The sequence below is a fragment of the Microcebus murinus genome, chromosome 9 (assembly GCF_040939455.1).
Source record: "Microcebus murinus isolate Inina chromosome 9, M.murinus_Inina_mat1.0, whole genome shotgun sequence".
Lineage (NCBI taxonomy): Eukaryota > Metazoa > Chordata > Mammalia > Primates > Cheirogaleidae > Microcebus > Microcebus murinus.
This window is the reverse complement of record NC_134112.1, coordinates 7533334-7677512: the sequence shown is the minus strand read 5'-3', so window position 1 is coordinate 7677512 and position 144179 is coordinate 7533334. Positions and strand designations below refer to the sequence as shown.

Here is a 144179-nt window from a genome sequence, read left to right as displayed (position 1 = left end):
CTGATGGTGGTCACCGGCAGGAAGACAGGAGGAAGGGCCGGTTCGTTGACTGGCTGCTGGACGGAGAAAGTGGGTCGAGGGATGGGAAGTCCCGGGTGAACCCAGGCTTCCAGCTTGAGCTGCTGTGTGTGTACGTGGTTGGCCCATTCCCTCGAATAGGAAATTGAAGAGCTGGGAACACTTTGGGGAAAGTTACTCAGTCTTCTGATACCTTGGTTTCTTTTGCAGTAAAGTGAAAAAAATATCAAATATCCTACAATTTCTATAGACATTATGACAGTTTATAAAATATATATAAGTGCCAAGAAATGCTGCTTTTCCTCTTGAGCGTCCTGCGACACTCCTGTTTGCGGGAACAGAGGTGTCCCTCCCTGCCCCACCAACATCCTCACCCGCACCTACCAGAATGTGTCACCCACCCGGGTGGCACAGCCTGCAGCCACTACCCTGCTGGTCCCTGAGCTGAATCGCCACCACTCTTGCCCCCAAAGTAGCTCTGGAATGCAGGCATTTCATGGCATGGGAAGGCAATATTTTTATGTATTTTTCAGAAATTGGCCAAATTGTTTCTGTTCCCTGCTATTAATATTTTCCCCTTTCACTCTTCCTGTTCCCTTTTTATGACTCAGGCAAACAGTCAAATCCCTGGTGCACCTGAGAAAGGACATGATGGTTGGAAAGCAATGATGACAAACAAACAAACACATGGTAACAACAACCCCTGAGCCGAGCTGGCTTTGACTCCCCAAAGCAATCGTTCAAGGAATTAGGAAGATAGGAGACAAATAGAAACACACGCACAATCTTTGCAAACTTTGGAGAGGATTATGGAGGAAAAAAAGAAATACACCCCTCTGTGCTTGGGTTATGAAAAGACACAGATGTGAGGTACATGGGGGTTGTGTGTGTGTGTGTGTGTGTGTGTGTGTAAGAGAGAGACTGAGATAGAGACAGAGACAGAGACAGAGAAAGGTGTCTCCCAAGGGCCCAGCCTCTGAGTCCTGCTCTCTGGGAAGCTCTCTAAAGAGGTGACAAGACCTCAGAAACCTTGGGGTGTACATGACTGGCCAATACAGGAGGAACACCCCTTTGGTCAGATACTTGGTAGCGGCCAAAGAGTCCACACCCACCATGGCCCCGCCCACCGCCAGACCCCGCCCACCATGGCCCCACCCGCCATGGGCCCTGCCCACTGCCGGGCCATGCCCTGGGCACAGGTGCCCGTGAAGTGCAGCGGCTGGAGGTGGGAGAACACATCACACAGCACCTCTGTGAGTGCCACGTGCCACCGAGGCTGCGGGAAGGGCCTGCAGGAGCCTGGAAGCACCCGCAGCCTGGTCCCGCGTACAAAGGGGTGCAGGGGCATGATGAACGCAGCCTTCATCTGGAAAGGGATGAAAGATCCATTTCAAAACTGGAGATGGGACTTATCTGAAATAGTCCATTTCATGGGGATAAGTTGATTATTGAATATATTATTCTATAAACAGTGTTTCCTACAGGAAGGCTGTGATTGAGTTAGAGTCGCCTTTTGCGTTTGAGAAAATGCTATGCCGATTTGTAGTCTTTCACAGTCTTGCCTTCTTGGTCCTCTGGTGGCCACAGATAACCACACCTTTTTGGAGGTGTGGGCGCAGCCTCGCCACTTTACGGAGGACCAGTGTGAAGTCACACTGGCACCATCCTTTGTCCACCTGAGACTCTTCCACCAAATCCGCATCCTATCGGTGCTTCAGCCATCACTGGAGAATTACTCTGATTAAAACAGAGCCATGATTTGATTTTGCCAAGGAGCTTCACTAGAATGAGGAAAAATTAAATTTACCAAGGAAAGGAGGAAATGGTTGAATAAAAAATATGACAAGTAATTGAATTTTAGGTCGATGAATAGTTCAGTGTGATTTGATTCTGACACAGAGAACAAGAAATGAGATGATCAAGCCCTTTCTCCCGTGCAGAAACCGCTAATCCATACAAATAGTCTGGCGTTCGTGGTCATCTGGCTCCCCTAATGACGCGGGCCTGTTTACTCCATGGGTAGAATCTGTTCCTTCAGAGCAGCGCTAGGGCCCATGAATCACAGCACAGAGTGTGGGACATTAACATCCCATTTAATCCTCAAAAATTGAGTGAAGAGGGTAAGATTTGATCTGTTTTACCTATGAGATAACAAAGGCTTCAAGAGGTTGGAAAAATTACACATTTAGGAAGTGCCAGAGCTGAGACTTAGACCCTGTTCTTCTGATTCTAAATTTCATGTTATTCCTACCACACACACGGTTATTTCTAGAAAGATGTTCCCTGTGAGCTGGACACGGACCGGCAACCCTGCGGGGACCAGCACATCTGCTTACTGAGCTTCTAGCCCTGGCTGTCCTTGGCATATCATGGACTAATAGCTACTATAAGGGGAGAAATACTCTTACTTTTTTGAAAGGACTTAAACAGCCAATTCATAAGTGACCAATTTACTTGATAATGAATTACAAATTTGTAAAACTCCATCAAGAGTATTTTTTTTAAAAAGATGGCACTTGGTGCTAGGGAATTTGCAACAACATGATGCCCTGATACGGTGTTGGTGTTGACATGATTGTCAACTGCTTTAGCCATGCTAGAAAGTGATCTGAATTGTGTCTACATTGGAGTCCTAACCCCCAGTCCCTCAGAATGTGATCTAATTTGGAAATAAGGGTTTTGAAAATGCAATCAAGTTAAGGTAAGTTCATACTGGAGGAGGGTGGTCCCCTAAGTCAATTTGACTGGTATCCTTACAAAAAGGGAAATTTGGACCCAGAAATGCCTAGAGGGAGGTTGGTGCAAAGAGACACAGGGAGAAGACAGCCACCTGCAGCCTAGCAGAGAGCCCTGGACCAGCGTCTCCTTCACAGCCCCGGGAGGGAGCTAACCCTGCCAACACCTCGTTCTCAGGCTTCCTGCCTCCAGAACGGTGAGACAATAAATTGTTGTTTAAGGCACGCAGTTTGTGGTACTTTTGTTAAGGCAGCTCTAGCAAACCAATACAAAGTTTAAACGCTATACTGAGAACCTCAATACTGACAAAAATTTGGCACCCGAACTCCTTGCCTTTGGTTTTGCCTAAGAAATGATGCATATTGACAGAATTATACACAGAAGTATATTAAGCTAGTTTTTATTCAATGGGCCATTGCAAGAGGACAATTCAAAAGTCCACCCAAACCCTGATTTATATCTCTGGGGACTTGTGCATCGGCTACCAAGAAAGATCTTGTCATTTTTTTTTCCTTCCAACCTTAAGTGAAGTCAGCAGCCCAGGGCTGGGTGGAGGTGCCTGGCACTCCCTCTGGTTTGGGGAGTCATGGCTCATTCTGCTGGACGTCACCGTCCCTGGGCACTGTCACCCCCCCGCCCCCCAGCCCTGGTGCTCCGGACTGTTCACGAGAGGAGCAGGCCCTGAGGACTCTACAGGGCGGCCGGGGCTGGGGCCTCGGAGTGGCAGGTGGTAACAGGGGCCATGCCGTTGTCATAGTCACTGAGGACATCGCCTCTCCTAGCCCAGCCCGTGCGACTGGCCCTGGCCTGTGTGCCCAACTCTCTCGTGCTTTTTCTGATGAGAATCCCAGGCGCTCCAGCCACCTGCTTCCGGGCAGGCTGGGCCTCCGGTGGCCAGACATGTCCGAATTTCAGTGTTCACGAGGGTTTGGCCACAGCCTGGATTCGCTCTCAAACGAGCTACTCTCATTTCATAGCCGATCAAACTGCGGCGCTGTGTGTGGGCCCCCCACCCCCGCCCCCGCCTGCTCGGGTTTGGAGAGATGCACCCCAAGCAACAACTGCATGAGGAACCCCTGTGGGACAGCAGACCTGGGGACAGACCTCTTTCTCTTCTGATCTGAACGTCTAGATGTCCTCGTTGCAAGGGCAGGACAAACAGTGAGGTCTCCACCAACACTCACTCCCTTTGCTTTGGAAACTTACTCAGGGTGAAAGGAATTCCGATTTTCAACAGCGTCTCTTTGTGTGGCCTGTTGTGGTGCCACACAGAGCTGGCTGGAGCGGCCCTGTTGACCTCTGCCCCCTGGCCCGCTAACCGAAACAAGGTGAGTATTTCGAAGGCTGTCCTGGCCAAGGGAGGACCAGGGAGTAAATCTGAACCTATTTACATTCTCTTTCCCCTGAAGGTGATAAATGGTTTCCTCCATTCAAGCCAGGCCCCTCCAGGGCCCTTTTATTTGCTCCTCTGGTTGTAAAAGGCAGAGAATGCACTGAGTGTCTTTCAACTGTTTACCAGCAGAAGGCGAAGGTCAGGTTACCAGCCGGAGTGATTCATCTTTCCTCCCAAATCAAAGCCATATGTACACAGCCTGTGCACACATGAGCTCACTCTGTGCATTCGGCTGGGGCAGGGGCAGGCGGCTGGGACAAAGGCCCCGCAGAAAGAGCAATGCAGGAATTAGGGACAGCCTGGGCCCTTTCTCTGCCTTCACGTTAGGGTCTTTATGGATTTTTTTCCTAAAAAAAAAAACAACAAAGGTGTCTGATTTCCTTGCTGTTAGGCCCATTAATGATGTTTCTCCCAGGCTCCTGGTTTAGGGGATGTTTTAATTCAAGAGAAGTTTCCACCTACAAAGACACATGTTTATACCTTTGGAGACATTAGCGTTCCAGCCGTTAGAACCTAAATTTGTACGTGAAGGAAAACGTGTGCTGTCGCTGTGTGCGTTTGGGACAGGTCGACGGCACAAAATGTGACGCGCCAGTACTGCCGGCATGCTGAAATTATGGAACATTTCAAATGTACAGAAAGGTACAAAAATAACATAACGAACACCAAACACCTATATTCCCACTTATGAAATTCTAACATTTTGCCAAATCTGTGTCAGGGTTTTTTGTTAAGAAATAAAACACACGAGGGCCACGGAAGCCCCGCCCGCCGCGCCTCCCTCCCTGTCCTCACACTGGCGTTGCTCCTTCCCAGAGCGGCGCTACGTATGGCGCTGTGGCTGCAGGTCAGCGAACCGCGAGCCCCGAGTAGCAGAGCATCGAACTTTCGTGTGAACACACCATTCTCCAGCAAGTTTTTATTCACTGGTCATTCTGTTTTTGGTTTAATAACACTGACAGATACGGCTATATTCGTTTCATTTAAGTAGTGCATAGTATTCATTTCATATGTATTTCATATGATGATGAAGGTGGATATTTAAGTGGCTTCTGTCAGAAGTTATGAAGGGTCTGCAATGTCGCCTAACTTAGAAACTTGAAAATTAGGCTGCTTCAGTTCTGTGGACGCTGGGTGAAGACATGAGATTCCCCAACCAGAGACAACGGACTTCACCGTTCACAGCCAGAGCAGTAGCTCGCGGATGTGCGCTGGCTCCTGAAGCCCCCGTGCCCACAGGTGCTCCCCACATGCAGTGGATCAAGTTCCAGCAGAGGACCCCTGAATGGGGAACCCCCCCCCGATTTCCAGCAGGCAGTAAAGAACGAAGAGCAGAGTGTTACCTCATCCTTTGAGGTTCCCCCCTGCAACTACAACCTGAAAAACGGAGCCAGTAAAGAGCCGTCAAGGCTTTGTAGTCTCAGTACACCCAGTAAGACAGGCAGAAAAATGGGAAGCCCAGGGCAGACTGTTTCTCCCAGAAGTTTGCAAGGGTTGGCTTTTCCAGATGCACAAACAAGGCTGCCATTTGCCTCCTTGCACTCTGTATCTAAGAAGTAGATTTGCTTCTGCAAACTGTTTTTCTCAGCGATTGTAGGAGTTTACAATTCTCTTACAATACAAGAAAATAAGAATTTTCTTGCTTTTTCATTTACTGGCTAACTCTTGTGTTGTCAGACACTTTAATTTTTGCTAAACTGATGGGTACCAAATGATGGTGCTATCTCAACACGTGTTTTCTTGATTACAGAGGAGATTGAGCAATCTTGTCATTTGTAGGATTAATCATTCAGTTTCCTCTTCTGTCCTTTGCCTTGTCAAATCCTTGGCCTGTTTTTATAGATTTGCCGTTTTTAAATTGATCCGTAGGTGCTTTTTGTATGTCCTGTGTACTCATTCATTGCCAGGTATGGGTATTGACAATATCTCCTTTCACCCTGTGGCTTTTCTTCTCAATTTGTTTAAGAGCTTTTATTTCAGAGGAAAATTTTAAAGTCTTAAATAATAAAATTTATTTACTTTTAATTTTTTGGATTTTGCTTTTGCATTTTAAGAAACCCGGTCCCACTCATAAATGAGACAGTAGTCATTTTTCCTATTTTTCTTTTTAAAATACTAAAGTTTTGCCTTTTTCATTAGGTCTTAAACACATCAGGAACTTAATCTCTATTATTGTGTGAGGTCTGAGTCTAATATATCTCTCCGTGTGGACAACCAATGGTCTCATCACCGTTTATTGGATGTTCCATCTTTCCCCACGCACATGCACAATATCTATTCTGTCACACAGACGTCACCTTGTCAGTCGCTAGGGCTGAAAACCTCCGGGCTATCCTGACTCTTGTGCCTGACATCCGATCCATTAGCAAATCTGACAGCTCTACCCTAGAACAGGCCTCCTGCGGCAGCCCCTCCCCCTGGACACTGCACTCAGCACGAGCCAGCACCCTGTGCCTGGATTACTCTGTGGCCCTTCAGCCACAGGGTATGAAGCCAAGAGATGAAGAGCCAGTCCCCTCTTCATCTCTTGCTCCCCTACAGTTTCCTGTCTGCACAGCAGCAGAGTTATGTTTTTAAAAATACATTTGATCATGCCCTTCCCTGCTCACACTCAGAATAACATTCACAATCTTACCGTGTCTGTAGACTCCCCATGACCTGGTGCTGGTTGCTATTTGCACTTCTATTTCCTTCTGCTCGTGTGCTTTCTCTCTCTCTCTCTCTCCCTCCCCCCCAACTCACTATTCCTTATACACTGTGTTCTCACCTCAGGGCCTTTGCACTTGCCGTTTCTTCCTCCTATTTCTCTTTCCCAGACAGCTGCACAGCTTGCTTAAACCTCCTTCGAGGTTCCTGATCACACATCACCTTATCAAAGGGGGCCTCCCCTGCTCACTCTAAAACAGAACCCTCCCTATATTCACTTTTCTTTTATTAATAACTAGTTTAATTCATCATACTGCTTGTTATAACTGACATATTTGGACTTATTTTACTAATCCTTTCTTTTGGTTTTTACTTCATCATTTTTTCTTTGCTTTTCTTTTTAAAGTTTTCTTTGTGCTTTGGTTCTATTGGAACTGTTTTGTATATTCTTTCTTGCCATTTTACTGGTTTCTAAGCTCATACACATTCTGTTGGTAACTATCTTTAATTGATATATAATATAGTATGTATGCAATATATATAATATAGCCTGAAAATATGCTATACCCTTAATTCATTAATACATGTTTTTTGTTTAATTCTCATGCAGTATTGTATTCCTCTAGCTGCACTTAGCAGACAACATAGTGTCTTCTAAGAACCTGTTGAGCATTATCCATCCCATGTGGTTATTTTTGTTCAGATTTTTAATTTATCATTTTAACAAAAATTCTAATCAATAATTAATTTAATTTTCAGTATAGTTTATCAGATTCTGCACTTGCCATTGGTCTTGTATACCATGACCTCTCTGCAGGTTTGCTTTTCTTCTCAATGATATACAACTTTTCATAATTCTTTTGGTGAATGTCTATGTATAGGAAACTGGCACAGTTCTTAAACATATTAAACATTCCTCTTGAGCTCACTCTAGAATGAGTTTAGAGAGTATAGGATTTTAGGTAAAAGATATTTTCCCTTGGTACTTTGAAAACACAACCTGTAGTCCCTATTTTATCTGATGAGAATTTTTTTGTGATCTAACTGATACATTACTTTTATATTACCTTTTCTCTCGTCTTTTAACATTTGCTCTTTACCTGTGACACTTGTAATTTCTTTTTTCTCTTCTGTGTTTTTTTTCTTTTTTTGAGACAGGGTCTTTCTCTGTCACCCAGGCTGGAGCCCAATGGTGCAATCATAGCTCACTGCAGCCTCAAACTCATAGGCTCAAGCAATGCACCTACCTCAGCCTTCCAAGTAGCTAGGACTACAGGGAGCCCCACCACACCTGGCTAATTTAATTGTTTATTTATTTGTGCAGAGATAAGGTCTCGCCATGTTGCTCAGGCTGGTCTCGAATTCCTGTGCTCAATTCTCCCACCTCAGTCTCCCAAATTGCTAGGATCGCAGGTGTCAGCCACCACACCCGGATGACACTGTAATTTCTGTACCTGGTGTGTGAGTGTGGACTCACCTTGTTCAGGCTGCTTGACACTTGGTGCACTTCTGATCTGAGGACTTATGAACTTCTTTGATTCCAAAACTTTTGCAGCTATTTTATCTTCTGAATAGATTTGCTCTCATTCTTTCTATCCCCTTACTCTGGGCATCCCCTACCCCTGGGCTCTCTCGCAGATGTGTTTTAATCTCTTTGCACTCTGCTCGATCCTGGGAAATGCTTCAATACCAGCATCTGACTGTCCTCAGCTATGTCTAGTCTAGACATAGTTCAATTTTTCTTGTATTTTTTTCTGTAATGTCAGGGTTATACTTTTTAATTTCTTATTATTTGTTCTTGTTTTACTTATGACAGTTCTTTGATAATTCCTTATTTTTAAAAAGTTTTATTTGTAATGAGTTCTTATACTGACTGTTGATTTTACTGTGTTTCTTCCTTAGCTGTAGATAGCTTCAGGGGCTTGGAATTTGGGGTATAATCTTGTTTTGAGTTGGAAGGTTTTGTTTTGCTGTTTTGTTTCATTTTGTTCTTCCTTCCTCTTGTGCACCTGTTTCTGACTGCTCTGCAGTTGCCTCACCTGGTGCCCTGGGCAGGGCAGGACAGCTTTCACGCTGTGTTGCGCCTGCTGTTCTCAATGTCATTGCAGGGATCTCAGACCCAGCCTCTTTGCTGGCCATGGATCCTGGTGATGCAGTGTCCCCATCCCCTTCTCTGTGAGTCACAGGAATGTGCCTTTTTAAGTGTTTTCCTCCTTGCATGAAGGGGCTGGAGCAGAGGAGAGCTGGGTCCCGTGCCCAGGTGTGCAGCCGCCAGCCGGGTTCTAGGGCCTGTCTCTTGTGTGGCACTTTGGTTGCAACATCTGCAGGAGCCACCTGCTTCTGGATGTATAACCCAACAAGCCTTTGCTCCGCTCTTGCCTTCCTGAAACTTTTCTGTCTGCCTTTGGTTTCCTCTGCTTATACTTCATGCCAGGGCTTTTCTTTGGCATGGAGGTGTATGAGCACCAAGGAGTCTCCATGCCTCAGTGGCATTTTGAACAGAAGCAAGAACTTTTGCCTTTTCTTTTTCCATTTGAAAGCAGTCACTGTTTATTAACTGACCAGGTTACAAAAATAATCATGGTAGTTCATTCTTCTGACGAGCTTCTAATGAGCCTGTTGATCTGGTCTTCCCTGTGGCCAGCATCTCCACCTTCTACAAAGTAGGTTGTCTTTTTCTTCATTCCACCCTGTGGAGATGACAACTTGAAAGGCCACGGGAAGTTATTTGCTTCTTTGAAGCGTTTTCCAGCAGTACCGATCTCATTGTCCGTGCAGATGATGCCGTACCTGCCCAGAGATCGAGCGATCAACTGCTACCTATCAACGCAATTCTCTTCTTACTGATTTTGCCACAGCCACGCTTGTAAGTTAGTTCATTTACTGGCTGCAGGTTTGGGTGCCCACAATATATGGTTCCACAGTCCCTGCAGGCTAAGTGAAGCCTTGTTGGGCTTAACAAAGGCCCCACTGAAGATCTGGCGCAGGTGAAGAAGCCGCAGCTCCGTTTGGACCTTGGCATCACACCGATGACTCCTCGGATCCTGGTGACAAAGGCCAGTTTGGGCTCTGCCTGCACATAGAAGCTGCCAGCTTTTCTTGCCACGCAGCCATTCGAACCTCAGTTCTGTGCATCTGCCTGTGTTCCTGGTGAGGAGAGCGCTCAGCGTTTCTAGAGCCGGGCGTCCTCCTCGCCTGTTGAAGCGTCTGTTGGGCAAACGTCTTTTCCAGGTGTTTGATCTTCAGCTCTATGCAATCCCTTCGCTTTCCCTTAAGGGTTTCTGGCCCAGCAGGAACCTTCCTTTTCTTCTCTTCAACACCCTCCATGGTCCCAGCCAGAAAAGGGCAAGAACATTTCCCTTAAAAGTTTGCAATGTCAGGCTCTTGTCCTTCATAGAGGGCTTGCAAGAAGCAGGGAAGGCATCAAACATGTAAAATAAAGCCCACTTCTCCTGCTGCTAGTCCCCTCTACAAGGCACCACACGAGAAACTGCTTTTCAAAAGTAGTGCTGGACTGTGAGCTCGGAAAATCCAGGCCTGTCTATTCACTGCCGTCTTCCACGTAGCCTGGGGAAAGCCACGGGGTACGTGACACCCAGCAGGAATGTGTGTCCAGTGGAGAACTTTCTAGCAGCAAGGCTGTGGGTCTGCCAGAGTCTTTTCTTCATCTTGGCCACCAGCAGCTTAATTCCAGCAATTTATTCCCCTCCCAGTGTCATTGACCGCCCCTGCATGACTTTTATTAACCCTGTAGTCTTGACATCCTTCCTTATACACTTTCTTGATTTTGTTTTTTAATGGACAGAGGCCAGGTTGGAAGGGAAATAGAAAAACATAGAACTCACTCCTGTTTGCAATAAAAAGTGTTTTTTATAAAACAAAAATTAGGCCTATAAGTGATTTTTTTCAGTTTCTCACATGAGACTATACAACCAGGTTCATAGCGAATGCCCCAGTTTTCCTCGTGCCCCTCCCTGCGGCATGGAACCGCCCTCGGGCCTAGTGGACAAGAGCACCCAGGGCGCAGGGCAGAGGTGGGAGGCGCCCAGCGGCGTCAGCGGGCAGTGCCCAGTGGGCCATGCAGCTGGGCAGCGCAGCCAGAAAAGAATTGGATTACACATTCAGCACGCCAGGATGCAATGAAAGGCCCTTTGAGGAAGTAACAGCCTCTAGAAGTCGAGAAATGCCGGTGGGAATAGCGCGTTCAGGGCAGGCTGGACAGAATAGGCTTCGGAGAATCAGGCTCTGGCCCACACCACGGCAGTTGCTGCCCTTGGCCCCAGCGCCAAGGAGCTGCCAGGGCCTGGAGGGAGCCGAGGGAAAACAAGACGGTCGTAGGTACAGAATTTCACAGTTAGCAAATCACTCTTACACAGACAACCTCGTGGACTCCTCTCATGCTTATGAGAAAATTTTAATTGTGTTTATTTTGTGAAGGTTCATATGAGCTCAGTTTCTCAGAGCCTACCATAAGCCAGAAGCTGTATAAAAACAAAACATCCAGATCCTCTACCACCTCAGGGCAACTCCACTTGCCGAAAACACGCAACATTCAAAGTTCTGAAACGGCCCGCGTGACTGATTACTCCCCACCATTGTTGAAAATCCACGTGACAATGGGGAGAGTGCATGCTGAAGTCCCTAGAGGTTTGCTTTGGAGGTTCCTTTCGTGTCTTCCCCAGTGGTTTGGTTCCCTAATAATTTCCCCCACAGGAATTAATAATTTTCCCCCAGGTGCACTTGCCCAGAGTGCATAGAAGCCCACTCAGGACTGAGGGCTGCAGGTGGCCCTGCCACCTGCTCCCTGGGTGTCGTTGGACAAGGTAGGGCCAAAGGCTTGACCACCCCTGGGCTCAGTGTACTCATCTGTGAAATGGGTGGTAATCATAGAGTGGGCTGAAGATGCGGCCCTCACATAATGTACGGGCTCGGAAGGGGATTCCCTTCTCCACGGCATCTGCCTGCCCTGGCTCACCTGTCTCCGGTAGAATGAGAGGAGTCAAAGTTGAGCCCTGAAGAGCTCTTGTGAAACAGTAACGCCTCCCTGTGGGAAGCAGGGTAACAGCTCCTCCCAAAGACCTCCCCATCCCGGCCCTCATGCCTGCGAATGCGTCCTCTTACACGACAAAGGGACGAAGGCTGCTCAGGGAACGGAGGCTGCCAGCCCGCCCGCTTTGGGATGGGAGTTTGTCCTGGATTATCCAGGGGCCCGAGGTAATCGCCCGGGCCCTTGAGTGGTGGCGGGAGGCAAAAGAGTCAGCGTCAGAGTGGCGGGATGTGGCGGGACTGGACCTGCCGCGGTGCTGGCTTTGGGGACGCAGGGAGGGGCTGAGAGCCAAGGAGCGCGGGCGGCTCCGGAAGCTGGAAAAGGCAAAGAAACGGCAAAGAAGCACAGCCCAGCCGACACCTCGATTTGGGCCCGGTGAGACCCATTTCAGACTTACGGCTTCCAGAGCTGTGCGATCGTGGATCTGTGTTGCTCGAAACCCGACGTTTGTGGCAACTTGTTACGACAGCCTAGAAGGGCGCCTTGCTCGGGGCAAGCTCGCATGTCGCTGCTGTCATCTTTGTCATCACCGTGGGCTTAGGGTATCCAGAAGTCAAGTCATCCGCCGGTTCCCACGCTGGCCCATCCTGTGACGCAGCCTCGGTTTAAGGCTGCCGGTCCCGCGGCGCCACTTCCTTACCCACGCGCGCAGGGGCGCGGGGAGAGCAGCGCGACAGTCCCCGCTGCCCCGCCCGCTGAGCCGTCCCGGCCCGCAGCCTGCCTCCTGCCGGCGCCGGCGTGGGCTCGCTGGTTCCCGCTGCAGCGGCGTGCTCAGCGTGGCAGTCTCGCTTTCTCTGCGTCCTTCACAGCTCCCGGCGCAGGGTGGCTGCGCAGCAGAAGTTTCGGGGAGGAAGGAATCCACGAAGAGAGCCTGTCCATCCCTAGCTGACAGAAGGAAACCAGACGCCGTTGAGCGAGGGAGCATTTCTCGGTGCTTGTGACCTCGCTGGGGAACGGAGGGGGCTTCTCCAGTGACAGACGAACTTCCCCAAGCCACGCACCTGTCAGGCAGCCCCGGCTCCTACAAGGCATGCTCTCCTAGTTCGTCCACGTGAAACCCGGGGCAACATTTCCCAAACAAATGAGGCTGTCAATCACACGACTTGCTCTCCGCGGTCACCTGTACGAGGGCTGTCTGGAAAGTATCCAGCAAAGGAATATGTTCTCGTTACATTAACCACGGCTGGATACTTTATGGACAGCAAATGCATAAACACACAGAGAATAACACACCAGCTTCAGTCAGATCAAGGACACAGAGTTGCCGTTTGTGTTACACACTTTACATGAATCATCAATTCTTTTTAAAACATTTTTTATTTCAGCATATTATGTAGGTACAAATGCTTAGGCTATGTACATTGCCCTTGCCCCTCCCGAGTCAGAGCTTCAAGTGTGTCCATCCCCAGACGGTGCGCACGGCACCCATTAGATGTATTTGCACCCATCCCCCAGCCCCCCCAATCATCAATTCTTAAAAAACTCTTTGAGGCAATCTCCATTATGTTTCTATAGGGTAATTGTGCTTTGAAATGGTCCTGCACCCTGCTCAGGGTTCACTTAATAAGGGATTACACTGAAAATCCCTCCCAGGTCTGAAGAAGTCCCCAGCCCCCGCTCTCCGCCAGTCTGCAGCCCTGCTCCCTGGGAGGCCACGGGGAGCGCAGAGTGTTTGTGATGCCGGAGGCGCCTCCATCCCATCCACCCGCTTCTACCCACCGTCTCCAATATGCACCCTAATCAGGCATTGTGATACTATTTGGTATCCCAAAATATGAGCGTGTATTCCAAATTTAATAATATCCTTAGCAAATTCTGATCTGACAACGTAGGCTTTTAAATGGATTCAAAACAGCAGCCCAGATGACTTCCAAGTTCAGTTTGAATAACCATTTTATATTGAATTAGTAAATCAGGAAAAATGAGAGTTAAGCATCTAGCAAGATTCCATTGTTAACTTTACAAAATGGGAACTTATTTCAAAACCCTTATTTAAATATCAGCACTGTATCTTGGTTTCTTTCATTGCTTTTATTAGATCTATATGAAAACTTGCAGAAAAAGATTTAATGGGTAGAGAAGAAATTCCATAAAATAAGATTTTAGGCTTTTAATCCTCAAGACAGATTCAACAAAACAAACAAACAAAATAATAGCTCTCGGGCAACTGGCAGATGAACCACTGGGAAAACTGTTGGAGTTAGAATCTCATCCCACATCTGAACTCTGGAAAGTATTATGAGTAATAGTCTGGTGACAGATAAACCTGGATTTTCATTCTGGTTTCCCATTTACTGTTGCGTGAACTGGAACAATCAGCAACTTCTTTGAACCCTAGTTCTTCTCACCCATAAAACCAAAATCTCTGCTAAAATTGGTTGCTGTGGGTTAAGTAAAATAGGGTTTGTAGACACCTCAGTACGCCCCAGGATCACTGTAAGTCCTTGATGTCTGATGACTAAAAAGAAAAAATGAAAAACATCTTATACTGAAACAAATTCTAAATAAACCTATATAAATAGGAGGAAAACTAAATCAATATTTATATTCTGTTGGATGAAAAAGGCTCTATGAAGCAAACACCGATGGTAAAAGCTGGGACGCAAAAGCAGACATGCATGAGCACGTTAAGGCCGGCTGCAAACGCAGGGCGGAGGGCCCCCCCCAAGGGGCGGGGCGGAGGGTCCACCCCCGAGAGGAGGGGCGGAGGGCCCACCCCCGAGAGGAGGGGCGGAGGGCCCACCCCCGAGAGAGGCGGGGCGGAGGGCCCACCCCCGAGAGAGGCGGGGCGGAGGATCCACCCCCGAGAGGAGGGGCGGAGGGCCCACCCCCGAGAGAGGCGGGGCGGAGGGCCCACCCCCGAGAGAGGCGGGGCGGAGGGCCCACCCCCGAGAGAGGCGGGGCGGAGGATCCACCCCCGAGAGGAGGGGCGGAGGGCCCACCCCCGAGAGGCGGGGCGGAGGGTCCACCCCCGACAGGAGGGGCGGAGGGTCCACCCCCGACAGGAGGGGCGGAGGGCCCACCCCCGAGAGGAGGGGCGGAGGGCCCACCCCCGAGAGAGGCGGGGCGGAGGATCCACCCCCGAGAGGAGGGGCGGAGGGCCCACCCCCGAGAGAGGCGGGGCGGAGGGTCCACCCCCGAGAGGCGGGGCGGAGGGCCCACCCCCGAGAGAGGCGGGGCGGAGGGTCCACCCCCGAGAGGCGGGGCGGAGGGTCCACCCCCGACAGGAGGGGCGGAGGGTCCACCCCCGACAGGAGGGGCGGAGGATCCACCCCCGAGAGGAGGGGCGGAGGGCCCACCCCCGAGAGAGGCGGGGCGGAGGGTCCACCCCCGAGAGGCGGGGCGGAGGGTCCACCCCCGAGAGGCGGGGCGGAGGGCCCACCCCCGACAGGAGGGGCGGAGGATCCACCCCCGACAGGAGGGGCGGAGGGCCCACCCCCGAGAGGAGGGGCGGAGGGCCCACCCCCGAGAGGCGGGGCGGAGGGTCCACCCCCGAGAGGAGGGGCGGAGGGCCCACCCCCGAGAGGAGGGGCGGAGGGCCCACCCCCGAGAGAGGCGGGAAGGAGGGCCCACCCCCGAGAGAGGCGGGAAGGAGGGCCCACCCCCGAGAGAGGCGGGAAGGAGGGCCCACCCCCGAGAGAGGCGGGAAGGAGGGCCCACCCCCGAGAGAGGCGGGGCGGAGGATCCACCCCCGACAGGAAGGGCGGAGGGCCCACCCCCGAGAGGAGGGGCGGAGGATCCACCCCCGAGAGAGGCGGGGCGGAGGGTCCACCCCCGACAGGAGGGGCGGAGGGCCCACCCCCGACAGGAGGGGCGGAGGGCCCACCCCCGAGAGAGGCGGGGCGGAGGGCCCACCCCCGAGAGGAGGGGCGGAGGATCCACCCCCGAGAGAGGCAGGAAGGAGGGCCCACCCCCGAGAGAGGCGGGAAGGAGGGCCCACCCCCGAGAGAGGCGGGAAGGAGGGCCCACCCCCGAGAGAGGCGGGAAGGAGGGCCCACCCCCGAGAGAGGAGGGGCGGAGGGTCCACCCCCGAGAGAGGAGGGGAGGAGGGTCCACCCCCGAGAGGAGGGGCGGAGGGCCCACCCCCGAGAGAGGAGGGGCGGAGGGCCCACCCCCGAGAGAGGCGGGGCGGAGGATCCACCCCCGACAGGAGGGGCGGAGGGCCCACCCCCGAGAGGAGGGGCGGAGGATCCACCCCCGAGAGAGGAGGGGCGGAGGGCCCACCCCCGACAGGAGGGGCGGAGGGTCCACCCCCGACAGGAGGGGCGGAGGGCCCACCCCCGAGAGGAGGGGCGGAGGATCCACCCCCGAGAGAGGCAGGAAGGAGGGCCCACCCCCGAGAGAGGCGGGAAGGAGGGCCCACCCCCGAGAGAGGCGGGAAGGAGGGCCCACCCCCGAGAGAGGCGGGAAGGAGGGCCCACCCCCGAGAGAGGCGGGAAGGAGGGCCCACCCCCGAGAGAGGAGGGGCGGAGGGTCCACCCCCGAGAGAGGAGGGGAGGAGGGTCCACCCCCGAGAGGAGGGGCGGAGGGCCCACCCCCGAGAGGCGGGAAGGAGGGCCCACCCCCGAGAGAGGCGGGAAGGAGGGCCCACCCCCGAGAGGAGGGGCGGAGGGCCCACCCCCGAGAGGAGGGGCGGAGGGCCCACCCCCGAGAGAGGAGGGGCGGAGGGCCCACCCCCGAGAGAGGAGGGGCGGAGGGCCCACCCCCGAGAGGAGGGGCGGAGGGCCCACCCCCGAGAGAGGCGGGGCGGAGGGCCCACCCCCGAGAGGAGGGGCGGAGGGCCCACCCCCGAGAGGAGGGGCGGAGGGCCCACCCCCGAGAGAGGAGGGGCGGAGGGCCCACCCCCGAGAGGAGGGGCGGAGGGCCCACCCCCGAGAGAGGCGGGGCACACAGTGGCAAGGAGCAGGGTTCCAGGGCGCGTGCCTGACTGCAGCGCTAGCTTCCCCACCTCACAGCTGGGTGACCTCGGACAAATTATTCTACCTCTCTGTGCCTCACTTTGCTGGATCTTAAATGAGGTTAATAATAAAAACGGGTCCATGGGAGGCCAAGGCAGGCGGATCAATCAAGGTCAGGTGTTCGAAACTAGCCTGAGCAAGGGAGAGACCCTGTCTCTACTATAAATAGAAAGAAATTAATTGGCCAAGTAATATATATAGAACAAATTAGCCAGGCATGGTGGCGCATGCATGTAGTCCCAGCTACTGGGGAGGCTGAGGCAGGAGGATCACTTGAGCCCAGGAGTTTGAGGTTGCTGTGAGCTGGGCTGATGCCACGGCATTCTAGCCCAGGCAACAGAGTGAGTCTCTGACTAAAAAATAAATAAATAAAATAAATAAAAATAAAAACTAGTCCATAGGGCTGTTGTGGTAATTAAACTAATACTTGTAAAGAACTTAAACAGTGCCTGGCTTATGGGAAGCAATAATATATGTGTAATTATTATTAAGTTATTAATAAGTTCTCAATGTTGTCAATAGGTTCTTGGAAACTGTAACTTTAAGTGAAATGCTGAATAACAAAACCAATTTTTTTCTCATCAACATTACAACAAAATGACATTGAACAAAATGATGCTATTCAGGGACCTGCTATACATGGTTTTGCTTAAAGTGCCACTTTGCAAGAATTTATGGAAGTGAGAACTTACTATAAGTTAGCATTAGTGATCAACATAAACAAATTTAAAAGACAAAAAATAGACTAAAGTGCTCAAGTTTATATTCTTATATTAAATGGTACCTTAAAAAGGTATCTTAAAAAGATAACAGTTCTGAATAACTCATGAATCAAAGAAGTAATCAAAAGAAAAATTTTAAATGAAATGAAAATGAAAACGTACCCTATCAAAGTCTGTGGGATGCTGCTAACACAGTACTTTAAATTTCTAGCACTGAATGCTTATATTAGAAAAGTAGAAAGGTCTCCAATGACCTCAGCTTTTATATAAAGAACTGTAAAAAGAACAAATTGAACCCAATGTAAGTAGAAAAAAGCAGTAATAAAGATAAAAGCAGAAATAAGTACAATAGATAATAGAAAAAAATAGAGAAAATGGATGAATCAAAAGGTAATTCCTTGAGAAAACAAATGAAATTGATAAGACTTTAGCCAGATGATCAGAACAAAAAAGAAAAAAAAAAAAGAAGAAAAGAAAGACACAAATTACCACTATCAGGAATGAGAAAGATAATATCATTACTTACTCTACAAATATTAAAAGGATTAAAAGGAAATATTATTAAAAACTTCATGCCTATATATTTTGCAACTGAGATGAAATGGAAAAATTCCTTAAAGACACATTATGAAAGCTTTCTCAAGAAGATATCGATATCGAATTGAATCCATAGCTTTTAAAACTTTCTAACAAGGAAAACCTCAGTCCTAGATGGCTTCACTGGTGAATTCTATGAATGTCAAACTTTTAAGAGAGAAATAGTACCAATTCGCATTGGACAAACTCATTCAGAAAACTGAAGTGGAGAGAATATTTCCAAATTTTTTCTAGGAAGATAGCATTACCCTGATAGCAAAATCAGATAAAGACATTATAAAGAGGAAAAAAAACAAAAACCAACGATATCCCTGATAGTCCCTGGTGTCCCCTCCCTTGGATGAATTCTCCCCGGAGGTGTCCAAGCCCCAGCTCTGGGCCTGCTTGCTGTGCCCCAGCAGCTGACCAAACCGGCCTTCTCTTAGAGCCTGTCCACATGTGTTTGTCTCTTTGCTTTGAAGGGACTGTGAAATCACTGAGGAAACACTCTTTCTTCATACCCCAGAACATAGTAGGTGTTTGGTAAATATTCTTCAATTCAGGGTTGAAACTGGGTGGCAGATTGAACATAAGTGCTGGCAGGAGCAGATTCAACCTGGAATGATGTGATGAGTTGAACATACAAAGTCTAGCATGAATCAAAATGATCAAGAACGGTGTTGACGACTGGAAAATACCCAGCACCGTTACGGAGAGGGGGTAGAGAAGCAGACATTGCTCAGCAATGGAAGTGAGGGGGGTGTGACCTCCAAAGAGCCTATTTGTCATGATGGCTCTTAAATTCTGACTGTCCCAGATGATTGGTCTAAATCACTCATGATAATCTCATTACACCAGTGGTCTCCAACCTTTTTGGCACCAGGAACTGGTTTCATGGAAGACAATTTTTTCCCAGACCAGGGTTAGGGGTTGGGAGGGGAGAGGTGGAGCTCTGTGGCCTGGTCCCTAACAGGCCATGGACCGGTCCTGGTGCACGGCCCAGGGCTTGGGGACTGCAGCATTATGTCATGATCAAGTTAGGAATGAGTGTGAAAGGAACTCTTCTTAGGGACTTACTGAAGAAGTTTCCTCATATCTCATGGTAAGAACTAAGAGTGTCCGCCATTCTGAGGCTCAGCCAGTGCACAGCAGAACACAGAGATGCCATCTGCCCTACCTCTGGACTTACGGTTTTGTGAGATAATATATTCCCTTATAATTTCAGTCAGTTTGGGTTATGTTTTACATTATTTTTTGTCAGAACCATTCTAAAGGCTATTAGTAATAATGTAATTTAGGGCTGCATTAATGTGAGAACAGTTTCTAAGGCAAGTGTGGAGTATGAGAGATCATGTATTAGTCAGGTGAAGATTGTGCTGCTGCCGTAACAAACAGCCCCTACACCCCCCAGAGCAAAATAGAAGTATATTTCTCAGGTAATCTCAGAGAAGTCACTGCAGTTCCCAGCTCAGAAGGGCAGCTCTGCCTCCTTCAACACAGGGCTTCTAAATGTGCTCCGGGCATCGCTTACTCCCGGAAGAAAAAAGAGCATGAAGCAGTAAGGGCCTGCCTGATGTCTCCAGGCGCAGGCTCAGAAGCAGGACTTGTTGATTTCCCAGAGGCCGTGGGGAAAGGCCAGTCAAGGGTGCGTACAAGTAGTCTGTGGGCTGCAGCCGTGGCCTGGCCACAGCTCCGGCAGGGGGGGGGTGTCGGGGGGCAGAGACACACGCTACTGAGCCATGGCCTTTAGCACGAGCGTACTTTTCCTATCATCTCTCTCCTGGACTATTGCTTATCATTCTGGGAAGGCACAAAAAGTACTAACAGGGCCAGAAGAGAGTCACCAGGAGTCAACCAGCAGGTGAGACAACTCACAGCCACATCCCATAGGTACAGAGGTGGGGGGTTGTAGGTGCTCAGGCTGGGGGAAGAAGGCACCAGGCGGTGGAGGCAGGAGGAAAGATTCTCACATGGCCAAGTGGTTAAATGAATTAATTTTGACTCCAGGGCAAAGACTTTCTGTTTGGTTCAATTTACAGAGCAGGTTATGGCTCCACATCAGGAGGAAACAAAAGAATTACAACAGGTGAAGTTACCCAAGATTAGAATAAAGAACACTAATGAGACCCTTCGAGGAGATATTAATAAATAGATATGGTGGCTTACCAAAAACATATTAAAGTCTACAGTTTGGTGAAGATGAAGAAAATGTTTTCTGTTATGAACAACAAAGCAACTTCTGTTCTCTGATAGGCTGAAAAGGTCTTTAACCTAACATTTGCCATCTTCTAATGTATTTAAGTCTAGAATAGGGACTAGGGTAGTTGCAATACGACTATGTATCGCTTATATGCAGGAGATCTATGACTTTTTGTAAGAAATTCTTAGTCTTACAAGAAGTTGATTTTCAGGGCTGGCCTTCACCGTGAATGTCCCCTCTGACCCAGCACAGCGAGTAGCGCAGGCTGGGACACGGACCTCCCATGGACTTCAGAGGCGACTCTCACCTTGAGCCAACTACTTTGAATGCAAGGCAGGACTTTTTATTTTGCAAAGTGTTTTGCTCATAGGACAGACACCGATGACCATATCCTTTAAGAAAAGGATGTTGAGCTAACAAGTTATTACATCAGTAAATAAAGTAGGACATTTTATCCTGTGGAGAGAATCTCAGACCTTTGATAATATATTTTTTCCTAGTCTTCACTCAAGTAACTTACCTGCTCTAAAGAATACCAAAAATATACCATTGTCCCCTGCTCAGCACCACAAACATTTCCACTTATTTTTAAAGGCAAAGGCAGCAAGTATTGATCCAGAAGTGGAAGAAATTAGACACAGCTGACAGATGCTTTCCCGACAGGTCAGATGGCTACGTGTTCAATCAAGCAGGCCCCGTCACCCGAGGCCAGAGATCAAATTATCAAGGTAGTGCCTGTGGACAGCTCGATTCTCTATACTCACTGGCAGACTCAGTTTCCTTAGTCAACTTCTGTCTGGGACATGATGCTGTGCAAAATACTGGCGAGACTTTCATGGCTAAGTGTGTTGTTTTCGCAGGGGCAAATTATCAGCTAGCTCAACTGGCACGTCCATGAAACTGGCTTATAATTCGGCCAGAGCTCCCAAGTCACTGTGTCTCGGCCAGATTCTCTAATCGTTCTGCTGCTGTTCTCTATGGAGATATTTGGTTGATAAAAACATACTACTCTGATCCCAAATAGCCAAGTTTCTGCCTCCAAGAACGACTCCACCTCTAGAGTCTAAAATGACACAGCCTCTTCCCTCTAGCCCTGTGCTGGTCTGGGCACAGCAGTAAGTGGGAACAGACGGTGCGGGGCCCACAGACGAGGCTGGACTCTCACTGGGTAGGACGCAGAGTGATTCAGGATGTCCATCCCCTGCGGGAGCTCAGACGCCTTCATGCTTTACAAATCTCACCCGTAAAAGCTACCTGGGGACGAGGAAAAACCATGGGCTGGGTTGGAGAAATGAGGTGTCCAGAAACAGCTCTTCTTGAATTGCACATTTCTGATTAGGGCCATTCTCTTCTCTGTCAGAAAAATCATTAATATTTCTATTAGTTTTTTTTTTTTTTTTTTTTTTTTTTTAGACAGAGTCTCGCTTGTTGCGCAGGCCAGAGTGAGTGCCGTGGCGTCAGCCTAGCTCACAGCAACCTCAAACTCCTGGGCTCAAGCAATCCTGCTGCCTCAGCCTCCCGAGTAGCTGGGACTACAGGCATGCGCCACCATGCCCGGCTAATTTTTTATATATATATTAGTTGGCCAATTAATTTCTTTCTATTTATAGTAGAGACGGGGTCTCGCTCTTGCTCAGGCTGGTTTCGAACTCCTGACCTCGAGCAATCCGCCCGCCTCAGCCTCCCAGAGTGCTAGGATTACAGGCGTGAGCCACCGCGCCTGGCAGTTTTTAAGTTAATAGAATTTCAGTTTATTTTAATTTTCCATGATATAATAACCTTAGATCATTTTTAATTAGATTTTTTTTTACTTTGAGATAATTATAGATTCACATGCAGTTGTAAGAAATAATACAGAAAAATCCTATATACCTTTTATCAAGTTTTCTTCAATGGTCACATCTTGGAAAATTACAGGACAATATGCCAGCCAGGACACTGACACAATTAATTCCATCACCACGATCCCTCCTGATGTCCTTTTGTACTCGCCCCTCCCTCCCTCCCTCCTTCCCTCCTTACCCCTCCCCATCCCTGACCTCAGACAACCACAAACTGCTCTCCACTTCTGTAATTTTGTCACTTTAAGAATGTGTATAAGTTGAATCATATCGTATGTAACCTTCTGAGATTGGTGATTTGCACTCAGTATAGTTCCCTGGAGATTCACCCAGGTTGTACCAACAGCCTGTTCCTCTTCATTGCTAAGTACTAGTCCACGGCATGAGGAGACCACAGTTTGTTTAGCCGTTCAGTCAATGAATGTTGTCTGGCGGGTTTCCAGTTCAGAGGTGCTGCGAATAAAGCTGCTATGGGCAGTCATGCCCAGGTTTTTGTGTGAATGTATGTCTTCATTTCCCTGGAATCAATGTTCCAGGTAGTTTCTGGATCACTAGTGTTTTGTTTTATAAGAAACCGCCAAACTAATTTCCAGAGTGGCTGTACCATTTTGGATTCCCACCAGTGATGTAGGAGTGACCCAGTCTCTCCATCGTCGCCAGCAGTTAGGTGTTGTCACTGTTTTATGTTTTAGTCTCTCTAAGGTATGTAGTGATATATCATTGTGGTCTTAATTTGCATTTCCCTAATGACTACTGGTGGTCACATTTTTTCATGTCTTTATTTCCCATTTGTACATCCTCTTCAGTGAAATGTCTATTGATTTTTTGGTTTCATTTTCTAACTAGATTATTTGTATTTTTACTGTTGAGTTTTGAGGGTTTTTATATATTCTAGATACTAGTCCTCTATTGAATATGTGCTGTGCAAATATTTCCTTCCAATCTGTAGATTGTCCTTTCATCCTCCTAATAAGGTCAGTGACAGAGCAAAAGTTTTTAAGTTTCTAATTTATTAATTTTTTCTTTTTTGGATTGTTCTTATTTTCTCCTCTGTTCCCCCACCTTCCCCCCCCCAATATTATAGCTTATGTTTTGCATTTAAGTCCATGATCCATTTTGAGTTATGTCTATAAGGTCTGAGGTATACATCCAAGTTCATTGTTTGTTTTTTTCTTTTGCTTCTGGATGTCCAATTGCTCTAGCAACATTGTTAAAAATACCAGGCTTCCTTCCTTGAATTGCTTTAGCTCCTTTGTCAAAATGAGCTGGGCATATTTGTGAGTCTATTCAGGGATCTCTGTTCTGTTGCAGGCATCTGTGTGTCCTCCCCACTGTGGGACCACCTGGTCTCTACTGCTGTGGCCGCACAGTACAGTCACCTTCTGCTTACGGCGGCCAGTCCCTCCCCTTGCACTCCCCTTGCACTCTGACTCACCATCCAGGAAGCCAGCTGCCTGCAAGAGTTATAAATTACGTTATCCACAGTTTTTGAAAGAAGATGCTCACCTTCTGCAGGGAGCAGGGTGTTGATAGGTCCTCCAATGATCAGTGCACATCCCTGAACCTTTATAATCAAGTTTCCTTGCTCCTGTCTGGCAACCGGACCAGAATGATGGTCAAAAAAACCACAGTAACTTATGAAGGCAGGACTGCAAGAAAGAGGCCCCAGCAAGCACAGATCTTTGGAAAATTACTCAACTCTGGACAACGGCAGAGAAAGCTTTTCCTAGGTCTCTAGTTTTTTGAAGGCAAGGGTTAGTATTGTAGTAATAAATATTAGCCAGTTCCATTATACAGAAGTCTATAATGGCAAGAAAAGCCAAGAAAGTCAGCATGGAATAAGGTTCCTTTCCACAGTCCCAGAGATTTGCACAACTTTTAGTTGAATTCTGAAGATCAAAATAAATCCCCATGCTGATGCAGTAAATGATGACATTTTGGATGTGTCACACCTGTATATGCTAACAGTAACTTAGACTCTTTCTGTTCTACCCAAGAAAAATCAAGTGCAATGCTGGTTGAGGGAACTTGGCCTTGTCATAGGGAAACCTTTGAATCTGCTCTAACTTTCCTTCTCCTTGGTCCTACTGAAAACTAATTAATTGCCAAGCCCTGTGACACCTTGACCTGGGACTTCTGGCCTCCAGACTGTGAAAGGATAAATTTGTATTTGTGGCACTTTGTTATATACAGCAAACAATTAATGATACAGTATTTTACCTATTATCTTGGGAAATAATTGTAGTTTGTAAGTCTCCAAACTGAAATAGGAACTTCTTCAGAAAGAAGCCAGCTGATAGTACATTTTAGCCCTTGAGAATTCAATTTCACTTTCTTGACCCCACCAGGCGACAATTCGGGTGGAGTAAATGAATTACGTGCTCACAGCAACACAGGAGCCCTGGTTTATATCCTTAGAGCCTCAAGTGCCATTCTAGCACACATCTAAATGAGAAGGGATTAACAATGATATTTCAACTTTACTGGAGCTCTGTCTGCCAGGAGAGAATGAATCACCAGCCACAAAAACATTCCTTCTTGTGAAGTCATCACGGGCCGCCTTAGTACAATCCGTGAAAGCAGAGAAAATTCATTTCAGAAGGCTGTCTGCTTCCACTTTTCTGTCTGGGTTTTCAGTTATTTTCACTTCTAATAAATTAAGCATTTGTAAATCGTATCTAAATGGTTATTTTATTTTAATTAGCTTTTCTTGTGATGTCCATCAGGGGAAAAACTCCACGATATACTTAGAAACAGAAAAGTTTAGAAAGAAACAACAAACACCATTAATACGAATCATATCTTACAATTGTGACTCTATTATTTTGCCATCTCCTTACTTGAGTAATAAAATAGCTTCTTCTTAAAAGCTTTTCATTTGGACGTAATTTCAGACTTACCAAAAAAGTTTCAAGAACAATTCAGAAGCACTCAGACCTCCTTTACACAGAGCCGCTTGTTAACATGTGGCCGTACTGGCAGTATTATCTGCCCCCTTTCTATCCGTATACGTTGCACATTGCTTCATTGCACATTGCTCAATACTCAATTTACTAGACACTTACCAAGCACTGGGCTCTGGGGAAGGCACAGTGGTAGAGGGAAGTGATGAGACCCAACTCAGCTGGCAAGGGCAGAACCAGGATGCAGGATCAGGTTTGAAAGGTCACTTTTAGTCAAATCCAGCAACACCCTGGCCCTTAACATATTGACTAAATCTTGGGAATAATGCGCTGCATTCTCCCTGAGCATACCTCATTTTAATTTAATGTTTGCAGCATGGATGGCCATCTCAGCTTCAGGTGAAGAAACACATCATATATAGATCTAGGTAGGCACAAAAAGTTGGCCAGAGTTTTGCCCATAATTTTGAGATTTGTATTTTCCAAGTTCCAGGAATATTGTGTCTTCTTGGTGGACATAGTTTACTTTCAAGTCAATGTTGTTTATTGTTGACTCCCAAGATCCTAGAATTGTGCCCGGCACAAAAACACTTGATGAATGAATGAATGAATCTTAAAACTCGGTTTTAATAATGTGTATGAAACCCAGGGAGAGCGCTTACACTGTGCAGATACCAACTCAATCACGCTCCCAGTGGCCTCTGTGGGAGGCGTCACTAGTGTCCTCCCTTTACAGAGAGGACACAAAGGTGTGAAACAGTTAATTGCCATAGTCTCCCAGATAGAGGTGAACCTGAATCAGGACACAAAGGCATGAAGAAGTAACTTGCCACAGTCACCCAGAGGTTAGACCTCCACCCCACCCCAAACCTGCTCACCCTCAGGCCCCTCTGACCTCCATGTGTATCAGGAGTAGGTATTTTCAGCATGTTCAGGCTGAGTTGGTATTTTCTTAAAAAACAAACCCTTCCTAGCCTGTTTTCTCCTCATGTATTCAAGCTTAGTATGTTCCGATATCTTGCACTATCGGTTAGAAATGAGTCACTGAAGATTCAGTAAGTTTACAAGATTGGACTATAATTACAAAAACTCCTAGATAAACGGAAGAGGCTCAGTAAATTTCTCTGGCAGTCAGGTTTCTGTGCCCAGGGCTGTATTCTAAATCTTCTTGTATTCCACAGATTGGCAAAGTTAAGGGAAGAAGCTGAGAGAAAAGTCGCCTTCTTGGCTGCTTCCCACTCCTGAGTAACACTGACCCCAGGGGCCCAAGGCTGACCTTGCTGAAAACAGGCCGTGGACTTCTGTACAGCAGCCTTCTCTGCAAACCCGCATCTACTGTGTTGGGGACCCCAAATGCGGAAGTGAACTCAGAGTTTCCACCGTTAGACAAAACTCAACTCCCCCCCGCAGGTGGGTGCTAAAGAACTATACTTTAAAAAGAAAGGTCGGGGAGGGAAGCCAAAAATCGCTTGGGCAGATTCTGTACCTTGCAGTCAGGCCCTCCCTCTGCATGTTCCTGCCTCACTCAACCGTTTTCACAAAAGCAAACCAAGAGGAAGATATGTGGGGTACAAAACCCTCCTGGAATCTCTCAGTTGCATCCGCACTAGGGGCCGGCCAGCGCCTGCAAACAGTGAGTCCTCGCTGGGCCAGGGAAAGAGCCACCAAGGAACAAAGTCCTTTTGCCCAGGGAGCAGCAGCCCTGGCTGGGTGCTCTTCTCCCGCCCAAGCCTGCAGGGCTGAGGGGCAGAAGCGAGCTGGCAAACGCTAGGGCAGCCAGGCTGGCAGGCAGGGGAAGCTGGAGGCTGGCAGCCCACAGCATTTTGTTGCCATGAGTCATTTAAAAACTACAAAGCACAGTATGATTTGTAGGTGGTTATTGATAGCTCCAGGCATCCAATCCTTCTAGTTTATAAAGATAAAAATCTTAATTATTAATGGTTAAGATGAAAAAACAACTGCCCTGAAGTTAAGAAATTCAAACAGATTGTTTCCTCAGCTCCAGGCACACAAAAGAGGGTCTGTTCTGTAAAGTCCAGCTTGCTTGGCCTGTTCCAATACCAATTACATTCCTCGTTCCTCCCAGTAGAGGCCAGCTAAACTCGCCTTGCAGAAACTTGAGTTCTGCAGCCGAGACCCACCTGGGAGTGAGGTGAGAGAGGCCTGCCCCTGGCCGCACTGATTTTTTGTGAAATGCACTTTTGATAAATGCCTCAGAAAGTGGTCGTCCAGAAAGATTTGTGTTTTCTCGGGGAATGAAACTAAAATTGGTGACTGCATTGCTGCTGAAAACTGCCCACATCGTACACAAGAACAGTGGGTTGTAAGTGCAAAGATACAACTACAAGCCTTCACAATTGTTTGAGTTATGTTATTTTCTGAGCCTTAGGAAATTAGTAGAGGTTACTATATGTTGCAAGCGTGTACGGACTCACAATAGCATGTGCTGTGTATATAAAAGACTGCTCAACCATATTCTCAATGTAAAGTTCCGCTAGCTGTATGAGTTATAAAATATATAATGTAAACAGAATTGCTTACAGGAATGAGATGAGGCCTCTCCCTTCAAAATAAATGCTCTTGTGGGACCCTTGAATCGACAATCTCCATGTCCTTAACCTCACCAGAAAGCCTCTGGTGTTGTACCGCTAGGCGTAGTACTGGCTTTTAGCTTGAGATGTATTCTTATCTTTAAAAAATTATGTCAATTTCATTTTTATTAAATGTATGTTTTAAAAATTAGGAATGGATGTTGATTTTAGAAAATGCATCCTTGGAGAAAATCAAATGATAGTTTATCTTTTTTTGGTGAACGGTATTAATATATTTTTAATATTAAAATGTTTCTGTTCCTGATTTAATACTCAGATGATCACAGGATATTATTCTTTTAATCTGCAACTAAATCCTACTTGCTAATGTTTTATTTAGATTTTTTGGTATCAAAATCAGTAAGACTGGCATGTAGTTGGGTTTTTAAAAAATAAATTTGGGATATGTTTTCTAGTTCTTATATCAATACATTCTTTGTTTCATAAAAATGTATTTGGAAGCGTTTCTTCCATCTCTGCTCTGGAACAGTTTGAAGAGCATCCTGGATATGTATGTTTCTTAATTGTTTGGTGTATTTTACCTGTGCAACCATCTGGCCTGGTGCTTTCGGAGGGACAGACCTTCAAATAAATACTGTTTCAGGTTTCTATCCCTACTCAAGTCAGGTGGGACATAATGAGCATTGATAATTGTTCTCTATTTCCAAAATGTTTTATAATTCACTTAATTTCCTTAGGGTTATTTCCCCTTTCTCATTTTTATTTTGTATATTTATTACAGTCACTTTTTTCATATTTGGCTATATATTAGCTAATAATCTGTCAATTGTTTGTTAAAAGAATCATCTCTTGAACTACTTCATTTTGCTGTTGATTTCATTATAATAGGCTTTTTTTTTTTTTTTTTGAGACAGAGTCTCACTTTGTTGCCCAGGCTAGAGTGAGTGCCGTGGCGTCAGCCTGGCTCACAGCAACCTCAATCTCCTGGGCTCAGCGATCCTCCTGCCTCAGCCTCCCGAGTAGCTGGGACTACAGGCATGCGCCACCATGCCCGGCTAATTTTTTGTATATATATTTTTAGTTGGTCAATTAATTTATTTCTATTTTTGGTAGAGACGGGGTCTCGCTCAGGCTGGTTTTAAACTCCTGACCTTGAGCAATCCGCCCGCCTCGGCCTCCCAAAGTGCTAGGATTACAGGCGTGAGCCACCGCGCCCGGCCTATAATAGGCTTTTATTTTCCTTCCTTCCTTTCGCTTTGCTCTGTGTGTGTGTGTGTCTGTGGGTATGTGTGAATTGTTCCTGAGTCTAATACATGGTCTACTTTTATTTTTTGTTGCTCCACATGACCGATTTTCTTCTAAGCACTAATTAACAGTGTATATTGTCCTTTGTTTTAATCATATCATCCAAAAAGCCAATATTAACCTTATGGTATAAATATAAAATACAATTATCTTCTAAAATTTTTTATTAAATTTTTTCATTATTTTCATGTTACAAATGTAGTAAATGCTACCCTTTCTTCATGTCTATAAATTCTCTCCTCTAATTATTTTTTATAAAATTGGTCATGATATTTCCTATTCTATAAAAATTATGCTTTTCCTATCATTTGTCCAACTTTCTATGGATATATACATTTAAATAGTTTTATATAATTAAAATGATAATAAATAATTTTAAAACAATTTAAATAATTTAAAATCACTTGGAGGTGATTTGATTTTGGGGGGTAAGGAGGTACCTGGATTTTAGTAGGATTATCTTTATTTTTTAAGTCCAGTGATGTTATTTGATATGTTCTAGTTTTAATAGATTTGAATCCATTTCTCCTGGAGGACACAGTTCTTTTTTAAGGAGATAGGTCTATATCCTTTCTTGAAGAACATTCTTTTGAAATTAAATCTTTAAATATTTATTTCTGTGCAAATTTTCTGAGCTTTTCTTGGGGGGAGACACTAATCATATGTACTTTTCCTTATCTTATGCATATTCTTCCTTGTCTGATTTCTATGTGTATTATTTTTTCTAAAATACATTTTAATGTTTTTTTCCCCTGAGTTTTCTCAAACCTGCCATCCATATATTTCATTTCCTTTTCTGTAAATCCATTATTTTTTTTCCTTTGTCTGTATTTCTGGCATCTTTTTTTCTTTTCCGTTTCTTTCTTCAATTCTGTCAATTCATTCTTTGTCTTTTTATTTCATCTTGGCTTTGAACTCTCATTTCAAAGAGGCCTTTTTTTCCATTAATTTGTGCTTTGTGTGGAGAGTTTCTTGGTTATAATTTTTGCCTGTTTGTGGCAATTGTTTTCAAAGGTTGATCTTCAGCTCCATCTTCTTTGGTCATTTTTACTTTTTACAGTTTTTTCATGCAGCAGGTTTGCATAGATCCAATAACAATTTTTTTGTATTGTTACCAGTGCTCTCTCCATGTGCATGCTCATCTCTGCATGGGGGAGTCTTCCCCAGGTAGTTGCTATTAGGCCAGGAAGGGCCGGGGCAGAGAGCCTGTAGCAGGTACCTCGTGTCCTCCTGTCCCTTCAGGGAGCACTTCATTGCCACACAGACATGTGGGCGTGATTGCTCTGGGCATGCAAAATATCTCTCTGGCTCTCTGGGAAGTTACCACTGGAATGTACCCACTTTCTCTTTTTACTGTGTATTTGTGTTGATTTTTCTTTAGTTGGCAAGAGGTGTGACTCTAGGTCTGTGAGCCACCAGTGATTCCTCCTACCGGTGGCCATATCAGCAAACAGCTTCCTGCATGTTTATCCTTCAGTCCTATGTTCCCAGAACTCTGTGGCATTAGGGTTCAGGTAGATTCCTTTAACTATTTTTTGTTCTATAATCTTCTCTTCCAAACCAGGGATCTTTGGTGGGCCCTCCAGATAGGCTGATTTAGAGAATTCTATGTGCTCTTAAGAAGTGGAAGCTTCCTTTCTCCTTTTGGTCTAATTTTCACTGTACTTGGCATTTATTCTTGGGATTATTGGTCATGTTCTGGGCCATAGATATTTCTTAGTTTCTAGGAGGATGGAGTTTCCATTTCTGTTTCTCAGTCCCTTTGTTGATTCCAGTTGTAATCAGATATTAGGGGCAGATAGATACATATTTATGCAAATGGACTCATAATTTGGAACAACTATTCCAAACCTCCATTAGAACTTCAAAACTTTGCTATAAAGAAAACTGACATAAATAAGTTTGCATAGTCTTACCTCAGCAGCGTGATAACTAGAAATGCCCACCTAGGGGCTATCTTCTGCCCTTGCCTCCCTTATACCGTTGGATTGTTTTTCCAGAAGAGGGAGTTGTAGGCTGTCGGCCAAACAATTAATCTTCATCAAAAGTTCATCTAACAGATTTTCACATTCATCCAGGTAGTAATTCTGAAGGGAAGAAAATTTGATTTCAAGACCCCAATTTCCTTCTTTCCTCATTGCCTGAGCACGTAGGGGTACCAATTCTCGATGGCACTGTGCTACGCTAGAAAACATCTGGACCCTGGAGTCAGAAGACCTGGGTGCTGGGCCTGTCTCTTACATCTCCATATCTCAGTTGCCTCATTTATAATGCTCATGTAAAGCTATGCACGTAAGTGCTAGGGTTAATAATGCCTCCCAAATGGATTTTAAGGCACTAGTGGCTGGGGAAGCACATGACAGACAGTAAAGCCCTATTACAATGTCACGAGTACATACGACCAGCTGCAGAACTGCACTGGATGATGCCCTAAATATCGGCATGGAAGACAGGCGGGTATTCAGTGTGCAAATACCTGGTTTGGTTTGTTTGCCTTCCTGTCTGGATGGCTGAACTCAAATAATGTGCCTAAGGCTCCATGTTTTGGGGAGAGGGTTGGGTTTGGTGGCAGGTACCCAAAGCAAACGACTAATTCTAAAGTGGACAGAGAACATGTGTTTGTGTCCTGGGGAGGACCATGAACTCTATCCTTCCCATCATACAGGGTCATCGTATGCATACAGTGAGCCACTGGAGGAGACTGTGCTTGGGAAACTATAAAGTGCTTTAGAATTACAAGGGACAATTTTGTGAGTTCCACTATGGTTGAAAACTAATTGTATGGCTTTGCAATGATAATTGCCACAGAGACATAAGCGTGCTTTGATCACAGAGGGCAAAATTCTGCAGAGAAACCATCCCGTGAGAGTGCCACTGTGCTCACTAATCCAAGACCCCACGGCTTACGTGGTTCTCAACCGCCTCAGTCTCGTCCAGCTTTGGTATTTCCAGTCCCAAAACGGTGAGGGCCTTCCCCCACGTGTAAGCGGCGACATCTTTAAGTCTCAGGAGACATTTGCTTTGAAAAGATTTTCTTCTTCGGGTTAAAGTCATGAGGGAACCTCTCAGCTGGAGAAGAGAAAATTATAAAGAGAATTTCATGTCAGCAACCTAAAAAATAGGTTTGTTAATTTGATAAACTATAAAATGGAGATTATATCTGATAATGCTATTTTAACCTTTTGGTAAGATGGTAATTTCTAGGCAAAAAAAAAAAAAAAATCAGGAAGATACGTCTCCCAAATTGAACTACATGGCAGTAAGATGAAGTCAGCAATGGAAATTAATCGTATTACAAAGGATATTTCCAACATCTAACAGTTGAGGATGAGATTATCAACATGATGTAAAATCTGCGTTTCAGCGCCCCCGAGCCACGCCGAGTGAGAGTGTGTGCCTGTGCCGGGGGATGAGCAAGTGGCCCAGCAGGCTGTGTCTCCATGTGGCTTCATGTGTCTCCATGTGGCTTCCACAAGTGGGCCAAGAGTGGCCTCTGCCCATTGGCCCTCGGGTGGCTTCTTTCTTCTCTGCAGGCTGAGGGCCGTTAATGCAAAGGCCTGCTGGTACCAAACTCAAATTTCTATACATTTGTTTAAAAAATAGCTCAAACCAGCAGATTGTAGTTATTTAGAGCCTGTCCACTTTACACACTCTGCAAAATCTCATGGGATAGCTGTTACCCATTATAAGGTTCCAAGGTCCCCAAGCCATTGCCCTGGGGAGCTCTCTGACCCAGAGCGTCCCTGCGTGCCGCTGAACGACACCCTCTGTACTGGTTAGCCACCTCTCTGGTGGCCTCTCCCCGAGATTTCCCTTGCTCTTGTTCCCTGTCCCCTATGCTGTAAGCCACTGGACAGTTTCATAGCATGAGGGAGTTCTCCCACAGGGAAACCTGTCAAAATATCACCCCAATAAATCCTGCTTGTCACTGTCTCTTGTGATCATATCCTTGACCTTGATCAGCCTCCAAATCCCTAGTACCCCTGACAACGTGTCCAAACTCTGCAGGGATGCCCGGAGCCAGAGAGGACAGGTAACCGGTTATACAGAGAGTTGTAGGTAGATCTGAACCCTGCAGGCTTTACCAGCAAAGCAGCCATGCTGGACAGCAAGGGCCGGTCTTGTGCTCAGAGACCCCATGCAGTATCACCTCCGCTCCAGGTGATAGAGGCCAAGTGCCTTAGCCTGACATTCAAGGCCTCTATTCCTGGCCTCAACCACCCTTTTCAAAATTGTCTGCCCAACCCTGGACTCCAGCATGGCCCTCCCTTTGTACCCCCTGCCTGGAATGCCACTCCCAGCCATGGCCATGAGCTGAACTCCTCACTGAGGCTCAAACACCTCTCCTGCTGTGTGAAGATTTCCTGGTCTCCTTAGGAAGAACAAATGAGTCTCTGATCTGAGTTTCTTGCTCTTTGGATTTTAGGTAGGCTTTAAAACTATATATAATTAGGTGGGATTTGTATGCTGAAAACCATAAAACAGTGATGAAAGAAACCAAGATGACCTAAGTAAATGGAGAAACATAACAGGATTAAAAAGCTTAATATTATTAAGATGCCAAATCTGCCCAAATTTGGTTTATATATCCACAGGAATCTCAATAAAAATCACAGCATGACTCTTCTTTTTCTGATATTGATAAGATGATTCTAAAACTTATATAGAAAGGCAGAAGAGCTAGAATAGCCAAACCGAAAAAGAACAGATTTGGAGGGCTTATCTGTGCCATTTCAAGACTGGCACAGAGTGACAGTGACCAAGACACGGTGGGACTGGCAAAGGGAAGATCAATGGAGTAGAAGAGAGAACCCAGAACAGACCCACAGCTGATCGCACTTGACAAAGATGCAAAATCAATTCGATAAAGGAAGGATATTCTTTTAAAACATGGTGCTGGAACAATTGGATATTCATTTATAAAAAATGTGAACTCTGATCCATACCCCACATCTCATACTGAAATGAACTCAAAACAGATCATCAACTTAAATGCAAAACATAAAACTATAAAAGGTCTAGGAAAAAAACATAAGAGAAAGTATATGTGACCTTGGGTTTGGCAATTCATTTTGAGCTATGATACCAAAAGCAAAATCCATAAAAGAAAAAATTAAAAAATTGGTCTTTATCAAAATGTATAATTTCTGCTCTGTAAAGAAGCTGTTAATAAAAGGACAAGCCACAGGCAGGGAGAAAATACTTACAAATCACATATTCAATAAAAGCACTGTATTCAAAATACAAAAATTGCTACAATTATTTATTTCAGTCCTCCCCTGTGGATTGTGAGCTCCCGGAGGCAGGAGCCAGCTGTTATCTGTGTTTCGCCACTGCCTGAATACAACCAGCATTCTTTGAGTAACTGTCCAATGTGTGCATGAATGAACAGATGAGTGGATGGGTAGATGGACAGGTGGTTGTGTGGACGGATGAGCAAAGGACTCAGTTCCTAGTGTCGTCAAGGTGTGAACACGAGCAGTCACTTGTAGCTTCACTCTACTCAACTAGAATACTGGTAGACTTTTAAGGACTGAAGAGAATTTTAATCCACTTAGGAGACATGAATATTCAATTCATTTAATACTGTCTCAAGGGGACACACTCTACAATGTGTCAGGCACCCCAAGAGACAGAAAACGATGGCACAGGGAAATGAGCGTGGTGAGCAAGCATGCCCAGAGCCTCTGGGGTCCAGGGGGGACTGGCTGGCTGGGACCTTGGGGTGGTGCCACAAAAGCACCTACAGGGACACCACACTGCCGCTGCCTTGTAGCAGTGAGTAGGACTTACCACCCTGGGGCGCAGCAGAGGGATCCAGGGGGAAGGCATGTGCTGGTGGAGGGCACGGCGTACACAGCAAGTGCATACAGCAAGCATATACAACATGTGTACATGGCACGCCATCAGGTCTAGTCAAGCTCAGAGTAGGATTCCCAACTTCAACAGAACACAGGCAAGACCTTCTGGAAATAGAGGCGCCGGGCCCCACGCCAATGTGGGTGCTGCCGCCCTGGGCAGGACTGGGGGGGCTGGCCGGGCGGGTGGGGGCTGAGGCTGGCGCAAAATACAGGACGCCCAGTGACATTTTGCATTTCATGCCAGCAACAGGTCATTTTTAACACAAATATGTCTGAACTATTTATGTTTAAGGGGGCTTACTGACACTGACAACTTTTATTTGCTAACTCTGTTGGCCCAAGTGGGAGCGGTGGGCAGGGTTATGGGGGAACCTCTTCGTCTGTTGAAGGAGTTTAAGCCGGGGTGACGTGACCGGATTTGCCAGTGGCAGATCAGTAGGAGGGTGTGAAACAGGGAGCCCCGTCCCTCACTCGGCCCAACCCAGAGGAGAACATGTCCAGTGGGGGCTGGCTGACGGGAAGCTGACACAATGGAAAGACAAGGCAAAAGACACCCCTGCCACCCCTGCGGCAGTGTGAGATCATGTGAGATGAAGCACAGGTGAGAAGAGATATGACTGAGCACAGGGTGGGGGCCAGGCCGGCTTCCTGGAGGAGGCGGCAGCCTGGGTGGCTGCTGTATTGCTGAACTGTTCTGGGCTAAAGGAGGGTCAAATTGACTTGTCCGGCCTCTGCCCAGGGCAGGTGACATGGGCCTCAGGGCTTCGTGACGTGGGATCTGGCCTGTGCGGCCCGGCACTGCCACATGGGCCAGAGAGTGTCAGCCCAAAGCAGGTGAACCTTGCACACAGCCTGACTTCAAAGGCTGGGCCGTTACGTACCATTCCGAAGCACAGCGCGGCCGTCACTGCGCAAAGGGCCACACCGTAACAAGCCACGGCCCTCCGCTCAGACTGGGCAAGGCCGAGGAATAAGTCCTTTGGGCTCCGTCCTGGAAAGCGAAACAGCAGCCCCGGGACGGCTTCTGCGAGGGTGCCGGCAGGTAGAGCGCAGGAGGAGAGCGGAAGCCGGCGCAGGTGGGAGCGGGCCGCCAGCGCCAGGGCCCCCGCCAGCTGCAGGGAGAAGAGCCGGGTGACCGACCTCGCCACTGCTTCTGAGGAGCCGGGGACTGCCTGGGGACTTCTAGGGGCTTTAAAATAGCAAAAGGCTTGGAGGAGCAGTTTCAGGAGTATGGATCATGTCACTCCTGACGTAAGAGACTCCCGGGTCTCTGTCTCTCACCCGTCCCGGGCCCCTCTCCTCCCACCCAGCACCTCGGCCCCGTCTCTCACCCGTCCCAGGCCCCTCTCCTCCCACCCAGCACCTCGGCCCCCTCCCACCGCGCCAGCCCTCCCAGCTGTGGCTCTCTTCCCTCTGTCTCTCGGGGCGCCACGGCCCCTCCTCGGCAGCCTCCTCTGAAGCTCCCCTCTGCCATCCACGATCGGCTCCTTCGGCCTTCAGCCCCACTAGCTTGCCGCGCTGCCGGACCCCGTGGGTGTGGAGGGGCTGCTTTCTCACCAGCTTTGCGTCCCCAGCACCCGACAAGGGCTCAGTAAAGTAAACCCCTTGAGAAGCAGCCGGAGGCTGAGTTTGAGTTAGCGCAGGTGAAGTTCCATGGTCCTGGTGGTTGTCACAGACGGGCAGCTTGGCCTGGGAGCTTGGAGCTTGTATCCCTGGCCCAGCCCATGTTTCTCACTGCGTCCTCTCAGCCCAGCCTGGTGCCAACAAGCACTCTCTCAACCTGGATGGAGGACCACCAGCTGGCCGCCACAGGTCCACAGGGTCCCTGTGTGTGTGAACCGGGCACCGGCCATTGAGGCCTTCCCCAGCTGCAGCCACACTCACCTGCTGCACCCAAGCAGGGCCCTGCTGGCCTCTGTTTGTGACCCTTGTCCTGCACCCAAAAACTTCCCCACGAACACACTGGAACTCACTTTAGTGCTATTTACTGTGCGAGTGCAATCCTACACCGGCACGGAGCTCAGAAGCAAGCAAGCCAATCCGTGAGGACACATCGTGACAAACCAAGGAGGTCTCCTGGGGCTCCTTTTGTTCCTGTGCATCTACACTTGCTGGGCAGCTAGAATTCTGCTATTTAATTTGGATACAATTTACCTATATTCTCACTTTTTCTCCTTATATAAAAGCATTTGTGCATGTTGCTAAATGGTCTTAATAATGACCAGCTCAATAGCTTGATAAATTCCACATACCTACAATCTCTAAGGCCAGCAATTCCCAGGCACACAACCCCCAGCGCATTTTTCTGGAGGCACAGGCCTGGTGACCGGCCTATGGCCACGGCCCTGAGTGGGACGCCACGTGTGCACGCAGCTCTCTGACTCCAAAGTCGGCTCTGTCTGCCCTGCTTGCTGAGTCTGTCCCTCCACGCATAAGGCGAGCAGGTTTGGGGAACACATTTCCTGGAGCAGGAGACCTGTGCCGGGTGCCCGGGGTGCTTCACGAGCCCTGGATCCTGACAGTGGAGTCGCCCTCAGCCCTGAGTGCTGCTCTGCGCTGGATGGAGACCCGGCCACGCCCTGGGGTTCGAGCAAGGTGTTCCTGAGAAGCCACACGTACAAGTAAGGTGACAAAGAGTGATGGCTCCAAGGCAAGCCTCCTCGCTTCTTAGGTCCTTGTAACTCCCAAGAAGAACCACGCCTGGCCGCAGCTTGGTTGTGATAAATGAGATAATATATGAGAGGCCCAAAGTGCAGTTTCTGGCACTTAGAAAAGGCTCAGTAGGTGACAATAACTACTTACATTAGCAACAACAATATGTTGTCACAAGTGTTTAATACTTGAAGCTATTGTTGTCACAACCATAACTGAACTACAGCACTACTGATGTCAGTCATTCAAAATCACACTGCAATGGATTAGAAGACTGGAATTCTAGATGGTGTTTCATCTCGAAAGAAGTTAGTTTTTCCCGTGAGAAAGGGCTGAGGGCAGCGTGCCGAGGCACCGGTTTACTGGGGAAATCCCTCGGCAGGGGGGAATTCTTACCACCGGCACGAGCACGCTGGGGAGTGAGTGGCGCGTCAGGGAGGTGCAGGACACCATTGCTTTCTGGATGGCAGGAAGATGGACGCATTTTAACATCAAGAGGAACAAGAGGATTCCCTGGAGCCACCGCACCCTCTGAGACAGAAAGACAGAGCAGTCAGCGTGCAGTGCCAACCCTAAGCGAGCAAGTGAGACCCAAGTACACCTCGAGGCCACGCGTGGAGGAGCCGCTGGATTTGCTGGAGTTAAACAGAGTGAATCCCTGACGGACATTCCGTGCAGATGCCGCAGAGCAGGATGAGTCAGAACTAGAAGTGAGTGCAAATCGTAGAGCATGTTCAGAAAGGCCAGGCCTGAGTTCTGGCCCGGCCGTCTCTGTACACACCAGGCTGGGGCAGGCCTAGCTGCTCCCGCATTTGAATCTCAGTCTAGTCTGCTGTAAGAAAATCACCACCACGGGGGGTGGGGGTGTCAAAGAAAATATTCAGTGCATGCTAATTTCCTCCCCTCCCTTTATATGTACAGAATATGTTACAGATTACCAACACTTTCCATGTAGATTTAATTTTCTCCTTGTAAAAACTAGGAGCACTCTCATTTTATAGCTCTGGAGTCCATGGCTTAGATAAACAGGGCATCAGATGAAAGTCGTACAGCTGAGACACAGCAGACCGGGGTCAAGCCCAGCTTCCCACACTCGTCCACACCCCAAGGGGCCTCTAAGGAGGCTCCCTTTCCTACCAGGGGCTCGCTGGGAAAGTACTTCCGAGTATGGGATCTCATCTCTTTTCACCAAGATTGTAAGTTAAAGAGCAAGAAATGAAAGTTGGACAGTTTCAAATCTATATGGGCAATGAATCAAGATTTTATATTTGTTTTGTTTCCTCGTTAATTGGGACAAAGTCAACCTTGACCTCTGACAACCAAAACCCAGACAAGCTGTGAGTGGCTGTCACACCTCGGGTTTCCCTCGCAGCAGGCAGGGCTGCACGTGGGGAAACCAGGCTGGCTGGAGCTCTAGCCAGCACTGGCCGAGAGAAACACAGTGCAAGCCACAGGAGGAATTTCAAATTTTCTAGTAGCTACATTTCAAAAAGTAAAAGTAAAGATGAAAAATTTATTTTATAAAATATTTTTATTTAAATAAAATCCAGAAATTAAATAAAATCTAGAAGATTTTAGATTTAAATAAAATCTAAAATTTAAAGTAAATCTAGAATATCATCATTTCAATGTGTAATCAACATATAAAGTACTAAGATAGTTTACATTCTTAATTTTCGCACTAAGTTTATGAGATCCAGTGAGAGCACATCTCAGTTTGGACTGGCCACATTCCAAGTCCCCCACAGCCACATGTGGCTAGTGGTGACTGTATTGGACAGCACAGCCATAGAACCCCGTGGGGTGAACGGAACGGAAAGGTCCCTTTCTTGCCTGCATCTGACCGAAGGATGCCATAAAGGCTTCTTAGTCATTGTCGTTATTATGACTTTCATTCACAGGACATCCATCAGGTGCCAAGCTCTTTGCTCAAGGGATATGCATGTACGTGTATGTGCAAATACATACATACACACACACACACACACACATGCACGCTTAAATCTCAACAAAACCCTCAAGATATGTATCTGGGTTCTACCGTATTAAGACTTGACAAGAGTTGTAAGTAACTTGCCCAATGGCACATGGCCAAAGAAGAGCTGGGAATGAGTCTTAGGTCCGCTGATTCTAAAGTCTGCACATTTCCATTTTCACACAGTCAAATCATAGCTCTTTAATCCTGGGTGTAAGCTCCATCACTAGAAAATCATTCATTTTCATGTGGAAGATGTCTCATTCTTTCTGCATCTGAGATGCAGCTTAACACATTGACTGCCACACTAGGAAAAAATTGTTTCCTTGGGGCCACAGTGTTTTATTATGAAAACAGAATAAAAACTTTGAAAACAAAATGATCCTTTCTAATTTAATGAAAAATTTGTTATTTTTTAATTGTTTTCTGTGTGTGAGTTATATGCAATTAAATTGTCAATATTAATTGTAACAATAAGAACATCAACAGGTAAGATTTTTATGAACCAACTGCAAGGTTTTGCCAGGGGGCCACCCATCACATAACATGTATGCTGCAGCATGGCGGCATGAGTTGCCTGTGCACCACGAGGCTCCCAAGGTGAAGAGACGTATGAGAGTTACATATGCTTCATGAGGCCCTGGGCTCAGAACTACTGTGAGTTAAATACAACTCACACGGCAGTTGATGTGTTAAATTGAAGTTAAAGTTAGCGCTAAATCCCTCTAACTCTCTCCACGGGGATTAGTTTAACAAACTTGAGGGTGTGGGGAGGGTGTCCACAGAGGTGGAGTCAGGAGGGAAAGCCATAGTGTGGGCAGAGGCTGAGGTCCCAGCACAGAGATGGGCACGCAAGGGCACTGTGGGCACAATGTATACACTGCACATTTCCCTAGGGCTGGCCCTCAACACACAACACAGCATCAGAACTGAGTAGTTGGAGCCATAGGCTTCTGCCTGCAGCACTGCTGGGCCAGGACAGTGCTGTCAGTGTCCCCCAAGGGCCGTTCTGCTGTAGGCTTTTCCCTCAACCTTAGTGTCTTCACTTGCAAAGAGCAGCTAACGCCACGTGCATTCAGGACTGTCCCCAGGGTGAAGAGAGAAAACAGACATGATGTGCGTAAGGGAGTCTGTGCTAGCTCCTTCCTTCATGGGGCATCAACACCTGCTTCCTTACGCCACTTGGGATCCTGTGGAGTCGCTGGAGGAATTCCAGGCTCTTGACTTGTGCTGCAGGCAGAATCCACATTTCCCCAGCTTGCAAAGCATGTCCTAAGTTCTCCATGCCCTTCGCTGCCCTGGCCACTCAGAGCATTATCGCTCAATATGGAACAGATCCGTTGTCTTATACCTTCTAGAACTTGGGTGACCTCTGCCTTTTGGACAGTAACACAGTGCATGGCTCCTATCTGTGTGACCCGGAGCTCCCTGCCGTACCTGATTCCACGATGCCATAAGGGTGAAGTCCATAAACACTTGGCTAAGTCCTCTGTGGAACTGATCGGTGACGTCCCCAGCAAGAGTAGCAAGGTAGCAGGAAGCTGCGTAGTAGGCTAGGCTCACTCCAACCACAGACAGCTGCAAGATCCGTGAGAAAGGGGCTGCTCAGACTGGCTCCTGAGGAAGAGCCCACCGGACACTACATCTGGCTCGGGTTGTAAATTACAGTCAAACAAAGCCTAACGACAGGCATACATTCTGAAAAATTCATTGTTAGGTGATTTTGTCACTGTGCAGACATCACAGGGTAGACTTAGACAGACCTAGATGGTGCAGCCTGCCATACAGGCCATACCATATGCCCGGGTGTGTGGGACAGCCTCCTGTTCCGAGGCTACAGAGCTGCACACACAGCACGTTACTGTACTGACTGCTGTAGGGTGCTGTAGGATGCTGAAACACAACAGTAAGTATGTGTGTATCTAAACATATCCAGACATAGAAAAGATACAGGAAAAATACGGTATAAAGATTAAAAATGGTACATCTGTGTAGGGCATTAACTACAAATGGAGCTTTCAGGCCTGGAAGGTGCTCTGTGTGAGTCGGTGAGTGAGCGGGTGGTGTGTGAATGTGAAGCATTACCACACACCGCTGGAGACTTTGTAAACACTGTACACTTAGGCCACACTAAATTTATTAAAATTTTTTTTCTTTCTTCAATAATAAATTAACCTTAGCTTACTGTAACTTTTTTATTTTATAAACTTTTAATTTTTTAACTTTTTGACTCTTTTGTGATAACAAAGCACCAATACTTTATATAGCAGTACAATATTTTCTTTTTTTTATATCCTTATTCTATAAGCTTTTTTCTATCTTAAAAATTTTTTTTTTCCTTTTCCTTTTTAGACTTTGTTGTTAAACACTAAGACACAAACACACACACTAGCCTAGGCCTACACAGGGTCAGGATCATCAAGATGTCATTAGGTGATGGGAATTTTTCAGCTCCATTATAATCTTACAGGACTGTCATTGTTGACTGAAGTCTTGTCATTTGGCTCATGACTATAACTGTTAAAACACTAAGTAGACACTTGATCTCAAATGCTATTTTGGCAATGATATTACAGAGAGAAAAAACTGCAATAATGTTGGAAGTAGCTAGTGAATAATGTATTTCTCATTAAAGTTATCATTTTTAAGTTGCAAACACTTTATTGTTATTATTTTTCACAAATGATAAGGGAGGCTACCTCCAGCCAGTGTCTTGGTTTTTGCCAATAGATGAGGACACCCTTCTCCACCATGCCATAGAGTTGAAAACAGAGGTGAACCAGGTTGAGCACCAGGAAGACCAGCTGGTGGAAAGGACACAAACAAACAAAATCCACAAAAATGCTGATAAATTGTTTTTATAAGGGCTAAACTTGTGGCTAGCTGCCAATTACTTTTTGAGTAAATAGGAAACAAGTCAATTTCTTGCTCTGCAGCTGTGATACTAAACTTGTTCTTCAACAGGTGCTCGGGGTGGGTTGGTACTTTTCCATGCCTTAAGCACCCACAGAAACCCCACTTTGTGCCAGGTGTTAGAACCAACGATGGGCTGTGCACGAAGTACAGAGATCTAGAGCCACCAGCTCGCCTGACCCCCACCTGCCCCTTCAGTCCTTCCTTGGCATCCCTCGAAAGAGCTGGTGTATATTCGGAATATATGAAATATGAAATGCATACATGTTAGTTGCCTTGACCAAGTAAAGCCTTCAGAAGCTCCTATATAAGGACTTTATTGAAGTTCTCTATGTGGTTCTCTCTCCATTGATGAGTCACCCTTTCACTCACAGCTTCATGCACTCATGCAATAACCCAAACTCAAATTTATTCATGAATTTATGAGGAACTGAAACACATCAGCAGGGGCTTTAGCCACCCTCGGTCCTCGTTTGCAGGCATGTCACTGTGCCCAAAGGCCCCCTGCAAGGTGCTCCAACCATGATCAGAGCAAAGCTCACCTTCGGTGGTTACTGGGGTGCTGTACGGGAGGCTGGCGCAAAAGGAACCCTGCCGTTGTCCAAAATTGCTGTTGTCCAAAATATGGACATAATGACCTTTCGTCCGTTATGATTTCTTGCATGAATTATGATGTTTAAAAATACTGTACCAGAATACTGTTAACCTTGATTACCAAGTTTTTTGGTGTCAAGGGGGAAAACCACCCCTGCCCCTCCCTGGCCAGCCCTGCTGGGCCAGTTCTTCTGCCCTGAATTCCGCCAAGTGTGGCCCCGGGCTCGATTCACAGGCTCAGCCGTTACTGTGGCACTGACACTCCCCAGAGTCCTGACCCTCTTGGGATTCTCCCCTCTTCACTGCTCAGCCAAAGCAAGCTTGCCATGAGGTGCCAGCAGGACTTAGTTCTTCATAGCAGAAAAGTTCACTACAGGCAAAAAAATGGGCAATGTTCCCAAGGAAAAGCTCAGAGTGACTTCTGGTGTTTTTGATTGTTCAGTGAAGCTATGTGAGCATATTCCATCCATCTCACCAAGACCCCTGGTGCCACGGATTGAACGTTTGTGTTCCCAAACTCACAGGTTGAAGCCCTAACCTCCAGTGTGGATGGATTTGGAGATAGGGCCTTGAAGGACATAATCAAGGTTAAGTGAGGCCTTAAGATTGGGGCCCTGGCCCTGGACGATTGGTGTCCCTACACGAAGAGCCAGAGAACGCTCGCACCCTCCCCCCACCCCGCAGCGTGAACCCACAGAGAAGAGGGCGAGTGAGCACACGGTGAGAAAGCAGCTGTTACCAGCCAGGACAGCCCTCACCAGAGCCTGACCATGTGGGGACCTTGATCATGGACTTCCAGCCTCCAGGATCTTGGGAAATAAATGTCTCTTGTCTAAGCCGCCCAGCCTGTGGTGTTCTGTTACGCAGCCTGAGCTACAACCTTGGGAGAGCTAGATGTCAGGCCTAGTCCTATGATGAATTTGGTACACGATGACAGCTCTGTATTTGCATTTGCCACATATATGACGACTGGTCTCCCCACTGGAGGCTTTCTTTGTCTCGTGCCCCCAAACCTAGCGTGACACCTGCAGCATGCTGGGGACATGAGGAGAGTGGGGATGGAGGTGGCGAGTGGGCGAGGTGCTGGGCCCATGTGGGGGAGAGGCCCAGCTCAGCACGGCCCCGTCTCACTGTCATGCTCCAGGGTCCGAGCGGCAGATGGACTCACCTCGGGAAGCATGAGGTGGTGCTGCAGGGCTGAGTCACCACGGAAGATGCTGAATGACTCCACCAGGGATGAAGGGACCAGACCCCCCGTGGGGAGGATCTCCACACTCAAGGACACGCTGGTGAAGAGCTGGGTTGGAGGGTTGTAGAGGGTGAAGTGCACGGACACGGCCCTGGTGCTGTGGTCAATCCACCTGCTGGCCCTGAGTCCTGCCAGGGCCGCGTGGGCTTCGGACCTGCAAAGCAGCGCAGTTGGGGGCGGGTGGGGAGGGAGACTCAGATGTCCCAGGAGGCACCCACTGCAGGCCCCATGCCGGGAGCACCTTATGCAAGAACAAACAGCGCCTGGGCTTCCAGGGGCTACAGATGGCCACCTCTGTCTCAGGGACTCCTCAGTAGACTCTGCCTTTTCCCAACCCACCCTCTCCCCTGCCCAGAGGACCCACAGGCAGGAGGGACCTGGAGCACAGGGGCTCCTGTTGCCCACCCACACGATGTGGAGCAGAGGTGCTAACATCTCTTCCCAGGGACTCCAGATATTCATACTTCTTTTTGCGGAATAGACCCCATTGTTTAAAAGAAACTCTTTTTTACTAATCTGTATTAAGTAACAATTATATCATTTTCTCCTTTTTTTATTCCTGTATTCCTCAAAAGCACATATGACTGTTCCTGCCAGAGCTCCCACTGGGTAAGACACCAGTGCTACCCGGCATGAGCACAGCCCCAGTGCCGTGCGAGGGCGTGCGCCATCAGGGAGCCGGGGCTGCGTGCGGGCGACAGTGCGCCTGGCTGGGGGGCCGCCTGACCCAGGGCCTGGCAGCACCGTGGGGTCAGGCCTGTCATGCGCGTGACACTCCAGTCCTCACCTGCACCATATGCCAAGTGGCGCCAGACCCGCTCCACGCAGCTGGGCGAGCAGCGAAGGAGGCCACGTAAACTCCCTGCCAGCCAGGGAGTCAGCACAAGACAAGCGTACATCTTGTCCCATGACCTCCACATGTTCTAGCAGAGAGTTTTTAAAAATTACACATCATAGTATTTAATCCCTGAGTCTGTGTTCTGTCACTCCCTAACTTGTGGTTCTGTCACCCCCTAACGCGTGCTTCTGTCATTCACAACAATGATGAGCGGTGCTCGCGCCCCTGGCAGTGAAGTGCCCGCCTCTCAGGCCTGTCAGGCGGCTGCACTGCTGCAGACATGCCAGGTCCAGCCAGCGCCCCAGCCAGCGCGGTGACCAGCATGCTGGGATGGACGCTGGCCCGAGTCACACTGACCTGCTTCTGCCCAGGCTGAGCACACACGCCTCCCTTGCCCCACAGCCCCCGGGACCACCCAGGGTCATGTTTGGTTTCTCCGGGTCTGTCAGGTAGGGGCTCTCAGGGCCTCCAGCTTCAGGGCTACATGTAGGAAGAGAGTCTTTGATGAGGACCGAAAACGCCCTGGGAGGCTGTGGAAGAAAACACCAATCAGAAGACGGCAGATCGTGTTCCCAAGGCCACCCTGCCCTCTGGGGTCACCACGCCTGCTGCACACAGGCACACGCCCGACCCTGCAACGTGGCACCCTGCTCCCCTCAAGGGAGCACTCTGCAGCCTGTTTCGTAGTCCTGGGCTCTAGCTCAGGCTAGAGGGAGCAAGGTTCTACCCACTGAAGACTGGCACCTGAGGCGCCTGCTGGTCTAGGGCTTGGGCCCTTTGAGGATTTCCCCATTATGGGATGGCACAGGCAAAGTGCCCATCTTAGGGCACCCCTTCCCCCATTAGAAAAGGATATGTGAATATTCCATTTTTAGAGTAAAAATCCTGGTTTCGCCTGGAATACCAGTCTCTAAAGCCGAACAATGACCCAAGTAAACCTGTGGCACAGTGCCCAGGAAGGAAGAGGCTTTGGAAAGGGCTGGTGAGGGGGAGGGGAGAGGCAAGGCTCGCTCTCTCCCCACCCTGGGCCCTGGCAACCCCAATCGCCAGCCGGACTCTCGGAGAGTTACCATGGTCACAGATGTCCTGCCCACTGTCGCCTAGACTTTTCTAATTCTATTTCTTTTTAGAAGCAAGAAGAAAAAGAATTTCTTACCTTGCATAAACTGCTAGGAGACACTTTTAGCTGCTTAATTACTGAACTGCCTATTAGGTAGCATTTTCCTCGAAGGGCTCCAGGCTAAAAGAAGAGAACAGAGAAAGAGGACTGGGCGAACAGTAGACTTCAGACATCGTTCCAAGCAGGGCCACAGAGCCGTGGGTATGCTCTGGAGGACTTCGCCTGCTCCGTAAGAGGACAGAATTGTACCTGCCTCCTAACACCATTCTGAGGGTGCACCGGGTTCTAGGGCAGCCAGCAGCCAGAGCCCAGTCTTGTCCTGGAAGAGGGCTGGCGTGCTGGTGATGCTGTCAGAATCTGCATCTCACAAGAATGATCCCTTTTTATTTTTTTCTAAAGTTTTTCCAGTGCTATCAACCCAGGAGACTACACAGAATACAACAAAATAAATGAGAAATAAAGTTTGAGGAATTCAGAATGAAGATATTTCATTTTAAAACATGGAGAGGGGGTGAAAATAAAAGCGATCAAGAAACGGGATTACGCAAAATGCATAATCACTTTTTCTTCAGAACTTGGGGCTGGCCTCGCCCTCCCTTGAGGCTCCCAGCTTGCTGTTTGCTCCTCCCCTGTTCTGGGCTCCATGCATCCCTTTGTCATGGTGTTCATGCACCGAGCCAGAATCTTCCATTTCCTCAGCTGCACCCCACCAGCCCGGCTCCTGCGGCTCTGCCACAGCCCCGTGTCTAGCGGGGCCTGGGGCGTGAAGGAAGCTGGGGAGCCGTGTGGCTGCGGGTGTGCTGGGACAGGCGCAAGGGCTCTGCAGGGGAAGGAACGGGGCACTCTGCTGGCCAGGGGCACCCGCGGTGGAGACCCGCCGGCCTTACAGTCTCCGTGGACACCCAGGAACCCACGTAGCGTTGGAGTCCACGCATCAGCGCCTGTGTCACCCGCTGTAATGTGGCTTTTCCGAGGTGATCTCCCGTGAAGAGGGAGTGGAAGCCCACCTGGGTCCCCGGCTTGCTGGCCACCGAGGCGCCGCCCGGGTACAGGCCGTCCAGCAGCGCGGTCAGGCTCCAGTCCCACCAGTCGGCCACGCTTCTCAAGCCTCCCAAGGAGTTTCTGGCATTTCTGAATGCAAGAACAGAAACAAAGAGTTGTTTCTGCATCAACGAGAACAATCAAAAGAACAAAAGCCTTTTTCCTGCCAAACTTTCTCTCATCCAAATTTCAGGTGCCCTGCAGGAATTAAACTGAAGCCATCTGCAGCGTGAGGCACAAAGCCCCAGAGCCCTGCTCCTCAGGAGCAGGCGAGAGGAGAGAACGGTGGGCAAAGCACTGGTTCATTCGCTCACTCGTTCACTCAACGTTACACGCAACTACGAGGTGCCTGGCACTCTTCTGGGCACAGGGAAACAGAAGTCTAATCCCAGCCCTCATATGGGGAAACAGACAACAAAGAGATAAGCAAACATACACTACGTTAGTCATAAATATTACGGACACAAGATGAAGCAGGAGAGACAGAAGTGGTGGTTAGGGTGGTGGCGGAAGACTGCAGCAGGACGGGAGGTGTCAGCTAGGACCCCAAGGCCATGAGGGAGGAGCTGCGAGGCCACCTAGTGAGGAGGTTCCGGGCAGAGGGGTGCAAGCGCTTCCACGGCCCAGAGGGTAGGAAGGTGTGGAGGCCGCATGGCTGGTGCAGAGGGAGCACGGGGGCCAGGGGTGGACTAGGGAGGCACAGGGACACCCTGGCCAGCTCCAGTCCTCTTGTCTACACAGACTGCTGCCTCCCAGGACGCCTCCAAGTGGCAGCGTGAAGGCATGGGCGACGTGCAGTACTGGCACACAGGCTAGTCCGTTCCCTTCCAAGTGACCTCTTTCTTACGTCTATTAGATATGCCTCACTGTTCCACCAAGGAACTGATTTAAGGGAGAATTGAAATAATGTCAAATGAACAAACTTTATCATTTTTAGCTTGCTCAGAGGATGCCACTGGGCCACTCTCATAGGCCAGAGCTGCACGTGGTGGCACCAGGCACATACATCGGCTCTGGGCTGCAGCCAAAGGGAAAAGGAAAAAAAATCGAATGTTCCTCAGTAACTCTCAACTAACTCTGAGAACTTTCCCACACATGGCTTCCCACGAAGGGACACTGGATACGGGCAGGAGGCTGTGCTCATCAACATGCCCACAGCAGGCAGACACGGGTCTGACGTGGCTTTTCCATCTGGGTCTCTCTTCATGAAAGGCGAGACCAAAGGACTTCTCAGGGAAAATAATTTAGTTGGAAAGTGGTAAGAAGATAGTAAAGGATATCAACTCAAATCATCTAAATTTAATCACCCTGCCAGGGTCAGCAACCAAAAGCAGACTCCTCCAAGGAATAAACTGACTATGAGCTCTTCAAATGATGGCCGTGGCTTTGATAAACAAGACTTGAGAGCAAAGTTGGGCTGCAGGCAGTGGGCCTGGAGCCGGCTCTCACCATGATAGCCAATCGTGCGCCTCTTCTCAACTCCACATTCAGTGATGTCACTGTCCTAGTAGGAAACAGCCCTGGTGGGAGCATTTACACCACAGAAATTGGCAGGCAAGTGCCATAAATCAGTGCTTTTGTTCTTCAGAGAGCCAGTTGTTCACTGTTCACCAGCATACTCCAGAGACTGCTCTCAGGCAAGGCTGTGGAGCAGATACTCCACTGTTGACTAAGGGCAGATTTTGGAGATAAATTAGAAAAAGTTTTTTAAAACCTGACAGTTGTGACAAAAAATTAAACAATATAAAAGAAAATCAAGGACCAAAAAAATCAGTAACATATAAACAGAGAGATGTAAATAGCCTCAACCAACAATTTATACAGACTATAAATATGCTGAAAAATTTCTACAGCTTGTGAGACAAAAAGTCTAGTGAACTAATTTGTCTGACTGGTTTTATTTCCTTTTTCTTACACAGAAATGATCTCCCATCCATTCAAGTATTTGATCTTCATTGGTTTATACACTTTTAGAACTTAATCTACACAGCCTGGTTCTCAACTCTGTACTTCTCTGAAAACTTGGCCAAACCACACGCCAAACGCAGAGCGAGTTGGAGACCTGCCAAAGCACCCGGAGGGCGGAATGAAGACAGAGAGGCACCGGGAAAGGAGAATACGTTGGAGGCAGAGATGGGAGGCAGAAAGTAAGCAGACATCCCTGCAGATATTCAAACCACTCGCAGGCAGGAACTGAATGAGCAGAGAGGCAGTGGAAGCGAGGGAGGGCGGGCACAGACATAAGGGATAGGGGTTAATTTTCAGCAGAGAAAAGTGTTAGCCATCTGCTCTGGGAGGCAGATAGACTGACTGTACACGTATAGACTAATATGCTCCATATTCTGTGTTTTTAAAAAATAAAGTGATACTTTATAGCCATGTTGAGTTTGTACAACTTTTGGGAAATGTTATCGCTTCCTGATAATGCTCTGCTATTGGATGACTTTAAGAAACTAAGTCAGGAAAGCCCTGCATGGGACTCAGAGCCGAAACACCCCACACCAGGCTGCATAGATCTCATGCCTCGTTCCTGGCACCTTGGAGTGCAGGTACTTAACCGAACAATCCAACAAGATTCTGGCCCTGTCTGTATTAATTACAGCAATTATGTAGACTAGGCCTACAAAGCTTGCTAAAAAGATAAAATCAGCAGTTATTTTCCATTTATGGCACCTGGATAGAGTGCCTGTTTCTTTTATTGGTGCTTCATTTGGTGGCTATTTTTATTTTGTTCTGTTTTATTCAGAATTTCATGAAGACTTTATTGAGTTCAGAAACACTTCAATTACAACTTAACTAGGAGAGAATCCAGTAACGTGAGAATTTTTTGTTAAGACATAAAAAATCCAGCCACCTCCCTCACTTTACAGACAAAGACACCCAGACCCAGAGTCCAAGGACTTGCCTCAGTCAGCTGGTGACCAAATGAGAGCTAGAAGCCCAGTCTCTGGGTTCTCTTTAATCCACTTCCCCTCCTAGCTTCAGTTCCTCTATCTGGAATGCCGGCCAAAGCCAAACTGTCAGGAGTTGTTGACATTTCAGGATTAGGTACCGGGTGGGTGGGGTGAGGAGGGAGGTGGAGAAGGTCTACCTTGAACATTCCATTACCAACCGGGACACACAAATATCCCTGCCTGGTGGCCAGAGCATGCAGAGGCAGGGAGGTTTTGCATCCTTGTGGGAAACATAAGGTCTGTGCAAACCCACAGAGAGGCAACATCTGAGTCCTTAATCCTAGCACTTCAGTCTCATGTGCATGTGAGATATCCCACAAATATTATCTCAGCTGTGATATTTCTGATTTGAATATCAAGAGGCAACAATTCATATGAGAAATATGCCAGATAATGCTGACTTATGAAATGTGAGCTAAAAATAAATAGCAAAAACCAGAAGTTTCTTGTGTTGATTTCCATTTCCAAAGGACCCAAATTGTTGCTTCGTTTTGCACACAGTGCCACCTACTGGCACTAACTGTGCATCTGCACAGATGGGAGAGTGGAAAAGTTGGTCACTAATGGAAATAACTGCTGGTTTTGCAAACAGGGTGACAGAAAATTCTACTTAATTTGACCATTAGAATGCTCAGAAGTAAAGAATTGTATTACTGTGCTCCAGGGAGTGCAGACTCATTGCACTGGACTTCTGGGTCTTACCTTATTAGTGAGTCATAAAAGTGACAAAGGGGACAATATTCGTTATCTGGCTAGGTAGCAATAACCCTCACAGAAGGTACAAATATGTCCTGAAATAATACGTACAATTAAACGGACTTTCTAGCCACTCACCCCTGACCCCTCAAAAAATTAAACAGAAAACATTTACATCAATTTGAAGTACTTAGACAAAGGGAACACATTTCATAGGAATGTGTCTTTATTCTCCAAAGGAAAAAAAAGCAAACCCTGGAACACACAGAATCATTTTATTTCCTGTCACTGAAACTATTGTGAAGAACCAATACCATTTCCTGTCACTGAAACTGTTGTGAAGAACCAATACCATTTCATAACACATACTTCAGAATTCAAAGCCAAACTGGCTTGAAAGAACTATTAGATGGACAGTTTGGGGAAGGTGAAAATAAAATCTGACCACGGATTTAACAACTTTCAATAGAAAAATACATGCTACATTAAATGTACTCATTGATGACAATATGCAGCCTAATTTTAGAAGCCTTCAGACATGGAAAAGAAATATAACACAACAAAATGCCATCATGGTTGCCTCTGCCTGGTGGTATCATGGAAATTTTTCTGCTTTATAGTTCTCAGTTCTTTCATGTTTGCCTACGATGAATGTCTACTACTTTTAGCAGTAAAAAGAAGTACATGAGCACTCGTGAAATTGCAGAGAACCTGAGGGGGTGTTACAAACTGTTTAAAATCATTGTCATTTATTATTAATTACAACCATAGCCTTTGATTAAAGAACTCAGGTGTCTTCAGCAAAAAAAAAGAAACTACAAGACCTTGTTTTGGAAAAGAACCCAAATTGCCTTGAAATATCCTTGTTTCTTTATTTAACTAAAATGACATGCTAGGAATGTGCCCAAAGTCTCCCAATGGAGGCCTCTTACTAACACTGGGAAATAGTGTCCATAAGCAAATTTGACAACCTTCCCCATCTTTCCTATGTGGGGCATGGCAAAGACCGCTCTTTGGGCCTCAATCATGCAGCGGTAAAGGGAATGAGGGACTAGATTAGAGGGTCTGTAGGGTCCCTCCTCCGACACTCTGTCTGATGCTAGAAGACAGGAACATGACTTGGCTTGCTTCAAGTAATGAAGCAAAGTAAACTGTCTCATAACCCTAAGCACAGGGCTTCCCCTTGGGTGCACACTGGCCATGGACTAGCATAAGAACCAGAGGGGCTCCCCAAGCCTCCTACCTTGTAAATTCCTTCCGGATAGCTTGATTGAGAGGATATTCATCTTGGGAAAATCTCCCATATATTGCACACAAAAGCACAAGCAGCATGAGGATGTGCATGGAAATGTCTCTGTAAGAAGATATTTAAAGTTAGCATCCTTACAGGCCCAGGTGTTTCACTTGGCAAAACATTTTTAATGGAACTAGGCTTTCTGAAATCCCTGGGAGGAAATTTTCATATATGATGTGAAGTATATATTGAGGTCCATTTTTCTTTTCTTTTCTTTCTTTCTTTTTTTTTTTTTTTTTGCACATCAACATCTAGCACCATTTCCCCAGCACCATTTTTTAAAAAGACTATCCTTTCTCCATTGGATTGTCTTTGAGCCTTTGCCAGAAAATGAGCTGAGCTTATGTGTCTATTTCTGGGCTCTCCATGCCATTCCACTGATCTATGTGTCTAGGCTGTCCCTAAACCCCACACTGTCTGGGTTTCTGCAGCTTTAGGTACATCTCAAAGTCAGATCGCCTCAGTCCTTCTTCAGAGTGTTTTTATCATTCCAGTTTCTTTGCTTTCCATATAAATTTTAGAATCAGTTTGTCAATGTCTATAAAAAAGCTTGCAGGATTTTGTTTGTGATTGCATTGAACCTACAGATCAAATTGGAAAGAATTGACACTTTAATAATATTTAGTCCTCCAATCAATGTACAAGTGTATCTCTCCATTTATTTAGATTTTCTTTTGATTTCTTTCATCAGTTTTTTGTGGTTCTCAGCATATAGATTCTGCACAAGTTTTCTTAGATTTATGTCTATGTACTTCTTTGGTGCTATTGCAAATGGTATTCCTTTCTAAATTTTTAAATTTCAATTGTTCATTGATGGTATATAGGAACACAATTTACTTTTTTATATTGACTTGTATCCTGCAAACTTGCTAAATTCACTTATTAGTTCTAGAAGCCTTTATTTTGGTAAATTATTTGGGTTTTTCTGCATAAACTATGTCACTGCCAATAGACAGGTTTATTTCTTCTTCAAATCCATGTTTTTTTATTTCTTTTTCTTGCCTATTGCTCTGGGTAGGACTTCCAATATGATATTCAATAGGAGTGGCCTAAGAGGACATCCTTGCCTGTTCCTTAACTTAAAAAAATTTTCAATATCTTGCCATAAAGTATGAGATTAAGTGAAGAGTTTTCAATAGATATCCTTCAGTAGTTTAGGGAAGCTCTCTTCTATTCCTAGCTTGCTGAGAGGTTTGGTTTTGTTCTGTTTTGTTTTGGATGAATGAATGTTGAATGTTATCAAATGCTTTTTCTGCATCTATTGAGATGATCATGGTTTTGTTTTAGTCTGTTAACATGGTGAATTATATTAACCACTTTTCTTCTCATGGCTCTTCCAATCTATAGGTATCTCCTCTAGCTCATTTTGGTTTCTTTGCAACATATTTGTTGAGCAAGTTGGTTCTTTGGGTTATAAAATTCTCAGAGTCTTGAGACTGGTATTTAATATGTTCTCATTGTAAACTGCTGGTTGGCAAAAAATGCTTCATCAGATTAAGATTGGACCGTTTTGGGTAGGTTGCCTCATGCAGGATTGTGTTTTGCCATTAGGAGACACATGATGTCTAATTGCTTCTCTTTCTCCTTCTCTTTTTTAGCAGTTGGCCAATGTTAATGAGCAATGGCCTAGATTCATTACTTCATTAGAAATTGCAAAAATGGTCAGGCTCTAACTGTATTGTTTGGCCCTCATTCATTAGCTGGAATTCCTCTACAAAGAGAAATATCCCCTCTCCTGTTATGTGGTTTCCCAGGGGTGCATTTTGTATGGGGAAGGCAGGCTTTTACCAGCTTTCAAAAAGTTGGTTCCTGTGTGTCCACCAACACTGATGAATTACATTGTGGGTGTTGTCACAAGCTCATGGCTTTAGATGTATTTCATAAGTTCAATTCACTACAGTTTCTATTCTTGATTTGATGTCAAGTTACCCCATTTTTGAGCAATGTGAGCCTCTTCAAACTGGCTTTTGAGTCCTTTGATGATTCTAGCAGTCATAATGGCTCCCTTGCTTAAGAAATGTTCCAGGTTCATCTTGCACACTTTCCATGAGAGACCTCAAATCAGGAATCGCAATGATTCCTGGTTCTTTTTGTTGAAAAATGGTATTTATAGACCAGAATCTAGGTGCTAAGGGTATACATTGCTTCTGGGTTGTTTTTAGGCCTTTTCTTGGTAGAGAGACTTAGACAAATATTTTTTTTATTAAAAAAAACCAACATGGTTTTTTATACTTACACTTTTTTTTTTTTTTTTTTTGAGACAGAGTCTCACTTTGTTGTCCAGGCTAGAGTGAGTGCCCTGGCATCAGCCTAGCTCACAGCAACCTCAAACTCCTGGGCTTGAGTGATCCTTCTGCCTCAGCCTCTCGAGTAGCTGGGACTACAGGCATGCGCCACCATGCCCGGCTAATTTTTTTTTTTTTTATATATATATCAGTTGGCCAATTAATTTCTTTCTATTTATAGTAGAGACGGGGTCTCGCTCTTGCTCAGGCTGGTTTTGAACTCCTGACCTTGAGCAATCCGCCCGACTCGGCCTCCCAAGAGCTAGGATTACAGGCGTGAGCCACAGCGCCCGGCCTATACTTACACTTTAAATTCAAATTTAAGACTACAGAATTTTAACTTTTTGAACTCAGATATGTACCTCCTTTCTCCCTTTTTCTCACTTTTTAAAGACAGTGGGAATGACAGAATTAGAAAATTACAGGATTTCTCATTTGCTTTATCCCATCATGAATCAACAATCAGAATAGACACCAAAGCTCCACTAACAACACGATTGGTGAAAACAGCTTTAGGATTTTCTCCCCACACCCCCACCCTCAACTTTCCTGTCCTTAGGCACTAGGTTTGCAAGGTGAAATTTTTAACTTTAACATAAATTTGTATTAATAAAAATCCTATTCCTTTTCTCCCTTATAACTATTTTCTAGAGTTGCCTGGGTTATCTTCCCTTTGTTTTATTTATAAGCAGATCCACATGCATGCATGTTCATGTACCCTTTTACTAAGTAGCGGGCAGTGCACCACGCCTGGCCTTTTCGCCTGGCCTCCCTCGGGAAGCAGATCCTAAAGGCGCCTTGCTGGAGCCTGGTACTTCCCATTGCAGAAGGGCTCGCATGAATTGTCCTGTGCATGGGTCTTCTCAGGTTCTTGCTAACGTGTCTTCAAAGGTGCCACGCAAGAAGTGTGGATGCTGGAGAATAGGTAAATGCATCTATAATTGTGTGGAGATTTCAAAATTACCCCATGGGGCTGTACCATTTTAAACTCACATGAGCACTATGTGGAAGGACCTATTTGCCATGGCCTTGTCAACAGAGTATGCAGCCAAATTTTTATAATTTTGTAGCTTTGATTTGCAATTCTCTTACTATTAATATAAGTGGAAACACCAATTGCATTTCTTTTTTCTGTGAACTGTCTGTTTACCTTTCCAGCCCATTTTTTGTTCTACAGAGTTTTTGGGCTTTTTCATCTTTTGGAAACTTTTTATATATTAATAATACTAAAATTTCATCTGTTACAACATTTTTTCCTAGTTTGTCACCTATTTTTTTATTTTGCAAATAGTATCATTTGCCATAGGAGTTACTAGTTTCTCTTCTTCAAGTTTTATGTGATTAAATTTATTTTTTTGTTTCTCCTATTTGTTTCTGGATTTTAAGTCATAGAGAATTTTCCCTCACTTATATCCTAGAGGAATTTACTCATACTTTCTTCTAGAGCTTGTATGGTTTTGTTTTTTACATTTAACCTTTATCCATTTGGAATTTATTTGTGTATGATGTGACAAAACCATCTAATTTTATTTTTTTTCCACATGGCTATTTGATTATCTAAATTCTACTTATTAAAAATGTTGTCCATTCCCTAAAGATGTGAGAGATCACCTTTATCATATGCTAACTCTGGCAGTTTTGTATTTGGGTCTTTTCTGGATTTCTTTTTATTTTAATATTTAGTAGAGCTGGCCCCATTTTCTTGCTCTATCTCTTCAGGATTTTACTGGCTGGCTTTTCATATCTGTTTGTTCTTCCAAACCAGGCGTCCTCAAACTATGGCCCACGGGCCACATGTGGGTGTTTTTGCCCGTTTGTTTTTTTACTTCAAAATAAGAGCAGTGTCCATAGGAATTTGTTCATAGTTTTTTTAAACTATAGTCCTGCCCTCCAACAGTCTGAGGGACAGTGAACTGGCACCTTGTTTGAAAAGTTTGAGGACCCCTGTTCCAAACTAACTGTATAATTGACCAGAACCCAGTAAAATAAATAAATCTGACAGCATTTTATTTAGAATGTATTAAATTTATAAAGTAGTTTTAGAGAGAACTACAGAAAGCCAGTGTTTTCTCTTCCCATTTAAGAACATGATGTGTGTTCCCATCTGTTTAAGTTTACATTTGTGCTTTTCAGGACTATTTAATAGTTTTCCTATATAAGCCTTGTGCATTTCTAAGATCATGCCTAATTGTATTTTGTTATATTTATTATTTGCTGTGTTGAATAGAGTATTAAATCTTCGACTTTTGCTTATATCCCCAAAGGATATTGGGTTTTGTCTTTTAATTTTTTAACCTGACTCTTTGCTAAATTCTCTTATTGTTTGTAATAGTTTCTTTTCATTTCTGTAGTTTTTTTCCATACTTTTAATTATGTCACTGCAAAAGAGCTAATTTTGCCTCTTTCCAAATCCGCTAGTCTCTAATTGCTTTCTCTGGGCCCATCCTGCTTGGCTTGGACGCCACCCCAGCAGTTTCCCCCATGTAAGGCTGTGTCCTGGCGGAGCTAGTCTGGGTTAGCTCTGAAAACACAGCTGGCTCAGTGGTTCCAGGCCTCCAGACCTCACACTCACCTGGAACTGGTGTGTGCAAACCCTCCCAGATGCACCCGCCACATTCCCAGTGAATGGTGCCTGCAGGAGCTTGGGGTTCTCCTGTTCTCAGGTGCCTAAGGTACCCCACACTTCCCTCTCCATATTCTGCAGAGATGCCAAGCTACAGGACTGGGGCACTCTGTGGTTGGTCACCACCTGTGTGCCTTTGGAGAAATGGAGGGTGCACCTTGCCATCTGGTTTCATTGTGCATGTCTTCTGTGGGTTTTGTTTTTGCTATCTTAATTGCTCTAATTCTATGGGGAAATGTTGCCACTGCCCCATCTTCCAGGAATTCCTTTCCCAGTCTTCTTTTAATGCGATATCCTAACACAACCACAGCGCTCCTCTTTGGAAAAGGATTTGGAAGACATTTAATGGGGAGCTAATGGTGCTTGACGCTGTAATGAAGGGATTTTTTTTAAAAGGAAGATGGTTGGAGGTGCTTCTATTACACTTTTTAGCAACACCATTTTTGGAAAAATCTCAGAAATTCCTAATCCTTGACAAACTACATCAGAAAGATTTGCAAGAGATCGAATTTATGTTCAGAATTTGGAGAGGCGTTTTGGCTATCCTGTGTAGAAAGGCTGTCACAGTGGGTCACTCCACTCCACCATGGACGGGGGGCTGTCATTGAGGGAAACCTGTCTGAGGTCAATGTTGAAGAGCTTTGTCACAGCATATTTCTTAAGTTTGTGTTTTGTTTAAAAAAAACACCCAAATTGTGTTATGAGCACTATACACAGCTGTGCATATCTGAATGTTTAAGCCACTTAAGAAGGGCTGTATTTATTTTATGGATTCCCCCCCGCCCCCGGCATGCTGGAGAAGCAGCAGTCCCAGGCCGAGTGCCGAGTGTGGACATGAGTGGGATTAGACCCGACCATGCTGTGAGTCTATGCAGGGAGGGAGGAAGCTGGAGCAGAGGAGGAAGTGATCCTAACGAGTTTCTCATCCCGGGCAAGTTGCAGAACTGTGTTTTCTGCCTCCAGCTCAGTTTCTCTGCGCCCCCTCATGTGCCAGGGTGCACAGGGTGTCCCCACCCACGCTCGCTGATGACAATGGTCTCTAAGAACCACTAGGGGCAGCAGGACGCTCTCTCTCACAGAGGGGCTGGGCCAGAGCAAGCCCATCCCCACCGAGGCCTTCACCCACCTCAGGGCCGCCTGCCTGCGACTCTCTCTCCTCATCCTCTCCCTGGTGACCTTGAGCTGGGCCATGGATGGTGGGCGTGCCCAGCGCAGGTGCCGTGCTCGCTGTCGGGCAGCCAAGACCTGTCAGGGACAAGAGCGCTGTGAGCCACTGGGCTGGCGTGGAAGGAGAGAGGCCCTTAGTGTTCCTGCCAGCCCAAGGACCACACCATCACTGTGCCTTTCGCTCCGCCTGCTGTTTAGGGACAAAGAGATACCGTGCACAGATAACATGTACCAGGTTGTTGGGGAGGGGGACAGACCCATTTTTAAAAATCTGCTCATGTCCCAGGCAAGCTTTCTTTGGCAGGGATTACAGGCTGGGCCATTAAAAAGTACTGCTCTACATGAGAGGCATGTCTACGACTGTCAAATTAGAGGAGCAATTATCTTTGGCATTTGCACATAGTTTCTCTTAAAGACCTTCGAAATGTGGAAAAGCCATTTTGAAGTACAGTCTTAGCAAGAAACATTTTTGTTTTCTAAAAAGCATTATTGCTTTCATATTCTCTTTGTTTATGGCCAGGGTATAGTAGTAGGCAAATAAATGGACCCATGAAGATATTCGTTCATTTATTTCTCACTCACTCATTCATTCAACACCCATTTACTGAGCTGGCCCTGGGCCAGGCCCTGGGCCACCTGGGATCAAGGCAGTCCTTCCTCGCAGAGACTCTGGGCTTCCAGGGAACGTCTGGCAGGTGCACAGACACATAGCGAGACGTGATACAGGCAGCGCCTGCGCGTTCGGATATTCCCGCCAGCTGATGTGCCCTCTTGCGAAGGGAGCGCACGTTAGGGCTGGTGTGGGGACGCTCAGACGTCAGGGCGCCCCAACTGTAAGGTGCCGGTGGGACGGGCACACAGGTTTGGAGATACCAGTCTGGCCCTCAGGATCAGGGCTGGCTTTGTCGGGAGGTTGCTCACCCCCGAGGATGACGCTATAGGAAGAACAGACCAGCCACCTGGTGGGGCGTAGCTGCACGTGGGGACACAAAGGCAGAAAAGGCTTCGAAGCAGAAAGGAAAGCTGAGATCCAAAAGGTGTGAGAGAAGCAGAGCAATGCTGTGTGCCAAAAGCTAAGGGGCTACAGGGCAGGGGTGCATAAGGAAGGGGTGAGATGGAGCCAGGTTTGGGCCCCAGGGCGCTGCTTACTGCAGGTAGCCTTGGTCCAATCACTTCGCCTCTCTGAGCTTCCACTTCCTCAGCTTTGAAATGGGGTGCAATGAAGCTGCCTACTTCATGAGGTCTCGTAGAGAACAAATGAAATGATAAATGTAAATAGTGTGGAGATGTGAAATAGCACAATGACTGGCACATAGTTTATGCTCACCACACACCGTCATCGTGATCGGGCCTTCCAGGGGAGGCCAAGAGGTTTGAGGGAGAAAGGCCTCGGGCAGGTCCTCGGACATGGAGCTCACTAGGCAGCCTCCTCTGAGAGTAGGGGCGGGGACGAGGGGAGGCAGAGACGGGGATCTGACGGGAAATGGACTGGGATTATGTCCTTGGTCCACAGGAGTACAGCACTGCACATGCCTGTCATGTGCACTTATGTTAACAACACTGTGACCTTCTTCATGTGGCCAGCAGACCTTCCTCTTCCTTTGTGTCATCACCCTGCCCATGGGAACGCTACATACTCAGTAGGCGAAACTGAATACAGGAAAGAAGGAAGGGAGGGAAAAGGACTAGTACGTTTTCTGTGGGTCCATTGAATTGCAAATGGTCTAAAATCTCTTCAAAATCATGCCCAAGAATTGTATTTCTCATTTGCTTCAATATTTTAAAATATGTTAATTTTCTTGATGCTCTGGCTTTTTTGGGATTGGGGTAAAGATAAGGAACTAAGTCCTAAATGTTCATCTGTCACATACATGTGTGCAAAGAAGCATAAGAAATGAAAATACATTCCACAGGTCTCTAAAAATGCAACCTAATTTGAATTCAAAGCTTAAGTCCAGATCCTTGTGATGAGAATATAAAGTAGTTCTCTAACGCTCGGCTTTACTGCATAGATATTTGATAGCTTCCTTACTTTTTCCACTTCGCCTGCACGGCCAGGAACGGCACAGCTTGAAGACAGGGGAAGGTAGGTCTGGGAATGTTCTTCCAATTCCACGTCCAGATTCCTGGTTGCCTCACGTAAAGACTCAGCAAAAAAGTGGTTGTCATCTCTCCTTTTCCAAGCAAAACCCAACGCCATGAGGCCTATCTGGACGGAAGCACATGACAGCACCGTCACGCGCACCGTTTGGGTCCATCCCGCACAGAGCCGACTCCCTGCTCCTCACCGCAAACCGCACCCCGGCTCCCAGTTTTAAACAGACATGTGCTCATGTCTGCTACTGCCTTTGACTCCCGGCTCATCTATGCACCAGCTGTGGCCTCACCCAAAAGACTAGTAGTGTTCTCTGAAGCTCGGTTTCCTCAAATGAAAAATGGGGATTAAAGTGGTTCATTCCTCATCAGGTTTTTTTTTTTTTTTTGAGACAGAGTCTCACTCTGTTGCCCAAGCTAGAGTGCCGTAGCATCAGCCTAGCTCACAGCAACCTCAAACTCCTGGGCTCAAGCGATCCTCCTGCCTCAGCCTCCTAAGTAGCTGGGACTACAGGCATGCGTCACCAAGCCCGACTAATTTTTTCTATATATTTTTAGTTGTCTGACTAATTTTTTCTATATATTTTTAGTTGTCTGACTAATTTTTTCTATTTTTAGTAGAGACAGGGTCTTGCTCTTGCTCAGGCTGGTCTCGAACTCCTGACCTCAAGCGATACTCCTACCTCATCCTCCCAGAGTGCTAAGATTACAGGCATGAGCCATAGTGCCTGGCCACTGTCATAAGGTTTTTATGAAGATTAAAGAACAGGCCTGTTTGGAGCTTAGTGCAGAACCCATTCCCAGTTTTCTTCTCACTACATCTTAAATCAAGCTATAAAGCAAAGCAACATGCTACCAAATGAAGCCACCACCTCCCTTCCTTTCCAGGGCCCCTGCTGACGGAAGGTGCCTCTACCACGGAGGGCATTTCTTACCATAAGTGGCTGGGTGACGAAAACACAGCAGACCACGGAGAGGGACAGCAGGTGCAGCCACTGCACACACTGCGCCGGCCCGAACCTGCCCCAGGGGACAGGGCTGTCAGCACCCTCACGGGAGCAGGACGCCCGACAGGTGCTGCTGTCTAAGCACGGAGCTGGCCTGGGAGGGCCGTGCCCTGGCCAAGGCAGGACCGCAGGCAGGAAGTGCCCTGCAGCCGGGGAGGGGCCGTGCGGGGAGGTGTCTCTCTGCCCACTGGAGGGGAGCCCCTTCCTGGCAAGAGGACATCAACCTCCCTGAGCCTACCCTGGGGGACAGACAAAGGAAAGCCCAACACATGCTGCAGAGACGGGAAGGGCAGGAAAATGGGGTGGGGCGTAATGAGAATAATAATATCAACAAGAACAATGCTGACATCTGTGGAGCATGTCTCGGGAGCAGGCACTGTGCTGACAGGGTGGCGTTGGGTAAAGCCATGTGGCCTAAGTGCTCTGACGTCCCTGCTTTACAGATGAGCAAACCAGGCTCAGGGAGAGTCTAAGCGCCCTGCTCATCCTCACAGAGCCTCCAGCTGTGCACCTGGGGAAAGGAGGAGTTGGGGAGGAAGGGCCTGGCTTTGCAGCTCCTCCTCATGGTTTATGGAGATGGGGCCCATGGAGCCACAGTGAGTGACCCTGCAGTCTCCAGTGGTGGCCCGAGCTGCACGGGGGCCAGAGAGGCAGTGTATGTGGAGGACAGAACTGGAGTCTGTGACACGTGCACCACAGTCCCTGTCCTGCAGGCATACGAATGCAGCTCGCAGCCTGCCCCTCTCAGGAGCCCCACGGCTGGGTTCCTTCCTTCCTCAGGTGGCCATCCTGTGGATTCTTGTTTAATACCTGGGGCTCCATCCAGCCCGGCTGCTGTCACAGAACTGGCTGGGCCAAGCCACTCTCTGGGGTTTGCATATGATTCAAACCCCCTGCCCCGCCCCACCAACTGTGAGGCAGGAAGGAGAAATACGGAGAAAATAGCAATAAGGGACATCTGGTGCCTGCATTTGATGAGTTCCTAGAAGCACAGGGATTTCCTCACAGATGCTACGCTTTTCATCTGAGGACCTGAGGATATTTGGAAACCTTCACAACTCACCTGTAGCCTAGAAATCCTGTCCCCAAACCACAGGCCAGGGAAGCCATCCCACAAACGACCAACACCGCAGAGTCTGACCAAGGCAGACGGGCTGCTGGTGGGGGCGTGAGTCCTTCCAAACCACTGCTGGGGGCTGCGGCAGAAAAGAACAGAGGCGAGGGGGGTTCACAGACCTCAGCATCTCCACCCACAGAGGGTGTGCCGGTGAATCTCACGTGTCAACCTGACTGGGCTACAGGGTGCCCAGACATTCGGCCAAAGATCACTGTGGGTGTGTCTGTGACGTTGTTTCCGGGTGACATTACCCTGTGAGTCAGCAGATGGTAAGCAGAGGGCCCTCCTGGGAGCCGGTCTGCAGCAGGGCCCGAACTCCCTGGACGCAGCCCCGTTTGTTCCCAGGCAATTCCCTGCCTCTGCCAGCTCCCTGCTGTGCCTCCAGCATCATTTGAAGCTGGGACTGTTATTCACTCTAATTAGCACTAAAAAATACAAAGCTTCACATTCCAGAATCCTTAAAGGAAAGTTAAGAGTTTACTGTTGACTTTTAAGATGATCTGATCAAACCTATGTCAAGTACACTGCAGAAACCATCAGGACTGTAGGACAAAGCGGGACGCCTCAGTTTCAGATGGGCCCATGCCTGGCTCTTAGATGAGACCAGTGTTACTGACCTTTGGCCCAACCATGGCTCTGCTTTCCCGCGCCTCCCAATGGCTGCAGGCCGGGGCCAGACCAGCAGGAAGGGGACTGCGCACATAACCCACAGGAGCGCCGTTACCTTGTGAACGGGGAAGGCAGGGGCAGCTGTGCCCGCTCGCAGCAGTCCCGCCACAGGCCCCCAGCTCTGGGGCTGCACAGGCTGCACTGTCGCCGCTTGCTGCCTTCCTCCAGGTGTCCCCAGAGAGAATGGCTGATGCAGGACGCTAGAATGACAAGGCCAGGCTGAGGTTAATGTCTCCCTGGACGGGGCTTTCCCCGTGATGCTGTGCCTCAGTGGTGATGCAGTTTTCCGCCTTCTCGGAGAACGGGAACAGCCGGGCGGGACGCGGAGCTCAGGTCATCGGTGAGTTCTAGGGGAGGGAGCGCAGCAGCCTGGGGAGCCAGGCCTTTCTTTCGGCTTGGAGGACGGTGGGGCAATGCTGGTGGCCTAATGTCGGCCGTACCCTGCTCTCTGGGAGCCACGGTCCTGCCAGAGGAGGGAATCGGCCAGAGCAACAGGCCGGGCAGAGCCCCGGGTTGGGATGTGCAGAGCCCTGGCGTGGTGTCTGGGACAGAGGGGCACGCTGAGGGCAAGCTCAGCACCAGGAGGAGTTAGAGACTGGAAGACACAGGGAGTCACGTGTGCCCTAACGCTCCCCACAGAGGAGAATCCCACCTACATGAAGGGTACAGCCGCACAGATCCAAAAGGCAAACTGCCAGTCAGATGCTATAGTTGCACCATTGGAAGCTTCAGCTGCCCCATCCCACAGCCTCTTTGAGACCAGGACGGAGCTCCCGCCACTGGGCAGCTCCTCCAAGCCCCTCTGCCCGCATGCGCAAAGGAGCCGGCTCGCACACACCCCGGGCCCTGCTGCCTCACAGCGGGTCTCCCGCGGCTCTGCCAGTGTCTCACTGCACGTGCACGGGCTCTCCAGACCCCGCTGGGCCGCACCCCTTCACCCCCCTGCCTCTGGCCTCTGCTGGGACTCCTGCTTCCTGACCCTCCTGGACGGCCAGCCCGCCGTGGCCTGTGGCCTGGGAAACAGCCTTCCCTCTACGGAGGACGGCCCGGCCAGCGCTGTGGGCCTTGCGTGGATCTTTTCCTGTCTCCACCTCACCCTGGGCCCGACCCACCCTGGGCCCGACCTGCCCACGGCCCGACCCACCCACGGCCAGACCCACCCACGGCCCGACCACAGCCACGGGAGGACGCCGGCAAGCTGGCTGCCAAGCTGTGCACGCTGGGGAAGCAGCCGCTGCTCACGGTCACTGGCTTACCTCGGGTGGCTCCTGCACACCTGGTGTCCTTCTGCAGGAACTGGGGCCTGATTAAAAAAACAGGCAAATGTGTGATTCAAAACCAGGGATATGTTTAAAGGTTACTGCTTTCTTCAGAAAATACTCTTCCTTCTGACTCTGGCAGAACGAGCCTTTCTGAGAAACGGGACAAAGCTAGAACAAGGACTTCTTGATGCTGCCTTCCTGGTGGGGGCTTGGACGACCCCTCCCACCCACCCCCTAGGGAAACACAGCAGCGTGAGAAAACGTGTAACAAAAGAAGTGAAAAGAGCCTTAAGAGAAAAGTATTAATAAACGTGACTATAAAAATATTGAAGTAACAATCAAACTCAAATGGCAATAGCAACTGGAGAAAGCACTCACTACCCATCTGACAAAGGCCTAGTTTTCTTAATGGTTAAAAAGCATTTATGCATCACTCAGAATAAAGGATTTTACAAGGTTAATATTAATATGGGCAAAGGAAATGGACCAACTGCAGAAAATAAAATGGCTTTTTTAAACACATGAAATGGTGCTCAACTTTACAAATAAGAAACACAGTGCAAACTGAAGGCAGGAGATTGGTCCAAAAGGCCCGGGAGAGTTTCTAGGTGTTTTAACGTGTTTACCCCGGGTCGCCTCCGTCTGCGCTGCCCCCGCGGGGCGGCCTGGTCCGGCTGGGGCAGGGCCCGGCGCTTCCTGCAGAGGCAGAGAGGTCGTTGGCAGAGGCCCCTTCACCGTAGCAGTGAAAGGGCTGCTCAGGAGAACAGGCAGGCTGCGGGTACCTTGCTGAGCCTGAAGAGCAGCGACAAGAGCTGGGCCCCCGGAGAGGCCAGGAGGGCGCACAGGAGACTCGCCCCCAAGGGTCCGAGGGCCACGCCGGGGGCGCCGACAGCCAGCAGGAGCTGCAGCGATCCAACAGCAGCCGTTACTTCAACCCGAAAACAGTCCTGCTTATGCACAGTCATTTTGTGATTATAGATATATTTAACATCAATATACACATTGCATTTAACCGAAAGAGCTCTCTTCATGAATCTTTGTGCTTCTATCCCAGGAGTGAAAAAAAAACCAAAACATAAGGAATCATTTCGTTTTCCTCATGACAGATCCTTTTGACTTGACCAAATGTTTGCTGGCGCCTGCTTTATACCAGGCACGTGCCCCACTGATTCAGCCCCTGCTACAATCCAACAAGGCGCCAATATCCCCAAGCACCAGTTAGTAGGACAGGCGGTCAGTGGCCCAAGATCAGACAACTTGTCAACCTCAGAAGAGAGGCCAGCCCTGGTTTCCTGACTGCAGGTCCCAATCTTTTCCCAGGTAGACAGAGCTCTTCCCTTCTTGCTATTGATATTTCTTTATCATCTTTTTACAAATTCTATGAACATGTTATTCTTTTCAAAAGAATTCCGCCCATCCTAATTGTTACCACACCTCTTTGACACCTGGTGCATGTAGGGAGCCCCACACCTGCTGTCCTGTGGGTGGCTCACGGACCCCACCCGAGACGGACCTGTCACCGCCTTCCCCAGCCTCGTCCAGGCCATGTGAACTCAGCTGGGCCCATAAATGGCCTGAGGCTGTCCTAAGAAACAAGTCTGTGTTCCCTCACCCCAAAGCCATGCTGGGATTTTCCTCAGGGAAGGCAGCATCTCCAAATCACTGCTGCAGGTAGTGGCTTAGAATTGATTCTCTACATCCCACGGGGAACAGTCAGACCAGCCTTGCTAGTCCACACTGGCATCCCAAGGGCAAATGTGCCCATCAGAACTGCTCTCTCATGGCCAGAGGATTTGTTTAACATCTGAATGAATTGCCAACCTTAAAAAAAAAATTCAAGACTTTCTCATAAGACGGCCCAGTGCGCCAAGCTCCGTGGGAAAGCCCTGCTCCTTGGCAGCCTGCTCCCTGCCCGCTGAGCGCAGTGGCCGTGTGAGGCGAGGCTGCACGGCGCCACGCAGAGCCCCCACCCTGCAGACCCTGCCTGTCCTTTCCCCGGCCGGCGTCCCCCGTGGGCCCTGCAGGCACGGGTTTAAACCTTTCTCAAAGGACTAATTCCTTGGTCAAGGAGGGCCACACTGTCGGTCCGGGGGCTGGAAGCCCCTGTAAGGAAGTGATGCTCCCACCTGCTCGTGCCCTCCTGCCGTGACCAGGGCAGCGAGGCACGTGTAGACACACAGCAGGGCGAAGGTCACGGCGAGGCGCGGCGTGTGCAGGTACCTGCTGGAGGAGGGCCGGCTGTACACCGAGAGCCAGACGTGGAAATCCTCCAGGTACTCTGTGAACTTGTAGTAGAAAAGCTGAAACAGAAACCAGTGACAGAAGTGCTCTCTGACTTTGGGCATTTACGTGAACAAGCTAAAATCCTCATTATCACCAGTAATCTGGGCAGAGCCCCCACACTTTCCTGGCTCTTCTATCTGGCTTGCTAGCAGATGCTAGCTGGGCTGTGGGTACAGGCCGTGGCAGTGGCTCCTCCTTCCCGCTACCTCTGCAGCCCCCCGCCCTGGCTGCTCCCACCACACTGGACTCCGGCCCACCCCAACCTTCTGCTGGAGCCTCTTGAGCTGTGGCACAAACCTTTCCTCGGCTCCGCTTGTCTGGCTCTCCAATGCCTGCACACCCCGGCTCAAGAGACCACCCCTCCAGAGACTCTGATCACTTCTCTCCTTCCTGTTTCTAATGGACTTTTTAAAACCCCTCCACTCTCAGCACTTTCCCGGCAGCACAGTGAATTTTAACTGGGCTTTGAGTGCACCGAGAGGGGACCGTGTCCGGTCCACCTCTGTTCTCAGCAGCCCACAGAGTGTCGCCACACAGCAGGTGATATGTTGCTTAAGAATACGTTGCACTGAACTAGTTCAACCTCTGTGGAAAGCAATGTGGAGACACCTTAAGGCGATACAAGTGAATCTACCATTTGATCCAGCAATCCCACTGCTGGGCATCTACCCAAAGGATCCAATGACACTCTACAAAAAAGACACCTGCACTCGAATGTTTATAGCAGCACAATTCATAATTGCAAGGCTGTGGAAACAGCCCAAGTGCCCATCAATCCAAGAATGGATTAATACAATGTGGTATATGTATACCATGGAGTACTATTCAGCTCTAAGAAACAATGGTGATATAGCACATCTTATATTTTCCTGGTTAGAGCTGGAACCCATACTATTAAGTGAAGTATCCCAAGAATGGAAAAACAAGCACCACATACACTCACCAGCAAACTGGTATTAACTGAGCAGCACCTAAGTGGTCACATAGGTACTACAGTAATAGGGTATTGGGCAGGTGGGAGGGGGTAGGGGGGGCGGGTATATACATACATAATGAGTGAGATGTGCACCATCTGGGGGATGGTCATGCTGGAAACTCAGACTTGTGGGGGGGTGGGAAAAGGCATTTATTGAAACCTTAAAATCTGTACCCCCATAATATACCAAAATAAAAAAAAAGAAAAAAGAAATAAAAGAATACATTGCACTGGATTTTAAGTTTCAAGTCAATGTAAATAATGCTTGGTGCTCAACACTGTTTTAGAAAAACCAATTATACATAGGACTGGTAGTATGGAATATGTGCAGAATACATTAGCAAATGCCAGCCACCCAGTTTTAACAGAAAAAGAATATATTTTTCTTTGTAACAGGACTGGCCAACAAGTGACCACTGAATCACAGGACACAGCTGCACGTGCTTAAAGATGAAGAAATTAGCAGGCATAGGTTTCTCACCAAAAGTTCCCAAGCAGAACAGCTGGAGAATGAACAATGCATCTCTCTCGCTGTTTACCACGGCCAGCTAAGCGGTCACTCGCATGGCAACAAGTGCCCAAGGGACGGGCCCAGTGCAATCCGGCCTTCAGTTTTAGGTGTTGAAAAACTTCCATATGCTGTGGCTGATTGGAACTCATGTCCACTTCACTGCGATCGTGTTTCCTACCAACTTAGCAAGGTCAGGCCCTAAAATGCCAACGTCGTGAGCCTGCCCCCTCACCACAGCAGGCAGGTGGCAAGGGAAGGGCGGTCAGAAAGAAAGCCCAGTGGCCGGCAGATCTGGAGAGAGCGGGACCATGTGGGCGCCGAGCGCTCACCGCCGTGCGAGAGCAGCCTCGAGACGCACTCACCAGACACGCAGTCACGCATGAAGCCGTTTCCTACAACGTTTTCTATTGCCGGAATAAAGGAAAGAAAATACAAATGCCCAACAGGCGGATACCTAAGCTGAAACAGTGCACATTATATGGCCCTTAAATCATTTTAAAGAAAATTCATGAAGAGATCTCCTCTAAAATGTTGACTTAGAAAGTGTAAAACGCACAGTGTTGTTATTACAAGTGCATAAAATGTGTGTGTATAGGGACAGCTGGAAAGGAAGACGCAAGACTCACAACTTTCATAGTCGGTTTGTGAGATTACTGGTGATTTTGTCACTTTCACATCTCCTGCCATCCTGGCCCTGACCACACCTGGAGTATTCTGTTGCTGGTTATTTAGGTTGTTCAGGATAAACACAGGACACTGAGAAGTCTTTAATGAGGGGCCTTCTGGACACCACAGACCGCCAGCAACCATGAGTTCCAGAGATGTTATTACAGCCACAGTCAAAGGAAGAAAAGCAATACTGCAATAGTTAATAAATGGCAAAGGTAATTAATCCATGCTTGGATGGCCACTTAATGCATCATTTAAAATATAAACATCTTGAAGATTAACTAAGAGCTAATACCATTGCCGTAAGATGAGTTTAAAGAGATGACTGCAGTGAGAGAGGCAGAGCCAGGTGCCGAGTTCCGGCGTCGGCTGGGACGGCCTACCTTGCGGAGGCCGAGCCCCCCTTGCAGACAGGTGAGCTCCCGCGCCACGCGGCCGTCGTGCCTGCTGGCCGCCAGCCAGCACTGGGCAGGGAAGAACCAGGCCTGTCCCGTGCACAGCGCCTTCACCATCACGTGGCTGAGGAACCAGTCCGGGGAAGGCCCACGGCTGTCGTGCCAGAGGCGGATCTTCCGCAGCGGGCCCAGCTGGCCAGGAGTGCTGGCGACACACAACAGCATCTCGTCAGCAGAGGTGTGGACGGCACGGTCCTGGCACGTGCCAGCACTGACGCCCGCCCTCAAGTCACTCAAGGTCACGAGAGGCGGATGGGACATGTCAACAGATAACTGACATGGAGAGTGACGTGTGATGCCCCTAAAATATGGCCAGTGGACAGTGAACCCCACTGAGCAGTGGCAGGGCACACCGGTCTTCAATACCCATTCCTTTCCCTAAACAAAGTCACTCAAATTTTCTAGTGTTTCTGTGTCTGGCATGGGTTAGTCTGAAGTTAACCTTTTATCTCCTAATACAGGTATAATACTCCAATAAATATTACTATAAATGAAATTTTCAGAAGAAAAAATAATTTAGTTCAGTACTTCCATATTTTCTAAACCATCAGGTGCTTGACCCCCCTCTTGATAAGTCATTTCCTTCCTCTGTCCCTACCATCCATGTGACATCATGTGTTCCTGCTCTTCCGAATTTGGGGTGAACCTAATTAATTTAAGCAGGTTTAGTGACATAGGAAACATTGTGATTATGAATTTTACTAACATGCGAAATCCATGTCTTTCTCTCCCTCCATCCTTCCCCCCCTCACACAAACACACGGCTTAGTCTACTCCAAGTAACAAACTGTAAAAATACTTGATAAAATTGTACGTGACTTGATGCTCCCTATTAGAGACCAGTGCCACGTATTCTCCTTTTAGCATTTGTGATGAGCCTACACCAATCCTGATCCGCCTCTCTTTCCCACATGAAACAGCTGGGATGTTTCAGAATACCTCAGGATAAAGGTGTGTCTGGAATTCCTTTCAAACAGGGGCTTCTCTGGACAGTAGAGCTCTTTGGTTTCTGAAAGTCCACTTTCACCACATAAAACAATGTAAACCTTAAAACAAAAGCACGGGATATTTCACAGAAGACACAAGCGACCAGGGGCTTCCTTACACGTTCTCCCAGCCTCCCGTCCTTCCACGAAAGCAGCAGCGGCTTGCTGCACCCTGGGCCTGCCCGGCCCCTCCAAAGCCCCGGCTTCCCCGGAGAGACCTGGAGGGGGCCCGGAAGTGGAGCCTCATGGGGTTGGCTGGTTTTCACGTAGTTGATCCAGAAAAGCCAGATCCCAACTGGGATCCTGAGGGCATCTGTTTCCTCAGGAGAACACGACAGTGGCTGCATCCCCTTCCTCCCTCAGCCTGGCGGGGACTCGCTGGGAGGCCTGGACACCGGTGTGCAGCCGGGCAGGGTGGGCGCAGGAACACCCTGGGAGGAGCGTGCCAGTCAGGCTGCGCTGTCACTCGCTCCTCACTGGAGTCCTCTGTGACATGGAATTTTACAATTCGGATGTAGTGTGATTTCTCAAGCTGTCATTTAAGAACCACAATTATTTCTTGTTTTTGAAATCTTTCCTCAACCCAAAGTATATGTGTTTTTTTTCCCCCTTTTTTGTAGAGATGGGTTCTTGCTATATTGCCCAGGCTGGTCTTGAACTCCTGGGCTCAAGGGATACTCCTACCTTATCCTCCCAAACTGGTGGGATTATAGGCATAAGACACACCCAGCCTCAAAGTATATATTTTCTTTGAGTAATTTATAAATGGTATTTGGTGAACTTATTTCTAGGCACCCCACCATTCTGTGACTGTGATGAAAAGGCTCTTGTTTTCAAATACATCTTGCAAATAGTTATTGCTGTTTTACAGAGATCATTTTACTGACTTTTTCCTCAATCATGAATCCAGCAAGTTTATTAAACATTCTTATCAATTCTAATTATTTGAAGATTCTTTTGCATTTGCTTTGTAGGCAACCATATCATATACAAAGGCCCATCTTTTTCTCCCTTTCAAACTTTATATTCTTGTTTTATTTCTCGCTTTTTTGTCTTCACCAGAGTTTCCAGCACAATGACAAACAGTAGTGATGACAGCAGACATCCCTTAGAAACCATCTAAAGCTTCACTATTAAACATTAGGAGTGCTGTAGGTAGGTACTCTTTGTTAGGGTAAAAGCATTCCCTTCTGTATGACATGCATTGTTTGTGAATTTATGTGTGTGGGTGTGTATATATACACACATATATATATTTATATATATAAATATATTTATTCATAGATAAATATATTTATATAAATATATACTTAATATATTTATATGTAAATATATTGTATATAAATTATAGTATTATATATATTTTATATATACTAATATATTATATTATTATATATAACATAAATTATATTATTTATATAAATAAATTGATATAAATATATATTTAATATATATTTATATAAATATATAATATATAAAATATATTTATATATAAATATATAAAAATATATATTTATATATATATTTGGTAGACCATATAAATACATGGTTGATAGACTAAGGCAGGCGTCCTCAAACTACAGCCCATGGGCCACATGCGGGTGTTTTGCCCATTTGTTTTTTTACTTCAAAATAAGATATGTGCAGTGTGCATAGGAATTTGTTCATAGTTTTTTTTTTAAACTATCGTCCAGCCCTCCAACGGTCTGAGGGACAGTGAACTGGCCCCCTGTTTAAAGACCTTGAGGACCTCTGGACTAAGGGCATATAGTCACTAAGACTGTAAAGCTTTAAAAACTATGTTGTGCCCCCAACTCTCCTATTACACAGTGGCCCTCCATCTCCCTCGCCCCCCAGAGAACTCTCCCTCACCTACACCTCCTTCTCCACACCCCCAGTGCTACGGACCCCACAGGGCAGCCTCGGCTCCCTCAGGAAACGGGAGCGTGAACTCCGCGTGCAGAGGGGAGCTGCCCCTCTCAGACAGCCTTCCAGCGGGATGGGCGTGGGCGCCCCGCTCACACACGGCTCTGCCTGGGCTCCAGTCTCCGTCCCCGCAGACCTGGCCTCCACGACCCGCCCTCAGCACAGGGGCCCTGGGCTCACGCACCGTCCCTCCCTCCTCCTCCCCCCGCGCCTCACGCCCTGCTCCCCTTCGCCCTCCATCAGCTCCTCTGGGAATATTGTCTTTAGCCCCAGACCCCCCACTAGCCAGGTCCCCCCTGTCCCCAGAGTTGGTCCTGACCACTCTTGCCCTTTCTGCCCTAGATCTACCTCTGGGTAGTGGGTACTGGATTCACTCTAACTCAGACGAGCACAGCCCGGCCCTCAGCGTCTCCAAGATCCACCCAGGGACAGAACAAACCTCCCGGGGCTCTTTCCACAGTGAAGACAGAGCGAGAAGGGAATCGAGCTGGAAGCTTCGGAAGGTGACGGGGTTCCACTTCCCGCCCTGACAGATGCCCAGGTGGCGGAAGGGCAGCAGGAAGGCAGGTGAGCCTCCACCCCAGGAATGAGACGGGGCCGCTGTGACGGGTGACAGAGACGACAGGCGAATCGTCACACTGTCGCTTCTGGTGCCACCCTCATGCCTGCTGATGCCTTTGAGATGCCACCGGAGTGCCCACAGGACGCTGAGCTACCTTTGCGGTGAGCCTGGCCGGGGCCCGGAAGCCAGTGTCGATGACGACTGCGTACAGCTCGTGGCCGGGCAGGCGCGCGTCTTGCAGAAAGATGTACCCAGTTTTCTTCATTTCGTAACGATCTACTTGTCTGCTTTTAGCAACCAAAAATCCATAAAGAATCATAAAAACCACAATAAAAATGCTGGGAAGGAGGTTTTCTGTGTGACTGTAAACAAAAAGAAAGATATAAACGGAATTATTGAAGGAAATAGACATCTTAGAAAAAATTGATCCTCAAACCCTGCCCCCCCTGCTGGTGTCCCCTTGCATGTTCCCAAATGCACAACTGCTGAGGTGAGAGGGCTTTGAGGGCACAGAGCCGCCCGAGGTCCAGCGCCCGGCACCCTACAGCACGGCCTCCGTGCCAGGGAGCTGTGCCGCGCTGGATCTGGGACTTTGACTCTGAGATACGGGTGAGAACGCTGCTCTTGCTGCTATGATACGGACTGAGCAATACAATTATGTAAAATTCTTCAAACGTGCAAGTGCCACAAAGTCCCTGCCTCCCTCTCCTCCTAGCAGAACAAGGCTGGGAGGTGCTGAAGATGTTGTGGGGACCCCCCTCTGCTTCCCACCTGCCCCTGTGGGTGGTGCTGCTTATTCTCTACCTGCAGGCTCTACTCACCTGCTCTCAGACACCAGTCCTGGCTCTGGGAGACAGCAATGACCCCCACAGATGCACAGAAGGATGTTCATACCCAACTGCTTGTGCTGGGACTCTGGCCTAACACAGGGTTCTGCCTGGACTCGTCTTGCAGACCTTTGGTGGGATCTCAGAGGGCAGGCATTGGACCCCATGCTGCGTGGGGATGTCGCTCTCCCTGTCCCGGCCACAGTGCTCTGTGACCCCATCTGAGGGTGGGCTCTGCTCTTGGTGTCTTGCCTGGCACTCTTCTTCCCCACCAGGATGGAGCCCCCTCAGAGCTCCACCCCACCAGCTCAGCAGGGCGCTTGCAGCCACCCAAGCCCAGCCTGTCCTTCTTCTCACTCCCGGACTGCTCCCTGGAAGCTCACAGATTCTGGCCAGCAATCCCAGACACTACTGCTCCTGTGGGACTTCAGATGTTGTCTCTGTCTGGACTTCCCCAGGGATGTCCTCCCCTGCTTCGCCCCTACTCCAGTAGTATCAGTGCTGCAGGAACCACAGTTGAGGCCACTGTCCTCCCACCCCTGATCACTGGATGGCTGGTCACCTTCTCTGGGCCCTGCATCTGTTGCATTAGTAATTAACATCTTATTTACTAATTATCTGACCCACCAACTAATCTAGAAAGTAATATCATTGATTAAATGTAAAGTAAGGCAGAGTTTTATATTACATGAATATAATGGAAAACTTTTAATACTTAACATGCCAGAAAATGCAGACTTTACCCTAGACAGTCATTCAACAAATATTTACTAAGTTCCTGCTTAGTCAAGTGTTATGTTAAATGTAGATGGGCACTGATGAATAAGACAGAGAAGGTTCCTGCCCACATGGGCTTATGCTCGATTTACTCATATTTCAGAATCTAAACATACTCATTCAATATAAAACAATGGCTATGAAAATAGGAAAAACTTAAAATTTATTATCTAAAATGGGGCACTTCTGAGAGAGAAAGAGGGAGCTACTAATAATTAGCCTACAAGAATAAGCATAACCCAGGACAGGCAAGTCAGGCAGTGTCTTCACTGTAGACATTAACCCAAACAATAATAATTTACCAAATTCACACTGAACTAAAGCCAAACTTAAAAGTAGAAAACTATGCTGACTTTCTTGTATTATAAATCTCTTGTCAGTGAGAATAGACAGACAGTTGAATATAATATTCAACTATATAATAACTAAGAGACATTTACTAATACTCATATTTCAAAAAACAAAATGATATGGAGATACCTCAAAGCAATACGAGTAGCATTTGATCCAGCAATTCCACTACTGGGCATCTACCCAAAAGATCAAAAGTCACCTGCACTTGAATGTTTATAGCAGCACAATTCACAATTGCAAAGCTATGGAAAAAAACCAAGTGCCCACCAATTCATGAGTGGATTAATAAAATGTGGTATACGTATACCATGGAGTACTACTCAGCTTTAAGAAACAATGGTGATATAGCACCTCTTGTATATTCCTGGATACAGCTGGAACCCATTCTACTAAGTGAAGTATCTCAAGAATGGAAAAACCAGCACCACATGTACTCACCAGCAAATTGGTATTAACAGATCAACACCTAAGTGGACATACAGGAGTAACATTTATCGGGTGTCGGGAGGGTCGGGAGGGGAGGGGTATATACAACCACAACGAGTAAGATGTGCAATATTTGGGGGATGGACACGCTTGAAGCTCTTACTCGAGGGGTGAGGGGGGCATGGGCAATATAAGTAACCTTAACACTTGTACCCCCATAATATGCTAAAAAAAAGACATTTACTAATATCCATATTTCAAAAAACAAAATGATAATAAGTAACACAGATTTCAAGCATCCATTGAACAATATATGGACATTCTGAGTGGAGACTAAAACAAATAAGGTCTATTAAGTCTTGATTTAGAAAATGTAACTTACCTCTGTAACTTGGAAACGTCACTCACTTCAAAACGGGCATTTGGCCTCCTTCTTAGGACAGAGAATGCCGTGGCGAGGCGGTCATAGCTACGGGGGAAATGCTCGTTAGGACACCAGGCTGTTTACAGTGTGACGGACACTGGTTAAAAGACGTACTAAAAGGAAGACAAATTACAATAATTATACCTTTATGATTTAGACTCGGTTTAAAGCATTCATCTAAAGCCTAGTTAGAAACAAGGGACCCTTCTGATATGCCAGACGTCCTCACGTCCGAATGTTGGGCACACAGCTCCTTCAGAGCCTGTCCTGAGATGCCGGGTGTCACAGCGCTGCAGACTCCAGGACAGCCCCTCCAAGTGCAGCTGCAGCCTGAGACACTCAGCTCCAAATCACAGCCAGCACCCAGTCAGACTCTGTAAACCTTTGCCAAGTGTCAGTTCCTGGCATTACAAATCCCATCACTGGTAACTCCTACCCTGACAATCACTATAAACACTTTTTTTTCTTTTTAACTAAAACCTATCTCACCCTCATTATCCTGTGAGTGGGTCACATATGTTTTTGTACCCCTGGCTCATAGAAAAGTGTCTAGCAGAGAATGGTATATAACAGAGGATGAATGATTGTATTAATGCATTTATCAATAATTTAATATTGAAGCACAATATCAGGACATTGCCAGTAAGTTCAAATGTTTGTAGCTATGGCATCATATAAATTTCAGAGTGCAACATAAGAAAAGCAATAAATAGCTATTAATATGAATTGCACTGATATGGTATGATCTGGACATATTTGCCTCCTGGAAGCCAACAAAAAAATGCAATTTCTTATGTCTTAATTGTTCTGAAGAAGGAAATGACTATTTATATTTCTAAATATGCCTAATGATTGCTGATCTCTATCCTAATGAAAAGGTAAGGACAACAAAAATGAATGAACTGTGCCTATTATAGAATTGTTAGTTTTCGAGCTAGATGATAAAGAATTTCTAATTTAATGACATGACTCATATTCCCAGTCTGAGAAGACTGTTCATGTCCGTGTGGAGATTTTGCTTGCCTCAAAAAGCTCACCTTCACAACTGGGTGGGGGTGGGGCGGTACGTCTTCACAAACACGGGGCTGGCAGGGCCTCGAGAAAACGGGGAGAGCAGAGGGCCCTGCCTGATGGCAGACTGCACACTCAAAGGAGGTCAGCACCTTCACGATAACAGAACTGAGGGAGTCATCTATTACCTATCGACTCATTTCTTCAACAGACATTTACTAAACACCTACTACATGCCAGTCACCATGGGCATGGACGCAGGGGCAATCTACAAACCAGTTCCTGCTCCTCTAGAGCCACCCAGAGTGGGAGGACCAGGCCACAAAAGGCATAGGCTGGAGTGCCTTGGCTTTGGGAGGACAAGATTCAGAAAAAGCTCCAGGCTGGGTCACATGCAAAAGAAAATGTAGTCACTTACTAAAATCCCAATTCGTTCTCAACAGTGTGTCTATACCTGCAGTTAACTTTTTCAGGAGAAGTTCCTGGTTGTGGGGAGAAACTTCCAGACTTCCAATCTTTCTTATCCCAAAGTAGGCATCGGATCCACTGGAAATGTACTGTATAGTTCACTGCCTTTGTTAAATATTTGTTTGGAGCTTTTCTATCATAGTCAGCATCTAATAAGGATAAATAGCCTATGTTGGCATCTAAAAAAAGAGAAAAAATAAATTAAAAATACTACCTGCAGTTTGCAGAAAGGCATACTGCATTCCAAATACAGACAGAGTAGTAGGTAGGCATGTGAGGACAAGGAGTAGGAGATGGACAAGGATTAAAAAGTGAATCAAATTCTGGCCATTTCCTATCTCTGGAGCATTTAAATTGTGGATTAAATACTACAGCCAGTCAAAACTCTCAGCTACAGATTTTCATTTGGAAATGGTAAAGAATTGGGAAGGAAAACAGTGTTTCTAGGGCATCCTATTTTCTAAGTCCCCTCAACACTCTGAACAGGTCACCCCTTGGCCCTAGTGGGGATGGAGGAGGGTTGGATCAGGTTCTCCAGGTGCTGTCCAAGCCCACTTCTTGTTTTTTCCCAGCTCCTCAGTCAGTCTGCCAAATTTTAGCATGCTCTGAGTCTGAACCCACCTTGGAAAGGGCAACAAAATGAGCCATGTAGTTTTAGTCTATCATTCTTAGAAAATGTTTATGTTTAGAAGTAAAAGTATTTAACATTTCAGTTACTTAAAATTTGCCCTTAAGATTTTTTAACAAATGGTATTGGGACAATTATATATTAGTCCTTTGTATAACAAAAATGTGGAATGAGATATGCCTCATGCAATATGCAATAATAAACACCACCCAATCAGATAAACAAATGTAAAAGGAAAAACAAAACAAAACTGCACAAGTACTAAAAGAACACATGAATGACTTCTTTTACAACCTGGCTATAAGAAATGAATTTCTAACTATGGCTCTAAATCTAAAAGTCATACCAAAAATATTGATAAATTACTATTTTAAAAATAGTCCTATCATATAAAGAGCTCTAAAATCAAGAAATAGAAACCCTGAACAGACCAATAACAAACAGCAAGATTGAAACAGTAATAAAAAAAATCTACAAACAAAAAATCCTGGACCAGACAGATTCATAGCCCAATTTTACCAGACCTACAAAAAAGAACTGGTACCTATACTACAGAGGTTATTCCTAACATCAAGAAGGAGGGAATCTTCCCTAACTCATTCTATGAAGCCAATATCACCTTGATATGAAAGCCAGGAAAGGACACAATAAAAAAAGAACACTATAGACCAATATCCCTTATGAACATAGATGAAAAAATCCTCAACAAAATATAAGCAAACCAAAATTCAACAGCACATCAAAAAGATAATTCACTGTGATGAAGTGGGTTTCATCCCAGGAATGCAAGAATTGTTTAACATACATAAATCAATAAATGTGATTCACCACATAAACAAAATTATAAACAAAGACCACATGATCATCTCAATAGATATAGAAGAAGCATTTGATAAAATTTAGCACCCCTTCATTATAAAAACCCTCAACAAAAAGGGCATAGAAAGGACATACCTCAAAATAATAAAATCCATTTATGATATACCTAACATCATCCTGAGTAGGGAAAAGTTGAAAGCATTCCCCCTAAGAACCAGAATTCCTAGCCAGAGCAATCAGGCAACAGAAAGAAATAAAGGGTATCCAAATCGAGAAAGAAGAGGTCAAACTATGCTTGTGAACTATCAGTGAACTATCCCTGTTCACTGATAATATGATCTTATATATAGAAAACCCTAAAGACTTCATTAAAAGATGCCTATAATTGATAAATAAATTCATCAAAGTCTCAGGTTATAAAATCAATGTACACAAATCAGTAGCATTTCTATATACTAATAACAGTCAAGTTGAGAATCATATCAAGAACTCAATACCATTTACAATAGCTACAAAGAAAATAAAATATCTAGGAGTATACTTAACCCAGGAAGTGAAAGATCTCTATAAGAACTATCAAACACGGATGAAAGAAATCATAGATGACACAAACACATGGAAAAAACATACCATGCTCATGGATTGGTAGACTCCACATTGTTAAAATGTTAAAATGTCCATACTACCCAAAGTGATTTACAATGCAATCCTCATCAAAATACTAACATCATATTTCATAGATCTAGAAAAAATAATTTTACACTTCATTTGGAACACCCCTCAAAATAAGTCAGATTAGCCAAAACAATCTTAAGCAAAAAGAAAAAAATCTAGAAACATCACATTACCCGACTCCAAATTATACTACAAAGCTATAGTAACCAAAATAGTATCTTTATTGGAACAGAATAGAAAACCCAGAAATAAAACCATCCGCCTTCAACCAACTGATCTTTGACAAAGCAGACAACAGCATACATTAGGGAAAGGTATTATTTATTCAATAAATGGTGCTGGGAAAATGGGATAGCCACATGCAGAAGAATTAAACAGGACCTTTGTCTCTCACCATATATAAAAATTAATTCAAATTAATAAAAGACTTAAATATAATGCATGATACCATAAGAATTCTGGAAGAAAATGTAGGAAAAACTCTTCTAGATATTAGCCTATATGTCTGACAATGGGCTAATATTCAGAATCTACAAAGAACTTAAACAAATCAGCAAGAAAAAAAAACATTAAAAAGTGTGCAAAAGACATGAACAGAAGCTTTTCTGAACAAGACAGACAAATGACCAAAAACATACAAAAAAAGCTCAACATCACTAATAATCAAGGAAATGCATATTAAAACCACAATGTCATACCACCTTATCCTTGTCAGATGGTCATTATTAAAAAGTCAAAAATGCTGGCAGTGATGTGGAGAGAAAGGAACACTTATACACTGTTGGTGGGACTGCAAACTAGCATAACCTATATGGAAAACAGTGTGGAGATTACTCAAAGAACTAAAGGTAGACCTACTATTTGATCCAGCAATTCCACTACTAGGTATCTACCCAAAGGAAAATAAGTCATTTTATCAAAAACACACCTGCACTTGAATGTTTATTGCAGTATAATTCACAATTGCAAAGATGTAGAATCAACCTAAGTGTCCATCAATTCATAAGTGAATAAAGAAAATGTGATATTTATATAGCATGACATAGTCATAAAAAGGAATGAAATAATGTCCTCTGCAGCAATTTGGATGGAACTGGAGACCGTTATCCCAGGTGAGGTATCTCAGGAATGGAAAAATAACACCACATGTACTCTCTAATAATTGGGAGCTGAACGATGGGCACACACAGGCACAAAGAGACGTAAAGGACATTGGAAACCAAGAAACAAAGAGGATGGGAAGGAGTGAAGAGTAAAAACATATCTATCAAACACAATGAACACTACTCTGGTGATGGGTACATGAAAAGCCCCAACTTAAGCATTATATAAAGTATCCATATAACAACTTTTATACCCACCTAATATTTTTATATAAATAATAAAAAATAAAAATAAATACTTTTTAAAAAAAATTTTGTCAGATTATTTTTGGTTTTATTTTTTTTTCAGTATATTATAGGGGTACAAATGTTTAGGTTACGTATATTGCCTTGTCCCCCCACTCCGAGTCAGAGCCTAAAGCGTGTCCATCCCCCAGATGGTACACATCATCCTCCCCTCCCCTCTCCCATCTGCCTGACACGCTATAAATGTTATTCCTATTTGTCCAAAAGCTATAATTGGCATTTGGGGAGATTTCAAAGATTTAAATATGGACTGCAGAGTAGATATTCTTGAATTAATGTTGATTCTTTTTCATTTTAATAGTACTGAGTTCCTTAGGAAAATGCCCTTGTTTTTATGAGATATATGTCAAAGTACTTAGGGGTGGAGTGTCATAGGGTCTGAAACTTTCTCTCCAATGGCTCATTCTCCCCACCAACAAAAGCCCCCATACACACATGCACATGCACACAAATGCAGATAACATATGTGGCAAAAATCCCGACAAATGGTGAATCTCGTTGAAATGGATACAGGTGTTTGTTATACATATTTTTCTACTCTTCTGCCAACTTGAAATTATAATAAAAATTATGGAAAAGAAACATTAAACACAACATTTTAAAACTGTCATTGACAATTTGAATTTGGTTAGCAGTACAGTTTGATCCATTTTTAAAAGTAACAAACAGTGACTGGTTCTTAGAGGAAAATAATTCTATACTAGGGAAAAATATAGAGATGATGGGTCTGGCCCATTCACCTGATAGTCAGAAGCCAACCCTTCCTTTCAATGGCCACAGTTTGCTAGAAATCAGAATAAAGCAGGTGTCTGATTAGTCCCGTGTGGGTCACTTCAGTATGTTGAGCTTCAGCTTCTTGCTTTTCGGGGGAGGTCCCTAAGGCTTGGAAGCCTAAGCTAGCGGGGCAGAGAGTCGTAAGGGGGCAAGCCCCAAGCCTAACCCTCCACCTACTCCTGGCTGACACTCTGCCCTGACACTGCATCAAAGGGGTCATGTTCTCTCTGTTCATACGTGAAATAAAGAGACGCCTTGAAAGTCCTGACTCAACTGCTGGGTCAGGGAGGCTCAGCAGAGGCTGGTTTGAGGGAAGAAACGGGAGACCGCTGCAGGCACAGAGGACAGCCCGAGCAAAGGCAGAGCCCGGGAAGCAGGCGACGGGCTGGGAGACAGGCACAGGCCCGAGCGCAGCATGCCTGTGCCCAGCACACTGCGGAACACGGCTGCAATTCCCTGGGGAGTGGCTTCCACGTGTGCTAACTACTGCGGAACAGTGTATACAAGCAGGCATGGAAAGGAGTTTGATGTTTGTATCATGAATGAAGAAAACACCGCTATGCATACATGTTATAGGGGATTTTTTCCTCGCATAAACAGAATTGAAAGGTAAGATGTCTGGTCCACTCACCTTTCCGTGAGACGGCAGGTATATACATTTGTACAATTTGCTCATCCCAGAAGTAGATCTGTTTCACAAGAAAATCAGAAGGAGTAGGTTTCTCAGAGAATCTAGGATATAAAAACAAAGTATTCATGTCTCTTTTTTCTCTCTCTCAAAGATTTTACTTAAACCTCTCTCAAGATTTTAGTCAATTTGTACAAAACATCCATTTCACTGCAAGGAGGTAGCCTGGGCTAAAAAAGGTCAATGTGCTTATTCTGAGGCACCATTTGGTCTTTTCATAAAAACTTCTATATAATAATTCACCCCTCATTTCATTAAAATAAAAACTGCAGTAAAAACAAGAATAAAAATGACCATCACCATCTGTAGGAAAGGAATGAACAGTAGTGGCTCTGTGTGGTTAGGGCCCTACGGCAGGTGCACACATTTGCATGTTTGTATTAAATCTTTACATAACCTGTTAGCAGATGAAGGCTAGTAGCACAAAGTAGTTGGCTAAGAAATTTCTCAGAAGCGTTTACCTTTTTCGTGTATGACTAAAAGAATTAAGTTAAAATCTATACTCTGAGAAAATAGACACTTGCAGACATTGAATGGCTTAGCTCATTTGGCAGAATGAGAGCCCAGCCAACGACAGAGACTAAACCTCTCGCTAAGGGCTGTGTGGACAGCAACTGCATAAGATGCAGCCTTGCTCATGAGTACCCCTCAGTCTAGCTGAGACACCCACCTCATCAATCAGGAGCAATCGAACAGCTAACATCTTTGCCATATGGTCAGAATACATGGGACTCAGAGAATACATGGGACTCAAAGAAGATAAATGATCAAGACTTTGTTCAAGACCTACCACAAACTCCACAAACTGGTAGTTTCCACTAGCACTTTTAATGTATTATTCCAAAGAATATTTTCAATATTCACTTATTTAGCCTTCTTATGTAATTTAGTTGTAAAATGGGGCCCACCCAAGTCTCATGAACTCAACATCCATGAGAAAGATGATTTATCAAGTTTCTTTAGATACATAGCTTTGAATATATTTTCTCCTTTTGGGAAAAGAAAGAAAAAAAAAATAAAAGAATTCTGGCCCAGCCTTATACTGGAGAGAATTAGATTTCTAAATAAGATCATGTGTATTACTACTAGAAATTCAGATGTTTCTCACACCAATAAATGTTAACAGGCAGGAATCCAATTTCAAAGAGCAAAGCAAGGAAGCTTACTGTCTGAACAGCAGAATATATAACAATTTCTTTAGATAATCAGCTTCATTATTGTTTTAAAAACAATCTAATTCACTGATTTTTTTTTTCAGAAAACATCCTTAAATATGATATTTCTTGCTCCAGTCTCATTCCCACTGTAACTATCACCATCAGCTCACCTTACTAGCAACATGATGGGAAATGCTCTACTGATGGGCTTAGAAAATTCGATTTCTATCTGTAGAGATTCCTGGGAGTTTTCAGAAAGTCCAATGAACTGATGGAAATTCACTTTATCCCGAAGCAATACAAATGTTGTTTTATTTCTCCTATGATCCTGCCATCAAAAGGAAAACAAGTTAAGCAAACTTTGCCTTTGGAAAAGTAAATGCACTAAAGACCAGCCATCGTAGGCTAACTGAAGCAGAGGCAGCAGGGAAAGGCTCTCCTTACTGGGTTGTCTTCCTTCTCAAACTCCAGGGTCAGGGGTTTCCTCAGCCACTGTCTGCCGATGGGCCTTCTGCTGGAGCAGTTGTAGAGGGTGAGGCGAACAACTCCACCAATCTTGGGAAACAGAGACCATCTCAGAGCAATGACAGCAAACAGCGGACTTACGTGAGAAAAGCAGGAACCAAAGTATAGTGGTGCTACTGCTACAGTCCTATAAAATTATGTACCTGATATATAATTTTATTATAATATATACCTGAGGATAACGTAGAAAAATATCATAAAACCAGCTTTACTGGTTACGATGGCAGGATTGGCAATAATGCTTCATTTGTATTACTCAATTTAAAATTAATGACTTAAAAATTTTTTGAAGTATTTTTTGTTTTATATTTTGAAATCTCATACAAAAAAATCTGCTCATTGTATATAATCAGAAAGTTACGGAAAGATATACAGAAGGGTGAAGACTAGCTTACCTATAATCCCATCACTCAGAGAGAGCATATTTGAGGATGTCGCATACCAAACTTTTTCTATGCGCTGAGTACATACATACTGGGCAGATAATCATCCTCTATATTTCTTGCATAAAATCTTTCAGTCACTAAAAGTCCCTGATTGACATAATTTTAACTGGCTATAAATGAACTATATCCCTATGATGAACATTTAGGTACATTTCTATTTGGGTGATCATAAATAATATTGTTTTAAATAAATAAGACAAAAGAGACTGCTGTGAATAAATCTTTTCTCATTTCCTTGGTGCAGATTCCTATAGGTGTAACAACATGGTCCAGGTTGTTGAACGCCTAATGTATGGGGACAAAGTGCTATCTGAAAGGTCATATCAAGTGACACCTTGGTTCACCCACTGTACCTCCACAAGCTGTGAGTATTTTTAAGTAATTGTACTTTTGTAAGTTAAAAATAATCATCTTAATTTCTATTTCTTTATTGCTTGTTAGTTTGAATTATTTTCATATGCTGATTAGCCATTTCTATTTCTGTATTTAAAAAAAAGCAAATGCTTTAAAAGATGGGAATTTTTAACCAAAATAAGATGTACTTCATTAATTTGCCCATTCCTTCATCAGACATTTATTGGGTGCCCAGTGGGCCAGGAACCTATGCCGGGCTGGGGTGCTGAGGTGCAGAAAATACTGAGACTCATCATTCTCTGCCCTTCCAAACTCATGGCGACCCCAGGCTCATTCACAAGGCTTCTGAATGTGGAAGGTGAGGTGGATGTCTACAAAATTGCCAGGCGTCTGTGGCAATCCTCCCTGACAGCCCCATCTTAACATCACCCTGGTTCTCTCTTCTGCCCAACCTCCCAGTGAGCCAGGAGCCACCGGGCTGGATCAGCCCAGCCTCTGGGCTGGATCAGACCTGCCTCTCAGGTGAGCAGGAAGGGAAAGAGGTGAGTGCTGGTGTGTCCTTGGCAGCTCCTTCTCCAGCTTCATTCAAGTGACATTCTGTGTTTGCATCATCACTGCACCACACACGCTAACCTGCTTGAGCCTTTTGTTCTCTGACGATGGATTGGAAAGCCCCACAGAAAATGCTGAATGGGCCCAATGACCCAGGCACCAGAGATACCTAGTTTTGCTAGGATTTTTTTTTTGAGAAACTGATCTTCCAAGAGAAATGGAGACAGTAACACATAAGTGAACTGAAAAACAGGTGCAAATGTGCCAATCTCGACTCTCCTTTTGTCACTGAAGCCCAATTACTGCAAATTCCATGTGGCAGGTCATCTGCCATCACGTACCTGCCCAGGAGCTCGGCCCGCTGGATATGGGCTCTTCTTAAAGAGTATGAGCTGACTAATGTAGCACGGACTCTGAGTTTCCGCCCCAGCAGGACTGTGCCCGGCAAGGTCACCAGGGAAATGCACCTGGACAGAGCCCAGGCTCTGGACGGAGCCCTGAAGGTTCAGATGCAGCAGCGTCTGGAACTCCATCTGCCCAGTGCTAACGTGGGTCAGAGAGAGACAGCCCTGAAACACAGCAGGGGGAGTTGAGTGTTTGCATCACACATGGCCGAAGTGTCTGGAGTCTAGACCAGGGGAGAGAGGAAAAATGATGGAAAAGATCCCACATTGCAAGTTAGATTGGATTCATTTGCCTGAGCAAAAATTTTGGTACAAGGATGTAAATGGCAAATAACAGTAAAACACAAACTGTTTTGTTTTGACATTTTGTTCTGTGACATTTTATTCATGTTTTTAGCAATTGCTGTGCTTCTTGGGGATTCTTAGTCCATCAAAAGGCAGTTTTAATATCATGATTATTTCTACAACATGGAGACTTGGCAGGAAACGTGAGCACAGGGACTTAGGGCTCAGCACTGAGAGGTTATGTGACAAATGTTTTTAAATGTATTAATGAGTAATTATCAGGTTCTGATAGGGTATTCATTTACTTTCTAATTTCCCAAATATTATAGTAACTGTCAGTTAAATAAACCAGCAGGACTGGCAGGAGAGGAACAAAAGCCCATTAACTTACTGCTCTTGAAAGCATTGGCCATTTCCTAAGGTAAAATTTTTTAAAAATCTGAGACAATTTCTCAAAGATACTAGAGCAGAAATAAATGAAATAAACTTTGGGATTTTTTTTTAGCAGTTATATATCAGCAGGGCTACTTTCAAAATTAGTGCATGCAAGAAATCGTTCATATTAATTTACATCATTTTTCAAAAAACAGAAGGTATCCTGAGAAGTAGTTATTTAGGAGTCAAATGTCCCAAATATCTCAAATGGGAATCTACCGAAACACAAGAGGATGAAACAGAAACGAAGTTCCACTGGAAACATTACAATGCCATCATGAAAAATTCAAAACGAAAATTTCCAAATACAGAACTGCTCCCCAGAATAATAAACATAGCCCTGTGGGAGCTGATTGTATTTTGAGAAGCAACTACAAACATAGGTTAGTGTCCTGGGAGAGGGAAACAGCATTTTTATGGGTGGAGAAAAAGCATGACTTACGAGCAATAAATCTGAGATGGTGATAATTGCCTCTTCCCGTATATAGTCCTCACTCTGCGACTTTTCCTGCTCAGAGACGTCCCAGACTCTGGACATGAGAAGGACGAGCTCCAGCCTCAGGCCTCTGTCAGCCACACACCTCCCCGCGAACCAGCCTTGAGCCAAGAGCGTCCGGGAGTATTCGAGGATGAGAAGTGCACTCTCAACGCTGAGCTACATGGAACGAAGAGATGTACGCAAAGTGCTTCAGGCACATGATGCCTATATTCCAGCCTCTTTCATTATTGTTGGGAATTAAAATTACTGAACTAGGGTCAAGAAGACTGAATGCAAGTCCAGTTTCGTCTCTAGGTGATCACTGGCAACTTTCCAAGTAACAATTTGCTGTCTGACCCACAAAATGACCAAAGTAAAATAAATAGTTTCTAACAGCCTTTTATGCTATAAGATGCTGCTTGGTTTGAACCCCAACAACCACCTTGCAAATCCCTTCACAAACTGGCCCCAACCTCCCCCTCCGCCTTCTCTCCCATCACCCGAACGTGCTCCGTTCTCCAACCACGCTAACACCCCCTGCTCCAAGCCATCGTGGCTTCTTCCTGATGCCTTCCACATTCCCAGACCTGCAGTACATTTACCCTCGTTTGGCCTAGCAAAATCCTACTTTTCATTCTCTCCTTTTCTAAGCTTTTATTTTTATTTATTTTATTTATTTATTTTTGAGACAGAGTCTCACTCTCTTGCCCAGGCTAGCGTGCCCTGGTGTCAGCCTAGCTCACAGCAACCTCAAACTCCTGGGCTCAAGCCAGCCTCCTGCCTCAGCCTCTCAAGTAGCTGGAACTACAGGAACGTACCACCATGCCTGACTAATTTTTTCTATTTTTAGCTGTTTGACTAATTTCTTTCTATTTTTAGTAGAGATGGAGTCTCGCTCTTGCTCAGGCTGGTCTCCAACTCCTGAGTTCAAGCAATCCTCTGGCCTCAGCCTCCCAGAGTGCTAGGATTACAGGTGTGAGCCACTGTGCCTGGCCTTCTAAGCTTTTAATATGGACTATGTCCAAACACACAAAAGTAAAGAGAAGAGAATAGTAGTACAACATGTCCATCACCCAACTTTCACAATCATCATTCATGGGCAATATATTTTTTTATGTTCCCTACTTAATATTTAAAAAAGTATTTAAAAGCAAATCTCAGATACTTTTATCCATACTTTATTATATAGTGCTAGATAACACTTTATTTTGTATGCTAAAAGCATGCTGACAACACCATTATCAAGTCTAACAAAATTATGATTCTTCCTACTTCTCTTTTAAACCAACTTCAATGTCCAGCAGACAAAGTGAGCTGCACCTCTGTTTGTGTTTCTGCAGAATTTTGCCATTCTCATCATAGGACTTAGTGTATGTATTGGGTATGTCTGTTTCCACATTTAACTCCATTCATCAATGCTTAAAAGAAAAGGACTCTTTTTCTTCTTTGTCCTTAGCAGCTCCTAGCAATTGCTCAATAAATACATGTCCAGTGAAACGAAATTAAGATTATATTTTCTGCTAGCCATGCTTATTTAACCAAAATGTGGTTTAGAAATACGTTTTAAAATAAAATTCTTACACCAACAATAAAATTAAACTAGTTTGGAAATACATTTAAACTACCATTAAAGGCCTTATACACAAGGTAACTTACCATCAAAATAGGACTTAAGATTTAAAGAATCATCTCTTACCTAAAATAAAACAAGTACTTTAAAGAACATAGTGTGCCACTTTTCACACTGCCTACTTTTTAAACCAAAAATATAAAAAGTGATTACTTCAGAAATAAGAATCAATCATGTGCAGTTTTATTTTCCACTCTGAGCTAAGAACTGTGGCAGGCCCTGGCATTCAGAGAAGCACAAGAGGGACTGTGCCAAGGATGGTTTGACCTCCCCCAGATTCATCCTTCTGAGCCTCGTGTTGGGTCATTGCTGGGAAGTAATTCCATTTCCTGGGCCTTTGATGCCAGGTGAGGCCATGTGACCAGTGCTCACCAGGGAATGTGAGTACAGTCGGGCACGCCACTCCCAGGGCCACACTGTGGACAAGTGCTATACCTTCTCCATGCTTTATCCCCCTGACTTAGGAAGCTACAGAGTGGAGGTGTTGGGGGCATGAGATCAAAGCCGGAGTCCCCGAGTCACCATGGGGGAGACCACCCACAGAACACCTGGTATAGAATGTGTGTAAATGAAGAATAAACTGTTGTGTTGAGCTACTGAGATTTCAGGGTTATCTTTTATAGCAGCTAATGTCACTTTAACTAATGTAGTTTGTGTCTTAGGAGGCTAAGCGGTCTAAATTTGGAAGGCAGATGCAAAAAAAACTAATTATAGATCAAAAGTGGTAAAGTGCTATAACAAAGTCATGTACGAATTTGCCTAGAATCAAATGAACTCTGCCTTCAGGCTTTGTGAAGATTTCATGGAGAAGGTGGCATTTGAATCTAGCCTTGAGGAGAAAGTAATAGTCCCAGGGGAAGAAGTGACCTGCTCCAGGTTAAGGGAAGGCTCACTATGTCAGGGACGCAAGGAACTTCCAGAGTGACTAAACAGGGAAGCTGGCTGTGCTGGGAGGTGTGCGAAGTGAAGTGCGGAGAGTAAGCTGGAGCCAGTTAAGCCCTTGCATGATGTGCAGAATGACCAGATTTTATCCTCAAACTCCTAGGAAGCCATCAAGTATTTTAAAGCAAATGGAAGAGGTGACCAGATGTGTTTTCTGTGAAGACAGCTCTGTCAGAAGAGAGGAGAATCACACTACCAAGGGGAGACCGGCTCCCTACGCAGGCCGGTGGCTGCTGGAGTAGAGCTACTGAAGAAGAGGAGGATGAGACTTGGCAGGAGGGATGGGGGGCGACAGAGCCATCCAGTCATTATTCATTCATTCATTTCCCATCTGCCTCCCGAGCTCCTGCCATGCGTCACAGTTGTGGTTATTTCTGTGGTGAAGAGTAATGAGAGGTCCCTGCCGTCATGCGGTTTGCGTTCCAGCGAGGAAGAGCAGCAATGAAGTAAATGCGATAGTTGGTGGTTGTGAAAATACTGAAGGAGACAACCCAAGTAGTAGGAGGAGAGGGCGACTTTAGACTGTGGGTCACGGACGACTTCTCTGTGCAAGCAATGTTTGAGCTGAGAGTGGAATGAAAGGTTCCAGCTCTTTGCTAAGCCAGGGGGAGCGCACAGCAGGAAAAGGCACAAGCCAGTCTGCCTGGAGGATGGTGAGAAAGGGGGAGAAAGACCAAGAGAGGAGGATGGAAGGGTGAGCGGGAGCAAACCACACAGGCACAAAACACATGTGCGTTTTATCACACATGCAAGGAGAAGCCACAGGAAGTACTAAGCAGGAGACTGGCATTACTGATTCCAACTTTTAAAATGATCCTCTGGCTGGTGTCTGTAGCATGTATAACAAGGTGTCCAGACAAGAGGCAGGCAGCACAGGAGAGAGATTGCTAGCCCAGAGGAGAAAGGACGTGCGCTTAGGTTAGAGTGGGGGCAGTAGAGATGGAAGAGGCAGGAAATTCTAGCTGAGGAAGAACTGATCAGACTTAATTCTAAGTGGATGGAGGAGGGAAAGGGAGGACTCTCTGAGCACACTTGGGCTTTGACGTGAGACTCTGGGTGGATGGTGGTGCCCTGTACCGAACTGAGGAAGGCAGGAGGAGTGACAGGGTGGCAAGGGGAGGGGAAGAGCTGCACGTGGATGTGCTGGGCTTGAGCAGTTCGCCCACATGGAGGTGCTAGGTAGGTAGCTATGGGTATGAATCTGGAGCACTTGAGAGGGGCTCAGGTTGAAGATATAAAATGCAGAGTCACCATCACGTCCACTTAAGGTGAGAAGACTGGATGGGATCAGAGAATCCCATCAGAGAAAGTGTGGACAGAGAATCTAAGAGGCCCAAGAGAAAGCCCTAAGGCACTGACCACATAACCACAGGTGGGGAAGAGCCAACAGTGCTCAGTCACCAGTCAACCAAGAAATGTGTGTCATGAAGCCAAGAGAAGAGACGGTCTCCCAAAGGATGCTGAGCCTCCCACAGAACGTCCCTGGGAGGGAGAGGTTGGAAAGCAGAGGGTGTCCAGTGGATTGGGCCACATGCAGATCTTCAGTGGCTGTGGCAGGAGCAGTTTCAGTGTGGAGATGGAGATAAAAGCCTGATTTTCATAGTTTAAAAATGAATGAGGGTTGGGTGTGGTGGCTCACGCATGTAATCCTAGCACTTTGGGAGGCCAAGGCAAGAGGATCATTTGAGGTCAGGAGTTCCAGACCAACCTGAGCAAGAGTGAAACCCTATCTCTACAAAAAGTAGAAAAATTATCCGGCATGGTGGTGCACACCTGTAGTCCCAGCTACTCTGGAGGCTGAGGCAGGGGGGATTGCATGAGCCTAGGAGTTTCAGGTTGCAGTGAGCTGTGATGACACCACTGCACTCCATCCCAGGCAACAGAGCAAGACCTTGTCTCCAGAAAAAAAAGAAGTATGAGAAGCTTGGCATGGTGGTGTACACCTGTAGTCCCAGCTACTCAGGAGGCTGAGGTGGGAGGATTGCTTGAGCCCAGGAGTTTGAAACCAGCCTGGGCAACATAGCAAGATCTTGTCTCTGAAAAAAAAAAAAATGCATGGGAGATAGCAAGTGTAGCCCACAGCAGGCTCGGAAGTCTCTTTCTAACTTTTTTTCTGCGAAGAGGAGCATAGAAACAAGGTGCCAGCTAGAAGAAGGTGGAATTTCACCAGAGGATTTTTTAAAAAACATCAGTGAGATTCTAAGCACGTGGGACATCATGGGCAGAGAGGGGAGACGGAAGCAGCAGAGAGGGCGGTGAACTGGAGGAGAGGAGCCGTGGAGAAGGCGAAGTGGGCGGGGGCTGGACCACCGCCTGCAGCCACTCGGCTGGGCACTGCGGAGCTGGGGGGGATGCCTGCACAGAGGGAGGGGCGCGCCCACGCGGAGTGGGGAATTCCCTCCACAGACACAGAGTGTGGAGGAGGGGCGAGGCTGCAGCTAGACTGCAGACTGCGGGTAGATGAGGGACTCTTCTCACCTCTCAAACAGCAACACAAAAGGTGCTAGAGACTCAAGAAGGAAAGGTGTGAAGATGGAAAAGCCCATGCCGTGTATTAACAATAAAGCATAATCCCCTCACCAAAGTTGTCCGTGGGATGGACAGTAACTCTTCTGACCTATTTCTACTTTGGGATTCCAAACTTCTATACTAAGGAAGGAAGTTCTTCACCCATAATCTGAAATGGGCCATGTCACTCCGATGGATTCTTAGAGAGAGCTCGTATTTCCAATCTGTGTGTCAAAACATAACTCTGGACAGTATATTCTTGAAGAGTCGGTCATACCCCTCGTAATTATGCAAAACAATAGGAAAATACGCTTGGAAAGAGAGAACACTTACCTTATTAGAGAAGCTTATGAGGTTTCTCAACATAAGAACAGAATCAGTCATTTCTTCCTGATCAGGAGAAACAAGCAAAAAAGAGAACAAAAACAAAAAAAAAAAGAGAGAGAGAGAGAGGAAAGTTAGCATTTTTGGTTTAAAGTTATAGCTTGCTTATGTAGAAATAGAGCCGATTCCACGCTTTTCAGCTGAGAGACTAACTGCAGGCCAGGCCTTCTTCAGAGAGACCACACCATGGTCTCCAGTTTTCCTTCCAGTCCAGCATCTCTCCTTGACATGCCCCTAGTCAGCCTCGCCCCACTCCCCCTGCCAGGAAGCTGGCATGAGGCAAGAGGATATAAGGAACAGAGCTAAGCAAAACTTTGGAAAGGGGTCAGAAAGAATGATGGAGGAAGAAAACATATTATTTCAAGTGAAGTATCTTATAATTGTATGTGCTTTAGATGTGAATGTTCTCTGATGACATGTGTAAAATAGCAGTTGTAGAAATGCCATGAGCAAGGACAGCAATATTTGAATATATGGTCATTTCTTTAGAAGGTACACATAATCGTGAACTTAACTCTCTAGGATATCATTGCTAACAAAATAAAATCAGATTCGATTGACATAATTTTTCCTTACACAAACTTTAGCAGAACTGTCTGTAACGACCATTGACTTGTATCAGTCTGTCTTTTATAAACCAGCAGCATTCATCAGTGATACATGTTAGCAGGCTAGAGAGACCATGGCCTTGCGTGGGAACCAAGCTGGCTGGCCTTCTCCGGTCTTTCTTTGCCTGTATTCTACAGGCATGACCACTTGCTGTTGAGGCAATCAGTCACAGGCCTGACTACTTGGTGCATACAGGCTTAGAGACACTGAACTCGCCCTGCTCTGGGCCATACCTGATCTGCAAAAGCTAATTGACATACTGAAGAAATTAACGCATCTTGTATTTGTGACCATTGGCCACATGAGGCAGTTCCACCCTCCTCAGACAAACGACGCAGGATCTCAGTGGTCATGGCGACGTAGTTCCTGATCTCTGTGCGACTCCCCACCAGCTGGAGGACAGACAGGCTCTTCAGGCTGGAGTTATATCTGAAGGAGACACAGGAGTTATCACGATTGCCCCAGCACACTGCAAAACATCTCACCCTGCCTAGCAAGAGTGGAATGGGATTTGTTGGAAAAATGCTTTGTGGTGGGTCAGGGCAGAAGGAGAATGACACAAAGGAGAGCTGTTCTGTGCAGAGGAAACTCTAAACAGGCACAGTGAGGCATAATACCAAAATTCTTTTAAAACTTCTTTTTTCAGAACTAAAAAAGCACAAGAAGCCAAACTGATAAGGGTAGAAGCATTATGGCCAATGAAGAAATGTGGGGAAGAGCCAGACAAAGAGAGCACCATGGCACAGCTGGCTGGGGTTTCATAAGGTTCTGAATAACGGAGTTGGTAGTCAGTGCCCAAACCCACCATAGGGTGGGCATCTGCACTGTACTCATGATTTGATGTAAATTCACAAGTTTATGGCTCCAGATTTCAATAAAGAGGTATTTATTTACTTGTTTATGAACAACATACTTCATTTACTTACACTTGAAAAGGAAGCATATCATGAAAAAAGCTCTGTGCATGCAATCAAAGACCAGTTCCAGTCCTTGCTCTGAAATTTCTTTACTGTATGATCTCAAGAGCATCATTTAACAGAATAACTGGACTTCAGTTTCCAAATAAAAATAGAAAGTTTCATCTGAACATTCTACACAGGGTCATTGCAAGAAGTAAATACATTGGAAATCATTTTTTAGTTAATTAGAAAATGCTTTATGGGCTCTGAGCACATATGCTTAAGCATACCCTTGACCAACAAGTGATTTATGCAGACTAAGACCCTATGAAGCCACGCTAAAGATAAAACAAACAAATACATCTGTGCAGAAACACCACAGATTGCACAATAAGGGGAAAATACACTTTACAAAATTAGCCTTGCCAAGTCAATAAACATATGAACAAATGACCAAACAAACAAAAACAATGACAGCAATCCCAGGAAAAGGGGGTAAGCCAATACCCACAGTGGCTGCAATATATTATCTAAAATGTCCAGTTTTCAATGAAAGATTTAAGACATTCAAAGAAACATAAAGTGTGACTGAAACACAGGAAAAATAAGTAGGCAACAGAAACTGACTTTGAGGGGTCACAAATGTTGGATATAGCAAAGACTTCAAAGCAGCTATTATAGATATGTTCAAAGAACTAAAGAAAATCATATTTTTAAAAATTAAAGGAAGGTATAACAATGAATAATCAAATAAAGAATATCAATAAAGAGAAACTATAAATTTAGAAGTTATAGAAAAAAAACAATGGAAACACATGCACAAAAATCAGAATGAAAGAAAAGTTGAAAAGTACATTTGAGAAAAGAATCTGTTACCTTGAAGACAGAGCAATAGAGATTATAAAGAACAGAAGAAAAATGTAGGAAAAAAATGAACATCAACTCAGAGAATGTTGGATGTCATTAAGTTCATAAATTCTATTTTTCTTTTTCTTTCTTTCCTTAACAGCCATTGCATAAAATAATATCCATAAAATGGCACTGTTGGGCCTATAACACCCAAAAAAGTAATATAAAAATAACAACACAAAAAAGGAGGGTGGGAGTGAAGCTATGTAGAAATAAGGAAATGACACTAGATGGTAACTTAAACCCACAGGAAGATATGAAGACAAACAAAAATACTAAATAAGAAGATTCATACATTAAAACACTTCTGAAAATATATTTTTGCTCTCTTTTCTTCTCTAGTTTCTTGAAAAGACAACATTATAAAAATAATAGTTATAACATTGTATTGCTGGGTTTGCAACATATATACATGTAATATGCACAATAATAGCACAAAAAGGGAAGAGAAAATGGATCTATATAAGAGTAAAGTTTCTATATCTCGCTGAAATTAAATTAGTATAAATTTGTAGTTGTTTCTAATTAGTTAAGATGTATATTGTAAGCCCAAGAGCAACAGCTAAGAAAATACCTACAAAAAGTACTTAAAAATCATTAAAGGAATTAAAATGGTACATTAGAAAATATTCACTTAAGATAAAAGAAGGCAGTAAAGGAGGAACAAAGTAATCATGAGACATATAGAAGACAGAAGCAAAATGGTGTACATACATCCAAAATGGTGTACATACATATCAATAATAACATTAAATGTGAATAGATTATACAATATAATCAAAAGGCAGAAATTGTAAGATTGGATATAAAATGACATGTCTACTGGAGACATTCTAAGTTCAAGGATAAAACTAGGTGGAAAGCAAAAGAATGGGCAAAGACATACATGCAAATACTAACCATAAGACACCTACAGTGGTTACATTTATATCAGAAAAAAATAAATTAAGACAAAAACAGGTAGCAGCAATAAAGAGGGATATTTTCTAATTATAAAATAGGTTAATCCATTAGGAAAATTTAAAAAATTATAAATATACACAGGCCTAACAAGAGGTCCCATATACATGAAGCAAAAGCTGACAGAATTGAAGGAACATGTAAAAAATTCAAAAATAATAATACTGTCAATAATGAATAGAATAAGTAGGCCGAAAATCAATCAACAAAGATATGTAAGACTTGAACAATAATATAAATCAAGTAGACCTAACAGATAACCATAGAACATTTTACCCAACAAAATCAGATTACACATTCTTCTCAAGTGCACACAGAACATTCTCTAGAATACACCACATAGTAGGCCAGTAAAAATAAAATCAGTTATCTTTTAAATTATTGCAATCATAAGAAGCATATCCTCTGACCATGATGGAATTAAATGAGAAATCAATGACAAAAATAAATTTGGCAAATTCATAAATATGTAAAAATTAAACAACAAACTCCTAAATAATCAATGTTTCAAAAAAGAAATTGCAACAAAAATCACAAAACACATTGAGTAATGAATGAAAACACCAACATTCCAAAACACATGGGATTCAGCTAAAGCAGTGCGTGAGGGAAATTTATAGTTATAAATGCCTATAAAGAAGACAATACCAAATCAACAACCTAACTTTCCTCCCTTAGGAAAGAAAGAAAAAAAAAGAGAAAATTAAATCCAGACTAAGCAGAAGGAAAGAAATACTAAACCTTAGTGCAGAAATGAATGAAATAGAGAATAGAAAAAAAAAACAGAAAAATAAATGAAACCAAAAGCTTGTTCTTTGAAAATATCAACAAAACTGACAAATATTTAGCTAAACTGATAAAGAAAGAAGAGAGAGAGAGAGAGAAAGAAGGAGAGAAGACAAATTACTAAAATCAGGAATGAAATGAATATCACTACTGACTACATTAAAATAAAAAAGATTATAAGAAATATTTTAATTAAAAAACTATATGCAAAAAAGTTAGAGAATGTAGATGAAATGGAAAAATTCTTATAAAGAAACAAACTACTGAAACTTACTCAAAAATAAATAGAAAATCTGAATGGTAAAGAGACTGAATTAGTCATTTTAAAATTTCCACAAAGAAAATCCTGGACCCAGATAACATCACTGGTAATTTCTACTGAATATTTAGTAGAAAGAATTAACTTAATTAAGAATTGACTTAATTAATTAAGAAGTAGAAGAATTAACATCCATTCTTCACAAAATCTTCCAAATATAGAATACAAATGAACACTTCCAAATTGATTGAGACCACTATTACCCTGATACCAAAACCAGACAAAGACAACCCAGGGAAAGAAAATTACAGGCCAGTATCTTTTATGAATATAGACACAGACATCCTCAATAAAGTACTAGAAACAAAATCCAGCAACAAAGGCAAAGGATACTATATACCATGACCAAATGGAATTTATTCCTGGATTATAAAGGTGACATAAATCAATCAATTTAATATAATTTGTGTCATAGTCTGTTTGTGCTACTATAATAAAATACCTGAGACTGGGTAATTTATAAAGAACAGAAGTTATTTCTTACACTTCTGGATTCTGGGAAGTCCAAGATCAAGGTGCTGGCAGGATCAGTGGGCTGGTGAGGGTTGCTCTCTGCTTCAGGACAGCACCTATTGCTGCATCCTCCAGCGGGGATGAACACTGTGTCCTCACATAGCAGAAGGGACAGAAGGGCCAACAGGAGCCTATCAAGTTCACTCCAGCCCTTTTATAAAGTTACCAATCCTATTTATGAAAGCAGAGCCCTCACGGCCTAATCACCTCCTATAGGCCTTACCTTTTAATACTACTGTTGTATTGGGGATAAAGTTTCAATGTGAATTTTGGAAGAGACACAAACATTCAAACCATAGCAACTTGTTAATAGAAAAAATAACAAAAACCATACAATCATCTCAATAGATCTAGGAAAAGCATTTAACAAAATCTAACATCATTCCATAATAAAAAACTCTAACAAAACTAGGAATAGAAGAGAACATTCTCAATCTAATAATGGTTGTCTATGAAAAACCTATAGCTAACACTTATTCTAAGTGGTGAAAGACTGAGTGCTTCCTTCTTAAAATTTGGAACAAGATCAGGCAGGATTTCCACTCTTGGCACTTTGTTCAGCATTGAACTGGGGTTCTGGTCTGGATAATCAGGCAAGAAAAAGAAAGAAAGAAAGAAAGAAAAAGCATCCAGGTTGGAAAGAAAGAAGTAAAACTCTGTAGTCACAGATGACATGATCATATATAGAGAAAATTTTAAGAAATGCACTAGAAAGCTATTCATACTAATAAACTCATTCAGCAGCGTTATAGGCTATAAGATTAATATATAATATCAGTTGTATAACTATGCACTAGCAATAAAAAATACAAAAATAAAATTAAGAAAACAAATTTACAGAAAAGAATAAAATGCTCATAAACAAATTGAACAGAATACAAGATGTTCCCACTTAAAACTATAAAACATTGTTGAAAAAATTAAAGATCTAAATAAATAGAAGGACATCTATATTCATTAATTGGAAGACTTGATATTGTTAAAATGGCAATACTTCCAAACTGATCTACAAATTCAATAAATCCCTATCAAAATCCCAGCTGGCTTTTGTTTTGTTTTGTTTTGGTTTTGGTTTGTTTTGTTTCTTCTATCCCCTTTAGTAGTCGTCTGGAGCACTGGCCTGCCCAAGCTGGAGCAAGGCTAGGGAAGGCAGCCAGCATTGGAGCCATTGTACCAGGTCTATGCCATTTTGTTTTTGCAGAAATTGACGGACCGATTCTAAAATATACGTGGAAATATGAGGGATCTGAAACAGCTGACCTTGTGAAAGAACAAATTAGTGGGCTCAGGCTTCTCAGTTTCAAAATTTATTACAAAACTACACTAATGTAGACAGCGTAGTACTGGTATAAGGAGAGATATCTAGGTTAATGGAATAGAATTGAGAGTCCAGAAATAAACCTTAACATTTATGGCCAGTTGATTTTTGACAAAGGGTCCAACATAATTCAATGGGGGAAATAGTCTTTTCAACAAATGGCACTTAGACAACTGGATATCATATGCAGAAAAGGAAGCTGGAGGCCTACCTTATACTACACACATAAATTAACTCAAAGTGGATCATAAGCTTAAATGTAAGAGCTAAAACTATAAAACTCTCAGAAGAAAACACAGGAGTAAATTTTTGTGATCTTGTTCTAAGCAATAATTTCTTAGAAATAATACCAAAAGCACAATAGATAAAAGAGAAGACAAATAAGTTGAACTCAATCAAATTCAAAAACTTTTGTTCTTCATTGGACAATCAAGAAAGTGAAAAGAGAACAAGAGTGGGAAAATATTTGCGAATCATGTACCTTGTAAGGGATTTGTATCAAGCATATGTAAAGAACTCTTACAACTAAATTATAAAAAGCCAATAACCCAATTAAAAAATGGGCAAAGTTTGTGAAGAGACATTTCTCCAGGGAAGAGACACAAAGTGCATGAAAAGATACTCAGCTTCATTAATCACTAGGGAAATACAAATTCAAACCTTAACGAGATGCCACTTTATATCCACTACAACAACTATAAACAAAAAGAGGGACGATAACCAGCGTTGGTTAGGATGTTGAGAAACTGGAATCCTCATAAATTGTTACTAGGAATATATAATGGTGTAGCCACTTTGGGGAACAGTTTGGCAGTTCCTCAAAATGCTAAAACAAGAGTTACCATAAGACCCAGTGATTTCACTCCTAGTTATCTACCCAAGGAAAATGAAAATACATGTCCACACAAAAACTTGCACATGAATGTTCATAGCAGTGTGATTTGCAACAGCCAAAAAGTAGAAATAACCCACATATTCATCAATAGATGAATGAATAAACAAAATGTGATATATTCCTATAACAAAGTATTATTCAGCGATTAAAAGGTAGTAGGTATAATATATGCTACCATTAATACACAGATGACACTCAAAGACATTCATATGCCAAGTGAAAAGAGACAGTTGCTAAAGATCACATGTTGTGCCATCCCATTTATATGAAATGCCCAGAGTAGACATATCTGTAAACATGGAGTAGATTGGCGGTTGTCTGGGCTGGTAGGAGGGAACTGGGTGGTGGGCTAGGGGAGTGACGGCTAGTGAGTACAAGGGTCCTATGAGATGAAGAAAATGTTCTAAAACTGGATTATGGTGAAGGTCGCACAACTTAGTAAGTGTACTAAAAACCAAGGAATCTTACACTTTAAATGGGTGAACTGTATGGTATGTGAATTATATCTCAATAAAATTGTTTTTAAAAAATAACTGTCTTAGAGGCTCTGAAGCACCTGCACCGACATGAATTAGCAGGATTGTAGTGGTGAAGCCTTGACTTTTTCTTTTGCTTATCCTGAGAAGATGAATTTCTGCCACTCTTTGACACTTGCTGACAACTTGGGGGAAAGCTGTCTCTTGCAAATACAAACACTGCCCTAGGATGTCCATGTGGTGCCGTGTTACTCACAGGTCCTGGTCCAGGCAGTCACTCCCATGGTAGTGGGGCAGCACGGTCACCGCCACAGCACATGGCTGTACCTTGGAGCCTTTGCCATCTACGATCTCAGTGGAAACCAAAACTGGAAGGGAGAAGTCAGAGGAAGGTCAGCCCGGGCATGCGGCCACAGAGATGCTTCTTCACACACAGGCAGCAAGTGAATGGCACGGGAGGACGGGCTCAGTCCCGCACAGCTCAGGACAAGGTGACAGTGCGAGCTGTTCTCCCTCCCAAGTTGCTTACACTGTGGATGGATATCAACAAACCAGTTAACAGACTTTCTGTTGAGCGAATCTATATCCGTAGGAAGGTGATGGATGTTACCAGGACACCAAAATAAAGCAAGGCATGAGAATGAACCTTCAGGTTCTTCCACCCTCCTGGGAAGATCTCAACACTGACATAAAATCTCAGCACCAGTACAAGGCAGTGAACGCTGATCAGATGGGGAAGACAGGTCGAGGCGTTGAGAGGCAGAAGCCGCCACCGTGTGCCATGGGAGCCAGGGGGGATTCCTTCATTCGCACACTCAGGCGCTCGCTCACCCCCCTGCAGTACGGCGTGCATGCAGGCTGCAGGTGAGCAGGGCTGCCTCTGCCCTCTGGCACCTCCTGACCAACTAAAATCCTGATTAGCGCTAAAACGGGGTCAGGCCTGGGGCCACAAGGAGCCCAGGGAGTGAAACACAAACTGTAATGGGCCATCAAGGATTGAGGTAATATTTTACCAAGTTCCAACGTGATGTATAGAAATTTAATAAGTCTAGAGAAAAGGTAAAGAAGAATTCTGACTGAGGAGATATTTTCACGAACAGACCTAAGACCCATTTGGGGGACCCAGGATCCTTCATGTGACAGGGTCCCAGAGCTGTGGTGACACCTGCAAATGGGGCTTGAAGTGCAGGTGATGGCCAGATGGTGAGGCCACAAGTACAGTCACAAGAACCACGTGGACAGGTCAACTCACAGGTGTGCCCTGGGTTCTATATAACCACATTCTCAACCTGAAACCCAGTGCCAAGGACTGGGGGCTTAATTTTGGAGGTTGGTGCTTCTCAAGATGTGGCCATAGACATATTGCATCCTGGTCCCTGGGAAGCTTGCCTACAAGCAAATTCTGGGGTCCACCTTTGCCCTACGATTCTGAGTCAGTAAGCATTGGGTGGGCCCCTGGAAGCTGCAATTTTAACAAATACCCCTACTACAAATGAGGTTGGTGCAACGGATCAAGATAGAGAATCTAAGAAAAAGAGCAGGTCTCAGGCAAGACTTGCCATATTCATTCATGCAAAACATGGGACAAGATAAAGTATGTATTAAATATTTATTAGAGTATATTTATTTTGCTTATGTTTATCCTCTTATAAGTCTTGAATTCAGATATTCATAATTAATCCTATTCATATTGACAATTATAACCAAGTATCATGTTTGCGAAGGATTTGAGTAACATCTAACCCTCACACTGATCTGAGACATGACCTAAAATTTTGTTCTATCAATTTATGTTAAAAAATCTTTTCTTCCCACTCAGAGCTGAGGCCCTACTACAAAGTCCTTCTATAGGAAGCCCTGTGGTCTGTGATGCCCTGGTGGACACAGGTCCGATTTACCCCACATGCAGCTCTCTGGGGAGGGGCACACCAGGTCTTAACATAACTGACTTCCAGGAGAAAGAAGCCCATTTCTGGTTAGGCCTCCTCACCTAAGGGCATGTCCTGTTCTGACCCAGATGCTAGGATGAGTCCCTGGCTTCACATCCAACACCAGGACGTGGGGAAGCTTGGCATGAGCATCTGTTTTGAGAAAAGTCTCAGGAAGACAAAGGGTAAAGGCAATTTTACTGTGAAAGGATTTATGGAGGTAGACCCTACCTTATTCCATTCAACCAACATCTATCGTGCTAGTTAGTCTTATTGCTTGACGTCAAGAAACTTCAAGATGAGATGGGAGTACAAAGTCATTGTCATACAAAGCAGGGCATGACTGCAAAGGTCCCACAATGCCCTGCACAGAAGTTTTGTTCAATTTAATTGGCTTGAATCTAGAAGAAGGTGCAAGTGTTTCTAATTGGAGGTGACAGGCAAGGTTTTATGAAGAAGAAAGCATTTTAGTTGGGTTTAAAGGAAAGGTGAAATTTAAATAAACCATGTGGATGAACTACTTCAGACTTCAAGCTGAAATAATCTAACCAGCCCAAATCCAAGAAACTTCTAGATCAGAGACTCTAAACCTTGCCTGCATATTGGAATCATCCAGAAGTTTAAAGAATAAACAAAAACTAATCAGTCATCCCTAGAGATTCTAATTTAACCAGCCTGGGTTGTGCATGTCAAGATACCTTCCTAAGTGGCTGCATCTCCCATATGCTCAGTTGAAGCCAGTTGCCAAGGGCTGGTTTAGAACTGGACATAACTGCAGGAATAGCATCAGAGCAGAAAGCTGTTGGCACCATGGGATTCATTTTGTTTTGAGGTTGTAAATTGCTAACTCAACATTTGTTTACCCCATGTTTTCTTCTTTGGGGAAGTACTTGATTTGGTTTCATCTATAATAAATTTAAGTTTCACCAGATGTGACATATTTTATTAGTAAATAAAGGATATTTTGGTCTTAAATATTTAATTCATATAAAAAATTGCTTGGCATTTCATCATTTATATTATGTTTCAGTTAAAATTTAGGATATAAAAAACTAATTTATTGATAATATTACTAATGTTTTTTCTGCACTAAATGGTATATAATCAACCTAAACTAAAAGCATTAAACTTATCAAAGTGAACAAATAATTGTATTTTCTAGACATACTTTTAATAATTTTTAGTTTTTGGAAACCAGGAATAAAGGTTTAGAACCCTATGTGAGCACAGCCAGTGACCCCAACTGGCACCACGACTTACCTTTGTAATTGTCTGAGGGATCCCCAGCTGGCAGCGAAAAATAATACTGGGTATCTCTTCCATGGTATAAAGTGTGTTTGGAGGTGTTTCCAATCTGGTAGCTAAATTCATAGTGAAAGTCCTATGATCCAGTCCATGGGGAGCAAAAAATAGCACAGATGGACATACGTTAATGACATCACCAGTAAGTGTGCACACGCCTGCAGCCCTCATTGCACCTGAGGGCATTGTTTACAGCCAGGAACAGGGTAAATAATAACTAAGCAGCGTCCCCAGCTACACAGCCCACTCAAGGGGCTTCTCCCATCCTCCAGGGATCCTTGCCATAAGGCCAAAGCCTTCCCACACAGCTCCAGGAGCCCTCACTTGGTCTGTTTGCTCTCCTTGCTCTGGGACCTCCCGACAGGCGTGAGTCAGAGTGAAGGGGACCTGGCTGCACCCTTGGTCCCTGCTGCTGGGCAGGACGCAGGCTCAAGGAGCTGGGGTGGGGTGAGCTCTTGCTGGTGTTCAAAGCAGCAGCCCGCAGGAACTGGGCCTTGAGGGAGGGCCCCTCCTGAGAACAAGGGCAGCTTCTCCGAGAAGGAGTGGCACGGGCAGGACAAAAGGGCAGGGACAGGCTGGTGTCCATGCCAGAGGATGAGAGGGCAGTGCCAGGGTCTCAATATCACACCTCCTGCCCTGCCCACCACCCAACCTCAAGAGGAAGCAGCTGCCTCTTTAAACTCATCCTCTCATTTCATTCTCACAAGACCCTGAGCAATCCCAATGGTCTTTTCCATTGCCCAAATAAGGGGAGTGAAGTTAAGTCCAAGTTAGAGATGCACCCTGGGTAAGGGGTGGTCAGGCTGCGCACTTTGGGTCACTAGCCACCCCTACTTCTCGAGGGCAGGATTAGCTGAGGCCCCTACTCTGACCAGGCTGCAGCGTGGCGAGGGCCCCGTGATGTCTCCTGGTGAGTGGGTCCTCATCTCCAGAACCGCGGCACTCTGCATTCCTCGCGTTAGTGGGTGGGGGACCTGTTCGTGCCTAAGCAACCTTACTACATTCAACTGCAGCCAAGCCCTGCACAAGTGGGGAAGGACAACACTTTGCATTTCTACAGCACGTCACGCAGAGAGCTGCTGCGACTTCCACTTGCCGCTGTCTTGGGTCTCTCGGGACAGACGTGGGCTGCCCACCTACCGGTTTTCCTGACATGCAGAAGACACTGAAGACAGTGTGCGCCTCCAGACCACGGTGGGGCTGAACCTGGCAGGCCACGTCCTCTGGAGCTTGGTTGACTGTCAAGTACAGCTGTGCTTTACCTAGTAAGCTGTGCTCCGAAGCTAAAGAGAAAGATGAACAGAGATGTCAAGAGAAAGATGAACAGAGATGTCACCCATGATGGAGAATTAAGTCTTTACAGGATGAGCCTTATACGCAGGGGTTCAAAGTGGGGTCCCCAGACCAGCAGCATCAGCATCACCTGAGAACTTGTTAGAAATGCAGATTCTCAGGCCCCTAGACCTGCAGACTCAGAAATCTGAGTGTTAACATGCCCTTCACAGGATTCTACGTACTGGGGTTTGAGAACCACTGCCCACAGCACTCATTAATTTAGCAATACTTGCTGGGTGCTTACTAGCTGGAGCAGGTACAATTCTAAGCCCTGGGGAGATAAAAGGGGCCCAGACAGACCAATTCCCTACCTGGGAGTCAGATGACGACCACCCTGACAGAAACCAAAGTCTAGGGGGAGAGAAAACACGAATGGACACATCAGCCCAGCAAATGAAACTTTCTCCATTCTCCTGGATTCTCCTAAAGCCTTAGCCATATACACACATAAAAATAGCTTAGTAGAATTTACAGCACTGATAGAATTTTATATTTTCTTTTAATTGACTGTATTAATATCATAAGTGTTTCCCATGGAGCCATATAGTGTCCAAAATCACTATTGTAAACAGCTGCATAAGATTCCACCGAATAGATATATCCCATCTACATAACTATTATTCCCCAATGATTGTTTGTATTTCCTGTTTTCTGCTATTATGGGTTACTATGATTATTCTCATACATAGGTTGTTTTATTTTTGATTTTTGCCTTTGCCAGTTTTAGTAAATTTTTTTTTATTTCGGCATATTATGGGGGTACAGATTTTGAGGTTTCAATAAATGCCCTTCCCCCCTCCCCCCACAAGTCTGACTCTCCAGCATGACCATCCCCCAGATGGTGCACATCTCACTCATTATGTCATACATAGGTTTTTAACATTTAATGGGTAATGTTTTTCTTGAGATAAATTTTAGGAGTGAGATTTACATGTCAAATTATTTAAGATCTTGATAATGATAATGATCATCGTCGTAATAGCAGGTGCCATTTATGAAGTCTCTGCTACATATCAGGTGCTGTGTTGGATACTGTTCATATATTATCTTATTTAATCGTCACATCAACAGTGGAAGACAGAGCCTATAACAAAGGTAAAATCCAAGAGGAAAGAGTAGCTAATTCTGTCCAGCTGACCAGGAAAATCTCCACCAAAGAAGACACATTTTAATGAACAGTCTTGGGCTATGGGTTGTGTACCAGCGCTAGGAAGAGAGGAGAAAAGACAGGGAGAACAGAATGGGCATTCTAGCTGAAATAGCCATGGGGGAGGGCTCAGAGGCACGAAGTGGCCTGGTGTGATCAGAAGAGCACAGGAGGAAGGGCAGTGGTCGGGGAGGTGTGCAAGGCAGGGGGAGAAGAGGCCAAGCTCACCCCTGGCGGCCAGCGGAGGACACCAACCAGGCACTGTGGGTGGGCAGAGACGCTCAAGCATCCCCTGCACCAGTAAGGAACGTGGCCCATCTAAGAGAATGGTCGTTAGACTTGTCGCTTGGACAAATCTCAGAGGCAAAAGAGAGAGATGTCCAGCTGAAGGCAAAAGGTATTTACTGAAACAAAAGCAAACATTGGCCTCCTGTGCCAAAAGCAGAGACCCAGGGCTTAGTTGCTGTATGCAGCTATGTAAGGGACGAGCGGAGGTTTACAGAAACAGTGAGACTCTCACGGAGCCCCACCCACCAAGTTCTCAGAAGAAAGTTAACCTCGTGTTTCCTCCTTGGGTGATGTGAAAGCTAACACAGGACGAAAGATGCATCCTGTGTTAATGCATGATGTAAAAATGTGGATGTTGACCCAAACCTATCTGTAGATTATTGTGTCCTCTGTGCTTGATATATAGAACTAAAAACCTCTAGACATAGGGGAAAATATCTAGAAGTTACCACAAAAATATGATCTCAGATTAAGTCACAGAAATGCAAGAAGAAATGTAGAGCACTGGAAAGAGTAAGTGTGTGGGTGAATTTAAACAACTACTGACTGTACAAAGCAACAGCAATGACACCTTGTTGGGGTTTAAATAGAGAGATTATGGACAGATTTTCAAAGAAGCAATCAACTTACCCAGTTGTCTAGCATAAATAAAATACACATGAAGAATTGAAGAAAAAAGGAATTTCTCAGCCTTTACCCTGATCTAAACATGCACCCGATTCCCCAGGGAATCTCCTTCCTTCTATTATAACAAGGCAGTGACGTGTGGTGACATGAGTTGGGACACAGGAGCAAAAGCCTGTGGGGGCCAGAGTGACTGTCATTTCCAGGGGAAAAAATAAAAAAACATGAATACAACTAAAGCCCTTCTGGTTCCCCCACACCGAATCCAACTGCCAGCATCACATACCCACAGACACCTGCAGGGCGTATGTCTCTCCACTGCTCAGTGAGTATGGCTTGACTGTCACCGTTCGTTCTGTGAGACCTACAGAAAAGGACATGGCCACGTGGAAACGATGGTTGGTGGGCTCTGAGAAACAAGAGGGCAGATAGAGTCCCTGGGCATAGGGCCTGCCCCCACCCCAGGGATAAAGGTAAAATAGGTATTAAACACATCATTCCTACTTGGAAATGCCACTAGTTCGTTGGCTACCAGCCTTCTTTAAAGAGTTGGAAGCTCATTTCCAGGCCTCACCTGCCCGTAGAAGCAATCCTGAGGACAGAGTGGTCCTCCCTAACTCAGAGATGCCACTAACCTCCCAAGCAACATGCAACTGCTGGGAAGATCTTATTTCGTGTGTTTATAATTAGGTTCAGTATTTAATTTGGCTATTTTATAAATCTGGTTTATCTATAAAGTGAGATTAAGGTGTTTAAAATCAATTTTTAAGTCTTTGCAGAATATTGGCTGCAAAAATTCTTAATCTGGGAGTAACCGCTGACCGTGGGGAGGGACTGCTTCCTTAGCAGGCTGACCCGCACCACTTTCCCTGAAAAGAAGAAAAACCAAGACACAAGACTGATGACCTAAACCAGGAAAGTTTTTAAATATCACAATTTTAAAATGGCACTTCCTGAAATGTTTCAAGGAAAGAGGCAGGAGGAGATCATCTAAAAAATAGTGTGAAATCCAGAGCCTCCCCAAGAGGTTGGTAGAGATGACAAAATCACATGGATTACTATAAAAATTGAGCAAAATCAGCACATTAGTGCTGAGATAATCAGTTAAAAATTTAACTTCTCTTTACTAACAGCTTCATTTTGATCAATTCATGTCAATGGCTCAGCCAGCCTACAAAAGGCCGTAACAGAAATGTGCACACAAGGCTGTTTGGGCGCAGAGCATGCCTCGGCTCGGCAGCGCCTGTCTTCCGCTTTTGGTCTGCAAACATGGAGCGCCTGGTAGCAACACATGCTAACTCTACCTTTGGTAAAGGAGCCTCAGGCTGATGTCCACAGGGGGATAAGCACAAGTAGAAAAGGTAAGACAATTCCAAATATTAATACTTATCTATTACCAATGAAAAGTTATGGAAGAAATTGAGGGCAGAGATTCAAAACCTTCTGAAACAGCTGCAAATTGCAAGATACAAAGAGGGCATTCATACCTGAGGAGGTGTAGCCTTGAAAAACAGCCCGGGCCACCAGGGCCTTGGGCCAGTCAATCAGGACAGGCACAGCTCTGTCCTGGGAGAGGGAGGGCCCCACCAGGTTATCCCCCTTGCCGGGGCTCTCCTCCTCGGCACTCAAACTTGGTTCTGATCCTGGAAGGCTGCTGCTGTTCCCTAAGGAGATAAACCGCCGCTGAGTGATAAAGAAAAAAGTCACAATTATCTTCAAGCATTAATGATCCAATGTGGATATCAATAACTACTTCTACTATTGCTGGACACTGCATATCTAAAATAATGTCTTTAGTACCCAAACATTTCAGAGAGATACTTTGTTATCATATAATTAGTGGTCCCATGGCTCCTTCCCTCCTTCCCTCACTCCCTCCCTCCTCCTTCCTTCCACAAGTATTTATTGTGGTCCACTAAGTCCAGGCAGCTGAGGATTGTTGAAGGAAAGACTGTAGCAAATCACAGGAATAAATTATCCACTCTTCCTCCATCTATCCACTCGATAATAAATCATTCACTCATCATCTATCTATTCATTTGACAAATAAATAATTTACCTATTCACTTGACAGATAGATACACCATTCACTGATCATCTATTCATTCTACAGGGTGCTCACTGAGGGCCAATGTGCCGGCCACTGTGATGGATCTGAGGGCCAATGTGCTGGTCACACAAGCATAAACTAGCCATGGAAACCTTCCTCAAAAGTCTCAGAGTAGAAGAGACAGATGCGGAAAGGGTTGATGGTGGGGGGGTGCCACAGGCTTGATGTTGGTGGGGATAAACACACTAGGCGAGTGGTGGTGAGTCATGACAAGACAAGCCTGAGAATTCTCAGAGAGGGAGAACTGAACCAGACCTGGAAGGAGGAAGCCCACCAAGCAGATGATCTGGGAAGGACACAGAAGGAGGCATTTTTGACAGATGACACCCTGTGACCAAGGCATGAAAGAGCTGGGATGCCCACCCCTGTGCCTGGAAACACTCTTGGGTTTTTAGAGCAACAGGTCCAAGAAGGGAAGAAAGAAGAGAGCTAGAAATAAAGGTTTGGGTCAGACTGTGCCATGCAAATGAGTTTGAAGTCTTCCTGATGACTCCGCAGAGCCCTCCAAGGCCTTGATGTGAGGGAGCAGCACGGTAAATCCAGATTTCAGAAAAGGGTGTGGAGGAGAGACAGGAGTGAGTCCCGCGTGGACCTGGGACCCTCTCTAGGGGAGAGGTAACAATCGCAGAATCATAGTACCTGGCTGTCTTCCTTCGGATGGTATTGCTTCTTGGATATCACTATAATAGGCTTCAAAATCTAAATGAAAGGACGAAATCATGATTCCTTTAAAATCACAGACTCCCCTGAAATTAACACGGACTCTCCAGATGGGTCACGTAGCCACTAGCCTATTTCTACAGCCCATATTGCTTTGTGGATTACAAAGGACCCTCAGGGGCAGGGCTCACTCTACCTCTTCACAGCTGGACAGGGAGGGGCTGGAGCAGAAGTATGGTTTCTGAGAATCGCAGGTTGGGGAGTGGAAGACCCAGGCTCACACTGGACTCCCTGCTGCCACACCCGGCATCCCATCCTCTCTTTAAATGAGTCTTCTGTTCTTTTAGAGAAAATGTTCCACCCTTTTCTCTTTCAAGGAGGGAAATAGACATAAGAATGTCCTACAGCAAATGTCGCTTCCTGTGCCCCTGGCCCTCTTCTTCTGAAGGCCGAGGAGCTCTGGGGTCCCTCCTGCTGGCCTGCCCAAGGCTCAGAGGGCGGCGGCGCTGGTAAGGGCCTGCAGGGCCTGGTGCGAGCAACAAAACCAACCGGCCTCACCCGGGGAGGAATAGGGAGAGACAGGCAGGTACCAGGGCAAAGCTTTTCTCACTGACATCTGCCTTTTCTCTCCTTTTTTTGAGCACCAAAATAGCTCCCGTCTGGCCTGAAACCCAATGATAAGGTGATGCAATCACTCACTAGGGCCCGGGAGGAGGATGAGGAAGCCGATGTGGCGTGAACGCTGACTGCAGCCCAGATACTGCACGCACGGGATCTTGATGCACCCTCAGAACCTGCCCGGGCTCCTCGTCGTCCCAGTTCAGAGGGGAGGACCCCAAAACTCAATGAGTGTAGCACACTTAGCAAGCGGTGGGCACGAGCTCGGCAGTCTCTGACTGAAAGACCTGTGCAGGTGTGACCTCACACCTGACCCACCAGACTCCTGCTTCCAAAGGTAACTCTGGTGCCCAGACAAGAAGGATGGCACTCAGGGAAGGGGACACCTACCAGAGAGGGGACGGGCAGGGCTGGTTGGGAGCCTACTTCTCTCAGAGGGGCTGGTCGTCGGGGATCTCTCGCCCTGTGACCCTGGCTCTGGGTCTGGTGGCCCTTCCTTGGGAGCCTCCCCAGGGACCTTGGAGTCTCCAATAACAGCAATCCGGGGGGCACCAGCTGTGTGTTCTGCGGAGGTTCTCCCCAGAGCTGAAAGGGCAGGCCGGCCCAGAGTCTTGGGTGACAACTCCGGTGAGAACAGTGTGGTCGTCACATCGGGATCGGCCGGGCTGGGCCCAGCAGACAGTGGGCTTGGCTCTGGTAACTTCAGAATGGCACCAAGTCCCAAGGAGCCCAGCAGCCCTGCAGTTCTGCAAAAGGGAACTTCAGCAAACATTTGACAGTGTTAAAATTTTGGACCCAAAATAAAAAAACATTTGCTTATAAAAAGCCTACAGATTATATAAGGATTCTCTGTTACATATAAAATTATATGTGTTTATATATTTATATATGTGTGTGTGTGTGTATACATATATATATATGGAGAGAGAGAGAGACACCCTAGAGATAGGGTCACTCTATCACCAAGGCTGAAGTGCAGTGGCACGATCAAAGCTCACTGCAACCTCGAATGCCTGGGCTCAAACAATCTTCCCACTTTAGCCTCCAGTGAGCAGAAATAAGGTCCTACTATGTTGCTAGGCTGGTCTCGAACTTCTGGCCTCTAGCGATCCTCCTGCCCTGGCCTCCCAAAGTACTGTGGTAACAGGCATGAGCCACCATGTCTAGTGAGGATGCTCTGTTTTAAATAAATCTGATGTGAATCTGAAAACCTACACTTACAAGATAAAGAGTGTGAGCGTGGTTTTTACCTGGTGGCGTGTTGGCCAACAGTAGGAAGCAAACATACATAAATGGAACACAGAATTCACTGCCATTTCTCCTGGCATTTGCTCTTCCCAGTCTGTGGGGGGGGTGGCCAAATGCTATGCACCCTCTGGCATGGGTTAGTCATGTGTCTTCGGAAAACAATGGGGTGCATGGAGTTTCTCTTAATCCTTACTCCCCTACCTATCAGTAAGTATCTAGTATAACAATTCTAAAAATTGTTGTTAGAATTTATGATAAAGGGTCAATAGCAAAGAAAAAATGCCATGAACATACAAATCACCTCCCAATAAAGTCAGCTTTTACTTGCAACCATGGGAGAGCCAGAGTCTTTGACGTAGGCCAATGTGGGGGCCATCATTCACTTTGCTGGGAAGTTCAACCACTGAATGTGTTTCCTTTGCAAGCTCTTCTAATCCATTCAGCCTGGGCTTTGATTCAAGAAAATTCAATTTACCTAAAAGAATTTGGGAATGCCTCTCTTGAAAAGAAAGGCACAATTGCACTCTATGTCTTCATGTCCCCGTGGCGGCTGAGGCCGGCTGTTCTTAGGGCTCTACTCAGGGAAGCTGTGTATGGCCTCATTGAGGGGATTGAGAAAAGAAGTGTGAAGGTCAGTGGGGGCTCCACACCAGCTCTGCTGCAGGAAGGAATAGAGCCCCTCTGTTTGCCATTCAGAGCCACCTCTCTGATCTCAAATATCACCAAGCGAAGACTCTGTCTCGTTCCTGGCTCACACCTGAGGGTCCCACCGCACCTGCAGTCGCAGCAGCAGCGGCCCACGTGCTCTGGCACGTGACTGTACTCAGCCCTGCCAGCACGCTGTGGGGCACTACGATCCCCAACTCCACCCAAGAAAACTGAATCTCAGGGAGTTGCCTAAGGTCACCAGGTGGCAGTGTGGCGAGAGGACTGGCACAGGCCTTCTACCCCCGTCCCTCTGCTCGCCTCGCCGCACCACGCAGCTGCCCGAAAGACAGGCAGGATGGCGAGAAACAGCCCTCTGGAAGGGCTCACATCCCAAGTCCTCCTGGGCAGTTTACTGCGGTTCTGACCCAACAGAACTGCCTACATGGACGCTGGGTACCCCTCCCACATCACGCCAGGGAGAAAGCAGCCCCAAGACTGTCACCTCTTCTGCTGGGGCCTCACAGAGCCCCGTGAGTGCCCAGGCAAGAGGGGCTGGGGAAGTGCAGTCACTCAGCAGGTTGATCAGATACCCTGGGGATCCTACTGTGCAAAATCTTAGCAATGTCACAATAACCCTGCATTCTTTTCCTCAATCAATGAAATAAAGCAAATCAAAATTTTTTACCTTCCATCCTGTTCTTTTCTGTTGCATTAACTAAAAAGAGATCCCAGGAGTAAGAAAGATTTGGTATTTCACCACAGTCTTCACAGGCAGCTTGAAGAGAAAGTTCTTCATTCCAGTTGACAAAGGTGTCTTTAAAGTTGACCCAGGAGATGTGGACGAATCTGGAACACACAAAGCTTTAGATTTTAGGAAAATAATGTGAGGGCTCCTTGGCCGCATTCATTCATGTTAAGCATGTGCAAATCACCACCTTGGATCTTCATTATGGAAATTCAATCACAGTATCACAGCCCCTGTGACTGTGTACAGAGCGACTGACACTGCACCCGGCTCCCACCAGCACGGCCTGATCTAACACGGGTGAGAGGCCGCAAGGCCAGCGTACTAGTGCCCTGCTGAGTTCAGAGAGGCTACGTAGCTTCCTCCAGGTCACACAGAGGTGAGGGCAGAGCCAGTATGGCCCTGGTCCTCCTCACCCCCAAGCCTGGGCTCTGGCCAACCTTACCACAGGACAGTGGTGTCCGCTGCATGTCCTCGCTTTGCCGCCACCACAGGGCTTGCTTCTACCAGTCACAAATGCACCCTCTCCCGGGCCCTGCTAGCGCCGTCCACCTTTGCCATTCCCATGAGGCCTTAAATGCTCACAGAGAAATAAGTCACCCCTGCCTTGGCCCTGAAATCCCATATTTCGTTTCAAGGGTTTCTGACCTCTGAGGGCAATAGATTTGCTTCCTCCTCCAGGAAGCCTTCCAGGCCACACCCAGCACACATACAGGATGATAGTCACTGCTCAGGTCCCTTGCAGCAGCCAAAGATGGAAGCTGTGCAACCTGCCTGGAGCCTTCCAGGTGACAGGCAGGGCTGTGGGCCAGTCCCAGCACTACTACCTGGGTGGACTTCAGCTTCCAGCCTATGGGGGAGCAGCTAAGGCAGGTGGCCTGGGCCCCATCCTCTTTGCACATTCACCTAATGATCCACTGTGCCCACACTCAGCCCAGCAGTCAGCTGAGTCCTGGCACCACACGTTTGGTATCTGGGGCTGCATGTGACCTGTGAATGCTGTTCTGACCTCAGTGCTGCAGGGGTTTTGGGTTTTGGGCACAGCATTTCTTTGCTCCTGCCCCCTTCACAGTTTCTGACATCACAACTGGGCCCATGATGGTGTCTCGTCAGCCCAGACAGAGGCCTGGAAGCCCCTGGCTGGGAATGCAATGACTTTGCCTCCTTCTAGCTTTGGCCCAAAGCCCCAGTACAGTCCCCCATCTTGGGGTCAGGCCCTATGACAGGAGGGATCCCACTGAGGTCCCACTCAGAACCCCAGGCAGTGTTGGCTCTCGCCAGTGTGCGCAGCCAATCGCACACTGCCCAGAGGTCAGTCCCAGTGCGGATCTGCTTCCCCAGCCCCTTCCTGGCCTGAGCAGCAGGACCCTGCGTGGCCAAGCCCAACTGCTCGTGTGCACGGCAGGTTCCTTCCGTGGCTGCCAGCACCAGCGGGACACCCGTGTGCAGCTGCGTGGAACTCAGGGAAGGTGGTACCTGAAGGCCGAGTCGGGGCGAGTGGATAGGAACACCTGGGCCTCAGAAGAGTTTCGGCCACCACTGGAGACAGTCAGTGTCACAAGGAACTGGTCATAGCGGTCACTGAGCCATTTGGCTGCAAAGGAAATGGCGGGAGCCCTGGTGTCCAGTCGGTGTGGGGCGGAGGAGTCGAAGCAGGGCCGCCCGGGTGAGCTGGCCGCCGTGCACGCCCAGTGGTACCTGTGGGAGAAGCCGTCCCTGCGTGGGCATCCCAGGCGGCGGAGGCGCAGGGGGACATGTGGGTGGGAGGGTTGCTGCTCCCCTCCTTCTCTGATGGAGCTAAGTGAGGTGGGGCTGCGAAAGGGCAGCAGAGCCTCCAGCTCGGGTCGGGCTTGTGTTGGCTCCTCCCAACTCACCGGCACAAGGCCCTGACCACGCACGGCCACCCGGCGCTCCCACCCCTTTGTGCACAGAGATCCCCTCTGCCCCCCTCTCTGCCCCCTCCCAGGAACACAGCCGCTCCCACTCCTTTGTGCACAGAGATCCCCTCTGCCCCCTCTCTGCCCCCTCCCAGGAACACAGCCATGCCCCCTCTGGCACTTCTCAAACACTGCATCTCACCCTCGTAACGTCTACGTGACAGACAAGAATGCCGTACTAGCCCCCTTTTAGAAAGAAAATGTGTTTGGAGGCTCGGGAGCTGCCCGGCCCCACAGCTAGTGAGAGGCAGGACACGGAGAGACTCCAGGTGTCTCTCTTCCCAGTCTCACAATCTCCCCGCATTGTGTGACCATTGCCACATCCAACAAAATAAATGCAAATGCTCTGTCCAGGTCAAACAGGAAGACAGCATCATCCCCAACCTCCAGCAGGTAGGTCTTAATTTAGCAGAGACACACACTCAGGCGAGCAGTTCCAGTAGGGAACAACTGAAATGCCCGTGGCTAGGCGGGCCTGGGCCATTCCCCAGCAGTGAGCCCTTTCCAAAGGTGCCACCTACGTCTGAGCTGCTACTGATCTCTTAACGGTGCGTTGCTCCGTCTTGTTTGTGGGTACTGCATTCTAGACCTCTGTGCAAAGCTTGCATGCCGCAGTGCTGTTAGCCACCCCACTAGGCAAGAGCACCAGCTCCAGCCCAGGGGCTGTGTGCAGCAACTGCTCTGGGATTCAGTTGGAGTATTCTTTATTCCCAGGGAGCAAATCCGGCTCATTTCAGCAGCCACACACTGAGGTCTTGTTTTCAGGCACCATGCTGGGTGCTGGGTTGGGAGGAGGATGAACAAGACACAGCCTCTGTCTCCTTAGGGGAGAAGAGGACCCTCACAGCCAGCTGATGGCTTTGCCCAGAGCATGTGCTTGGACTCAGCTGGCAAGTGCAAGAAGCAGCTTCTCACATCCCTGGACTAAATAGAAACACCAAAGCCCACGCTGGGAACACAGCAAGTATGTGTGTGATCACAGCATTGAGAAGACGCAGGAACTCATGTGTTTATGCACAAATAAATATTCACTGACCAGCTGCTCTGTGCCAGGCATGGGGGAGATATCAAACGAGAGTCCCCTTCCCAGAACTTACATTCAACAGAGACAGTCAGCTGACAGTGACCACAGTGAGCAAATGCTCCACGTCAGAGGGAGAACACTGCTATGGAGAAGAACTCCATCGAACTAGGACAGGATTCTTCATTTTAAATGGGGTCTCAGGGTGGGCCTCACTGGGAAGGTGATGTTTGAGCCACAGATCAAGGAAGGGGGTGGTGGCAGTGCTGGGTGAACCAAGGGAGGAAGAGCAGAAGGAACCGTGTTGCAAGGAGCTGGGGAGAAGCACACCAGGCGCCTCCGAGCAGCTCTGAGGATGGGCCACAGGCCCAACAGAGCGAGCAGTGCAGGCAGGAAGGGACAGCTAAGCCTTAGTGGGTTGGGGCAGGTAATACTGGCCTCATCCTCACCGGCAGCGTGAGGATGTCAGCTTCCACTCTGAGTATAAAAAGGAGCAGGGAGCATGGAGCTGTGAGGTAAGGTCTCTGCCTTGCAGAACTGGCTGTAGGGGAGGAGGGAGTCGGGGAGACCGACCAGGAGCCCCAGACCCTGTAGGCTCAGACTGGGCGAGGTGGGGAGGTGGCATGGAGTCGGTGTTTAAGGAAGAGCTGAAAAATGGAAGTGAGAGCCGCCCACCTGGAGGTGCCCAGCACTCGGGAACCAAGCCTCCCACACGCCAAGGGCACCTCCGCAACCCAGAGTTTAATAACAGCAACGCTTCAGCCTCACATTCCAAAACAGATCTTACTTCAAACACCACCTTAAAAAGCTACTTGGGTTTTACTTCTACACCTTTCCTAAGTTGACCCTAAATAAAACTGTTCACCTTATGAAAGTTGATGCACTTAAATTTTTTTAACTACTCTCCCAGTGTTCCAGAGCCTGAGCGCGGGAAGGTGGAGTCTGGGCGGCCGCCCAGCTCTGCGGTGCTCACCTGAGAGTGGCCCCAGGATTGTCAGGGTCGAAGGACTGGGTCCCCCTGAGGACGACGGGGGGCGAAGCAGCCCTGGGGATGAACAGGTGTGTGCCCTCGGAGATCACGCTGACCGGGGCCCGGGCCCGCACCTCCAGGCCCACGCAGTAGTTGCTGTGCACCACGCTGCCTCCCACCTGCACCTGCAGGGCCAAGGACAGGGCCATCGCTCAGGGACAAGGCAGGGACTCACTGGAGTCACACACTCGTCTCAAAACTAGAAAGTAAACTGGCAAGTCCAAATGCATCCTCGGCTCCAACTAAACCAGGCGTATTTGTCAAAATAACCGCCCTACTGTGCGCCATCAGAGCCGTGGCTGGAGTCCACGAGAATGGACGTTTCGCTGAGTCTGTGTTAATGTACAAAGTTGGGGTTTTCCTAGTTTGCGAACACAATGACGACTTTCCGTGCACTTTTCAAACCGCCTCTATCGATAGTGGATTGGTCCACGGCTTGGCTTTTGTCCAGCTTTCTTTATCTTTCTTTAAGCTGCTTCTTTCTAACCCCCAAACATATCATGAACTTTAAGAAATGTAAATGAAATTTAAGAAAGATATTTCTAAACTCAGGAATAGTGAGGCATTTTATAAATAAGGCATTCAAGGTGTTCTTTTAAAAGTTTGATGCAGTTTGAAAGAAATACAGTCTAACACTTGCTGTTCTCTCACTGGGTCTCGGCCTCAGTCATTCTGGATTTTCTTCATACGGATGCACGAGGTTCCCTGCTGGCCAGGTCAGTGTCCTGAGTGGCACCAGACAATGGAACGACCATATGATCCAAATTCCCTCTTACACCTCCAACCTCTGCTTGCTCAGCTGCTCCCAGTCTGCAACTCTATGAAGGTGGGAAGAAGCACAGCGTGGGGAGCTGCTGGAGGAAGACGCAGGACGGCAAAGAGCTGCGGAAACTGCGGGCTTGGCTGCTAAACACAGCACCTGCCGGTGAGATCACAGCAGGAGCGCCTCCTCTGTCAGCAGGTCTCCGAGAGCTAGAGGGAGACAGGCAGGAGCCTACTGACGGGCAGCGATATGGCTACCAAGCAAGCTTAGGCCCTAACCCTGACCGCTTCCACGCTGCCCGGAGAGGGGCCTGTGACCCCCGCTGTCCAGGGCCCAGGGCTCCCAGCGCCTGCTCCTACTGACCGTGCCGCGCCCCCCAGCGGTGCTGCAGCCGCGCAGCCTCACAGAGCTGGCGTGTGGACGGGAAGCCCTGGGCCACGCCATCCACTCCTTCCTCCCTGACACGCAGCAGGGCACGCAGCACTCACTTGTGGCCTCACGCAGCGTGAACCAGCCTAAAGAGTGGTGACTTCTTCTTATGTGCCGAGACACTTGCGGTCTGCAAAGCTGAAGGCCACACACAAGGTGAAGGAACACCAGAGTGAGGCCGCTGTGGGGGCCGCGCCAGGCAGCCTGTCTAGGGAGAGCTCGCCCACTCACAGACGCCAAAAGCCCGGCCTCCTCTCCAAGTCCTTTTCTCTCCTCTGGTCCCCTGAAGACGTGCCTTCCCACCCAGGCAGGAGGCTGAGCTCACGCCCGGCTTCAGCGTTCCTGTCTGCACAGACAGCTTCCCATCAGCGCCACCTCCAGCTATGCCCCTACCCCGCTCCTGTGACAGACACGCCACCGGATCATCCCTCCTAAATGTCAGGCTCAACTTGCAAAACACGGAAGTCACAGTTGAACCCAGGTTTCTTCTCTCCTTGTTTCTACCTTCCCGGTGTTTTCAGAAAATCCCAAGCCTGGTTTCACCTCACTCCCCGCCATTCACCCCACAAGCCTGGCCTGCCTCGGCATGCCCAGAGCCCAGGCTGCCCGCACGCACTCGGAGCCCGCTGGGGAGCACTCCCTGCCTGCTGGGGAGCACTCCCCCGTCACCATCACAGCCTCAGCGCATGCTCTCACCCACTCCTGCCCCATCGCTTGGCCTGTCCCACATGTGGACACCAATCCCACCCTCTATGCCTGCTGGGCTCCACCCACCTCCCCACCCGTCCTGCACACGAGCCTGCGAAGGCCTCCTTTGTCTCCGCGTCCCTCCCCCGCACACAGCCAGATGCAGATAGGGGCCCTAGGAAATAAAGAGCAGCCTCACTCTCCTCCACCAGCCAGTCTTACAGGCTTTTCTTTGAGTTTCCCCTTTGATTCCTACAATTAGTCACCGCAATGGGTCACTGGCCCCTAAGTCCCCCTACCGTCTCCTGCCCTGCTCTTTATTCCCACCGCCACCTGGTTCAGCCTCTCACTGTTTCTTGACTTCCCTATTAGGATACTCTCCCAACATCCCACCCTCCAATCTCTTCCCAACTCTTGCCCAGTTAATATTTCCAAAAGGGAGTCTTCCTCATGCTGGGAAACCTTTAATTCTTGTATCACCTGCACCTAAAGCAGTGCTCATCAAAGCCCGGTCTACAGCCCTCCCTCACTCGGCCGTTGTGACTGGTCTAGTTCACAGTGAAACAAGCACAGAAACTGACAGGAAGTGTCTGGAAACTCTTTTCAGGGCTTGCCATTACTATGACATTCCAGAACAGATTCGGTGGACTTGCCTCCTTGACCAGCGAGGGTGCTGAGGAACCCCAGTGGCGAGCCGCTCCAGCAAGAGCTGGGAGAGCCGGGAAAGATGCTCAGTAAAACCACATGCCCCACAGATTAAAGAGCACGGTTCTGTCACTACGGAAATCCTGGGGCCATCATCTGGCCCCCTTGCCTGGCCTCCCCCACCCCTGGTCGCCATCTGTCCCACCAGGGGCTGCTCACTCACCCCCATCCCCTCCTCACCTTTGCAATCTATTGCTCCCACACCCCTTTCTACGTTGTGAATAGACCCTCTTTTCAGGACCCCTTTCGCAAAGCCCACTCTTGCAGAAGTGACATCTCCCTCGTCTACCCCACATATTTGCACCATTTTTCCAGCCTGCTGAGGGCCAGAATGCCAGGCGGTCACGGTGGCGCCTCTCGCATGGCCCGCCCTCTGGTGCTGTCCCCCACTCTCGGGGTGATAAGCTCCCAAACCGCAGAGGTGCACGTTCTCCCAACATCCAGCACCGGCACAGGGCTTACTCAGGCAGGAGCACTGGGAGGTTTTGCTAAACAAATTGCAAGGAGTTTTTCATCTATTGCTTTGCCAGCGTCTGAACATAATTTGTTCTCTTGGGAGGATTAAACATTTCTCTTAAAACCCTATCTACACTTTTTTTAAACTTTTTTTTTCTTAGACAGAACAGATGTAGAGTTACAAATGCCGAGCTCTGTGCCATGGCGGGCACACTGGTTTCGCTGGGCCGGTAGAATAGTGAGGCAGCGGGCTGACCTTGGCGAGGGCGGTGTAGCTCCCGTACTCCAGCGTGTGGCTCGGAAGGACGAGGGTCTGTCTGTGAGTGTCCACGGCAGCAGGGAGGGGCACAGGGGACCCCTCGGAGCCTACCAAGCTCCAGGTGTAAGAAAGGCCCTGGGAAATGTCACAGAGGACAGCAGTCTCAAACGTCACTCCCAACCTCACAGTCTGAGACCTCCACACCTAAGTATTAAAAAGAGAAGATGTCTCATTAAATATCCATCACGCCTAATGCAATGGGAAATTATTAGAAACCTACTCTCAGCTGTACATCTCTAATTATTCATTTGCATAATCATAGAATGAGATTCCTAGGGCTGGACTTTAGCACCAGAATAAACACTACAACTGCTTTATAGATAAAAAGTTAAAAAGAAGAAGAATAAGAAGAAGAAGAAAGAATAAGCATTTATACTTAAATGCTCATGAGAAAAAACTCTCTCTATGCCTAAAATTAATGGAAAAATGTCAAAGAAAATATTGGTAGATTTGATCACATGGAAACTTTAAACTTCTGAATGTCAAAAATATAAATTTTAAGATTTAATCAATATATAGAAAAGAAAATTATTTACAATATACATGACAGATACGTGCTTTCTCTATTTTTTCGTTTGCTTAAATATTCTGAAGTCATTCTCAGAAATTATGACATTTAACACTTAAATACTAAATTTAAATACTAAATCTCTAAAAACTAAGGGCATTTTCTTACATAAACACAACACTATTATTTCACCTTAAAAATGAACAATGATTTCTTAATATAATCTAAGCCTACTTCATAGTCAAATATCTCTAATTGTCTCCATTGTCTCCATAACATACCATTATGCAATTGCTTGATTTGGGTTGCACAAAAGTTCTTTGATTTAAAAAAAATGAAAGAGAAGAGAAGAAAAAGAAAAACGTTTTTCTCTTCATCTAGGACTATGAAGTTTCCCAAAGTACAGTCTGGGAAAACAAGAATAAATGGTAATTCTCTCCCTTAATTACCAATTTCAGAGTAAGAGGTTGGAGCATCAGCTACTTCTAATGGTGCCCTATGTGCTGCGTGTCTGCCTGTTTTGTGGGAACAAGGGAATCTCTCTGTCTTTTGGCATAATTGATCTCTAAAAATATTAATATTATTCATTCCATTATAGACTATCTTTTAGATGCTCACAGTGGCCCGTCTGGGGCCTGGGGTCGTCTCTCTTGGCCTGGCTCTGACAGCCTTCTGATAAGACTCCGCTCATCTTTGAAAGTGGTGGGTTTGTTGCACTCTTTCTACTTTTATTTTATGCTTAAAACTTTCCATAAAAGATTTTAAATGTAAATAGCGGTAATAAGTATAAGAAAACATATTGTCTAACATTAATAAGCTAAAAAGGACGACACAGGGAAATACTAGCTCCTGCCCACCCACAACCCTGGCCCTCCCAGCCACTCTGTCTTTCCCAAGCCCCTTCTCCTCCCCCACCTCTGGGCCAACGTCCCTAGAGCCAGGCCCCTCCATGAGCTTGAGGAGCAAGCAGGCTGGGACCTCGGGAGGCAGGCAGTCTCCAGTCAGCCAGGGGCGCCTCCACCCTGGGGCTGATGCTGGGTGCAAGGGCTCCCCCTGGAGGACTTTTTCCCCTCAAGTTTCCATAAAAACTGGTAAGGGAAAAAACTTCTGAAGGGAGTTGAAAAATGAGCTTTTAAGAAATCTCGGTGCTCATTATAAATGGATTTTTTTACTTTTGGCATTCTTTAAGTGACTTTAGCCATAATGTAGATTACTTTCCAATAATTTTTATTGTTTTTACTCTGAATATAACATTATTCTAGGATTTGCTATAAAACTGCCCAGATTTATGTGGGCTACAGCAAATTTTAATACTGAGGTGCCAATTTTTAGCCCATTAATAATAACAGACATTAAAAAATGCAAAATGCACAGTGGGGGAGAGTTGACTCTGACCCTGACGCATCAGTCTCCACAGGAGGACACTGCTATGTTGTCAAGGTCCTGGGGAAGCGGTGGGAATGATTCCTACGAAATGCCACGGCCACGCAGAGTGGTGTGCGTACAGACTGCCACTGCCAAGCTATTTGTAGTGATAGAAAACTGGATACAACAAACATTCAAGCCTGAGGGCACTGTCAAATGATGTATAATTTGTACCTATGGCTTAACCTACGGCCACCATTAGAATCACGTAATCGAAAGACTTTAATAGTAAGAGAGAACAGTCACGCTGCACCCCAGTTTTGTGAGGAACACACGCTGCAAACACATGTGCTTGCACACACACCTCCCACACATAAAAGCCTTAGGAAAATACTGAAAGTAAATACGCTGGATGAGTAATTGTGGCTATCTCCGGCTCGTTGGATTTCAGGGGATTACAGTTTTACCTTCATACTTTTAGAAAACGTATAAAATAAAGTGTAAAGAAAAAAATGAAATTATCAATATTGTTTTGTTTTACAGATAAGAAAATGAAAATGTTTTACTGATAAAAAAAAAAAACTCTAAAAGAAGGCATGTCCCATGGCTAACCTAGCGGCAGAGTCAGGACTGGCGTGGAAACCCCCTGCCCCGCTTTCTGCTCTTCCCAGCTGCGGCCTTGTGCCTTGTTGCCCTCGATGTTTCGCCCCATCTCCCACACCCAGAGCACACGCGGCCCCAGCACAGAGGGTGAGGCCGCCAGCAGGGAGGGTCACGCTGGCTAAAGGCAGGAGGGCCTTGCCTGGGAGGTGGCCGGGGCAGGTGGCCTACGCTCGAGGATCTCCACTGCCACACTCTGGAAGTGCAGGGACCAGGGACTCAAGGGGGCTGACCTCTCTCGGGGCTCGGGGCCACAGAAAGCATTTTGGGAAATGCAGCTCAGTCACGGATTTTAATTCCCGTGTGTCATTTGAGCACTTTTGCCCTGAAAAGGAAAATTTGCTCTAAATCAAAGCCCTCAAAGGAATGAAAGAAATAAAAAGCAACCCTATTTGATTTTGGTGTCACATATTTTCAAATTTTCCTTTCTCCTGAAAATGCTACAGTTCTCAGCCGAATCAAAAACAAAACAAAACAAACAAACAAAACTCCTCAAAGTGAGCTGTGCTGAGTGCCAGAGTAATATAGGTGAATAAAGGACTTATTCACACACAGACCCCAGAAACAAGGCTGTCCCCTCCCATTCAAGCTGGGCGAGGCCTTTCCCCCACCCCAGAGGACCCCGGCCACCCGCTCTGAAGCTCTTACAGGCGCTCCTTTGTGTAAACTGTGGCAGGATGAGCCAGACAAAGCCGCCCTTCATTCCCCAAAGCTCACACCATTCCAAACAGTGGTCCCGACTCAGAGGCGGAAAGGAGGCTGGTCAAGGGTTTCCCAGGCCCCAGCCCTACCTGGACCTTCCCAGGCCCCATGTTCTTCACCAGGGGAGGCTGGCAGGGCTTGCGCACGATGAAAAGTCTCTTTCTCAGGGTGGCGGTGCTGACATTATTGAAGGCACGGACCTCCACCGTAAACTCTCCTTCCCTGGGAGGGCAGAAAGCACAGAAACGAAAAGTCTGATGTTCTGTACATGGGGCTTTCATTAACTCTTCATAGCCACCCACGTCTGCAGAATTGCAGTATTTGATGGCAAGTCACAAGAGGAATAAGAAGAGGCAAGGATCTCGGGTTGGTTTCCACAGAGGCCATTCATTGTCCGTCTGAGCTGGACGGGCTGCCTACCCAGGATAGGTCAAGCCACCTACCAAACTCCCAGACCGATGTCACGTGCTATATACAGACAACACATCCACATGAGGCACATTGCTTCCGCTTCTGGGCAACCCTCCTGACAGCCATGGCCTGGGCTGCTGTTGCCCATAGGGCTGATCCAGGGGTTTTCCCTGTGTGATGGGCACCCCGACCCACAACTGAGGGTCTCTGGGCATGATCTTCCTGTTCTAATCCCTGCTGCATGGGTTAGTTTTCCTGATCAATTTCTCAGGGTCCTGCAAACTCAGGAGGGGCAGGATAGGCCCACAACCTAGGTGGGTCTCCAACAAGAAAGCAGGACCTACTGATGGGGATGAAGGCTGCATGGTCATCTCAGGCCGGTGGAGCCCCCAGGGCATACTCTAGAGATAGTGGTGGGGGCACTGAACAAGCCACATCATTTCCACGGGGCAGCAAGGGCCCCCGGAGCTACCGAGCACCATCACCAGGTACCTAGGCCACCAGGTGTCCACCTGGGCATGTGCCAATTTACCAGGCGCTACTGCTCAAGTCTTTCCCCACGTGAAGATGCAGTTCCAATGGAGAAGTCCTGAATCCGTGGCTAGTGATGGGGCCATTCAGGATTCCCCAGCACAGTGCTGAGGCATGGGTGATCACGGAACCCCAGTATTGGAGGAAGTCTGCAATCTTTCCTTGATGCTGCTACCCTCATGGGCCTTGTTTTCTAGAAAATTCTGCACTCTTTGATATTTCCCTACAGCTGCACAAAGCCTTCACTCCAGCCTGAGGCTCAGCCATGGCCATGCGTATCTCCCCACAGCCGTGGGAACTGGAATCCCCCTGAGAGCACTTGGCCTACTCAGGTGCTAGAACTCACACTGCCCAGAGACTCGGCTGGGAGCCAGCGGTCCTGTTAGTCTGACTTTATCATATCTCCATGCTGTTCTGTCCCGGGCAGACAGTGGGTACTCAGTACATGTGGAACTGAAGGATAGTGTTCCCCGAGGCCCGCAGAGTCTGCCCACCTGCCCTCATCCCGCCCTCCTGCACACATCTCCCCGGTCACTCCAAACCTCTCCCCTTGCCACCTCCCCTCATGTCTTCACCTGGGCCATTGTCTCTGTGTGAACCTCCCTCCCCACTCTTCCCTCTGGCAAACTCCCCACGATTTCACCTTCAGCTCACATGCAAATGCCACTGTGAGCTGGTTCTCCAGTTTCCAAAGAACGGGCTGTCCCCACCACGCCACAGGCTCCCGTGCAGCACAAGCCCCTGTGTGGAAAGTATCTTTCTCTCTGTGTGTCCTCTGAACCGTGAGGTCCTTGAGAGCCAGAGTCAGACTTAATTTGTCTCTGTGTAAGTATCGTCACCTACATCGGACTGTAAGGCAGGTCTGTAGCGGGAACGCCAGGCTGACGCCTTGAGAAGCCATTCCCATGCTGTCCGCGGAGAGCGCGCCCGCCTGCCCAGCGGGCCCCACCTGCCCAGTGCGCCCCACCTGCCCAGCAGGCCCCACCTTCCCAGTGGGCCCCACCTGCCCAGCGCGCCCCACCTGCCCAGCGCGCCCCACCTGCCCAGCGGGCCCCACCTGCCCAGCGGGCCCCACCTGCCCAGCGGGGCCCACCTGCCCAGCGGGCCCCACCTGCCCAGCGGGCCCCACCTGCCCAGCGCGCCCACCTGCCCAGCGCGCCCCACCTGCCCAGCGGGGCCCACCTGCCCAGCGCGCCCCACCTGCCCAGCGGGCCCCACCTGCCCAGCGGGGCCCACCTGCCCAGCGCGCCCACCTGCCCAGCGCGCCCCACCTGCCCAGCGCGCCCCACCTGCCCAGCGCGCCCCACCTGCCCAGCGGGCCCCACCTGCCCAGCGCGCCCACCTGCCCAGCGCGCCCCACCTGCCCAGCGCGCCCCACCTGCCCAGCGGGCCCCACCTGCCCAGCGCGCCCCACCTGCCCAGCGGGCCCACCTGCCCAGCGCGCCCCACCTGCCCAGCGGGCCCCACCTGCCCAGCGCGCCCCACCTGCCCAGCCTGGCTCACCTTCCGTAGACATGGCTGATGGAGCGGCTTCCCGTGGTGAAGGTGCCGTCCCCAAAGTCCCACAGGTAGGCAACATCTGTGCCAAAGTTGATCCTGCACTCAAAGGCCACGCTGGCGTTTACCAGAGCCGAGGGGGGGGACAGGAGCCGATTGGCCACGATATTCTTCTGCACCCTGATGAGGTGGGGCTCGGAGACCACACTGCCGAGCCTGTTGGACGCCTCGACTGTCACACGGTACCTGCAGGACGGAGCCAGGAGGCAGAAGGCGAGGTAAGAACAGTGTCAGAGCTAGAGAGAATTCCTACATCACTTCAAGAGAAAGGCAGGTGACGGGCAAAGCATTTAATTTGTAAGAATTATCACAGTACACAGTGATTTTCATCTGATTCGGGAGAAGGAATAATCTTTTCAACCACCGCCTCTTCCTTACTTAATTCACTTCACAGTGAGGGCAAGCATTGCTGCGCTTCCTTAGAGGAGGAGGTTTTGAGGTCAAGCGGGTGGCTGAGATGGGATTTGAACGTAGGACTGTCTGATTTCAAAGCCCTACACCTTTTCACTTAGTTCAAGCTGAAGGGGAATAAGTCTCTCTTCCTTTGACTCTGATGTTTGATTTCAATTCACAGAAGCACTCAGTGGCTCATTATAACACAAATGTAATGTCCTTAAAATTATTTTGTTAGTAGCATGATAACATTCAGACTGAATTTAGGCTGTAGTACAAACAGCTGCCCATCATGACGACTGTTTTTACTGACCACTGGGGGATGCTGAGTCTTTTTGTAATGCTTCTTGAAGTTGTCCTCACTGGTGGGTCCTCTCCGAAATGCCACACAAACTCCAGGGGTGTTGTTTCCTTGCTAACAGCTGCAAACACAATGTCTGCGTCTGCGGCAAACACACTTCCGTTTGTGTAGACAGAGACAGCTGTGGCAAAAGAAAGGGAGGTGTGGCTATGCCAACACAGAAGGGCTGGAATCCACCCGCGATATTGGTGCCTCTGTGGGGACTTGAGTGACGGGCAGGGAGCCTCTGAGCATGGACGCAGGGCCATGCCTGGTGCAGCTGGCAGGACCTGGCAGTGCTGGCCCAAGTGCGAAGGGCACCAGCATAACAGCTTATAAGGTGACAAGGCCAACGCTTTCTGGAATTTGGCTCAAAAGAAGATGATGGTATGTGGAGCTGGCAGGTGACTGTCTGTGATAACCCACCTTGCTTTCTCATTCATTCAGATGGAAGCCTTAATGCCTATGTTTTCTAGAAAAGTCCTAGAACAAATTGCAGGTGAATGAAGACCCTGGTCAAGGACAAATGGATGTCTTAGGCAGAGCTGATAATAAAACCTAGTGCCATCTGTGGCTTTCCTAATCTCAACTAATTTTGTGAGGGAGATTTTAGTAAATCTGGAATTAAAACAAAAACATACATTGCATCTTATACCAAACAGTCATGGTGAGCCAAGCCTGGCTGTCACCCACTCGGGCTTGAGAAATAAAAGACACATTATATGAAGGAATAGATGGGAAACGGTGCATAACAACAGTGCCTGAAATGAAAAAAAAAAAGAAGTCTTAATTTAATTCACTCATCTCATGCAACATATGGTCAATATTTTCCCATTTTTAACTTTGCCTCTTTGAATTCCAATAAATTTCAAAATTCTAAGTACGTGCTCTGAAATCAAACAGACCTGGGAAACAAAAACTTTGTCAAAGAATTTCTCTAATTAAAATTTTCCTTAAATATTTTCTCTCTGTCTCCCAAGCACTCCCTAAATAACAGTAAATATGTTAATTCCTTTGAAATATGTTAATTACTTTGCTAGATGGCCTTGTTTTTAAAGTATTCCTCCAATGTGTACACTAAGTAGTCTTTACTTCACAGGGGTTCTTGAACGGGGGTCCATAGATAAGCCTCACCCATTTAAGTCCTATAAAATGTAAGATTTTGCATGCATATATACATATATACACACACTACACATACATACATACCATATATGCAACACATACCACACATACACCACACATAATACACACACATACCACACACATACACCACACACATACCACACACCTACATACCACATGTGCAAACACACCTCCCACACCCCTGCCCCACACCGTACATACACACCATACACATACATATGTATGTACATATTAGGAGGCAGATATCAAACACTGTTTTCTAGAAGAAGACTGTGATGTCTAAGATTTGGAACAACTCATTTATCATAAAGAAATATTAAGAAGGGAGTTGGGGTTGTTTATTATTATTGCTGTTCTCCTGCATAGTTTTTCTCTAAAGAGAAAATGCTTGTTTGTAACAGAGATAAAGTGCAATGGAAATTTTTTCCTTCAGCAATGCATTAGAATTTTTGAAAAATAAATATTGCATGAATAAGAGTGGCATGTCTCATTAACAATGCCTGAAAATAAACCCCGAGCACAATCTAGTAGTCAAAAAGTGTAAGGAAAATACAATTTACGGATTTGCACAAGATTACCTAGTTATTAATCTGCCCGGGCTGGATTAAAACCCAGACCTTCTGATTCTAAATCCTGGCATGGAACCAACAGGGATTTACGAGGACTGTGCTCTCACATTGGCTACACGGGCTGCTTACTTATTCAGGCTTTGAGACAAGTCGATATGAATGACCAACTGGCTAGTTAGGGTATGTGGGCAGGTTAAAAATATCCTCCCATACATATTTAATAATTCTTAGATGGACAGGTTCTCACCAGGCTGATCGTAAGTAAATGTGTGGAACAGTTAGAAAGACTTCTCATACAAATGAGTTCACAGGGACCCACCCCATCTCTGGAGCCTCCTTTTTCCTATTTCTGAGAATGTGAATGCCTCATCCCATTCATGTAGGCGGGCACTTGGGCTTACATGGCTGGCTCTGTTGTGAGGTGTTGGGACTCATCCCTCCATGCTGTGTGGCTGGGCTTCCCCATCCCCACCCCCACTGCCCTGAGCTTCTGGTTCCTCCTACGCAAAACTGACAGGTAGCTGTGAGGATGAAGTGAGGCATCTGAGAGGCACGAGCAGAGCACCTGGCACACTCGGGCGAGCACTCGATGCTCTGTCCTGGTTCTGTGCTCTGGCTCACAGCCATGCCATTGCCCCAAACGGCCCGTGCTACACGCCTCCTCGTGCATGCCAGCTCCCACCTGACAGGCCTGTGCCCACTGTCCTCATGCATGCCAGCTCCCACCTGACAGGCCTGTGCCCACTGTCCTCATGCATGCCAGCTCCCACCTGACAGGCCTGTCCCCACCGTTAGGCACAATCCCATCACCTGAAATCTCGCTGCCCTACCATGCCCTTCCTGAGGCACTTTTATGTCTTATCTCATCTTGTTCCCATACATGTCTTAATGCCTTTACTAAATGATACATTCCTTGAGACTAGGACCTTGTATGACTTCATTTTGTGTCCCCCAGAGCACGGTATTCTGTAAGAAATATTTTCCTAATGAGGGAAGAATAAATGATGCATGTATCAAATTTAGAATTGCTATAACTCGAATGATATAATGAAAGCAGAGAGAGTCCTGCTTTACTCATAGCTGAGGTCTGGTTGCTCAGTCTCCAGACAGAGGCCTTACTTTTCTGATTCACATGGGAGCCAAGAAATTCAAGAACTTCATCCTCATGGACACTGCTAGAGTTCATGAACACAGACAGTGCCTCATGGCCAATTTCCACATAATAAGGCCCAAGCTCCACTTCAGCTCCAGGAAACTCATGATAAATGACCGCCTTGAGAACATAGACTCCTTCTGAAAAAAGAAGAGAGAATGGACATTTGATTAATTTTTAAAAGCAGGCATACCAGCATTTGTGGAATGGTCATAGTGGGGTGGCCAATACGGGAACTGATACTGTAATGGTGATTCTTCTCATCTCCCGTGGCAGCAGGGGCACTTCCTGGCCGTGACCCGCACAGTGGCACAGAGCCCCACACTCCACACGGCTCTGTGTGTAGTTGAATGCTCTGCTTTTTTGAAAATCTTAGTAATTATTTTAGCAAGAGGCCTGGCCTCACATTTTCATTTCCTACTGGGCCCTGAGAATTATGTAGACGATCTTGTGCAGTAGGAAATATTCATAAGAATGAAAATAAATATTGGTCATCCCACAGCTAGGCAAAACAAAAAACAAAACCAAAAGCAAACAACTTAAACAGCCAAATGGGACTATATCAAAGAAATATTATGGCAGATTATGAAAATGGCCCCAAACCCTGACCCTGTTTGTATACCCTTACAGTATGACTATAGTATGATTTTGTGGCTCCTCTCATTAAGTTATGGAGCCTATTTCTTCACCCCTCATGGGTGCTGGTCTTATGGCCAATGGATTTGCAAAGTGCTTGCACCTTTGGGCATACTCTGTCCTGCTTGTCTTGGGACCCCTGTCATTGCTACCATGCGAGGTAGTACTGGCCAAGCCTGCTGAAGGGTGAGGGACACATGACTGAGTTGCTGCATGGCCCCAGCCAGGGCCAGCTCATCCAGGAGGACAGCCACATGGCTGGAGGGCAGCTGGCTGCAGATCCATGAACCAGCCCATTGGAGGCCAGCCCAGGCCTGAAGATCCCCCAACAGAACTGTGAGTTAACTGCATGGTTGTGTTTTAAGGCACTAAGTTTGGGGTGGTTTGTCAACATAGCAATAAATTGTGGATATAATTCCACTGAACAGGAGAGGCGTTAGCCATTCTCTAACACTGATCACACACACAACAGTCAATTTCTATTAATATCATGAGAGAAACTATCCTCAGGTCTCAGCACCAGGAATAACGGCATGGAGCAAACTGTACATTTGACCATGTCATTCCTCAGCTTGAACATGCTGGGTGACTCCTGATGTGTCACAAGAGCAAATCGGTAGCAGAGCCCCTTGCCCCAGCTGGTCTCAACCACTGGCCTCTGGCTCCCCCAGGCACACGCCTGACTCCCCATACATGCAGAACCAGGCTCTGCTCCTCAGATACCAGTTTCTCTCACAGATCTGCCCGTCGCAGCCTCCTCCAGTTTACAACATCATTCCCCATGTCTCCACCTGGCCAACTGGCCTCTACCATGAGCCTCTGCACAACCCCGGCAGGATCTGTGGCTCCACCCAGCATCTGTCCACATAACCTGAGTCGTGCTTCCCTCAGCCTTACTACACTCTCTGTCTTCCTTGTCCCAAAACGTCATCACAGAGCACTTAGTAGAAAATCAATGAAGGCCTATTACGTGACCAGTCCAGTTTTGCTGAATGGAATACTGAAGTTCAAAAGGCCAAATGATTTGCCCTAGGCCTAGAGGATGCAATGATTTCTTAGGAATTAAGATATATCTTCTCTTTTCACTCTCTGCATCCAAATTATGTAGAATAAATATGTGGATCTAGGAAAGTTGCAAGTAGTAGCACAGAATATGGAAAAGAGGGAATGACTTTAAAGAATAACAGCATACCTCTGAGGAAGAGCAGTGCACAAGGTAGTACACAGGAGGACTACTGTATACTGTGAACACTGTGATGAACAGAAGCAGAGAGAAGGGCATCTGGTACCAAATGGGTCAGGTTAACATACACAAGAAACAGGTATACTTTCCCAAATTGTATTCTCACTTGGAAGCTACATCTTAAATGCTGAAACATCATTTATAACTTTATTCCAATTTTCTTGCAATATTACTTTTCACAACTCTGTCCAAAAAAGTTCTGCACATGGAGTCTAATGAGTAGAAAATGAAAATGGACACCCATGCAGGCTGTCACACTCACAGGAACCAACACTTAATTAAGAGTATGCTATGTGTTTTAAAAGGCAGATTTCATGACCACAAGTTAGAAAAGGCAGTTTATATAATAATTAAGAGAATCCTCTATGGTCTCAGAGGAATTTGGCATTGGAACCATGTGACCAAATCTTAAACATACATTACTCGTAAGTTAAATTAAGACTTATCCTGATGGGAAATGTAATACCCAATTCCTTTTTTACTCTTAAAGCAACAAAGAAATCAATGAACACGTATTAAAGATGTAGATGCTTAAAATTAATAAAACAAATTCTGATTTGAACACAGAGACATAGCTTTCCACTTAATCTTCTAGGATTTAATCCAAAGGCAAAAGGGAAAACAGTGAACAAAAATAAAAACTCTTTCTTTCTTTCTGTTTTTTTTTTGTGTGTGTAAAACTGTGAGGTAGCTAGCATGTTCAGAATATAAAACAGATGCTAGAGCTGCCCAAAGCAGCACATATCAAGCATGGATGAACAGGAACTGTCCTAGCTAGAGGAAAAAGAGGAGATGCCCTAAAGTGAGAACTCAGTGGCAAAAGGACTCACTAGCTACGAATACCATCAACATGTACACATGGGTGCATGCACCACATCCACACACATCCACACACTCCACCTGCAAATAGCTAGTTCAGAAAAAAGGTAACTCTTTCAAAGAAAGAGATGAAGGAAGGCAGGCAGGGAAGAAAGGAGGAAAGGAGGGAAGGAGGGAGGGAGGAAAAGCGAGGGAAGGAGAGAAAGTAGGAAGGAAGCAGGAAAAAAAGAAGGGAAGAAAAAACATTCAGGAGATACAAGACACTATATGAGTTAAGAGGGGAAATTCAGGAGATTATAATAATAGATTAAGATCACTCACTAGAAAAACATTGTCCACAATGAGATAAAACGACTTAACAACTTGAGGAATCATTAGCTTTTGAGATGCGAGACCAGGGAGCAGAAATGAAAGAAATTAAGGCAACATTGCAAAGAATAATGGGGAATAGAAACTGCCAAACATGAAAGAAGGGATACAGAGGAAAATATTAGAAGTGCAGGCAAGATGAAATAAAAATAAAGAACAGAAAAATTAGAAAAGATAAAACAGATCTAACACATGTATGACCAATCTCCCAAAAAGAAAGCTGACATATTGAAATAGGAAAATATTTAAAGATATAATTAAAGAAATTTTCCCAGAAACAAAGGACAATGGTACACATCTATACATTGGACAGGTACATTGTGTGCCAGAGAAAGTAACACTGAGACACAGTCTAGTAAAGCTGCTGGGGTTGCAATAAAAAAATAATTCTTTGGCAGCTGGACAAAAATGTTACGGCATCTGTGAGGGGGAGAAAAAGAAGGCTGACCTAAGAGTCATCGCAACATAAGAAGACTACATGGGCAATTACATGGAGAGCTTCTTAAGACACAGATTGCTGGGGTCTACTGCCTGAATTTCTGATTGGGAGGTCTGGAGTCGGCTGCAAAGCTTAAAATATTGACTATCTACTTTTTACAGAAAAAAAGATAGCCAGTCACTGATTGGGGTAAATACCAAGAATTGGTACTGCTGTATCATATGGTAACTATATGCTTAATTTTTAAAGAAACTGTTAAAACATTTTCCAGATTGGTTGTACCATTTTGCATCCCCACTAAAAATGTGTGAGTACTTGTTGCTTTGCATCACACCAGCACTTGATATTGTCAGCATTTTTTATTTTAATCATTCTAAGAGTTGTATGGCAGTATCTCACTCACTATGGTTGTAATTTACATTTCCCCCAAAACTATGACATTGAACATTGCTTCACATGGTTATTTGCAATTTTTACATCCTCTTTCATGAAGTGTCCTCTCAAGTCTCTTGCCTATTTTTTATTTACATTTTTTTTAATTTAAGTGATTTTCAACAGTAACTGTTTTCAGAATTTTGCCTCTGCACAGAAAGAAGCCCATTGTATTAGCTGTGTGACTTCGTGGTAAATCCCTGTGTGTCACCACACCTACGTAGCAGAGTTGAGGGAAAGATTAAATGAGAAAAAGTGTGTAGAGAGTTGGCCACAGTGCAAACATGCAGACTCACCTACATGCACAGCGTACCTTGAGGTATCGTTATTGGAGCCAGGGAGGTTGACTGAGTCCAGAGGCATGGAGTGGGATTTCCCTTCTGTTCCAAGCACTGCCTCCCAGGTCCCCTAGCTCCCATCTCCTTCCCAGCCCGATGAGGACACAGTGTGCTGTACCTACCTGTCCCATACTGGTGGTAGGCGGTCACCACTGTTGCCTCAGACATGTTGTGAATCCTCATTTCAACACCAGAACCATCTCCAAAATCTATTGCTAGGCAAAGGGCCACTGCAGAAGCCATGTGAACACGGAATCCCAGATTAGGAGGTGCCTGAGCTTCTGTTTCTGGGAAGTGACAGATGACACAATCCATGGCATGATCAGGATCTTGAGCTGGGACGGCTCCAGGAGGATGTGGCATGAGGGGACAGAGCCTCTCGTGACCAGACTGGGATTCTGAGAGGCTGGGGGTGTGGGACGTGCCAGGCGGAAGGCCATGGGAGCTGTGGAAGAGAGGCAGAGGCTTCAGGAACGCGTCACCAGGTAGGGAGGGCGGGCGGGTGGGAAACAGCCAGGCCTGGGAATGGCAAGCTGAAGCAAGGTCTGAGAAACCCGATGAAATGCTTCACTTTCACTGGGCTCAAAGTGCGGTCCCGGGGCCAGCAGCATCAGCATGCCCTGGGCACTTGAGAGACATGCACGTTCTTGTCCTCGCCCAGACCCACGGAATCAGAAATACGAGTGGGGCCAGCAAGCCCCAGGAGACACTGAGGTCAGCACAAGTCTGAGAACCACTGCTCTAGTTGCATTAATAATAGCAAAATATAAATAGTTTCACTCAACACTGAATTCATGGACGTGAAAGGTGGTGTCTCCCATAAGTCACTACGCTCCATGTGGGGTTGGGTGCCATCATTTCTACATTTTTCCATGTAGCTCCTTGTTTAGCAAATCAGTTAGGGACCTGTGAAGAGTCTAGGCTGCTCAATCTTCAGCTTCCAATAATACAAGACTTTCATGATCATCATTTTTCTGTTAAAAGCTGTTCCAGGGTGAGGCATATAGTGTTGGTACAGTTAGGTAGCTGGCAGCATAAACAAAAATTTTTAAAAAATCCTCAAAGGAGGGCGAGAATACTTGCATGGAAGCGGAAATGGCTTAAGTATCTTAATGACCAATTTTCATGTGCTTTTGTATTTCCCTCCTCTCCACGTGGGCTGTGCATGTCCCGTTTAAATACACACGGGCAAAGCTTTAGTCTGATGTGAAAAATAAAGGCAACCAAATGACATGGATCTCTGATGGCAAACAATGGCCAATTACATCGTCTTTGGCTCTATGCTGCGGTAACTTGAAAAGCACCAGCTTCAACTGCAACTATAATAAAAGCAAACAACAAAGGTGCTAAGATCACCAAAGGGTTGGACATGGCTCCTGACTCAGGTCGAGAAAGGGTGCTGGCCTCCACACCACCCTCACCCTACCTTCTGGGGAAAGTGGGAAAGTGGGAAATCGGCCACAGGGGTGCTCTCTGGGTGCTGGTCCGAGCAGGTCCGGCTGCCGTGGTGGGGTTCCCCATCGTGGTAGTCCCAGGAAGCCGCTGCCTGGCCATGCCCTCTGCACGGCACAACAGTCCCAGGACACAGCAGGAAGCTTCGGTCTTGGAGCTGCAGAGGGCGGCTGCAGAAGAGGAGCCCTGGACCTTAAACGTTTAAGAACAGTGTGGGTTTACTGAACAGCCGAGTCTGGCATCAGCGCTCTGTGTCCTCCCTTGTCAAAAAGCCAACTTACTAAAGAGCCCTGCTGCTGCTGCTGAGGTCTCCGTTAGTGGGGTGTGTGCCTGAGAATAACAGGAGTCGTACTTTCCAGCACATTAGCAAAGACTGCGCCCTGCTGGCGCCAGCCGGAACTACAAGGCACATTTCTCCCGGAACTTCAGGATTGCTCATTAGCATGTTGCCCCTCAGCTAAGCCAATAGAAAACTAGCGGTTTTGTTCCGTCATCTATAGCTCTATAAAGTTGACAGCTGAGAGATGATTCTCTTGCAGATAATGAAAACATGAAATCTAAACAGACCTTTACTATAGTGACAAATTTTAGTAATGCCTTCAAACTGCCCGAGCATGTCCAAAGGACTTGGGAAGACAAAATATGGTTCCCTGACAAACTCCAAGGCCACCTGCACAGGAGACAGTCTCCCGGACTCTCATCAGCAGCCTTCTGATGAAATTAAATGGCAGAGGTCAGATACCAACCTGGAGTAGACCGAAGAATGTTCTGTCGGCTTTCCCTGCTGCACATAACCGCCAGTGACAGGATCTGGGGCCACTCCCGCTCCACACACTTGAGATTGTGACAGAAGGTGCACAGGGGAATCTGAATGTGAAGAAAATGCAAGAGAAAAGAAAAGCTGGTCGTGCTTCCATCACACATTTAGCTCGTTAGATTACTCATCAGTCATCCCCAGGGCTCTGCTGGGAAGACCCTCACTGTGACCACAGGCCTATTCCTGGCAGTGGGTCCCAGCCGCGACACAGGCACGTGACGTGGTCAAAGACCAAACCAGAAAGGCTGCAGCAGGTCCTCTAGGGAGAAGCTTTCAGGTAGAGTGGAGCCTACTGGAGCCATTTACTACAACCTGTGCCCACCAGGACACTGCTTCAACCCTAAAGGGTTGAGTCACATTCAGAACGACCTCTGTCTGCACTGTGGGGCCTGGGCTTGGCCAGAGTGCGCTGCTGTGCACTCCCCACAGGCACCGCCAGACTGTGCCAGGGGTTCATCTGTGACCATGAGAGGGGCCTCAGAGCGAGGCCTGATGGCAAATCCTGTCAGTCCTGTGCATTCAAAGCCTGGCTGGAAAGGAGGGCTCGGGAATGGGCAGGGATGAGAACCACTCAGCTGGCCACCTTCGTGCCCCTCTGTCATAGACCCTGCTCATAGCTGTCATCACCGCCCACTAGGCTGGTGAGCCCCAGTGAGCCTGCAAGAGGGAGTCGTGCCCAGAGGTCTCAGACACAGGATCCCTCCTTGGTTGTGGCCCTGGGCTCCTTTTCCTCGGGGCTCCTCCCTGGCAGGAACAGCCTCACTCTCACACCTGGCTCAAGAGAAGCCGAGTGTCTCTATCTCAGGCTGTTTCAGGGTGTCAGGCTGGTTTCAATCCGACCGGAAATACCCAGGACAACAAGGATTCCCAATGCTATAGCTGCTTGGCCTGGGCTTGCTGGGCTTTGCAGATAAGGTGGTACAGGCAAGCTGGGGGCACAGGGTCAGAGCTCAGGAGGCAAATCCTGGCTCTGAGCCTTGGAGGGGATGTGGGTGCCTCAGTCCCCCTCTGTGTAGCAGTCACCATTCCAGTGCCCGAGCCAATGTTCACCGTCAGTGCCTGCATTGCACGGAACACCGGAGAACAGACTGGGGACCAAATCCAGCGGTGCAATGTCCTGGTGCTGTGAAGCACACTGTGATGGCCAGGCTGCTGCCTGCTGCTCTGGGCCTCGTGGCACAGGGACACACGTGCTGCCCGCTCCATCGGCAGAATCCCGCTGCCAGGCACTTTCAGTGGTACATCCTCCTGGATCTTCCATCCGCCCAGAGAGGCATCCTGAGCCACTTCAGCTGTTCTACTGTGATAGTCTAGTCTGCTCACCATCCTGCTCATTTGCTTCCTTTTTATATTTCTTTTTTTTCTTTTTATATTTTGATGGTCCTTATAGACCAGCTACAGTAGAATCCTTTTTTTTCCCTTCATATCTCTTGATTTCTTAATGTAATAATTTCATTAAAAAAAAATTCCAGCATGGCTTAGCTGAGCCCCAGGGAAAAAGGCAAAGGTCATGTGTATCTGCTCAGGTTCAGTGTCAAGAGAACAGAGTGGGGCTGGCTTGGGGCAGGGGTTGTGCTCACAGGACTCAGGAGGTAGGCACAGTGGGACCCCCACCCAGCCCCACTCTGCTCAAAGCTAAGAGGGTCTCCTGTTTCCAGGAAGGAAGCGCCTTTCTTCCCACACACACATTTCTCCCCACGCATGCACACTGGCCAGAGGTTTGCTCACCCAACCCCGTCTGGTTTGCTACCACTGAGAGCCAGGTAAGGGCAGCGCCAGCCAGCAGAGGTGGGGAGTGCAGCCGGGGAGCTCCGGTGCGGGGAGAAGCCAGCCCTGCTCATTTGCCGTGCTGGTGTCTGGCCCCGCATGCATGCACAGGCCACATGGCAGAGACAAGGACAGCATTCCCACGGAGGTACTCAGGGAACACTCATTCCAGTTGAAGATTTCTCTTTAACTGAACAATTACTTACATTTTACCTGTGTTTCTAAGTACTTTCTTAAAAATAAACTGCAAAATTCTTCATTAGTTGACCCTATTGGAGGGCACTCGAGAAAATCATCCTGCCTGAGCTATAAAGCACGTTTGCTTAACTGGGATCCAGAGAGTGCACCTATTGGCCGAGGAGAATCCAAGGAGTGAGAATTTCACGCTGAGATGCTCTACCCTGGATTGAATGCCACACAGAAGGACAACCAAAGGGCCTAAGCTATCAAACTTCTGGGGCGCAGACAAATCTTTCCCGAAAAAGTAAGGCTTACTGTTAGCAAAACGGATTTGAAAGGCAATAGCCTTGGGCCTGCCCATCCAGTACTGCTGCCAGCAAAGACCCTGAGAGGGTCGTGGAACAGAGTCAGGTGTGAGGAGTGGCCTTTCCTCACGCTGTGGCCCTCACTGGCTTTCCTTTCTCCATATTCCCACACAGTGGCTGAATTGTGTTCTTCCCAGTCTCAGGGTGGACCTGGACCTTGGTCTCCCAGGGCATGCTGCCCGCATGACGCTCCGCCTTGGCTGCATCCTGTTAGCTTCTCCCAGACCCGCACCCCCATCTGCTCTCTGGAATGTTAGGACCATGGTCCAAGGCTTGGTGGGAAAGGCCTAGGAACTCAGAAGGGCATGTGCAGGTGCTCTGAGCTTTCTTCCTCCTTCTATACTTGCCACACAGAACAAAACATGCCTCTGACCCTGTCCCTTCCCTGCTGACACCCTGCTGACCCCAGAGTGCCAGAGATGAAACACGCTCCCAAGCAGGACTCCCAGGGCTCACATAAGGTGCCTGCTCCATCCTTCCTGCAGCCTCTCCTGCCCACTCCCTCCGCAGTTCTTACCAGACACCGGCGATGTGGACTCGCAAGGCCCGGCCCCCTTTCCTGTGAGAGGGCCTTGCCCCCCACACCCCCCATACCGGGCTTGGCTGCTTCCTGGGAGAGACTTCTAGAGCCATTGAGAGGAGCTGCCACTGTGTTCTGTCTGCCCAGGAGGGGCCTGTCTGCAGCGGCCTGCTACCTCAGCTGGGACCCCAGAATGAAGAGTTTGTAGGTTGCAGAGCTGCATGTGGGCCACAGGAGACATGGAAATAAACCTTTGTTATTACAAACCACTGGAAGTGAAGTTGTTGTCGCTGCAGCACAGCCTAGCAGAGGTGACTGCTACAGATAGATACACGGTCTACCCACTTACTCCAAAACATGCTACCTTCTTGCACCTGCCTGCCTTTCTCCTTTTCATTGGAATGTTCCTTCTTAATAGAGTTTCTTTCCCCTTACTCCACCTAACAAACTTCTACTCAACCGCTGAAGCCCAATCGAAATCCTCCTGTGTCTTCTCAGACATACGCTGTTGCTCCTTTATGGAACCCAGGAAGTTTGGAGTATAGTGGCATCTTCTCATTTGCCATTTGTACTGTGGTCTCTTGCACTGAACTTTACCTTCCCTGAGCGGGGAATTGGGTCCTATAAGTCTTAACACATTTAATGCCTAGCTTCAACAAAGGGTGAGATGTTTTTTTGGGGGAGGATTACAAATAAATAAAAGGTACATTATAAATAATAGGTCAAAAGTAAAAACCAGGTAGACTGGAGGTAGATCTGAGAGAACTGTGATCCATTTAGCCGTTCTTGGTGACACTGACGGGCCATCATTACCAGAAGCTGCCTTTGGATGTGACACAGAAGGTGAAAACAACAGCACTGTGATAGTAACAAGGAAGAACAAGGAGATGCCCTCATTTACTCAATTGTGCCTTCCTTTAAGAAAGAAAAGTTGAATTTGTTCTTTGTATGCTTAAATGTTTAATTTTCATTAGAAGGAGTAAAACCACAGATTTCAGGAATAGTGTGACATTATAGCATCCAGAAGGCCAAATATTTTTTAGAAGTTCTGATTGCCTAACACTATTTTTTTAAATTGTGGTAAAAAACAATAATATGAGATTTACTATCTTAACCATCTTAAGTGTATAGTTCAGTGGTGTTAAGTACACTCACATTGTTGTGCAACAGATCTCCAGGACTTTTTTCATCCTGCAAAACTGAAATTCTGTCCCCATTAAACAAGTCCCCATCCCCTTTCCCCAGCCCCTGGCAACCACCATTCTACTTTCTGTCTCTATGAATTTGACTACTCTACGTACCTCACATAAGTAGAGTCATACAGTGTTTGTCGTTTTGTGACTAGCTTATTTCTCAAAGCATAATGTCTTCAAGGTTCATCAAATGCTATTCTGTTCAAGCCTGCATGCTGCGCACCCATGAAATGACCAACTATCATTGTCTCTAGTACCTGCACTCACTAAGGCTCACTGGGTTCCTCTCCAGAGTTCACAACAGAAATGGTGACAATTCTTATAAGGCACCACCTTGTATGGCTCCGAACATTCAGGGTTAGGTTTCTCACACTACCTGGCTAACCCTGCAAATTACCTTCAAAATACTACTCTTTGTTTTGTCATGTTAAGAGTTGCATTTTTTAACCCACCACAGCCTGTGTAGGAACAAGCATTGACTTTGACTTCTGAGCAATTCTTTTTAAGTCTCCTGCCATTTGCATGTTCAGAAGAGCATGATTGATTCATGCTGTGGTTCATTGACCTACCTGTTGGCACCGCCATCCCAATCCAGAGAAGCTTCTGTTTTCCCATTGACACTTAACACTCCTTTACTAGCTGTTTTCAAAATGTTCTGTAAGAAAAAAAATCATGAAATAATGTGAGAGCTGCTTATGAAAACCCAGTGCATTCGGGAAAGTAACACTATTTCATTTACTTAATAGCAGCTGACCCCTACCATGTGCCAGGCGCTACACTGGGCACTAGAGAAACAGCAGCGAGGGAAGAAAGCAAACCGGCTCTGTTCTCATGGGGCTTGAGTTCTCCCCGAGGAAGCCAGAAAACAGACACACAGACGTAAAAGCACCTGTTGGTGGTCGTGCTGCCGGAGGAATAAAGTGGGCTGAGGAATTGGAGTTGGGTGGGGGAGGGGTGACAAGGAAGGTGACATCTGAGCAGAGCTGGAGGAAGAGGAACACAGAGTTGTGTGGAGGTCAGAGGCACACCCATCTCATTGGATGAGCGTCAGGAAGCTGGTGGAGCTGGCCACCTGTGGGAGCCAGGAAAGCACAGGAAGTGACTTCAGGGTTGGGGGACCCAGGTGGGGTCAGACCAGGACTTGGAGTTTCATTCTGAATGAGGTGGAAGGTTCTGAGCACAAAAGTGGCACAATCTGACCTACTTTGGGGAAGTGTCAGTCTGGCAACTGGCAGGCGGGGTTGAAAGCAACCGTGAGGCCGTGCGGACGGCAGCCCTCTCCTGCGGCCAGCCAGGTGGGTGACAGCTGCCGTGAGGCGAGTCCAGACAGCAGGGCTGGTCACTGGACTAGAAGCAAGTGGAGCTGAAGAAAAAACTCCGGACAGCTCCAAGGGGCTTGGCCTGAGCAAATGAAGAACTTAGGTGGGGTGGGGGTGTTTATGGGCAGCTGAGTGGCACCCAGAGCCTACCTCAGCCAGGCTTTGGTTGACCTCAAGTTGACCCGTGCAGCTCTCTTTGTGACAACACCCCAATTCCTGTGGCACCAGGTCAGCAGGGAGGCACCCACGGCATGGGAGGAAGGGAGGGCACCTCCGGCCTGGTGGAGGGGGGCCGCCCCATTTCCCACACACTGAGCCCACCCCTCACAACACCCCTCTGTGGACTGGGTACAGCAAGCAGCCACTATCCTTCAGGATGAGGGCCCAAGGCTTCACTTTGGTTCTTGACATAACTTTTACCAGAAGTATTAATAATTCCTACCAATTAACAAGTTGGTATAGAATAACCAATAGCCCCTCCCCTCTCTGGTGTGCACGGAGCTGGGCGGGCACTATCTGCCCGTGGGCCATTTACTCCAAGTGCAGGAGGATAGATGCTTTGGCTTTCAGAAGAAAAACACAGGCACGTGTCAAGAAGGCCGGGGTGGATTCTGACAGATGCCAACTCACACCTGGGTGCATGTGCCTGGCACCCGATCCACTTCTGCAGCAAAAATAGGGGACCCCACTGTGGCCTCCCAGAGCAGGGCCAGGGTGGATCCTGGCAGTTTCCTGAGTATGTGAAACCCAGGGGCCAAGGCAGCTGTATGTGCCTGCAACCTCTGAAAGGTACAGCGAGCTGGTTGGCAGCATGAGAGAGACAGCTTTGCAAGACTATCCTATAACTACGCCCAATCGGCAAGCCCGACACATGCAGGCCCTGGTGTACAGTCCCACGTGGCCTTCATTTGAGTGTGGCCTGGGTGGCTGCGGAGAGCAGAGCAGCTGGAGCACGGTGTGGAGTGGGGTCTCACAGTCACCCGGAACCACAGAGGCCCCTGACTGTTCACTTCACCAGCACCAAGGCCCTTGGGACATGATGGTCAAACCTTCAAGACATCACTCTGTGCCCAGAGCGGAGCTCCCAGTGGCTGCACATTGGAGTCACCCGGAAGCAGATGCCAGGGTTGGGATGGGGTGGGGCTGGTGTTAAGGCACCAACGCCCTGGGCCACACCAACCCAGTTCTGTTAGAATCTTCAGAGGTCAGACTGATCCGCCCTTCAGTTTGGTTTGATTTTTAAGCTCCACAGGCGATTCTGCAGAGCATATCTGCACCACGTGTTCAGAAAGCATGAGGTTTGGCCCTTTCCGACTGGATGAGGTGGGGGAGGTGACAACCTCGGGAAGCACTGTCTGCGGCTATTTACACTGTGTGGTGTGAGACAGGCAGCTAATACCACCTCCTCTGAAACGCCTCTCCCTAACCTCCTGTTTTCAGACTACCATATGCTCATCTTTGCTAAATATCCTTTCTTGGGAACCTGAAAATACCTTTGAACTTTCCCTGCCAAGAGTGACAATGGAGCACAGAAGATCTCCCAGATACAAACGGGGTTAGGATCAAGTTCAACATAAACTCTGTCGAATTTATTACACGTGGAGGAGCAGGAGGAGGGAGGTTAATGCTGCTTTCTATAAGAAATACCAAAAAAAATGAACTATAGTATGATCTTTGCTAAGGGCAGCAGAGGTTCTAGGAGCTTCCAGAGAACTGGCTTCTTTGAATTTGAACAAGCCCACAGCTCTGGGTTGGCTGTGTTTGTCTTTTTGGAGTCAAAGCTCATTCTTAGTGAGGAGCTTGTCCCGCCAGGAAGATTCTATTCTTCTTTACACCCTCAACCCCAGCAGGCAGGAGTCACTCCCCCAAGCTGCTACTCTGTCTCTAGGGCATTTCCCGGGCCTTTAGCCTCCACCTCTGTTGGCTGTCGTGATAAACACATGAGAGTGATTTCATACACCTCCGGGAAGCACAACCTGAATTAATAGAGACTTTCTAAGAGCTCCCCCAACTCTGCAAAAACACTGGGGTTTTGATGTTTGGGGTTTCTGGAAGCCTTGCCTGTGCTGAAGCCACCCGAGGGCCTGCCCCACTCCCACCAGGGGGCACTGGAATACGGAGGCATCTTTGAGCTGTGCTGCATACTTGTGCTGTTTTCAGGAAGAAAAGCCTACGTTCCCCGGATGCAGAAGCAGCTCACTGTGAAGAATACCTTCTCCCGTGAGGCCGATGGGCGTGGGTCCTGTGCGTCCTGGTCTCCTTCCAGCCCTTGCGAAGCACTTGGAGGACAGCCATGCTTCTCGTCACTCATAAAACACACATGGCTAGCGCGGACCTCTAGAGAAGAGAGAAAACAAACTCTGAAGACTGCAACATGCAGGGCAGGTGAGAGAACAGAGCTAGAGCAGCCTCGAGCCACACGTGGTCAAAGCCACCCTGGCCTATAATGAATGGGCTGATCATGAAGACATGCATCCTTGCGATGTATCTGACTGGGTTGCCTGTCCTGGGTTTTGTGTCTTTTCTTTCTTTTTCCTTGCTTTATACAGTGTCTTAGGTGTGGCACACATTAGGCGACATCAGGGAACACGTGACCACCGGCCATGCTGATGACTAATACCTCTTCCAGAAACACACTCAGTGGTCTGGTCATGAAATGATGAGGGTTAAGGGTCCTGGCTCAGGGGTGTGGAGGAGACAGGGAGAAACCACAATCCAAAGGAACGGTGGGGATCTGCCACTCGAATGGGAAGACCAATAAAGACACCCCAAAGTTTAAAAGCAGGATATCCCCAAACTGGCCATGAACCATAGGAAGGACCTGGCCAACTTTCACTCCTCCCATCTCTGAGGGCCAGAAGGCCAGGCAGCCAGCAGGGACCTGCTGCATCCCCCGTTGGGAAGCAGATGGAACAAGCTGGGCACACAGCTGATGACAGGTTGATGAATGTCTGCAATGTCATCCTCTCTGCTTGTGCGGTTGTTTGAAAATGGCCATAATAGAAGTTAAAGAAAATATTTCTTCGAGACCTGGGAGATGGCTCCCGAGCAAGAAGCCAGACGGCTGCCCTGGGTGCAAGTGCTGCCTTGGCCGCAGCCCCCACCCCTACCCGTCCCCAGGCAGGAGGGGAGGGAGGTGGGGTGGAGTGGGAGAAGGTGGCAGGAAAGCACCACACTGCGCCTCTGTCTGAGCTGAGTATCTGTAAGGGAACCCG

General features: G+C 46.7%; 1 protein-coding gene and 1 pseudogene across 1 annotated transcript; both read right to left on the bottom strand.

The window, feature by feature from the left end:
- Nucleotides 1-9381: 9381 nt before the first annotated feature.
- On the bottom strand, nucleotides 9382-10120 carry LOC142872878 (large ribosomal subunit protein uL30 pseudogene; annotated as a pseudogene).
- Nucleotides 10121-25800: 15680 nt separating this feature from the next.
- On the bottom strand, nucleotides 25801-136946 carry PKD1L1 (polycystin 1 like 1, transient receptor potential channel interacting). The gene is given in 55 exon segments (XM_076006209.1): nucleotides 25801-25833; nucleotides 30814-30984; nucleotides 31805-31966; nucleotides 35640-35870; nucleotides 37807-37941; nucleotides 40823-40963; nucleotides 42085-42189; nucleotides 44061-44295; nucleotides 45337-45509; nucleotides 46136-46219; nucleotides 47107-47230; nucleotides 52034-52144; nucleotides 58119-58237; nucleotides 60192-60368; nucleotides 61189-61273; nucleotides 62324-62533; nucleotides 62901-62919; nucleotides 63102-63246; nucleotides 64935-65004; nucleotides 65065-65210; nucleotides 66435-66608; nucleotides 69131-69347; nucleotides 70142-70248; nucleotides 72831-73038; nucleotides 75443-75529; nucleotides 76950-77142; nucleotides 81900-82000; nucleotides 83284-83441; nucleotides 83558-83668; nucleotides 85332-85559; nucleotides 86557-86769; nucleotides 92006-92062; nucleotides 92899-93094; nucleotides 99997-100108; nucleotides 102929-103049; nucleotides 104111-104253; nucleotides 106651-106728; nucleotides 107852-108028; nucleotides 109114-109173; nucleotides 110143-110511; nucleotides 112334-112494; nucleotides 113870-114091; nucleotides 116325-116506; nucleotides 119678-119884; nucleotides 123065-123197; nucleotides 125421-125660; nucleotides 126181-126349; nucleotides 126849-126968; nucleotides 129042-129215; nucleotides 129815-129984; nucleotides 133311-133796; nucleotides 134778-134995; nucleotides 135550-135637; nucleotides 135785-135879; nucleotides 136644-136946. Coding segments are annotated over 55 exon segments (8754 nt in total).
- Between the last annotated feature and the right edge of the window lie 7233 nt (nucleotides 136947-144179).